This window comes from Hyperoodon ampullatus, assembly GCF_949752795.1.
Source record: "Hyperoodon ampullatus genome assembly, chromosome: X".
Lineage (NCBI taxonomy): Eukaryota > Metazoa > Chordata > Mammalia > Artiodactyla > Ziphiidae > Hyperoodon > Hyperoodon ampullatus.
In genome coordinates, this window is record NC_136913.1 from 69,734,611 (window position 1) to 69,878,789 (window position 144,179).

The following is a 144,179-nucleotide window of genomic DNA, read 5'->3' on the forward strand; positions in this document are numbered from 1 at the left end:
CTACCATGATAGCCAAAACTTAAAAATTCCTAGCCTCTCTCTCTCCTCACAATTGTTTGACAAAACATAACCTTGGTTATATTTGACTTTTCATTACTCTATAACTTGTCCTTAGCAGCACAATGATAATGGAGGAACATATACAACCATGTTGACTAGTCTCACTTTAAATTTATGTCAAAAACCTGAAAATGGTCCTTTACACTGCCAGGTGATCCTAATACATATCTCTTGTCCAGGAGTTTTAAAACATTTCCTCTAAGCTCCATATAGTAAATATTTTTAGAGTCTCTGGGCCATGTATCCTATTTTGAAAATATTAAACTCTTCTATTGTAAAGCAGCCATAGATATTATGTAATAAAAAGAGCATGGCTGTGTTCCAATAAAACTTAATTATACAAAAAAAAAAAAGGCAATGGACTGACTTGGCCCATGGATCATAATTTTCTGACCCCTAACACCATCAATTTACTTTCTCATTCCCAGAGATAACAATTTCAGATTTTTTTTATTCTCTTCAGTCCTCTAACCCCTCCTTCCTTTACTCTCTCTGAGCTAATGGGCTTGTATTTTTTAAAATATCATTGAGAAGAAAGAAGGCATCAAAGAGCACCACTTGATCTTCCTATCATTGAGTAAGTCATCTTATTTACATATGTAGACATCACCATGTGTTCCTTCCTGGTTGCTAGAGGTAAAATATGTTCCTGTCTAAAGCCAACATTTTCCACCTGAGTATTGCTCAAGGATGTCACTCCTTGATTTGTTGTCCCTTCACCATCATGGATTTGTTTCTTGTTAAGGAATCCTTCTCATAAGCAAACATAATGTTCTACATTCTCCCACTGTAAAAAAAAAATACACAAACTATATCATAACCTCTTAGCCCCTTCCAACCCAATATCTCTCCTTCTTTTTACAGCGAAACTCCTCAAACTGTGGTTTATATTTACACATACATTTCTTTACCTTTTCATCTCTAACTTAATCCAATTAGAATTTTGTTCCCATCACAAAACTTTTCTCAAAAATCCAAGGATTTCATGTTACCAAATAGTAAAATTTCAGTTCTCATCTTCCTTGATGTCTCAGCAACATTTGGCACAAGGGATTAATTACTTCTGTTGAAAACAATTTGACTAGGATTCTGAGACAACAAACTTTCCTTGTTTTATTCTTACCTTATTATTCACTCTTTGAACAGTATCTTTTGTTGACTCCTCCTCACTTCTCTGACTTCTAAATGGTGGAATATTTCAAGAATTAGCACATGAATCTGTTCTCTATTTATATTATCTTCTAGGTGATTCTATCCAGTTCCATGACTTTTAAACTCCACTTTGACATTAATGAGTCCACCATTTGTATCTTCAGGTTCAATTTTCCCCTGATCTTCAGACTCATATTTCAAACTGCCTATTTGACATTTCCACCTGGGTACCTAATAGGCCTCTTAAATTTAACATGTTCAAAAATAAACTCTTGATTCCAACTTCATCTCCTAATAATATCTCCCATATGTGTTCTAGTCTTCCCTGTTTCAGTAATATCACAATTCACCAATGGCTTAGGTCCAAAACCTAATAAGCCTTTTTGACTTCTCTTTGTCTCTCATACCCTGCATCTAATTTGTTAGGAAATTTTGTTGCCTCTTACTTCAAAATATGTTAAAATTTGACTTCTTAAATACTTATATTGCTACTACCTGCTCCAAACTGCCATCATCTCTTGCCTAGACTATTGTAATATTCTCTTAATTAGCCTTCTTGAAAATTATTTTACTTCCCTGCTTAAAACTCTCCATGATATTCTATCACACTTAGAATAAGAAAGAGTCCATACCATAATAGGTCTTAAACCATCTGGACTATGGCTACTTTAGTGCACATTTCTTCAAAAATACTGTGATAAGAAACCCTGTTAACTTTGTATAACTTTGCATATCTGATATTTATTTGGCCAAAAATCAAATTTTCTACCCCAGTGTACTTAGTAACATACTACAGAACTATTGTCTTGTGAAAGTTGGAAAACACTGGGCTAGACATTTATGCTGTATTAGAATTAGAAATATATGATACATTACTTTTTTGAATTGGCTCTTATAATCTGAGTTTCTACTATTTGGTTACTGTATAATTTAACAGAACATGTATGAAGCAGCAGAATTCAACAATAATTTGAAAGTTGGTTTTGACAATTTAAATCTTTGCCATAAATTAAATTTCAATGGTTCATGCACAATGCCAAGCACACATGTATTCCAGAGAAGAAGAAATACAACTTCACCTCAGTTTCTAAGTATGTTGCTATGTTCATCAATGCAGTTGTAAAAAAATATGTGGTGGATAGAATTCATCTTAAACTTACATTTTTTTTTAGCTCAAGAAACTGAAGCTGCATAGTCAAAAGTTTTAATTACTCAGCCAGCTCTGTTTAAGTTCAAGAAATTATAATATCTCATGACAGGAAGAAGGCAGAATGATAAAGTTAGAGATATCTATATTGGGTATGAGGGAGATTTAGGATTTAGACCTAGCTTTGTTATTCACTAACTATGAACTTGTATAAGGCAATTCTTCTCTCAATGCTTCAATTTAGGTACGTGATAAGTAAATTTGAGGTGTAGGTTTAGGCTTTAAATCCCAGTTTTTTAAGGATTCTAGCTAAGAGAATTAGAATTCCTCTTGTTCATGGTTGCAAGACAGATAATTTGCAGAAATTTACAGAATTTACCAGTGGAGCAACTATAACAACAAAAGTCCCTTTGACAGTATGGTAAATTCCACTGGGTACCATATATCACATTTTTTATTTTACTTTCTCCTTTTCTCATATCCTTTACATGTTACTTGTTAAGTCCAGCCATAATAACATAGTTAACCCTAGCCCAATGCTACCTCATATCACAGGAGACAGTTTTATCATTCCACCAATTATGGCTGAATGTGCAGTCGATCTGGCTGAGACATCTATCACCACATTGATCCCCAGAGGTGATTTGAATGATCAGACTGGTGAAGCAGGTTGCCTCTCCCTCTTTACTGTCTTATGTGTATAAGCTCTCAAAGCTTCCATCGTTGGAAGGGGATGGACAACTCTGATAGAGGGAGGGTCATTGTCTGGTCACGGGTAGAGGAACAGAGGTATATAGTTAGATGTTTATTTTGCTTCTTCAACTTCTACACAAGCTCTCGAGTTCAATTACCCATGACTGTTATTGACTCTACATTCAATCATTCATTCCCTCTGTAGCCTGAGATTGTTAAATGGTAAACAGAAGGAAGAAGAAAATAGGGTTTTGAAGAAATATGGGAAAATACATTTATTGGGCCTTGTCTATATCTTTTGATAATGAATTAGATATATAAATAAATATCACATTAAACTATGCTACTTTTGAAATGAAATCAGGTTTTATTGTAGATATATGCTGTATTAACTTGGAATTATCAGGTTAAATATTTGGTCAAGTGTTCATCTAAATGCCAGATTAGTTTGGCCACTAATATATTAATTCAGCCAGAAATCAAGCTAATGAGTCTATGGAGACACAGATTGAATAAAACCGTCAAATAAGTCAAACAATTCAATAAACATGCTAATGTTTTTCAATTACCTGACTAGTTGTTTGACTCTATGGATAAAATTAACCCAGCTTTTTGAAGGCATATATTGTAAATTGACCAGACCTCTGTGATATATACATGTGAGAGTTACCAATAATTCAACTCATATGAGTGACATTAATTTTTGTCAACATTTCTAAAGGGATTTGATTTCTTTAATGTTAAGGAGCATAGGTAGAGTATATGTTAAATAAATGGAGGTGTTACATATATTCTTGGTGACCTGGGATAATTTATTATTTTAAAAAAGATGTGTAAGATAAAATCTTTATGACCTTGGATTAAGCAAAGATTAGACAAAAGATCAAAAGCAGGATACATAAAAGAAAAAAATCAATAGGACTTAATCAAAACAAAATCTTCCTCTGTGAAATATACTAAAAGAATGAAAAGACAAGCCTCAGACTTGGAGAAAATATAAGCAAACTTATATTTGACAAAATACATGTATCCAGAACATATAAAGAACACTCAAAACCCAATAATAAGGGAATAAAGAACTCAGTTTTTTTAAAAAGTGGGAAGGAATTCATGACAAAAGAGTTCTCCAAAAAGGAAATAGGATCACAAATAATCACATTAAAATATGCCTGACAGCATTAGCCACTAAAGATATTCAAGTTCAAACCACAATGAAATATCTCTATATACCTATTGAAATGGCTACAATTAAAAAAAAAAAAAAACTTCATAATACCAAGTCCTGACAAGGATGCAGAAAAACTAGAACTCTTATACAATGCTGAAGAGAATGCAAACTAGTAAGCCACTTTGGAAAGCAATTTGAGCATTTCTTATAACCTTAAAGACACACTTTCCATATGAATCTGCAATTGTATGCCTAGATATATACTCACATAAAGTAAATACTTATGTTCACATGAATATCTATACACTAATTATGGTAGCAGCTTTATTCATAATTACCAGAAAATGTGAAAAACAAAAATGTTCTTCAACTGGTGAATAGAAAAATTATGTAGTTTATCTATATATTGGAATACTATTCAACAATAAAATACAAACTATTAATGCACACACAAACAGGAATGAATCTCAAATGTAATATGCAAAGTAAAAGAAGCCATACTCAAAAGGCTATACAGTCTGATTCAATTTGTATGAATGGCAAAGGCAAAACTCTAGCGATGAAGAACAGATGAGTGTTTGCCCAGGCTAGGAGCAGAGAGGGATGACTACAAAGAGGAAGTATTTGTAATTTTTTATGGTTATAGAAATGTTCTACATCTTGATGTAGATAGTTCACTATACATTTGGATTTATTTGTAGGAATTCATAGAACTGTATATCAAAAAGGATTAATTCTGTCCATGTAATATATAACTCATTTTAAAAAAACATGAAAAACATGAAAAATAAAGGACTGCAGAATGTAGACTTTCAGAGGTGAATTATCCTCAAGCATTTTTTGGCTTTGTGAACATCTGATAATATGGTAGCTGTGAAGAGTGGATAGGAACCAAAATCTGAGCTTTAAGTCTTTCTTTGCTACTATGTATCCTTAGAAAAAACATCATGTAATCTCTATGTTCCTTAATTCTCTTCATATGTAAAGTGGGGTAATAATAACTTACCCACTTGCCACAGAGGAATTTTTTTCAGGATTGAGTCAGTTAATGGATGTGAAAGTGCTTAGAAAATAATAAAGATTAAAATTTTATAAAGTAATTTTTACTAGAGTATCTGACATTTGGTAGGTATATCATAAATGATTATTCAATTAAAGGTCATATAACACTTATGGGCATTTTCTGTTACTAAATCTCATTGTTTTATTTAAGGTCTGTGTCTCCCAGCTATATAGCATAATCACAGAATGATTATTCAGTGCCAAGAAATAAACTGAATGCTAAATATGTATATATAAATTAAATCCACACTCAGATCTTAAAGAACTCACAGTGTAGTTAAAATGAAGCTAGTATAATAATAATAAAAAAGTAATAATTGTTAGACACCTTTTCTGCTAGAAACTGTTTCTTTTAATTATATGTATTAGTTAATTTAATCATACCAACAATATATATATTTTTTAATTTTCATGACCATTTTAAAGATAAGGAAATGTAGGCAGGGGTTATTTGCCAAATATTTTAAGTTAGAAACGTTGGAGACAGAAATCAATCCCAAATATTTTGCTTCCATACCCACTGTTCTAGGCTTCCTCCACATTATCAACCAAGTTTATTCCTAAATACCTTGTCTGAACTGGAGCTGAAGAAGACCAATGGAAGAAACAAAAAATTGATCTGAGCTATGAGACCCAGATAAATATTAGCTAAATAGAGAAAAGGGGAAAATATAGCCCAGGTGTCAAAAAAGTCAAATTTGTTTTGGATCTAAGGATTATCTTTTGAAATAAAAAATGATCCTTGCCCGGAGGAAGATGGTGGAAGAGTAAGACGCGGAGATCACCTTCCTCCCCACAGATACATCAGAAATTCATCTACACGTGGAACAACTCCTACAGAACACCTACTGAATGCTGACAGAAGACCTCAGACTCCACAAAAGGCAAGAAACTCCCCACATAACTGAGTAGGACAAAAGAAAAAAGAATAAACAGAGACAAAAGGATAGGGATGGGACCTGCACCAGTGGGAGGGAGCCGTGAAGGAGGAAAGGTTTCCACACACTACAAGCCCCTTCGTGGGTGGAGACTGCAGGTGGTGGAGGGGGAAAGCTTTGGAGTAGCGGAGGAGAGCACAGCAACAGGGGTGTGGAGGGCAAAACAGAGAGATTCCGGCACAGAGGATCGGTGCCCTCAGGCACACACCAGCCTGAGAGGCTTGTCTGCCTGGCCGCCGGGGCAGGCGGGGCTGGGAGCTGAGGCTCGGGTAACAGGTTTCAGTTGGAGCGCAGGGAGAGGACTGGGGCTGGCGGCAGGAAGAGAGCCTGAAGGGGTTAGTGCACCACAGTTAGCCCGGAGGGAGTCCGGAGAAAGGGTCTGGAGCTGCCAAATTGGCAAGAGACTTTTTCTTCCCTTTTGTTTCCCGGTATGCGAGGAGAGGGCATTAAGAGAGCTGCTAAAAGAAGCACCAGAGATGGGCACGAGCCGTGGCTAAAGGCGCGGACCCCGGAGACGGGCGTGGGATGCTGGGGCTGCTGCTGCCGCCGCCACAAGGCCTGTGTGTAAGCACAGGTCACTGTCCACCCCACCTTCTGGGGAGCCTGTGTACCCCGCCACTGCCGGGGTCCCGGGACCCAGGGACGGCTTCCCCGGGAAAGCACATGGAGCACCTCGGGCTGGTGCAACGTCACGCCGGCCTCTGTCACCGCAGGCCAGCCCCACACTGCGCGCCCCTCCCTCCCCTCTGCCTGAGTGAATCAGAGCCCCTGAATCAGCGGCTCCTTTAAACCCGTCCTGTCTGAGCGAAAAACGGACGCCCTCCAGCGACCTACGTGCAGAGGTGGGGCCAGGTCCAAGGCTGAGACCCGGGAGCTGTGAGGGCAGAGAAGAGACAGGGAAATCTCTCTGTGCAGCCTCCGAGGCAGCGGATTAGAGCTGCATGGTCCATTTGATGTGCCCTGCATCTGTGGAGTGCATGAATGGACAGCGAATCATCCCAAATTGAGGAGGTGGACTTTGAGGACAAGATTTAAGACTTTTCCCCATTTTCCTCTTTTTAAAACGAATTATCCCAAATTGAGGAGGTGGAATTTGAGAGCAAGATTCTCGATTTTTCCCCCTGCTCTCTTTTTGTGAATGTGTATGTGTATGCTTCTGTGTGAGATTTCCTCTGTATAGCTTTGCTTCCACCATATGTCCCAGGGTTCTATCTGTCCGTTTTTTCTTCAATAATTACTTTTTAATTTTAATAACGCTACTATATTTCATACTTTATTCTATTTTACTTTAACTGCGCTTTCTTTTTTTCCTACCTTCCCTTCCTCCCTCCCTCCCTCCTTCCCTGCTTCCTTTCACTCTTTCTTTTTCTTTCCTTTCTCCCTCACTCCCTCCCTCCTGTCTGTCTCTCTTTCCTTCCTCCCACCCTCCCCCCTACTTCCTTTCACTCTTTCTTTTTCTTTCCTTCCTCCCTCCCTCCCTCCTTTCTTTCTTTCTTTCTTTCTATCTGTCCTTCCTCCCTCCCGCCCTCCTTTCTTTCTTTTTTCCTTCCTTTCTTTCCTTCTTCCTTTCTTTCTCTCTTTCTTTCTTCTACTAATTCTTTCTTTCTACTTTTTCTCCCTTTTATTCTGAGCCGGGTATATGAAAGGCTCTTGGTGCTGCAGCCAGGAGTCAGTGCTGGGCCTCTGAAATGGGAGAGCCAACTTCAGGACACGGGTCCACAAGAGACCTCCCAGCTCCACATAATATCAAGGAGCGAAAATCTCCCAGACATTTCCATCTCAACACCAGGACCCAGCTTCAGTCAACGACCAGCAAGCTACAATGCTGGTCACCCTAAGCCAAGCAACTAGCAAGGTAGGAACACAACCGCACCCATTAGCAGAGAGGCTGCCTAAAACATAATAAGGCCACAGGCACCCCAAAACACACCACCAGACGTGGACCTGTCCACCAGAAAGACAAGATCGAGCCTCAACCACCAGAACAGAGGCACTAGTCACCCCCACCAGGAAGCCTACACAACCTAGTGAAACAACATTAGCGACTGGGGACAGACACCAAAAACAATGGGAACTACGAATCTGCAGCCTGCAAAAAGGAGACCCCAAACACAGTAAGATAAGCAAAATGAGAAGACAGAAAAACACACAGCAGGTGAAGGAGCAAGATAAAAACCTATCAGACCCAACAAATGAAGAGGTAATAGGCAGTCTACCTGAAAAAGTATTCAGAATAATGGTAGTAAAGATGATCCAATATTCTATTTCCAAGACCCAAAATCTTGGAAATAGAATAGACAAAATGCAAGGAACAGTTAACAAGGACCTAGAAGAACTAAAGATGAATCAAGCATCGATTAAAAACACAATGAATGAAATGAAAAATACTCTACATGGGATCAATAGCAGAATAACTGAGGCAGAAGAATGGATAAGTGAGGTGGAAGATAAAATAGTGGAAAAAACTGATGCAGATCAAAATAAAGAAAAAAGAATGAAAAGAACAGAGGACAGTCTCAGAGACCTCTGGGACAACATTAAATGCAGCAACATTCGAATTATAGGGGTTCCAGAAGAAGAAGAGAAAAAGAAAGGGACTGAGAAGATATTTGAAGAGATTATAGTTGAAAACTTCCCTAATATGGGAAAGGAAAAAGTTAATCAAGTCCAGGAGGCACAGAGAGTCCCATACAGAATAAATCCAAGGAGAAATGTGCCAAGACACATATTAATCAAACTGTCAAAAATTAAACACAAAGAAATCATATTAAAAGCAGCAAGGGAAAAAAAACAACAAATAACACACAAGGGAATCCCCATCAGGTTAACAGCTGATCTCTCAGGAGAAACTCTACAAGCCAGAAGGGAGTGGCAGGACATAATTAAAGTGATGAAGGAGAAAAACCTGCAAACAAGATTACTCTACCCAGCAAGGATCTCATTCAGATTTGATGGAGAAATTAAAACGTTTACAGACAAGCAAAAGCTGAGAGAGTTCAGCACCACCAAACCAGCTTTACAACAAATGCTAAAGGAACTTCTCTAGGCAAGAAACACAACAGAAGGAATATACGTACAGTAACGAACCCAAAGCAATTAAGGAAATGGGAATAGGAACATACATATCAATAATTACCTTATATGTAAATGGACTAAATGCTCCCACCAAAAGACACAGAGTGGCTGAATGGACACAAAAACAAGACCCAAATATATGCTGTCTACAAGAGACCCACTTCAGACCTAGAGACACATACATATTGAAAGTAAGGGGATGGAAAAAAGATATTCCATGCAAATGGAAATCAAAAGAAAGCTGGAGTAGCAATTCTTATATCAGACAAAATAGACTTTAAAATAAAGACTATTAGAAGAGACAAAGAAGGACACTACAGAATGATCAAGGGATCAATCCAAGAAGAAGATATAACAATTGTAAATATTTATGCACCCAACATAGGAGCACCTCAATACATAAGGCAAATACTAACAGCCATAAAACGGGAAATCGACAGTAACACACTCATAGAAGGGGACTTTAACACCCCACTTTCACCAATGGACCGATCATCCAAAATGAAAATAAATAAGGAAACACAAGCTTTAAATGATACATTAAACAAGATGGACTTAATTGTTATTTATAGGACATTCCATCCAAAAACAATAGAATACACATTTTTCTCAAGTGCTCATGGAACATTCTCCAGGATAGATCATATCTTGGGTCACAAATGAAGCCTTGGTAAATTTAAGAAAATTGAAATTGTATCAAGTATCTTTTCCAACCACAATGCCATGAGACTAGATATCAAATACAGGAAAAGATCTGTAAAAAATACAAACACATGGAGGCTAAACAATACACTACTCAATAACGAAGTGATCACTGAAGAAATCAAAGAGGAAATAAATAAATTCCTAGAAACAAATGACAATGGTGACACGACGACTCAAAAGCTATGGGACGCAGCAAAAGCAGTACTAAGGGAAATTTTATAGCAATACAATCCCACCTTAAGAAAGAGGAAGCATCTCGAGTAAACAACCTGACCATGCACCTAAAGCAATTAGAGAAAGAAGAACAAAAAACCCCCGAACTTAGCAGAAGGAAAGAAATCATAAAGATCAGAGCAGAAATAAATGAAAAAGAAATGAAGGAAACGATAGCAAATATCAATAAAAATAAAAGCTGGTTCTTTGAGAAGATAAACAAAATTGACAAACCATTAGCCAGACTCATCAAGAAACAAAGGCAGAAGACTCAAATCAATAGAATTAGAAATGAAAAAGGAGAAGTAACAACTGACACTGCCGAAATACAAAGGATCATGAGAGATTACTACAAGAAACTCTATGCCAATAAAATGGACAACCTGGAAGAAATGGACAAATTCTTAGAAATGCACAACCTGCCAAGACTGAATCAGGAAGAAATAGAAAATATGAATAGACCAATCACAAGCACTGAAATTGAAACTGTGATAAAAATCCTTCCAACAAACAAAAGCCCAGGACCAGATGGCTTCACAGGCAAATTCTATCAAACATTTAGAGAAGAGCTAACACCCATCCTTCTCAAACTCTTCCAAACAATTTCAGAGGAAGGAACACTCCCAAAATCATTATACGAGGCCACCATTACCCTGATACCAAAACCAGGCAAGGATGTCACAAAGAAAGAAAACTACAGGCCAATATCACTGATGAACATAGATGCAAAAGTCCTCAACAAAACACTAGCAAACAGAATCCAACAACACATTAAAAGGATCATACACCATGATCAAGTGGGGTTTATTCCAGGAATGTAAGGATTCTTCAATATATGCAAATCAATCAATGTGATACACCATATTAAAAAATTGAATGAGAAAAACCATATGATCATCTCAATAGATGCAGAGAAATCTTTTGACAAAATTCAACACTGATTTATGATAAAAACCCTGCAGAAAGTAGGCATAGAGGGAATTTTCCTCAACATAATAAAGGCCATATATGACAAACCCACAGCCTACATTGTCCTCAAAGGTGAAAAACCGAAACCCTTTCCACTAAGATCAGGATCAAGACAAGGCTGCCCACTCTCACCACTCTTTTTCAACATAGTTTTGGAAGTTTTAGCCACAGCAATCAGAGAAAAAAAGGAAATAAAAGGAATCCAAATTGGAAAAGAAGAAGTAAAGCTGTCACTGTTTGCAGATGACATGATACTATACATAGAGAATCCTAAAGATGCTACCAGAAAAGTACTAGAGCTAATGAATGAATGTGGTAAAGTAGCAGGATACAAAATTAATGCACAGAAATCTCTGGCATTCCTGTACACTAATGATGAAAAATCTGAAAATGAAATCAAGAAAACACTCCCATTTACCATTGCAACAAAAAGAATAAAATATCTAGGAATAAACCTACCTAAGGAGACAAAAGACCTGTATGCAGAAAATTATAAGACACTGATGAAAGAAATTAAAGATGATACAAATAGATGGAGAGATATACCATGCTCCTGGATTGGAAGAATCAATATTGTGAAAATGACTCTACTACCGATTCAAGGCAATCTCTGTCAAACTACCACTGGCATTTTTCACAGAACTAGAATGAAAAATTTCAAAATTTGTTTTGAAAAACAAAAGACCCCAAATAGCCAAAGCAATCTTGAGAACGAAAAATGGAGCTGGAGGAATCAGGCTCACTGATTTCAGACTATACTACAAAGCTACAGTAATCAAGACAGTGTGGTACTGGCACAAATACAGAAAGATAGATCAATGGAAAAGGATAGAAAGCCCAGAGATAAACCCACGCACATATGGTCAACTTATTTTTGATAAAGGGGGCAGAAATGTACAGTGGAGATAGGACAGCCTCTTCAATAAGTGGTGCTGGGAAAACTGGACAGGGACATGTAAAAGTATGAGATTAGATCATTCCCTAGCACCATACACAAAAGTAAGCTCAAAATGGATTAAAGACCTAAATGTAAGGCCAGAAACTATCAAACTCTTATAGGAAAACATAGGCAGAACACTCTATGACCTAAATCACAGCAAATCCTTTTGGTTCCACCTCCTAGAGAAATGGAAATAAAAACAAAGATAAACAAATGGGACCTAATGAAACTTCAAAGCTTTTGCACAGCAACGGAAACCATAAAGAAGACCAAAAGACAACCCTCAGAATGGGAGAAAATATTTGCAAATGAAGCAACTGACAAAGGCTTAATCTCCAAAATTTATAAACAGCTCATGCAGCTCAAAATCAAAAAAAACAAACAACCCAATCCAAAAATGGGTAGAAGAATTAAATAGGCATTTCTCCAAAGAAGATATACAGACTGCCAACAAACACATGAAAGAATGCTCAGCATCATTAATCATTAGAGAAATGCAAATCAAAGCTACAATGAGATATCGTCTCACACCAGTCAGAATGGCCATCATCAAGAAATCTAGAAACAATAAATGCTGGAGAGGGTATGGAGAAAAGGGAACACTCTTGCACTGCTGGTGGGAATGTGAATTGGTACAGCCACTATGGAGAACAGTATGGAGGTTCCTTAAAAAACTAAAAATAGAACTACCATATGACCCAGCAATCCCACTACTAGGCATATACCCTGAGAAAACAATAATTCAAAAAGAGACATGTACCAAAATGTTCATTGCAGCTCTATTCACAATAGCCCAGAGCTGGAAACAACCTAAGTGTCCATCATCAGATGAATGGATAAAGAAGATGTGGCACATATATACAATGGAATATTACTCAGCCATAAAATGAAATGAAACTGAGCTATTTGTAATGAGGTGGATAGACCTAGAGTCTGTCATACAGAGTGAAGTAAGTCAGAAAGAGAAAGACAAATACCGTATGCTAACACATATATATGGAATTAAAAAAAAATTGTCATGAAGTACCTAGGTGTAAAACGGGAATAAAACACAGACCTACTTGAGAATGGACTTGAGGATATGGGGAGGGGGAAGGGTAAGCTGTGACAAAGCGAAAGAGAGGCATGGACATATATACACTACCAAACGTAAGGTAGATAGATAGTGGGAGGCAGCCACAGAGTGCAGGGAGGTCAGCTCGGTGCTTTGTGACCGCCTGGAAAGGTGGGATGGGGAGGGTGGGAGGGAGGGAGATGCATGAGGGAAGGGATGTGGGAACAGATGTATATGTATGACTGATTCACTTTGATATAAAGCAGAAAATAATAAAAAAATGCTCATTAATTAGATGTGATTGCTTTTACTTTTTAAATCTATCAGAACTTCCTAGGTTATATAAGACACTATATAGTGGTTAATAGCATGGACTTTGAAGTCAGAAACACTCTAGTTTAATTCTGCATTGACCACTTAAAGGTACTTTATGAAAATAATTTTACCTCTTTACATATTTATTTTCTCATCCACAAAATGAGGACAGTAACAGCACATATAAATTAGGAAAGCTAATTAAATGTAAATGATGGAGTACAATGCCTGGCACAATAAATTTCAATAATGGTGATGATTATGATGCTTTGGTAGTTTTTGTTACCAGGTGACTGTCACATAATATAATTCTAAATCTTCCCAATCTTCCTCTTTCAAACGTGTTTGTTTAGAGAAATTTCATTGTCACATTGAGAATATATGACTTGCTGGAAACCGTTTAAATCGTTAAACCAATACTTTGTTAAAAATAGATAATTTGGGCTTCCCTGGTGGTGCTGTGGTTGAGAGTCCGCCTACTGATGCAGGGGACACAGGTTCATGTCCGGGTCTGGGAAGATCCCATATGCCGCAGAGTGGCTAGGCCCTTGAGCCATGGTCACTGAGCCTGCGTGACCGGAGTCTGTGCTCCACAATGGGAGAGGCCACAACAGTGACAGGCACGTGTACAGCAAAAAAAAAAAAAAGATAATTCCACACATTCAGTAGTAGGGGTTAAAACATTCTCAGTCTACTACTGGACTCCGACACTCCAGGAGAACAGATTTGGATCATTTTATTCCTACTACTACCTATGGTAATCTGTGGATTTTAGTTCACATGTTGGGTTATAGAGAAATCGACTCAAATTAGACTGTATAAAATGCGGTCTGTGAATGGTTTGAAATTAATTTTGATGGCATGCTTAATATTATGATTCAATATAATTTTGTTTTCTTTAACTTCTAGTCTTTATTTTTTTAACATCTTTATTGGAGTATAATTGCTTTACAAAAGTGTGATAGTTTCTGCTGTATAACAAAGTGAATCACCTATACATATGCATATATCCCCAAATCGCCTCCCTCTTGCATCTCCCTCCCAAACTCCCTATCCCACCACTCTAGATGGACACAAAGCACCAACCTGATCTCTCTGTGCAATGCAGCTGCTTCCCACTAGCTATCTATTTTACATTTGGTAGTGTGTATATGTCTATGCCACTCTCTCACATTGACCCAGAATATGATTCCTCCACGCTGTGTCCTCAAGTTCATTCTCTACGTCTGCATCTTTATACCTGTCCCACCCCTAGGTTCATCAGATCCATTTAATTTTTTTTATATTCCATATATATGTGTCCACATGCAGTATTTGTTTTTCTCCTTCTGACATACTTCACTATGTATTACAGTCTCTAAATCCATCCACCTCACCACAAATAACTCAACTTCGTTTCTTTTTATGGCTGAGTAATATTCCATTGTATATATGTACTACATCTTCTTTATCCATTCAACTGTCGAAGGGCACTTAGGTTGCTTCCATGTCCTGACTATTGTAAATAGAGCTACAATGAACACTGTGCTACGTGACTCTTTTTGAATTATGGTTTTCTCAGGGTATATGCCCAGGAGTGGGATTGTTGGGTCGTATAACAGTTCTATTTTTAGTTTATTAAGGAATCTCCAAAATGTTCTCCATAGTGGCTGTATAAATTTACATACCCACCAACGGTGCAAGAGGGTTCTATTTTCTCCACACCCTCTGCAGCATTTATTGTTTGTAGAAATTTTGATGATGGACATTCTGACGGGTGTGAGGAGATATCACATTGTAGTTTTGATTTGCATTTCTCTAATGATTAGTGATATTAATCATCTTTTCATGTGTTTGTTGTCAATATATTCTGGGGAGAAATGTCTATTTAGGTCTTGGGTACATTTTTGGATTGGGTTCTTTGGTTTTTTTTGATATTGAGCTGCAAAAGCTGCTGGTAAATTTTGGAGACTAATCCTCTGTCAGGTGCTTCATTTGCAAATATGATCTCCCATTCTGAGGGTTGTCTTTTCATCTTGTTTATGGTTTCCTTTTCAGTGCAAAAGCTTTTAACTTTCATTAGGTCCCATTTGTTTATTTTTGTTTTCATTTCCAATTCTCTAGGAGGTTGGTGAAAAAGGATCTTACTGTGATTTATATCATAGAGTGTTCTGCTTATGTTTTCCTCTAAGAGTTTGATGGAGTCTGGCCTTATATATAGGCCTTTAATCCATTTTGGGTTTATTTCTGTGTATGGTATTAGGGAGTGTTCTAATTTCATTCTGTTACACGTAGCTGTCCAGTTTTCCCAGCACCATTTATTGAAGAGGCTGTCTTTCTCCAGTGTATATTCTTGCCTCCTTTATCAAAGATAAGCTGACCATATGTGCATGGGTTTATCTCTTGGCTTTCTATCCGGTTCCATTGATTGATATTTCTGTTTTTGTGGCAGTATCATACTTTCTTGATTACCGTAACTTTGTAGTATAGTCTGTAGTCAGGGAGCCTGATTTCTCTAGCTCCATACTTCTTTCTCAATATTACTTTGGCTATTTGGGATCTTTTGTGTTACCAAGCAAAGTGTGAATTTTTTTGTTCCAGTTCTGTGAAAAATGACAGTGGTAGTTTGAAAGGGTTTGCATTGAATCTGTAGATTGCTATGGGTAGTATAGTCATTTTCACAATGTTGTTTCTTCCAATCGAAGAACAAGGTATATCTCGCCATCTGTTTGTATCATCCTTAATTTCGTTCATCCATGTCTTATAGTTTTCTGCATACAGGTCTTTTGTCTCTTTAGGTAGCTTTTTTTTTTTTTCTTTACATCTTTAGAGGAGTATAATTGCTTAAAGTGGTGTGTTAATTTCTGCTTTATAACAAAGTGAATCAGTTATACATATACATATGTTCCCATATCTCTTCCCTCTTGTGTCTCCCTCCCTCCCACCCTCCCTATCCCACCCCTCTAGGTGGTCACAAACCACTGAGCTGATCTCCCTGTGCTATGCAGCTGCTTCCCAGTAGCTATCACTTTTACGTTTGGTAGTGTATATATGTCCATGCCACTCTCTCGCTTTATCACAGCTTACCATTCCTCCTCCATATCATCAAGCCCATTCTCTAGTAGGTTTGTGTTTTTATTCATGTCTTAACACTAGGTTCTTCATGACATTGTTTGCTTCTTTTTTTTTTTCTTAAATTCCATATATATATGTTAGCATATGGTATTTGTCTTTCTCTTTCTGACTTACTTCACTCTGTATGACAGACTCTAGGTCCATCCACCTCATTACAGATAGCTGAATTTCGTTTCTTTTTATGGCTGAGTAATATTCCATTGTATATATATGCCACATCTTCTTTATCCATTCATCCAATGATGAACACTTAGGTTGTTTCCATCTCCTGGCTATTGTAAATAGAGCTGCAATGAACATTTTGGTACATGTCTCTTTTTGAATTATGTTTTTTTCAGGATAGTGGGATTGCTGGGTCATACGGTAGTTCTATTTGTAGTTTTTGAAGGACCCTCCATACTGTTCTCCATAGTGGCTGCACCAATTCACATTCCCACCAGCAGTGCAAGGGTTTTCTCTTTTCTCAACAACCTCTCCAGCATTTATTGTTTCTAGATTTTTTGATGATGGCCTTTCTGATCAGTGTGAGATGACATCTCATTGTAGATATGATTTGCAATTCTCTAATGATTAATGATGCTGAGCATTCTTTCATGTATTTGTTGGCAGTCTGTGTATCTTCTTTGGAGAAATGTCTACTTAGGTCTTCTGCCCATTCTTGGATTGGGTAGTTGGTTTTTTTTTTATTGCGCTGCATGTACTGCTTGTAGATTTTGGAGATTAATCCTCTGTCAGTTGCTTCATTTGCAAATGTTTTCCCCATTCTGAGGGTTGTCTTTTCATCTTGTTTAAGGTGTCCTTTGCTGTGCAAAAGCTTTGAAGTTTCATTAGGTCCCATTTGTTTATTTTTGTTTTTATTTCCATTTCTCTGGCAGGTGGGTCAAAAAGGATCTTGCTGTGATTTATGTCATAGAATGTTCTGCCTATGTTTTCCTCTAAGAGTTTGATAGTTTCCGGCCTTACATTTAGGTCTTTAACCCATTTTGAGCTTATTTTTGTGTATGGTGTTAGGAAGTGATCTTCTCTCATACTTTTGTATGTACCTGTCCTGTTTTCCCAGCCCCACTTATTGAATAGGCTGTCCTTTCTGCACTGTACATTCCTGCCTCCTTTATCAAAATAAGGTGACCATATGTGCGTGGGTTTATCTCTGGGCTTTCTATCTTGTTCCATCGATCTATATTTCTGTTTTTCTGCCAGTACCATACTCTCTTGATTAATGTAACTTTGTAGTATGGTCTGAAGTCAAGGAGCCTGATTCCTCCAGCTCCTTTTTTTGTTCTCAAGATCGCTTTGGCTATTCGGGGTCTTTTGTGTTTCCATAAAAATTGTGAAAATTTGTTGTTGTACTTCTGTGAAAAATGCCAGTGGTAGTTTGTTAGGGATTGCATTGAATCTGTTGATTGTTTTGGGTAGTAGAGTCATTTTCACAATGTAGATTCTTCCAATCCAGGAACATGATATATCTCTCCATCTATTTGTATCATCTTTAATTTCTTTCATCCATGTCTTATAGTTTTCTGCATACAGGTCTTTTGTCTTCTTAGGTAGGTTTATTCCAATTTATTTTATTCTATTTGTTGCAATTGTAAATGGTAGTGTTTTCTTAAATTCTCTGTCAGATTTTTCATCATTAGTATATAGGAATGCAAGAGATTTCTGTGAATTAATTTTGTATCCTGCTACTTTACCCAATTCCTGGATTTTCTCTAGTAGTTTTCTGGTAGCATCTTTAGGATTCTTTATGTATAGTATCATGTCATCTGCAAAGAGTGACAGTTTTACTTCTTTTCAAATTTTTATTCCTCTTATTTCTATTTATTGTCTGATTACTGTGGCTCTAATTTCCAAAATAATGAAAATAATAACAGTGAGAGCGGACAAACTTGTCTTGCTCTTGATCTTACTGGAAACTGTTTCAGTTTTTCAACATTGAGAACAATGTTGCCTGTTAGATTTTCATATATGCCCTATATTATGTTGATGTAAGTTTCCTCTATGCCCATTTCCTGGAGTTTTTTTTTTTTTTTTTTTTTTTTTTTTCGGTACGCGGGCTTCTCACAGTTCTGGCCTCTCCCGTTGTTGAGCACAGGCTCTGGATGCGCAGGCTCAGCAGCCATGGCTCACGGGCCCAGCCAATGCGTGGCATGTGGGATCTTCCCAGACCAGGTCACAACCCCATGTCCCCTGCATAGGCAGGCAGACTCTCAACCACTGCACCACCAGGGATGCCCTCCTGTAGGGTTTTAATCATAAATGGCTGTAGAATTTTTTTAAAATATCTTTGTGCATCTATTGAGATGATAATATGTTTTTTTCCTTCTGTTTGTTAATATGCTGTATAATATTGATTGATTTGCATATATTGAAATATCCTTGTTTTCCTGCGATAAACCCCGCCTGAGCATGGTATAGAATCTTTATTTATTTTTAACATCTTTATTGGAGTATAATTGCTTTACAATGGTGTGTTTGCTTTTGCTTTATAACAAAGTGAATCAGTTATACATATACATATGCTCTCGTATCTCTTCCTTCTTGCATCTCCCTCCCTCCCACCCTCCCTATCCACCCGTCTAGGTGGTCACAAACCACGGAGCTGATCTCCCTGTGCTTTGTGGCTGCTTCCCACTAGCTATCTATTTTACGTTTGGTAGTGTATATATGTCCATGCTACCCTCTCATTTTATCACAATTTACCATTCCCCCTCCCCATATCCTCAAGTCCATTATTTAGTAGGTCTCTGTCTTTATTCCCGGCTTACCCGTACGTTCTTCATGACTTTTTTTTTCTTTATACCTTAGATTCCATATATATGTGTTAGCAACTGGTATTTGTTTTTCTCTTTCTGACTTACTTCACACTGTATGACAGACCTTAGGTCCATGCACATCACTACAAATAACTCAATTTCGTTTCTTTTCATGGCTGAGTAATATTCCATTGTATATATATGCCACAACTTCTTTATCTGTTCATCTGTTGAAGGACACTGATGTTGCTTCCATATCCTGGTTATTGTAAATACACCTGCAATGAATATTTTGGTATGTGGCACTTTTTGAATTACAGTTTTCTCAGGGTATATGCCCAGTAGTTGGATTGCTGGGTAGTATGGTAGTACTATGAGTAGTTTTTTAAGGAACATCCATACTGTTCCTCATTGTGGCTGTATCAATTTGCATTACCACCAAGAGTTCAAAAGGGTTCCCTTTTCTCCACACCCTCTCCAGCATTTATTGTTTCTAGATTTTTTGTTGATGGCCATTCTGACCAGTGTGAGATGATATATCATTGTAGTTTTGATTTGCATTTCTCTAATGATTAATAATATTGAGCATTATTTCATGTGTTTGTTGGCAATCTGTATATCTTCTTTGGAGAAATGTTTACTTAGGTCTTCGGACTATTTTTTGCTTGGGTTGTTTGTTTTTTTGTTATTGAGCTACATGAGCTGCTTGTAAATTTTGGAGTTTAATCCTTTGTCAGTTGCTTCATTGGCAAATATTTTCTCCCTTTCTGAGGGTTGTCTTTTGGTCTCATTTATGGTTTCATTTGCTGTGCAAAATCTTTTAAGTTTCATTAGGTCCAGTTGTTTATTTTATTTTATTTTTCCATTCTCTAGGAGGTGGCTCAGAAATGATCTTGCTGTGATTTATGCCATAGAGTGTTCTGCCTATGTTTTCCTCTAAGAGTTTGATAGTTTCTGGCCTTACATTTAGGTCTTTAATCCATTTTGAGTTTATTTTTCTGTATGGTGTTAGGGAGTGTTCTAATTTCAAACTTTTACATGTACCTGTCCAGTTTTCCCATCACCACTTATTGAAGAGGCTGTCTTTTCTCCACTGTTTATTCTTGCCTCCTTTATCAAAGTTAAGATGACCATGTGTGCATGGGTTTATATCTGGGCTTTCTATCCTGTTCCATTAATCTATCTTTCTGGTTTTGTGCCAGTACCATACTGTCTTGATTACTGCAGCTTTGTAGTATAGTCTGAGGTTTGGGAACCTGATTCCTCTGGCTCCATATTTTGTTCTCAAGATTGCTTTGGCTATTCATGGTATTTTGTGTTTGCATACAAATTGTGAAATGTTTTGTTCTAGTTCTGTGAAAAAGTCAAGTGGTTGTTTGATAAAGATTGCATTGAATCTGTAGATTGCTTTGGGTACTGGAATCATTTTCACAATGTTGATTCTTCCAATCCAAGAGCATGGTATATCTCTCCATCTATTTTTATCATCTTTAATTTCATTGAACAGTGTCTTATAATTTTCTGCATACAGGTCTTTTGTCTCCTTAGGTAGGTTTATTCCTAGATATTTTATTCTTTTTCTTGCAATGGTAAATGGGAATGTTTTCTTAGTTTTACTTTCAGATTTTTCATCATTTGTTTATAGGAATGCCTAGATTTCTCTGCATTAATTTTGTATCCTTCTACTTTACCAAATTCTTTGATTAGCTCTAGTAGTTTTCTGGTAGTATTTTTAGGATTCACTATATTTAATATCATGTCATCTGCAAACAGTGACAGTTTTATATCTTCTTTTCCAATTTGGATTCCTTTTATTTTTTTCTTCTCTGATTGCTTTGGCTAACACTTCCTAAACTATGTTGAATAACAGTGGTAAGAGTTGGCAGCCTTTTCTCGTTCTTTATCTTAGAGGTAATGGTTTCAGTTTTACACCATTGAGTATGATGATGTCTGTGGGTTTGTCATATATGGCCTTTATTATGTTGAGCAAAGTTCCCTCTATGCCTACTTTCTGCAGGTTTTTTATCATAAATCGGTGTTGAATTTTGTCATAAGCTTTCTCTGCATCTCGAGATCATCATATATTTTTTCTCCTTCAGTTTGTAATATGGTTTATCACATTGACTGATTTCCATTTATTGAAGAATCCTTGCATTCCTGGAAGAAACCCCATTTGATCATGTTGTACGATCCTTTTAATGTGCTCTTGGATTCTCTTTGCTAGTATTTTGTTGAGGATTTTTGCATCTATATTCATCAGTGATATTGGCATGTAGTTTTCTTTCTTTCTGACATCTTTGTCTGGTTTTGCTATCAGGGTGATGGTGGCCTCATAAAATGAGTTTGGCAGTGTTCCTCCATAAGTGATATTTTGGAAGAGTTTGAGAAGATTAGGCGTTAGCTCTTCTCTAAATATTTGATAGAATTCACCTGTGAAGCCGTCTGGTCCTGGCCTTTTGTTTGTTGGAAGATATTTAATCACAGTTTCAATTTCAGTGCTTATGATTGGTCTCTTCACATATTCTATTTCTTCCTGTTTCAGTCTCGGCAGGTTGTTCATTTCTACGAATTTGTCCATTTCTTCCAGGATTTCCATTTTATTGGCATAGAGTTGCTTGTAGTATTCTCTCATGATCCTTTGTATTTCTGCAGTGTCAGTTGTTACTTCTTTTTCATTTCTAATTCTATTGATTTGAGTCTTCTCCCTTTGTTTCTTGATGAGTCTGGCTAATGCTTTATCAATTTTGTTTATCTTCTGAAACAATCAGCTTTTAGGTTTATTGATATATGCTATTGTTTCCCTCATTTCTTTTTCTTTTATTTCTGATCTGATCTTTATGATTTACTTTCTTTTGCTAGCTCTGAGTTTTTTTGTTCTTCTTTCTCTAATTGCTTTATGTGCAAGTTTATGTTGTTTACTTGAGATGTTTCCGGTTTCTTAAGGTAGGATTGTATTGCTATAAACTTCCCTCTTAAAACTGCTTTTGCTGCATCCCATTGGCTTTGGTTCGTTGTGTCTCCATTGTCATTTGTTTCTAGGTATTTTTTGATTTCCTCTTTGATTTCTTCAGTGATCACTTGGTTATTAAGTAGTGTATTGTTTAGCCTCCATGTGCTTTTATTTTTTACAGATCTTTTCCTGTAATTGATATCTAGTTTCATAACATTGTTGTCAGAACAAGTCCTTGATACAATTTCAATTTTCTTAAATTTACCAAGGCTTGTTTTGTCACACAAGATATGATCTATCCTGGAGAATGTTCCATAAGCACTTGTGAAGAAAGTGCATTTTGTTGTTTTTGGATAGAATGTCCTATAAATATCAGTTAAGTCCTTTTGGTTAGTTAATCATTTAAAGCTTGTTTTCCTCCTTTATTTTCATTTTGGATGAACTTTCCGTTGTTGAATGTGGGGTTTTAAGTCTTCTAGTATTATTGTGTTACTGTCAATTTCCTCTTTTATGGCTGTTACCATTTGTCTCATGTATTGAGGTGTTCCTTTGTTGGGAGCATAAATATTTACAATTGTTATATCTTATTCTTCGACTGATCCCTTGATCATTATGTAGTGTATTTCTTTTTCTGTTGTAATAGCCTTTATTTTAAAACCTATTTTGTCTGATATGAGAATTGCTACTCCAGCTTTATTTTGACTTCCATTTGCATGAAATATAATTTTCCATCTCCTCACTTTCAGTCTGTATGTGTCCCTAGGTCTGAAGTGGGTCTGTTTTTGACAGCATATATACACATCTTGCTTTGTATCCATTCAGCCAGTCTACGTCTTTTGGATAGAACATTTAATCCATTTAAGTTTAAGGTAATTATCAATATGCATGTTCCTATTACCATTTTCTTATTGTTTTGGGGTTGTTATTGTAGATGTTTTCCTTTTCTTGTGTTTCTTGCCTAGAAAAGTTCCTTTAACATTTGTTGTAAAGTGGGTTTCTGGAGTTGAATTCTCTTAGCTTTTGCTTGTCTGTAAAGGTTTTAATTTCTCTGTCAAATCTGAATGAGATCCTTGTTGTGTAGAGTAATCTTTGTTGTAGTTTTTTTTCCCTTTCATCACTTTAAATAAGTCCTGACACCCCCTTCTGCCTTGCAGTGTTTCTGTTGAAAGATCAGCTGTTCACCTTATGAGGATTTCCTTGTATATTATTTGTTGCTTTTCCCTTTCTGCTTTTAATATTTTTTCTTTGTATTTAATTTTTGATAGTTTGATTAACATGTGTCTTGGTATGTTTCTCCTTGGATTTTTTCTGTATGGGACTGTCTGTTCTTCCAGGACTTGATTGACTATTTCTTTTCTCATATTAAGGAAATTTTCAACTATAACCTCCTCAAATATTTTTTCAATCTCTTTCTTTTTCTCTTCTTCTGGCACCCCTATAATTCGAATATTGGTGTGTTTCATGTTGTACCAGAGGTCTCTGAGACCGTGGTCAATTATTTTCACTCTTTTTTCTTTATTCTGCTCTGCCATAGTTATTTCCACTATTTTACCTTCCAGGTCACTTGTTTGTTCTTCTGCTTCAGTTATTCTGTTATTGATTCCTTGTAGATAATTTTTAATTTCATTTATTTTGTTGTTCATCATTGTTTGTTTGTTCTTTAGTTCTTCTAGGTTCTTGTTAAACGTTTATTTTATTTCTTCTGTTTCCAAGATTTTGGATCATCTTCTTCTCATTACTCTGAATTCTTTTTCAGCTCGATGGTCTATTTCCTCTTCATTTCTTTCGTCTGGTGGGTTATTATCTCGCTCCTTCATCTGCTGTATATTTCTCTGTCTTTTCATTTTGCTTAACTCTCTGTGTTTGGTGTCTCCTTTTTGCAGACTTCATGTTCATATTCCCCATTGATTTTGGTGTCTGCCTTCAGTGGGTAAGTTTGATTCAGTGGGTTCTTTAGGCTTCCTGGTGGAGGGGACTGGTGCTGATGTTCTGGTGGATGAGGCTGGTTCTTTTCTTTCTTTTGAGCAAGACCACGTCTGGTGGTGTGTTTTGTGTGTCTGTGAACTTTTTATGATTTTAGGAAGCCTCTCTGCTAATGGGTAGGGTTGTGTTACTGTCTTGCTAATTGTTTGGCATAGGGTTCCCAGCACTGTAACTTGCTCGTCGTTGAGTGGAGCTGGGTCTTATTTAACATTGAGATGCAGATCTCTGGCAGAGCTTTCGCCAGTTGATATTACATAGAACCAGGAGGTCTGTCATGGACCAATGTCCTGAACTTGGCTCTCCCACATCAGAGACCCAGTTCTGACACCAGGCCAGAGCAGCAGGACACTGTGAGCCTCATGTCTCAGAAGAAAAAGAAGAGAAAAAAAAGAGAGAAAGAAAGATGAAAAAAATAAAATCAATAAAGTTTTTAAAGTAAAAAAATTAAAAAATTAATAAAAATAAAAGAATTAAAAAGTAATAAAAAAAGAAAGAAGAGAGCAACCAAATAATAAACAAATCAACCAGTGATAACAAGTGCTAAAACTATAGTAATAAAATAAGTATATAAACGAAGGAAATACAGAACCCTAGGACAATTGGTAAAAGCAAAGCTATATAAACAGATCACAAAAAAAAAGCATAAACCTACACAGTCACAGAAAGAAAAAAAGGAAAAAAATATATATATAAATTGAAGAGAACAACCAAATCAATAAACAAATCTCCCAATGATAATAAGCTCTAAATAGAAAACTAAGATAAACATAAAACCTAAAACAAATTAGATTCAGAAAGCAAACCCCAAGTCTACAGTTGCTCCCGAATCCACCAGCTCAATTTTGGGTTGATTCTTTGCCTGTTCAGTTATTCCACAGATGCAGGGTAGATCAAGTTGATTGTGGATATTTAATCCGCTGCTCCGGAGACTGCTAGGAGAAATTTCCCTGTCTCTTCTTTCTTTGCACATCTCCTGGTGTTCAGGTTTGGATTTAGCCCTGCTTCTGTGTGTAGGTCACCTGAGTGTTTCTCTTCCCCACCCAGACTGTACAGGGTTAAAATACCAGCTGATTCATGGGCTCTGGCTCACTAAGGCTGGGAGGAGGGAGCGGTATGGAATGTGGGGTGAGACTGTGGTGGCAGAAACTGGTGTGATGTTGCAACAGCCTTAGCCATGCCGTGTGTTCTCCTTGGGAAGTTGTTCTGGGATCACAGGACCCTGGCAGTGGCAGGCTGTACAGTCTCCTTATAGGGGATGTGTGGGTAATGGCCTGTGCTTGAATACAGGCTTCTTGGTGGCTGCAGCAGAAGACTTAGCACCTCATGCCCATCTCTGATATCCGTAGTTATAGCCGTGGCTCGTGCCCTTCTCTGGAGCTCATTTAGGTGGTGCTCTGAATCCCCTCATCTAGCACACCCCAAAACAATTGTCTCTTGCCTCTTAGGCAGTTCCAGACGTTTTCCCAGACTCCCTCCTGTGTAGCTCTGGTGTGCTAGCCACCTTCAGACTCTGTCCACTCAGCCAACCCCAGTCTTCTCCCTGGGATCTGACCTCTGAAGCCAGAACCTCAGCTCCCAGCCCCCATCTATCCCAGCATGTGAGCTGAGAAGCCTCTCAGGCTGTTGAGGGATGGTGGGCACCAATCCTTTGTGTGGGAATCTTTCTGCTTTGCCTTCTGCTCCCCGTTGGGGTTTCCTAATGTGTGGAAACTTTTCCTGCTTCACAGCTCCCTCCCAGAGGTGCAGGTCCCATCCCTATTATTTCGTCTTTTTCTTTTTTTCTTTTGACCTACCCAGGTACATTGGGAGTTTCTTGCCTTTTAGGAAGTCTGAAGTCTTCTGTCAGCATTCAGTAGGTGCTCTGTAGGAGTTGTTCCACATGTAGATGTAGTTTTCATGTATTTGTGGTGAGAAAGGTAATCTCCACATCTTATACTGCACCATCTTGAAGGTCCCCCGAAGTCCTATTCTTTAAATATGCTAATGTAATACTGAGAATAACAGAGGCCAGAGACTTCCATTTTTCATTATGATTGAAGAACCTATATTAGAATGACCCTTTTAATTAGAATAACTAAACTCTTTGGAAAAAAAATCAAACACATAAAGCCACTTTTTCAAAATCATCAGAAAGCAAACAAGGCAGCCAAAACATGAAAGACCAAGATCCCAGGGACACGGGGAAAACAATGAAGAGAGTCTGACTTTCTCTGTCACTTTTCTCTTCATGGAATTTATTGATTTCTAGATAAGCATGAACTAAATGTTGAATAGACCCATACATCTCAAAACTTTTGACAATTTAATAGGTCTTGAGAGACAGAAAATATTTAGGACAACCCAGGCAGCCAAAACTTGAAGCAGTATAATTTTAAGATATTAAGATTGCATTAGATGGTTTAACAGCAGGTTAAGCAAAGCATAAAACAGGATTAGTGTCCTGGAAGATAGGTCAGTACACTAGGTTTTGCTGTATATATTAACACACAAAGAGAAAAAAGATCATTCAAAAGACCTAAAGAACATAAGAGTCATATGGGCGTGGTACCTAAAAAAGTAACATGTATGTAATTAGAGTGCAGGCAAGAGAGCAACAGTGTTGTTGAAGTAATACCAGAAGTACATTTCTAAATACTTATGTATATGGGAAATTTTCAAAACTAATTTGTTTTTTAAAACACACAATCAAGAAACACTTCAAACACCAATCAAGAAAAATATGAAAAAAACACTCTTAAAAACATCTTAGTGAAACTGATGAAAAGCAAGTAAAATAACAAATTGATTAAAATAATCAGAATAATTAGCTCATTACTTTCAAAGGAACAAAAACAATAAGATATTTCAAAGAAAACAGTGGAGGACAGAATAGAATGATATCTTTAAAGAAAGAAAAAAGCCAATCAAGAATTCTATATTCTGCAAAAATAAATAAATAAATAAATAAACATAAAGATTAAACAAAGATATTTTAAGTTAAACAAAAACTGACATAATCTATTGCCCACAGATTTACACCACATAGAAAGCTAAACAAAGTCCCTCAAACCTAAAAAAAAAAAAAAAAAGAAGAAAAACAAAACACAACAAAAAATAGATCTTGGTTTGAAACATGAAAAACATGAAAGAGTAAAGAACACTGAAAGCATAAATCATTAATTAAATATCTTGGTGGCATAAGACCACCTTCCTTTTTGTCAAACTTCTCAAAGAAATACTTGTGCACTCACCTACAATGTATCTCTTTGGGATTTGTAACATCGAGCTCAATACACTAAAAGATCCATGAGGAATCTTGCATAGCTGTGCACCCAGCAATATGCAGATAAACCTCAATAAGTGCTGCAGAACCTGCAGGAGAAAGAAAACCTGCCTCAACCCCTCTCAGCCACAGACAGAGTGCTCACTTGGGCAGACACCCACAAAGAAGAAAAACTGTAAAAATCTAGCCTTACTGAGAGGATATTTCAGCATGATATTGGAGAGAAAAATATCCTGTGTGAAAACATTGGAGAGAGTAAGAGAAACTTTGCCAACACTGGCCATTTCCTATGGTGACAAAATGCAGGGTTATAATAGCCAGTAGCAACCAGTCCACCAGGGAAAATGTGAGTGATGGTTGAGTGCCAAGCTATCCCAGTTGAGTGGGATGCTGCTGAAGAAACCCATTTCACTCCAGTAGCATCCAGCGTACTGAAATGGTACTTTCATGACTAGGGAAAAGAAGGAGATTGGGAAAGTGGCAGATAAGAATATCAAAGGGAATTAAAAGGATATGGTTACTGTTCACACTGTCAGCTTAAAATGAACTGTTTTATCTATAAGATTTCTTTTTATGTAAGCCTAATGATAACCACAAAGCAAAAACCTAGAGTAGATTCTAAAAGATAAGGAAAGGGGAATCAGAGTATACCATCATAAAAAAATCACAAATATACAGATAGTCAGTAATGGGAAAAAAATGAACAAAAGAACTACATAACAATGAGAAAGTAATTAATAAGGTGACATTAGTAAGTCCTTATGTATCAATAATTACTCTGTATATAAATGTATTGAATTTAACATTCAAAAGGCACAGAGTGGTTAGATGGATTTAACAAACAAAGAAACAAACAATAAAGACGCAACAATATGCTGCTTATAAGAGACCCACTTCAGACTTAAGTGCACTCATAGTTTCAAAGGGATGGAAAATATATTCCATTGAAGTGGAAATGTAAAGAAAGTGGGCATAGCTATTCTTATGTCTTACAAAATATTCCTTATGCAAAAAATGATAAGAAGAGACAAAAATGGTCATTGCATAATGATAAGGAGGTCAATTCATCAAGAATATAAAAAAAAGTTTATATTTACACTCAATATGGAGTACCTCAAAATATTAAGCAAATACTAATAGGTCTGAAAGGAGAAATAGACAATAATACATTAATGGTAGGGGACTTCAATATAGCACTTTCAGCAATTATAGCTAATCCAGGCAGAAATCATAAAGGAAATGTTGTACCTGGGCCATACCTTAGACAAATTAGACCTAACAGACATTTAGAGAATATTCCATCCAACAGCAGTAGAATACACATTCCTCTATAGTGTACATGGACCAATCTCCAGGATTGAACATATGATAGGCCATGAAACAAATCTTAGCAAAATAAGAAAATTAAAATCATACCATGTATCTTTTCTGATCACAATGGTAAAAAGCTAGAAATCAACAAGAGAAAATCTAGAAAATTTAGTAGTATGTGGAAACTAAGTGTCAGAAGAAATAAAAAGGGGAATGAAAACATATCTCAAAAAAGATGAATATTGAAACACAACACACTAAAACCTATAGGATGCTGCAAAAGCAGTTCTGAAATGGAAGATTGTAGCAGTAAACACCTACACTAAGAAAAAAGATCTTAAATAAATAGCCCACACCCGCAGGAACTAGAAATAGAGTTAATGAAATAACAAAAATCAGAACAGAATAAAATAATGATGAGAAAATACAATAGAAAAGGTCCTCCAAAATAAGAGGTGGTATTTCAAAAAGATAAACAAAATTGTCAAAACTTTATACAAAGAAAAAAAGAGAGAAGACTCCAATAAAATCAGAAATGAAAGGGGATATTAATACTGATACTACAGAAATAATAGGACCATAAGAGAGTACTATGAACAATTATCTGACTTATATGTCAACAAATTGGATAAACTAGAAGAAATGGATAAATTCCTAGAAATAGACAACCTACCAAGAGGAAAATATAAATCTGAAAAGACCAATAAGAAGTTGGAGAGTTAATCATTAATCAAAAACTATCAAAACAGAAAAGCCTGGGACCAGATGTCTTCACCAGCTGCCAAACATTTAAAGTTGAATTAATACCAATCCTTTTCAAATTCTTCCAAAAATTTGAAGAGGAGCGAACACTTGTAAACTCATGTTACAAGGCCAGTATTACCCTGATACCAAACCAGATAAGGACACTGAGAAAAAAACAAAACAAAAACTATAGACCAATATGCCTAATGAATATAGATGAAAAGTTTTCAGCAAAATGTTGGCAAAGTCAATTCAACAGTATATGAAAAGCATCATACACCATAACCAAGTGGGATTTATCCCTGGAATGCATGGTGGTTCACCATATAGATATCAATAAATGTTATACACCAAATTAATAGATTAAAAGATGACTATATGATCACTCCAATAGATGCAGAAAAAGCATTAGACAAAAACAACGTCCTTTCATGATAAAAGCTCTTGATAAAATTGTGGTAAAAGGAACAACCTCAGCATAATAAAGGTGATATATGACAAACCCAGAGCTGACATCATAGTCAATAATGAAAAATAAAAGCTTTTCCTATAATATGAGGAATAAGACAAGGGTGTCCACACTCACTATTCTTATGCAACATAGTACTGGTAGTTCTACTTCAAGCAAGCATCAAGACAAAAAAATAGAAGTCCTCCAAGTTGGAGAGGAAAAAGTAAAATAGCTATTGGCAGGAGATGTGACTTTATATATAGAAAATGCTAAAAACTCAACCAATAAGCTATTGGAATTAATCAATGAAGTCAGGAAAGTTGCAAAATATAAAATAAACATAGAGAAAATCAGTTGTGTTTCTATACACCAAAAATAAAATATCTTGAAAAGAAATTAAGTATCCCATTTGCAATATCATCAAAAACAAACAAAAATACTGAGAAACAAATTCAACCAAAGAAGTTAAAAAGCTATGAAATAAAAACTACAAGACTTTAATTAAAGAAATTGAAGACACAAACAAATGGAAATTTATTTGATTTTATGGATTGAAATATTTACTATTGTTAAAATGTCCACACTATCCAAAGTCAACAATAGATTCAGTGCAGTCTCTATAAAAATTCCAATGATTTCTCACAGAAATAGAAAAAAAAATCCTGAAATTTGTGTGGAACCACAAAAGATGCCAAATAGCCAAACCAATCATGAGAAAGAAGAATAAAGCCAGAGACATCTCATTTCCTGATTTCAAACTATACTAAAACGCTATAATAATTAAAAGAGTATGGTACTGGCATGAAGATGGAAACATACCCCAATAGAACAGAATGGAGAGCCTGGAAATAACCTTCCACTTATTTATGGTCAGCTAATATTTTGACAAGGTTGCCAATAATACTCAATGGGAAATGGATCATCTCTTGATCAAATGGTGTTGGGAAAACTGGATAACCACATGCAGAAAAAAAAAAAGAAAAGAGAGACAGAAATTAGACCTCTTTCTTACACCACTCACAATAATTAACTTGAAATTGATTAAAAACTTACACAAAAGACTTGATATTGCAAAACTCCTAGAAGAAAACATAGGAAAGAAGCTTCTTGACATTGATGTTGGCAATGATTATTTGGATATGACACCAAAAGCATAATCAATGAAAACAAAAAATTGACAAGTGGAACCACTTCAAACTAAAAACCTTCTACACAGCCAAAGAAACCATAAACAAAATGAAAAGTCAACCGTGATATTGTGATTTATAATAATAACTATATACTTGCTCTTTGTCCCTCTTTCTGACACAGAGCTCCTAAAACCCTTCAAATTTACTACGTGATAAGAGAAAAAAGGTGTCTTTTGTTGTGTTAATGAGGTAAATTTTGGAAAGTATATCAGGACAGGAGCTGGTCACCAGAGGAACCAAACATGTGATTAGAGGGTTGGGACTTTCTGTAACACCCTCCTGACCTCCAGGGAGGGAAGACAGGTTGGAGCTTTGATTGATCAACAATGTTCAATAATCTAATCAGTCATGCCTATGAAATCATATTTTCATTAAAACCTAAAAGGAAGGGTTTGGAGAGCTTCTGAGTTGGTGAACACATGGAGACATGGAGAATGGCTCACATGGAGAGGGAATTGAAACTCAATGTCCCTTCACACATACCTTCCCCTTTGCATTTCTTCCATCTAGCTGTTCCTGAATTATGTCCTTTTACAAAAAAAAAAAGATCCAGTAAATAAAATGTTCACCTGAGTTCTGAGAACTTCTCCTACAGATTAATTAATCCTACGGATGAGGTTCTTAGAACTTCTGATCTATAGCTGGTGATTCAAAAGCACAGGTGACAACACGGTCTTGTGCTTGGCTTCTGAAGTTAGGAGAGGAAGTCTTGAAGGACTGAACCCTCAACCTGTGAAATCTGAAGCTAAACTGTAGGTAGTTAGTTTCAGAATTGAGTTGAATTGTAGGACACACAGTTGGTAATGCAGAATTGTTTGGAGGTGCAGAAAATGTCTCCAACTCCACATTGGAAATTGGTCCTAAGATCCTTAGTAACCTATACAGAATGGGAGAAAATATTGCCAAATATGTGGAATCTAAAAAATGGTACAATTTAACTTATCTACAAAACAGAAATAGAGCTACAGATGTAGAAAACAATCTTATGGTTACCAGGGGGAAAAGGGGGAGGGATAAATTGGGAGATTGGAATTGACATATACACACTACTATATATAAAATAAATAACTAATAAGGACCTACTGTATAGCACAGGGAACTCTACTCAGTACTCTGCAATGACCTATATGAGAAAAGAAACTAAAAAAGAGTTGATATATGTATATGTATAACTGATTCACTTTGCTGTACAGCAGAAAGTAACCCAACATTGTAAATCAACTATACTCCAATAAAAAAATTTTAAAAAGAGAGATACAAACTATATGTGTAAAATAAATAAGCAACAAGGATGTATTGTACAGCACAGAGAAGTATAGCCATTATTTTCTAATAACTTTAAATGGAGAATACTCTATAAAATATTCAATCACTATGTTTTTCACCCAAAACTAATATAATATTATAAATCATCTATACTTCAATAAAAAAATAATGCCTCCCCCTCAAAAAAACAAGATATCACCTCACACCTATTAGAATGGCTAAAATCAGGAAGATAAAACGTGTTGGCGAGGATGTGAAGAAGAAGAAACCCTTATGCACTGTTGGTGGTAATGTAAACATTAGTGTAGCCACTATGGAAAACAGTATGGTGGATCCTAAAAAAAAAAATGGACCTAATATATGATCCATTAATCCCATTCCTGGGTATATATCCAGAGTAACTGAAAAGAAGATATCAAAAATATATCTGCACCCCATGTTTATTTCAGTATTATTCACAATAAAAGACATATGGAAACAACTTAAGTGTCTGTGAATACATGAATGGATAAAGAAGATATGATATATATATATATATATATATATATATATACACACAATGGAATATTATTCAGATATGAAAAAGAAGGAAATCCTATGATTTATGACAACCATTTGGACCTTGAGGGCATTATGCTTAGTGAGTTAATCCAGACAAGGAAAGACAAATATTGTAAGTATAATTTAAATTTATAGAATGTTATATGTAAATTTCATCTCAATAAATATAATTAGATATACATGAATAATAAATGAATATTAATTTTGAAAAGTAGAAATAAAGATGCCTTCTGTATTTCAAATATATATGTGTATATATGTGCATATATATACACACACACCTACATATATATAATTAAAATGTATGATAATGATAGCACAAAATATAGCAAAGGTAAATTGAATTAATATTCTCCATAGTCCTTGCATTATTTGAAAATGGTAAAAATACTAATTTTTATGTCAAGGATGCATATTGTAATCTCTGGTGTAATCTCTAAAAATATAATCCAAAAAATATATAACTAATAATATAATAGAGAATAAATGGAGAAAAATAATGATGATGAAGATGATAATAAATTTGATTAATTCAAATGAAGGCAAAAAAGGGTGAAAACAAGGAACAAAGAACAAATAGGACAAATAGATAATAAATAGTGCATGGTAGATAAAAACCTAAATATCATAAATTGTATTAAATATAATAAGCTAAATACTCCATTTAAAAGGCAGAGACCCACCTCCTACAGAAGTTGAAATAAAAACAAAAATAAACAAATGGGACTTAATGAAACTTAAAAGCTTTTTGCACAGCAAAGGAAACCATAAACACAACGAAAAGACAACCCTCAGAATAGGAGAAAATATTTGCAAATGAAGCAACTGGCAAAGCATTAATCTACAAAATTTACAAGCAGTTCATGTAACTCAATTTCAAGAAAACAAACAACCCAATCTAAAAAAGGCAGAAAACCTGAATAAACATTTCTCCCAAGAAGATATACAGATTGCCAACAAACACATGAAAGAATGATCAGCATCACTAATCATTAGAGAAATGCAAATTAAAACTACAATGAAGTATCCCCTCACACAGGTCAGAATAGCCATCATCAAAAAATCTACAAAAAATAAATGCTATAGAGGGTGTGGAGGAAAGGGAACACTTTTGCACCACTGGTGGGAATGTAAATCGATAGAGACACTATGGAGAACAGTATGGATGTTCCTTAAAAAAATCTAAAAATAGAGCTTCCATACGAGCCAGAAATCCCACTACTGAGCATATACCCTGAGAAAACCATCATTCAAAAAGAGCCATGCACCACAATGTTCATTGCAGCTCTATTTACAATAGTCAGGACATGGAAGCCACCTAAGTATCCATCAACAGATGAATGGATAAAGAAGATGTGGCACATATATACAATAGAATATTACTCAGCCATAAAAATAAACAAAATTGAGTTATTTGTAGTGAGGTGGATGGACCTAGAGTCTGTCATTCAGAGTGAAGTAAGTCAGAAAGGGAAAAAACATATACCATATGTTAACACATATATATGGAACCTAAAAAAGAAAAAAAAAAGGCTCTGAAGAACCTAGCAGTAGGACAGGAATAAAGATGCAGACATAGGGAATGGACTTGAGGACATGGGAGTGGGAATGGTAAGCTGGGATGAAGTGAGAGAGTGGTGTGGACATATATACACTACCAAATGTAAAATAGATAGCTAGTGGAAAACAGACACATAGCACAGGTAGATCAGCTAGGTGCTTTGTGACCACCTAAAGGGGTGGGATAGGGAAGGTGGGAGGGAGACATAAGAGGGCAGAGATATGGGGATATATGTATATGTATATGTATATGTATAGCTGATTCACTTTGTTTTAAAGCAGAAACTAACACACCATTGTAAAGCAATTATACTCCAATAAAGTTGTTAAAAAATAAAGTAAAATTAAAAAAAAATAAAAAGCAGAGAAATCAGACTGCATATAAATCCATATAAACCCACCAAAATATATGCTGCTTCCTGAGGTACATCTTAAGTAATGGGCACAGAAAGTTTGAAAACAATGTATGAAAAATTATATACCTTTTACACACTAGCTAGAAGAAAGCTGGACTAGTTTTACTCCACACAAGAAAAAAAAATAACCCTTAATTCAAGAAGTATTACTAGAAACAAAGAGAAATACCTTATAAAAATAAATAGGTTAATCCACCAGGAAGGTAAAATAATTCTAAATTAGAATGATTCTAATATCCCAGCTTCAAATTCTCTAAAACAAAAGTTGTAAGAATTAGACAAATAGAGTAAAAGATAAATAGACAAATATATTTAACCCCCTTTTCTCAGTAACTGATAGATTGAAAATATTAAAATTCAATAAGGCATATTAAAGATTTGAATTACATAATAAAAAATTGAGTTGTATGTAAAAAGTTAAATACCCAAAAGCTGCAAAAACTGACCATATTCTGGATATTAAAGAAAATTTTAGCCAATTTCAAAGTATAGAATCTATACAAAATATATTCTATTTCTGAAGAATAATTAAGCTAGAAATTAATAATTTTAAAAAGTAATTAGAAAATATCCATATCACTGTAAATGAACCTATTGCTTCAATATAACATTTAGAGCTGACAAGCACCTAGCAAAACTGATCAAGTAAAATATAAATAAGAATAACAACAACCATAATAGTATCAACAATAGTACCTGCAATGTTAGTTAATGTCCCCTAACACACTAAGTATCTAATATATACTACATTCTATACTACAAATTTGCATCCATTATCTCAAGGTTTCTCAACACTGACTACCCATTAGAATCACATAGAGAGCTTTTATAAAGTAATGTTCAGACGCCATCTAGACTAATTAAATAATAATAACTGCCAGTGTGTATCAGTCATTCATTGACATTTTTGTAAAAGGCCCTTAGGTGATCTTAATATGTTTCATGGATGAAGAACCGTTGCATTATATCATGCAATCATTGCAGCAAACTTATGAGGCATTGCTATTATCAATGACTTTATTTTCATAAAAGAAAACTGAGATTAAAAGAGCCTAAATAACATACTCTGTGTCACACAGTTAGATAAGATAATTAGATAGCCAATTATTTTTTTCCACATGGTCTCTCCACCTTCTGATAGCCGCATTGTATTGGAATAGTGGTTTTGAGGTGCCGTACTCCTGGGTTACACCTGGAGTTCCCTGAGTGACAGCTAATACTTCTCTGGAGTTTAGTATAAAGGCCATAATTTTAGTCAAATCAAGCCATACCATACACCTAACTAACCTCTCACTAATCCCTCTTCTGTGTACATTTTTGCTGGAATGAAAATTCCCACCAGTTTAATAAAAACTTTCCTGCCAAGGCCCAAGCTATAATTGCACACTCCCTCACTTGCTGCACCATACAGTAAGACTTCTGCAATATGAGCTCCTTGAGGGCAGAGACTACGTGTTATTTGTTTTACTGTCCCCAGAAGTTAGCTCAGTCCTTGCCACATAGTAGGTGCTGAGTAATAGTGAGTGAATGAATGAATAGATGAATGGGGAGGGAGCTTCTCCTACAATTATCAATGACATCAGTCTGATGGCTTCCAACATATTTCCCTACTTATCTTTGATAAATGCCAAATAAGTCAGCCCTACGATTTTTCTCAAGCTCATAGTGAAGGGTTATTATGTTCGAAGGTTAAGTTGTCCTCCTTGATATAGACCTCAAAGTTAGGAATGTTTCCCAAACTTCTTCAATTGGCTACTGATTTCTTATAGCAGCTGATGTTTATTGGGTGCTCACTATGTTCCCAGTTATCTTTATCTGAATTCAGCCTCAAAACAACCCCATGAGGTAATTACTATTACTATCTTTATTTTACAGATGAGAAAACTGTGTTTAAGAGGTTAAATAATTTGCCCAACATTACCTAAGGGTAAAGCCAGATTTATTTCCATTTGAGCATGGCTCTAAGATGTAAATATAGGCTCCATTCCTTCTCAAATAATAAGAGCTAAACCTAACATATTCTGAGCACTCATTTTCCAGGCACTCTAAAAAGTGCTTCACATATCTGCTTTCCTTTACTTCTCACAAAAAATAACAAACAAACAAACAAACAAAAAACTATGAGAGGTAAATACTGTTATTATCCCCAGTATTTACTAATTAAAAACATTAGTAAAGTGAGTTTTAAAGTGATTAAATCACTTGTCCAAATTCTCCCAGATCACTTCTGCATCCTCCTCTTTCACTAACCTCAAGCTAAGTTGGCCTTCTATCAAGTCCACTTTTTTTTCACCTTAGGACTTTACACAGACTTTTTTATGTCTGCATTGTTTACCCTGCCTACTCTATTTACATTATTTCTACTCATTTTTCAAGCCATAACTTAAGCAGTATCTTCTCAGAGAGGCCAGTCCTTGATTCAACCGAAACACTCAGGTCTAGCTCATCACAACTATTTTCCTCTCTCATAAACATAAACACTTATACTTTTTCTTGGTGAGACTTAAAAACTTGAAAATTATTAATTTACATTAATTAGATGGCTGTTTGTTAAATGTTTATGTCCTCTATAGGATAGTAAGTTCCATGGAGGTGCGTACCAGAAGTTTTAATTATTACCCTATATCGAGTGTCTGGCACATAAAAGACAGTCAGAAAATAATGTTGAGTGATATAAATAAAACCAGGCATTAAACTATAATTCTTGATCACTGAACATATACTCCCAATCACTAGTTAATTAAAACCTCTCTGTAAATTATCTTCTCAGCCTATGATTACCTCCCAGGAAAATGGGTCTCATACAATTTATTCTTTTAGCTAGAATAATATTTATTTTCATTTTCCTGAGTTACCCTATCTTCAAGCAGCAAAGGAAGCCCTTTTATTCTACTTTAGCAGGATTTGGTTGGGGAAATAATTCTATTTTTTTCTCTCTGAATCCTTTCTGGGTTTGTGGACTTTGATCATTTCCCTTATCAACACTCATCTTTCCAGATGGAAGAATTCAGACTATTTAAATTTGTCCTGCTTAAGGTCACTCCTCAGCTTCTCTGTTCTTCAGATCATTTTAGAGTGGTATTTTATTTTGGATCATCTTAATAAATGAACTGAATGATTAAAATGACATTACAATAAATGTTGACAACAGTAGAATTTTAAATAGTGAAAAACATGACAAAACAAAACCAAAGAATCCACTTTGACTACAAAATGCATGTTGATTTGTAGCCTTGGTTAGAGTTCTTTTCAGAGTGATGCTATGTCAGTTATCAAAATAACTTTAAAATTTGCTTTTTAATCCAATTCGTAGGCCAGACTTCTGAAATCCAACATTTTCAGTATTTAATATAGTTTGGAATTTATCAATAAATTCCTCATTGTTTCCAAAGTTTACTTTCCAAAAAATGCTAAGTAAGAATTTATAAAGAACATACAAACATTTATCTGATGAGCACAAGGAGATTCAGGTCATCACATTCTAAAAAAGAAATAACAAGTTTAGTTGGAATTACTGTTTCCTGGTGTTTCAAAGGAAATTTTGAAGCTAAGATGACATTGACAAATTGCCACTATTTATTTTAATGGTGTAATGCAATCTACCAGTAGTTCTACAATCTGAGGTTTTTAGGCAGTTGACCTGACCAGCTAATGCAAACAAATTAGCCTCTTGGGTGCTAGCTGTATTCTGTAGGCAATTAAATATCATAATCTAGCATTATTTGATATATAATCTCTACTATATAAAGCATTTTACTGAATGTGAATGGTAAAATTATAACACGTCTTTGTTAACTTCACTTACAATCATTTCTATAAATTTCATGCTCAAAATATATTTAAAGTTCAAAGCAGGTAAAAATGTTTAAGCATCATAATTACTCCCCTAGATACTTATCACAGTCATTTTCCCAGCCTCAAAAAAGTTTAACATTGAAGCTCAAGTTTGAGTCCTTGATCTCCATTGCAATATATGTTAATATTCCTAGTTAATATTTTATAAATTAAATAAATTTAATTCTAAGAAGAAAATCAGTAAACAAAAAGGAAGTTATGAGTGATAACCTTTGTTTACTTGTAAGAATAATTTAAAATTGGGACAAAGGCTATTTCTGTAGAACATACTAAAGTGACCAAACTTAATTTACATGTATGTATTTTTCCTTCCTGCTTGTCAAAAGGCCAATTAGCAAGCAATAACTTGTCTACTGAAGAGTCAGTTCTATTCAGTCCCAGTTATATCTGGCTGCTCAGTGATCAACCTACAAATGAATGATAGAAATGATAATGATGAAAGCCTGAAAATCAATTTTTCAAGGGTCCAGGTTTCAGAATACTTTATGGGACCATGGCTCCTTTATAGAATGTGTTTAACGAGGTTGTTAAGGCCTCTGGAGGAATAGATTATTAGGAAAAAAATAAAGTACTTACGAAGAAAAAAGGAAAGTGTATTGCTTATATGAATCCAACAATATGACTAAACATGGGTGAACCTGTTTTTTCTCCGTGACAGTACGTTTTGGCAGAAAATGTGATTATTGATACATAGAAATATTCCTCATTTCTTTTAATAGAAATTATTGTACATTGGTATATATGTTTTTATATTGGAATAATACTTAATTGTATTTTTCAGAGTACTTGAATGCTGTAGGATTTTATCCTTTCCACACTTTCATAATTATTCAAATTTGCTTCAACCTGAAATTCAACACAGTTATTAAACAAATATTATGTGCAAATATTTGTATTAGGAGTGATGGAGGAAAACTTCACAATGTCTACCCAGCAAGAATTCACACACATGTGGGAAGTTGAAATTTATACGTACATATACTTAGGTAAAATTTTAATATATGGCTACCTTAAAATATTAAACAAATAGAAAAGTATTTTATTATTAATTATTGATAGCTTAGTAGGTACCAAACAAGTTGCTAAGCTTTTTAAAGTGTGTTTCCACATTTAATCCTCAAAATTACCCTATAAGACAGAGTCTAGTTTTAAGAAGAAACTGACATAGAAAAGTTATATCCAAATCTTTTTTTTTCTCTCTTTTTTTTTTAACATCTTTACTGGAGTATAATTGTTTTAAAATGGTGTGTTAGGTTCTGCTTTATAACAAAGTGAATCAGTTATACATATACATATGTCCCCATATCTCTTCCCTCTTGAATCTCCCTCCCTCCGACTCTCCCTATCTTGCCCCTCTAGGTGGTCACAAACCATTGAGTTGATCTCCCTGCGCAATGCGACTGCTTTGCACTAGCTATCTATTTTACATTTGGTAGTGTACATATGTCCATGCCACACTCTCACTTTGTCCCAGCTTACACTTCCCTCTCCCCGTATCCTCAAGTCCATTCTCTAGATGATCTGTGTTTTATTCCCATCTTGCCGCTAGGTTCTTCATGACCATTTTTTTTTTTTTTTTTAGATACCATGTGTATGTGTTAGCATACAGTATTTGTTTTATTTTTCTGACTTCACTCTGTATGACAGACTCTAGGTCCACCCACTTCACTAGAAAAAACTCAATTTCATTTCATTTTATAGCTGAGTAATATTCCATTGTATATATATGCCACATCTTCTTTATCCATTCATCTGTTGATGGACACTGAGGTTCCTTCCATGTCCTGGTTATTGAAGACAGAGCTGCAATGAACATTGTGGTACATGACTCTTTTTGAATTATGGTATTCTCAGGGTATATGCCCAGTACGGGGATTGCTGGGTCATATGGTAGTTCTATTTTTAGGTTTTTAAGGAACCTCCATACTGTTCTCCATAGTGGCTGTACCAATTTACATTCCCACCAACAGTGCAAGAACGTTCTCTTTTCTCCAAGCCCTCTCCAGCATTTATTGTTTGTAGAAATATTTGATGATGGCCATTCTGACTGGTGTGAGGTTACATCACAGTATAGTTTTGATTTGCATTTCTCTAATGATTAATGATGTTGAGCATTCTTTCATGTGTTTGTTGGCAATCTGTATATCTTATTTGGACAAACGTCTATTTATGTCTTCTGCCCATTTATGGATTGGGCTGTTTGGGGTTTTTTTTGATATTGAGTTGCATGAGCTGCCTGTAAATTTTGGTGATTAATCCTTTGTCAGTTGCTTCAACTGCAAATATTTTCTCCCATTCTGAGGGTTGTCTTTTCATCTTGTTTATGGTTTCCTTTGCTGTGCAAAAGCTTTTAATTTTCATTAGGTCTCATTTGTTAAATTTTTGTTTTTATTTCCATTTCTCTAGGAGGTGGGTCAAAAATGATCTTGCTGTGATTTATGTCATAGACTGTTCTGCCTATGTTTTCTTCTAAGAGTTTGATAGTTTCTGGCCTTACATTTAGGTCTTTAATACATTTTGAGTTTATTTTTGTGTATGGTGTTAGGGAGTGTTCTAATTTCATTCTGTTACATGTAGCTGCCCAGTTTTCCCAGCACCACTTGTTGAAGAGGCTGTCTTTTCTCTACTGTATATTCTTGCCTCCTTTATCAAAGTTAAGGTGACCATATGTGCATGGGTTTATCTCTGGGCTTTCTATCCTGTTCCACTGATCTATATTTCTGTTTTTGTGCCAGTACCATACTCTCTTGATTACTGTAGCTTTGTAGTATAGTCTGAACTCAGGGAGGCTGATTCCTCCAGCTCCATTTTTGTTTCTCAAGATTGCTTTGGCTATGCGGAGTCTTTTGTGTTTCCATACAAATTGTGAATTTTTTTGTTCTAGTTCTGTGAAAAGTGCCAGTAGTAGTTTGATAGGGATTGCATTCAATCTGTAGATTGTTTTGGGTAGTATAGTCATTTTCACAATGTTGATTCTTCCAATCCAAGAACATAGTATATATCTCCATCTATATGTATCATCTTTAATTTCTTTCATCAGTGTCTTATAACTTTCTGCATACAGGTGTTTTGTGTCCTTAGGTAGGCTTATTCCTAGATATTTTATTCTTTTTGTTGCAAGGATAAATGGGAATGTTTTCTTAATTTCACCTTCAGATTTTTCATCATTAGTGTATAGGATTGTAAGAGATTTCTCTGCATTGATTTTGTATCCTGCTAATTTACCAAATTCATTGATTAGCTCTAGTAGTTTTCTGGTAGCATCTTTAGGATTCCCTATATATAATATCATGTCATCTGCAAACAGTGACAATTTTACTTCTTCTTTTCTGATTTGGATTCCTTTTATTTATTTTTCTTCTCTGTTTGCTGTGGCTAAAACTTCCAAAACTATGTTGAATAATAGTGGTGAGAGGGGGCAACCTTGTCTTGTTCCTGATCTTAGTGGAAATACTTTCAGTTTTTCACCATTGAGGACAATGTTGGCTGTGGGTTTGTCATATATGGCCTTTCTCATGTTGAGGAAATTTCCCTCTTTGCCTACATTTTGGAGGGTTCTTATCATAAATGGGTATTGAATTTTGTCGAAACTTTTCTCTGCATCTGTTGACCTGATCATATGGCTTTTCTTCTTCAATTTGTTAATATGGTGTATCACGTTGATTGATTTGCATATATTGAAGAATTCTTGCATTCCTGGGATAAACCCTACCTGATCATGGTGTATGATCATTTTAATGTGCAGTTGGATTCCGTTTCCTAGTATTTTGTTGAGGATTTTTACATCTATTTTCATTAGTGATATTGGCTTCTAGTTTTCTTTCTTTGTGACTTATTTCTCTTGTTTTGGTATCAGGGTGATGATGGCCTCGTTGTATGTGTTTGGGAGAGTTCCTCCCTCAGCTATGTTTTGGAAGAGTTTGAGAAGGATAGGTGTTAGCTCTTCTCTAAATGTTTGAATGAATTCACCTGCAAAGCCATCTGTCCTGGTTTCTGTTTGTTGGAAGATTTTTAATCACACTCTCAATTTCAGTGCTTGTGATTGTTCCATTTATATTTTATATTTCTCCCTGGTTCAGTTGTACATTTCTAAGAATTTGTCCATTTCTTCCAGGTTATCCATTTTATTGGCATAGAGTGGCTTGTAGTAATCTCTCATCATCCTTTGTATTTCTGCAGTGTCAGTTGTTACTTCTCCTTTATTCGTTTCTAATTCTATTGATTTGAGTGTTCTCCCTTTTTTTCTTGATGAGTCTGGCTAACGGTTTATCAATTTTGTTTATCTTCTCAAGGAAACAGATTTTAGGTTTATTGATCTTTGCTATCATTTCTTTCATTTCTTTTTCATTTATTTCTGATATGATCTTTATGATTTATTTTGTCTGCTAACTTTGGGATTTTTTGTTCTTCTTTCCCTATTTGCTTTAGGTGTAAGTTTAGGTTGTTTATTTGAGATGTTTCTTATTTCTTAATATAGGTGTGTATTGCTATAAGCTTCCCTCTTAGAACTCGTTCTGTTGCATCCCATAGGATTTGGGTCATCATGTTTTCATTGTCATTTGTTTCTAGGTTTTTTTAATTTCCTCTTTGACTTCTTCAATGATCTCTTGGTTATTAAATAGTGTATTGTTTAGCCTCAATGTGTTTGTATTTTTTACAGATTTTTTCCTGCTATTGATATCTAGTCTCATAGTGTTGAGGTCGGAAAACATACTTCATATGATTTTATTTTTCTTAAGTTTACCAAGGCTTGATTTGTGACCCAAGATATGATCTATCCTGGAGAATGTTCTATGAGCAGTTGAGAAGAAAGTTTATTCTGTTTTTGTTTGTTTGTTTGTTTTGTTTGTTTTTTTTTGTATGGAATGTCCTATAAATATCAATTAAGTCCACGTTGTGTAATGTATCATTTAAAGCTTGAGTTTCTTTATTTATTTTCATTTTGGATGATCTGTCCATTGGTGAAAGTGGGATTTTAAAGTCTCCTAATATGATGGTGTTACTGTTGATTAACACTTTTATGGCTGCTAGTGTTTGCCTTATGTATTGAGGTGCTCCTATGTTGGGTGCATACATAGTTACAGTTGTTATATCTTATTCTTTGATTGATCCCTTGATCATTATGTAGTGTCCTTCTTTGTGTCTTGTAAGAGTCTTCGTTTTAAAGCGTATTTTGTCTGATATGAGAATTGCTACTCCAGCTTTCTTTTGATTTCCATTTGCATGGAATATCTTTTTCCATCTTCTTGCTTTCAGTCTGTGTGTGTCCCTTAGTCAGAAGTGGGTCTCTTGTAGACAGCATATATATGGGTCTTGTTTTGTATCCATTCAGCCAGTGTATGTTTTTCTTTGGAGCATTTAATCCATTTAAATTTAAGGTAATTATCGATACGTATGTTCCTATTACCATGTTCTTAATTTTTCTTGGTTTGTAAGTATAGGTTTTTTACTTCTCTTGTGTTTCCTGCCTAGAGAAGTTCCTTTAGCATTTGTTGTAATGCTGGTTTGGTGGTGCTGAATTCTCTTAGCTTTTGCTTGTCTGTAAAGATTTTAATTTCTCCATCAAATATGAATGAGATCCTTGGTGGGTAGAGTGATCTTGGTTGTAGGTTTTTATCCTTCATCAGTTGAAATATGTCCTGCCATTCCCTTCTGGCTTGCAGAGTTTCTGCTGAAAGGCCAGCTGTTAACCTGATGGGGATTCCCCTGTGTGTTATTTGTTGTTTTTTCCTTGCTGCTTTTAATATTTTTTCTTTGTATTTAATTTTTGATAGTTTGATTAATATGTGTTTTTGAATGTTTATCCTTGGATTTATCCTGTGTGGGACTCTTTCTGCTCCGTGGACTTGATTAACTATTCTCTTTCCCATATTAGGGAAGTTTTCATCTATAACCTCTTCAAAAATTTTCTCAGTTCCTTTCTCTTTCTCTTCTTCTTCTGGCACCCCTATAATTCGAATGTTAGTGCACTTAGAGTTGTCCCAGAGGTCTGTGAGACTGTCCTCAGTTCTTTTCTTTCTTTTTTTTTTCTTTATTCTGCTCTGTAGTAGTTATTTCCACTATTTTATCTTCCAGGTCACTTATCCGTTTTTCTGCCTCAGTTATTTTGCTTTTGATCCCTTGTTGACAATTTTTAATTTCTTTTATTGTGTTGTTCATCACTGTTTGTTTGCTCTTTAGTTCTTCTAGGTCCTTGGTAAACGTTTCTTTTATTTTCTCCATTCTATTTCTGAGATTTGGATCATCTTTACATCAATATTCTGAATTAATTTTCAGGTAGACTGCCTATTTCCTCTTCATTTGTTTTGTTTGGTGGGTTTTTGCCTTGCTCCTTCATTTGCTGTGTGTTTCTCTGCCTTCTCATTTTGCTTAACTTACTGTGTTTGGGGTCCCCTTTTTGAATGCTGCATACTCATAGTTCCCATTGTTTTTGTTGTCTCTCTCCAGTGCCTAAGGCTGGTTCAGTGGGCTGTGTAGGCTTACTGGTGGAGGAGACTAGTGCCTGTTTTCTGACGGATGAGGCTGGATCTTGTCTTTCTGGTGGGCAGGTCCACGTCTGGTGGTGTGTTTTTGGGCGTCTGTGACCTTATTATGGTTTTAGGCAACCTCTCTGCTAGTGGATGTGATTGTGTTCCTGTCTTGCTAGTTGTTTGGCATATGGTGTCCAGCACTGTAGCTTGCTGGTCATTGAGTGGAGCTGGGTCTTGGCTTTGAGATGGAGGTCTCTGGGAGATTTTTGCCATTTGATATTATGTGGAACTGGGAGTTCTCTTGTGGATCCGTGTCCTGAACATGGCTCTCCCACCTCAGAGGCACAGCCGTGATGCCTGGCTGGAGCACTAAGAGACTGTCATCCACACAGAAAAAGAGAAAAAAGGAAAAAAATATATCATTGCTCCCAAAGTCCACCTCCTCAATTTGGGATGATTCGCTGTCTCTTCATTTATTCCACAGATACAGGGTACATCAAGTTGATTGTGGATATTTAATGCTCTGCCCCTGAGGCTGCTGGGATAAGTTCCCCTTTCTCTTCCTTGTTCACATAGCTCCTGGTTTTCAGCTTTGGATTTGGACCCTCCTCTGCATCTAGGTCACCTGAGTGCTTCTGTTCCTCACTCAAACAAGATGGGGTTAAAGGAGCAGCTAATTTGGGGCCTCTGGCTCACTGAGGCCATGTGGAGGAAGTGTATGGATTGTGGGGCTAGCCTGTGGTGCCATAGGCCAGTGTGACATTGCACCAACCTGAGGCGTGCCATGTGTTCTCCCAGGGATGTTGTCCCTGAATCACGGGACCCTGGCAGTGGCAGGATGCACAGGCTCCCAGGAGGAGAGGTGTATATAGTGATATGGGCTTGCACAGAGGTTTCTTGGTGGCTGCAGCAGCAGCCTTAGCATCTCATGCCCGTCTCTGTGGTCCACGCTGATAGCCATGGCTCATGCCTGTCTCTGCAGCCCCTTATGTCGTGCTCTTAATCCCCTCTCCTCATGCACTAGGAAATAAAAAGGCAAGAAAAAGTCTCTTGCCACTTTGGCAGCTCCAGAGTTTTTACCGGACTCCCTCCCAGCTAGCTGCTGTGCACTACCTCCTTTCAGCCTGTGTTCATGCAGCCAACCACAGTCCTCTTCCTGAGATCTGACCTCCGAAGCCTGAGTCTCAGCTTCTAGCCCCCACCCGCCCCAGTGGTGAGCATATAATCCTCTCGTCTGGTGAGTACTGGTCGGCACCGATCCCCTCTGTGGGAATCTCTCAGCTTTGCCCTCCTCACCCCTGTTGCTGCACTCTTCTCTGTGGTCTCCGAAGCTTCACCCCTCATAATGTGAAGGATTAGAAAAGGAAAGTCCCTAGTTGAGATAGTTTACATCACTGCTTCCTTTACCAAGTGGATAATTTCACCCTATTACTCTTTTTTTTTTATTTTAAACATTTTTGACAGTATCTGTTTAATCACTGTACAGTGTGCAAACTCGTAGATCTTCTTGAGTCTCAATTAACCGCCCCATATACTTAAACAGTCATTACAAGATTAGTGTGTCTTAGTATTGGGTTGGCTAAAAATTCTTTCAGGTTTTTCCATAACATTTTATGGAAAAATATTATTGAATGTTTTGACTAACTCTATATTATGTATCTAACCAAGATTGTCTTGGGAAATTTTAGTCTTTTATGCACTGTCTTTGCTATTGCCAATCCTTACCCCAGCCCAAAATAGGCTCCTTAGTCTTCTCAGAGTTTTACTATTTTTTTTTAGTACCTAATAACTAATCCTGCTAAGATGTTAGCTCTAGTTTTCAGTTGAAATCATCTGTTTTATTTATATAATCCTTTATATGAGCACTTCCCTGTTTATTGTAGGGGACTTTGTATCATTTTATTGAAATATAAGTGATGTACAATATTATGTTAACTTCAGGTGCACAACGTAGTGAGTTGACATTTAAATACAGAGCACAACATAGTGATTTGACATTTAAATACATTAGAAGATGATCACCATTATAAGTCTAGTGACAATCTGTCCCCATACAAAGTTATTAAAATAATATTGACCATATTTAGTATTCTATATCTTACATCCCCGTGACTTATTTATTTTATAACTGGAAGTTTATACCTCTTAATCTACTTCAACAATTTCACCTTATGTCTAACCTCATCCCCTCTGACAAACACCTGTAACTTCTGTCTATGAGTCTGTTTTCATTTTATTTTGTTTGTTTTGTTTTTTAGATTCCACAAAAAAGTGAGATAATGCAGTATTTGTCTTTCTATGTCTGACTAATTTCGTGTAGCATGACACCCTCTAGATCCATGCATGTTGTCACAAATGGCCATATTTCATTCTTTATGGTTGAGGAATATTCATATATTCATATCACATCTTTTTACCCATCCATTTATCAGTGGAAACTTAGATTTCTTCCATATCTTGGCTATTATAAATAAAGCTGCAATGAACAAATGTGTGTATACATGTTTTTGAAATAGTGTTTTTTATATCCTTCAGGAAAATACCCAGAAGTGAAATTCCTGGGTCATATAATGCTTCTATTTAAAATTTTTCGAGAGACCTCCATTTTGTTGTCCATAGTGTCTGAACCAATTTACACTCCTAATAACCGTGGGATTCTCCACGTTTTCAGCAACACTTGTTATTTGTTGTCTTCTTGATTACAGCCATTCTGACAGGTGTGAGGGGATATCTAATTGCTTTTTTTTTGATTTGCGTATTCCTGATGAGTGATGGTGAGCATCTTTGCACATGTCTGTTGGATTTTTGTATATCTTCTTTAGAAAAATATTTTTTCACTTCCTCTGCTCATTTTTAAATGGGTTGTTCATTTTTTTTTTGATGTGAAGTTATATGGGTTCTTTATATATTTTGAATGTTAACCCTTTATCATATATATTTTTTGCAAATATCTTCTCCTATTCAGTAGGCTACATTTTCATTTTGTTGATGGTTTTCTTTGCTATGCAGAAGATTTTTAGCTTGATATAGTCTCATTTGTTTATTTTTGCTTTTGTTTCCCTTGCCTGAGGAGACATATCAAAAATATATATATATATATGTATATATATATATATATATATATATGTCTGGGACAAATGTCAAGAGCGTATTGACCATTTTCTTCTAGAAGTCCATGGTTTCAAGTCTTACACTTAAGTCTGTAATTCATTTTGAGTTTATATTTTGGTATGACATGATCAGTTGTTTCACTTTCATTATTTTGTGTAGCTGACCAGTTTTCCCAACACCATTTATTGAAGGGGCTGTATTTTCACATTGCATATTCTTGAACCCTTTGTCATAGATTAATTGATCATATAAGTGTGGGTTTATTTCTGGACTATTTATTCTCTTCCATTGATCTATGTGTTATTCCAGTAGCATACTGTTTTGATTACTGTAGCTTTGTAGCATAGATTGAAATCAAGGAAGGAGTATGACATCTCAGCTTTATTCTTCTTTCTCAAGATTGTTTTGGCTACTGGGAGTCTTTTCTGGTTCTACACAGATTTTAGGATTCTTTATTCTAGTTCTGTGGAAAATGTCTTTGGTAGTGTGATAGGGATTATAATAAATCTGTAAATTGCCTTGGATAGTATAGACATTTTGACAATATTTTTGTCTAATACATGAGCACTATATATCTTATCATTTATATTATCTTCAGTCACTTTTGCTAATGTCTTATGGTTTTCAGAGTACAGGTCTCTCACCTCTTGGTTAGATTTATTCCTAGATATTTTATTATTTTTGAAGCAATTGCAAATGGGATTGTTTTCTTAATTTTTCTTCCTGATAACTTGTTATAAGTGTATATAAGTGCAACACAGTTCTGTGTGTTAATTTTATGTCCTGCAACTTTAATTAATTCATTTATTAGACCTAGTAGTGTTTTGGTGGAATCCTTAAAGTTTTTTTTTTATATATAGTGTGCCATCTGCAAACAATGACAGTTTAACTTCTTCTTTTCTGATTTGAATTCCTTTTATTTATTTTACTTGTCTGATTGCTGTGGCTAGGGCTTCCAATATTATGTTAAATAAAAATGACAAGAGTGGGCATCCTGGTCTTAGAGAAAACACTTTCAGCTTTTCACTGTTTAGTATTATGTTGGCTGTAGACTTGTCATTTATGGTCTTTATTATGTTAAGGTATGTTCCCTCTATACCTATTTTCTTGAGAGGTTTTATCATGGATAGATGTTGAATTTTATTTAAAACCTTTTCTGCATCTATTGAGATGATCATATGATTATTATCCTTCCTTTTTTAAATATCATGTATCACATTGATTGATTTTCAGATACTGAACCATCCTTGCATCCATGGAACAAATCCAATTCCGTAAAAGTTGGGAACTCCTTTTAATGTATTGTTGAATTCAGTTTGCTAATTTTTTTGAGGATTTTTGCATCTATGTTCATCAGTGGTATTGGCCTGTAACTTTCTTCTTTTGTGGTGTGTTTGTCTGTATTTTTGTCAGGACAATGCTGGCCTTATAGAATGAGTTAAGAAGTGTTCCTTCCTCTTTAATTTTTTGGACTATCTTAGAAAGAATATGTGTTAACTCTTTTATAAATGTTTAGTAGACTTCATATGTGAAGCCATTTGGTCCTGTATTTTTTTATTACTAATTCAATTTTGTTACTGGAAATTGGCCTGTTCATATTTTCTATTTCTTCCTGGTTTAGTCTCAGGAGATTGTACCTTTCTAGGAATTTGTCCATTTATTCTATGTTGTCCAATTTATTGGCATATAATTGTTCATAGCAATCCCTTATGATCATTTCTATTTCTTTAGTGTCAGTTGTAACTTCTTCTTCATTTTTGATGTTTAGGAATTTATTAATATATTTGGCACAGTAAAATATGGGGTCTCAATGGAGGGAGGCTCAAGAGGGAGGGGATATGGGGATATATGTATGCATATGGCTTATTCACTTTGTTGTACAACAGAAACTAGCACAGCATTCTGATATTATTTATTTTGGTCTTGTCTCTTTTTCTTTATGATTCTAGATAAAAATTTTTCAATTCTGTTTATCTTTTCAAACAACCAGCTCTTAGTTTCATTGATCTTTTCTATTGCTTTTGTCTCTTTTTTTACTTATACTTTGATATTTATTCTTCTTCTTCTTCTATTAACTTTGAGGGGTTATTGGTTATTTTTCCACCTCCTTTAAGTGTGTTATATCATTTGAGGTTTTTTTTTTTTTAATTTCCTATGTAGACCTGTATAAAACTTCCTCTTAGAACTGCTTTCATGATGTCCCATAGATTTTGGAACATTGTATTTGCATTTTCATATGTCTCAGTTCTTTTGTTTGTTTTCCTCTTTGATTTCAATTAGAATTGATTTTTATTGGCCTAGTTTTTTAACGCCATGTGTTTGTTCTTCTTTTTTATTCCTTTATAGTTAATGTCTTGTCATCTCATACCATTGTGTTCAGAAAAGATGCTTAATATGATATCAGTATTATTAAATTTATTGAGATTTGTTTTACGGACTATCATCTGATCTATCTTGGAGAATATTCCATGTGCACTTGAAAAGATGTGCATTCTACAGTTTTTGGATGGAATATTCTCTATATATCTCTTAATTCTAATGTGTCATTTATGGCCATTGTTTTCTTATTGATTTTATTTCTGGACGATTTGTGCATTGATGTAAGTGAGGTGTTAAGTTTCCCTATTATTTTCATGTTACTGTCAATTTTTCCCTTACATTTGCTGATATTCGCTTTATGTATTTAGTTGCCCCTATTTTGGATGCATACATATTTACAATTGTTATATCTTCTTGTTACATTGATCCCTTTATAATTGTGTAATGTCCTTCTTTGTCTCATTACCATCATTGCGTTAAAGTTTATTTTGTTTACTATAAGTATTGCTACACCAGCTTTTTATTTTTATTTTCCATTTGAATAGAATACATTATCCACCCCCTCACTTTCAGTCTATGTGTGTGTCTTTAGAGCTTATGTGGGTCTCCTCTAGACAACATATATAGTTGTTTTTTTTTTTCCCCATTCAGCCACTCTGTCTGTTGGAGGATTTGGTCCATTTAAATTTAAATAAATTTTTGATAAGTAGATTCTAATTTCCATTATGTTAATTATATTCTGTATGCTTTTTTTGTAGTTATTTCTTGTTTCATTCTTTATCATTTACTCTCTTCCCTTGTGATTTGATGATCATCTTTAGTGTTATGTATGAATTCTTTTCCCTTCTTTGTTTATGTATCTACTACAGGTTTTTAGTTTGTGGCTACCATAATATCTATATATAACATCATATATACATATATATATATATATATATATATATATACATACATACATATATATATGTAATTAAGTTGATGATTTATTAAGTTCAAATTCATTCTAATTTTTACTCTCTCACATTTTGTGTTTTTGATGTCATACTTTACATATTTTTATTTTGTGTATTTCTTAACTACTTACTGTAGGTTTAGAGGATTTTACTACTTTTGTCTTTTAACTTTTCTATTAGCTTTCTAAGTGGTTGATCCACTATCTTTACTGTATCTTGCCTTTACCAATATTTTTTTTTCATAATTTTCTTATTTATAGTATGGCATTTTCTTTTCCACCTTGAGACGTTTCTTTAACATTTCCTTTAAGACCTGTTTAGTACTGATGAGCTCTTTCAGCTTTAGCTTGCCTGTAAAACTATTTATCCTTCAATTCTGGGTGATAATTTTTCTGGGTAGAGTATTCTTAGTTGTATTTTTTTTCATGACTTTGCATATGTCATGACACTCCCATCTGGCCTACAAAGTTTCTGCTTAAAAGCCATTTGATAGCTTTATGAATGTTCCCTTGTAATAAATTTTTGCTTTTCTCTTGCTGTTTTTAAGATTATTTCTTTATCTTTAATTTTTGCCATTTTAATTATAATATTTCTTGGTGTGGACCACTTAGGGTTCATCCTGCTTGGGACTCTTTGAGCTTATTGGACCTGGATATTTGTTTCCTTCCACGGGCTAGTAAATTTTTCATCCAATATTTCATCACATAGGTTCTCTGAACCTTCCCCTCTCTCTTCTCCTTCTAAGACACCTATAATGCAAATTAGCATGGTTGATGCTGTCCTAGAGGTCTAAAACGATCTTTATTTTCTAAAAATTCTTTTTTTCCTATTTTCTGTTCTATTTGGATGATCTCTACTGTCCTGCCTTCCAGGTCACTGATGATTTTTTCTGTGTTATCTAATCTACTGTTGATTCCTTCTTCTGTATTTTTGATTTTAGTTTTTGTGTTCTTCAGTTCTTTTTTTTAAACATCTTTATTGGAGTATAATTGCTTTACAATGGTGTGTTAGTTTCTGCTTTATAACAAAGTGAATCGGTTATACATATACATATGTTCTGATATCTCTTCCCTCTTGCATCTCCCTCCCTCCCACTCTCCCTATCCCACCCCTCTAGGTGGTCACAAAGCACTGAGCTTCAGTTCTTATTGGTTCTTTTTCATGGTTTCTAATTCTTTCTTAAAATTTTCACTGTATGTATACATTCTTCTTCTGAGTTCAGTGAGCATCTTTATGATCATTAACTGGAACTCTTATTGGCTTGATTTCTTAACTCCATTTCCTTTAGTTTTTTTTGTTGTTGTTGTTTTTACTGAGGGTTTGACTTGTTTTTTCATTTGAAACATACTCCTTTCTCTTCTCATTTTATCTAATTCTTTATGTTTAGTTATATGATTAGGTAAGTCCATTATATCTCTCAATCTTTGAGAAGTGGCCTTATGTAGGGGGTGACCTGTGACTCCCAGCATCATGCTGTTCTTTGGCTAACATATTTGTATGCTTCAGGGGTGTCCACTATGTGGGCTGCATACACCCTTTTGTTGCGATGGGGCTACTTTAGGAAAACTGATAGATGGTTTTAGCCCCAGACCTGGTAGTTTCTGAGGCCTTTCCTTGTGAGGTTGCTGCAGGTGTGCTAGTGGGTGAGGCAGAACCCACAAATGTTGATGGTGATACCTGTTTGTGCACAATGGCGGTGGGCCTTCAAGTGTGTGGGCCAGGGTCCCCACTCCAATGGCCATGCTACTTGGCATCATTTGACTGCTGTGGCCCCACTGGTGGCCTGGGTAGGCTCCCTACTCAGCTGGCCATGAAGCCTGTCAGCATGTTACTGCTGTGTCCCTACTGGTGGGTAGAGCAAGAACCCAAAGTTAATAGCCTAGAGTAAGGGTTCTAAAATAGCAATTCCTAGTGCAGCTATCAGCACTGTAGAGCCAGATACCCAAAATAGCTGCTGCTCGCATTTCAGTCCCCATGGAGACCCAGCTGCCTCTTGCCTCTCTGAGAGGCTCTCTAAGATCAGTAAGTGTGTCTGAACCAGACACCTTTCAAACTACTGCCTATGTACTGGAACTCAGAGCATGTGAGATTTTGTGTGTGCCCTTTAAGACTGGAGTCTTTATTCCCTATAGCCTTCTAGCTCTCCCAAACATAAGTTCAACTGGTTTTCAAAGCCAGATGTTCTGAGGGCTTGTCTTCCTGCACAGGACCTCTGGGATAGGGAGCCCATTGTGGGGCTTGGACAACTAAATTCCCAGGAAGAAAACTTCAGTTGTGAAAGCCCTCCCATATGTATGTTGTTGACCTGGGGGTGTGAGTCCTGACTAGACCACATCTCCACCTCTCCTACCCGTTGCTTTGTGGCTCTTTCTTTACATCTTTATTTGCACAAAATCTTTTCAGTTAGTCTTCAAATCATTCTCACTGATAGTTTTTTTGTAAGTAGTTGTAATTTTGGTGTGCCCATGTGCGGAGGTGTGTTCAAGGTCTTCCTTCTCTACTGTCTTGATCCTGCCCATGGGTCTTTTAATATCTTATTAAAGGAATCTAGATAATTTGGAAAGCCTAATGCAGCCAAGTCTTCTAAGTGGTAGCCATGTCAGATTGTTTGGAGGAGATTCTTTTGGACAGGGAAGGTGTGCTATGCCCAACAAACCGCAAACTGTATCTTGTAAGCAGTCCCTTTTCTGTTGATTTAAAGGACCAGCTCAGTTTTGTCTCCCCCTTTGTTCAACATTTCCTTCCTTTGATCAGGCTTTTGTGTTTCTTATTGATATCATCCAGTAACTACCTTCTCAACTCTGGCATTTTCTCATTTGTCCCTATTTACTTTTGTTCCTGTTACTGATCAGCCCTCCACATCGAATTATATTTCAAAAAATGTTTCTCCCTGTATATTTGCCATGAGTAATACTGTCCCTCTTATATTATGTTTTTTTTTTTTGAACTGCAGTCCTTACAATAAGTATAACAGTATAGCTGTTGGGTTTTATTTTACTGATATCCCACCTCCTGAATTGAAATTTGTCTTCAATGTTTTATTCATATGTATATTCAATCAGTGATGAAAACCTATTTAGTAAATTGGATAGGTCAAACTTCCTCAATGGCAGTATAAATACCTGTGAAACCCACTCCTTCAATAAAGCAATGATAACACTAAAAAATGTCAATTCAAATGTTTCATAACTTGGTAAATTAACTAAAGTCTTGAAACAATCCAAGAAGCATTTATTCAAGAGAAAGTGTCCAACAACAGGACAAACAGCAAACTGTCTCCAGTTTCATGACAGTCTCAAAAACCAGCAGCCTCCTAAACATGGTAACTAGTTAGCCAAACCATAAAGTGGCCTAGCAACCATGAAAGTGGGGCAGACCAAAATTAGATTTCCTCAAAAATTCCCATGCCTCAACATAATAAAGTGCATATGTAACAAGCCCACAGCTAAAATCATACTCAATGGTGAAAATCTGAAAGCTTTCCCTCTACAATCAGAAATAAGACAAGGATGCCTACACTTGCCACTTCTATTCATCACAGTTTTGGAAGTCCTAGCCACAGCAATCGGAGAAGAAAAAGAAATAAAAGGAATCCAAGTTGGAAAGAAAAAATTAAAGCTGCCACTGTTTGCAGAGACATGATACTATACATAGAAAACCCTAAAGACACTACCAGAAAACTAGTAGAGCTCATCAATGAATTTTGTAAAATTGCAGGATATAAAATTAACATACAGAAATCTCTTGTATAGAAGTCTATATCCTAATAATGAACTATCAGAATATGAAATTAAGACAACAAACCCATTTACCATTTTTCACAGAACTAGAGCAAATAATTTAAAATTTTGTATGGAAACACAAAAGGCACTAAGTAGCCAAAACAACTTTTTTTTTTTCTTAACTGGAGTATAGTTGTCTTACAATGTTGTGTTAGTTTCTGCAGTACAATAAAGTGAATCAGCTATATATATACCTATATCCCTTCCCTCTGGGACCTCTCTCCCACCCCCAATCCCACCAGTCTATGTCATAACAGAGCACCAAGCTGAGTTCTCTGTGCTATACATCAGGTTCCCACTAGCTATCTATTTTACACATGCTAGGGCACATATGTCAATCCTAATCTCCCAATTCAGAGCTGAAAGATCATGTTCTCTGACAAAGTTACTGTAATCAAAACAGTATGGTACTAGCACAAAAACAGACGAAAAGATCAATGGAACATGATAGCCCAGAAATAAACCCACACTGTTATGGTCAATTAATCTATAAGATTCCTTCAAAACGTGGTGCTGGGAAAACTGCACAGCTACTTGTAAAATAATAAAGTTAGAACATTCTCTAACACTTGATCTCTCACACCTGATTGACTTTGATGCCTTGTGAAAACAGGAAGTAAAAGCTAAAAGTGTCATCTACTCCCTGATTATTCAAGTTGTGCCCAAAACACACAAAGTCCTTTGGCAAAGGATAGAAAATTTATTGGTTTTAGGCATTCCTAAAATTTCTGACAGAAATTTCTGAACAGTCATTACCTGAGCACTAAACTAACCAAGCATTTGCTTTCAATCACCAAAAAGCAAAAACTGACAACAATGACATCAACAAAACACCAATTGTAGCAGACTCTGGGTAGAAAAATATTATTTTCAAAATGGCTAAATTATATTATTTTAAATGTCCACTTTTCAAAATAAACTGCAAAACACTCAAAGAAAAAGGGAAAAACTGTCAATAGAAACTCCTTGATGAGCATCATTTGTTGGATTTACTTGATACAAATTTTCAATCAACTATCATATATATGTTCAAAAAACTAGAACAAACCATGTCAAAAGAATTAAAGAAAAGTGTAAAGCAATGCTTTCCCAAATAAAAAATAACACTAAAGAGGTAGGAATTATGTACTGAAAAAAGAACTAAATAGGAAGTTCTAGAGTTGAAAAATACAATTACTGAAATAAAATTAAATTCCCTAAAGGGGATAATCAGAAGGTTTGTACTGTTTATGAAGAAAGAATCAGTGAAACTAGAAATAGGGCAATTGAGATTATCTAATCTGAGGAACAGAAAGAACAATGAAAGAAGAAAAATGAAAGATCATCAGTAACTTGTGAGATCCTATAAGCTTATCAATATATGCATAATGGGAATCCCAGAAGGAGAGGGAAAAAAAGGGGCAGAAAGACTATTTAAAGAAAACATGGTTGAACACTTTCAAATTTAATGAAACACTTTAATCTACACATTCAAAAAGTTTAACGACTTTAAGTAGAGTGAACTCAAAGGAAATTCATACCTAGACATATCATAATCAAAATTTCAAAAGACAAAGACAAATAGAGAGTCTTGAATCAGCAATAGAAGAGTGACTCATCACAGACAAGATATTCTCAAAACATTCACTCTCAATTTCTCATCAGAAACCATGTAGGCCAGAAGGCAGTGGGTTAACACATTTAAAGTTCTGAAAGACAAAGACGATCAACCAGTAAAACTATCCTTCAAATGAGGGCAAAAAGAAGACAACCATCAGTCAACACAGAAATGCAGTATGCAGTAATACAGCAATAGAACAAAAAAGGACATAAGACATATGGAAAACAAATAGCAAAATGACAGAGGTAGTCTCTATCTTATTCATAATCACATTGTGTAAATAGATCAAACACTCTGATCAAAAGGCAGTGATTGGTAGAATGGATTAAAAATATACCTAACTCTATGCTTTCTACAAAAGGCATTTTACACTCGATCTTATTTTAGATTTAAAGACACAAATATGTTGAAAGTAAAAGGATGAAAAATGTTATACTATAAAAACGAGGACAAAAACAGCTGGAGTCACTATAATAATATCAAACAAAATAGACTTTAAGGAAAAGAAATATTCCTAGATAAAGGACATTTTATAATGACAAAAGAGTCAATCCATCAGGATGACATACAATTATAAACACATATGCACCAAAATACAGGAGACAAAACCTGTCTGAATTAATAGGAAAAATAGACAAATCAACAGTAATAGTAGGAAACTTCAATACTCCACTTTCTGTAATGTATAGTACAACTAGGTACAAAATTAACAAGGAAACAGAAAACTGAAACTGTAAATTATCTTCCTGTGCTACATCCTAGGTAAAATATCAAGTTTTTACAAGGGTTTAAGCAGAATGAATTGACCCAAAGTATGTGCATTTCAAGGAGTGGTACAAATAATATAAGAGATGTGTTTCACTCTCAATTAGGTTTGCCACATTTTTAGGCAAATCTGGTCTTCCAATCTACTGCTGCTCTACAATTGTCTACTATAGGCAAACTTGACAACTTTCTCTACCCCCAAACAACTGAATCCAGTGCTTGGACTACTTTCCACTCCAAGACTGATTGTTGAAATGAGTTTCCAGGAGCAGTTCCAAAGCTCCCTGATGCAAGTGCCTCCCCTAAGTACCTAAACTAAGTACTTGTGGAATCAAAAGTTTAGTGTGGAAATTAGAGGTCAAATTCTTCTTTCTCCTCATTAAATATTTTTTACTTTCTTGAGTCACTTATAATCCTTCATATTCTCATCTAATTTCCTCTACTAAATAATATACTCATAAGCGTCTGAGATGTGCACTGCTCATTTCTGTATCCTGAAAAACAGTGAGCATGGTACCTTGTGCTTAAATAAATACTTAATAAAAACTGGTAAAAATGAGTGGGTGAAAGAAGAAATGAATTAATGTGAATATTGTGGATTGGAGAAGCAAGAAACTGTAAGAAGAGAGAACTGTGTGGTAGCTAGTGAAGTTGGATCATACAACAATAAAATCTGAAATACAATTTAAGATAGCTTCCTTGATTGTATTTCTTATATATCTAAGGAAATGTGTCTTATAGCAAAATTTCACCTGATATATAAATAAAAAATGATGCTATATCATTATTATTATTGTTATCAATGATTACTCAATGCCTTACAATCTATTATAGAATATATTGCTATGCTCAGTCTTAGTGAATCTGTATTTCATTGTCAGACAGGAGAGGATAAATTTTTTTTTTTTTTTTTTTTTTTTTTTTTTTTTTGCGGTACGCGGGCCTCTCACTGTTGTGGCCTCTCCCGTTGCGGAGCACAGGCTCTGGATGCGCAGGCTCAGCGGCCATGGCTCACGGGCCCAGCCGCTCCGCGGCATATGGGATCCTCCCAGACCGGGGCACGAACCCGTATCCCCTGCATCAGCAGGCGGACTCTCAACCACTGCGCCACCAGGGAGGCCCGGAGAGGATAAATTTTAAATAGGTTTGTAAAGAAGCAAATCTACATTAACTGGAATAGATAACATTAGAGGTGTTTTAAATGAGCATTTAATTAAAATTTAGTCAATTATCATATGTTAATTAAATATCCATTGTTTGCATTAGACCATTAAGAGACCTTAATAAGAACATTAAGTATAGAAATCTGGTTGTCATGAGCATCCTACATGGAGAAACTGGCTGTATTAAGAATTAGAATTAATTTAAAAAGCAACACTAAGTTTGTGACCTAATACCTAATCCAATCTATGGTATTCTAGTCACCAAGCAAATATCATACTCTATTTCAAAATTATAAAGTGTAAATACTACAACTTAGTTATTTGTAGCTTCCTTACAGTTTTTATTTCACTAGGGACTTTCAGAATAGTTGAAATCTTAAAACATACTAATAAACTGTGTCTCTGAACTGCTGCAAAGATAGGATCCTTCTTAGGATAAATGATAAATTTATACAATTTGATGGCTGAGCCTTTGCTCCCGCTTTTGGTTCTGTATCTTCCCCTCCATTATCTCCACTACACATCTTAATTCAAGTTATCAGAGTCATTAATATTTTTTTCCCATCTCTCCAAGCCACATTCGTGTTCAGCAACTTCATTTATACTAAGGTTACAAGGAAATGCAAACTAAGTAAATAACATTTAAATGGGAATTCTCTTAAACTAAAAGGTAAAATATTTCCTGTAGCATTTCAGCTATTAGTCAATAAAAGTAGTAAGAAGTTGGGTATTGGTAGACATTTTTGCCCTTCAAATAACACTAATCATGTCTTTGGATACTTTTCCACTGCAATGTGAGGGATTTCTTCAAAACAAAACTGTCTTTGAAATCTTTAGGTGATTAGCATTCTGAAAAAATAGCATCCTATTCCAGGGTAACTCAATTTCACAAAACCAATTCGTATTTTTTAGATCCTAAGGTTTTAGTTACCACTTGTACTATTTTGACATGAGGGAGAGAAATAGAAAAGGAAGGAATGACTTTTGCAGGGGGAGTGTTCCAATTTGTAGGCATTAAAATAATATTGTAGGGCTTCCCTGTTATCGCAGTGGTTGAGAGTCAGCCTGCTAGTGCACGGGATATGGGTTCGTGCCCCAGTCCAGGAGGATCCCACATGCCGTGGAGCAGCTGGGCCCGTGAGCCATGGACACTGGGCCTGCACTTCTGGAGCCTGTGCTCCACAACGGGAGAGGCCACGGCTGTGAGAGGCCCGTGTACCACAGAAAAGAAAAATATATATATATATATTTGTATATATATATTTATATATATATATATAGTAAGAGCAATAAATTCAAAAGAAAACATCAGGATAACATTACCTGAATAATATTCTTCTTACCAACAGAAAATCTGGATTTTCTGTTGCTTTTAGTTGTTATTATCTCTAATGTACATTGATCTAGAGCATTAGCCTTTCTTTGACTTTCATGACATTGACATTTAAAGAGTTCAGGACAGTTATTGTAGAAAGTCCTTCAATTTGGATTTATTTAAAGATTCTCCATGATGACATTCAGCTTCTGTATTTTTGACAGGAATATCACAGAAGTGACAGTGTGTCCTTCTAATTGAATCATATAGGAGACACATGATATCTTCCTGTCCTATTACTGATAATCATAACTTTCATCCCTTGGTTAAACTGATTTCTGCAGGGGTTCTCCACTATAACTACTATTTTTACCTTTTTTGTTAGTAAGTGTTATATGGAGAGAGACTTTGACAGCGTGTAAATATCCTGTTTCTCATCATACTTTCACTCAATAGTTTTAACATACATTGATGATTCTTGCCTCAAGCAAATATTACTATGGTGGTAGTCAAATGGTGATTTTATAATTCTCTTATTCCTTCTACATTTATTAGTTGTAATTCTACTATAAGGAGAAAATTTCTCCTCTACCCATTTACTTGTTTATTTTTTGTTTACTTATATCACTATAGAATACATCAATATTAATTTTCTGATTTTGATAATTGTATTATTTTTATGAAAGGGAATTCTTTTCATTTTAGGAAAACAATTTGACTCTTTCTAAGAGTTTAGTTTTTTTGTTTGTTTTAAGATTCAACATAAAAATATTTGTCGTTGTTTGAATTATTTCACATAGTACCTTTGAAGTCCATCCAAGTTGTCACAAATGACAAGATTTCCTGTTTTCTTATGGCTGAATAATATTCCATTATACATATCACATTTTATGTATCTATTCATCCATCCATGGAAACTTAGTTTCTACTTCTTTCTTGTCTATTATACTGCAATTAGCATTGGGACTCAGATATCTCATTGAGATAGTGATTTCATTTTCTTCAGATATATATCCAGAGGTGGGATCACCAGATCCTATGGTAGTCCTATTTTTAAACATTTTGAAGAACCATCATACTGTTTTTCATAATGACTGAATCAATTTTCGTTCCCACCAACAGTACACAAGTGTTCCTTTTCCTCCACATCTTCACCAGCACTTGTTACCTCTTGTCTTTTTGATGATGGCCATTCTAACAGGTGTGAGGTGATATCTCATTGTGATTTTGATTTGCATTTCCATGGTGATATTAAACATCTTTTCATGAACGTGTTGGCCATTTGGATGTCTTCTTTGGAAAAATGTCAGTTATTTGTCCATTTAAAAAAAAAGGATTATTAGTCTTTTGGCTATTGAATTTTATGAGTTCCTTATATTTTGTGGATATTAACCCCATATATCTAATATATGGTTTGTAAATATTTTCTCCCATTCTGTAAGTTGTATCTTTATTTTGATGATTATTGTGCAGAAGATATTTAGTTTGATATAGTCCCGCTTGTTAATTTTTGCTTTTGTTTTGTAATTATGTGCTTTTGGCATCATACTCAAGATAGCATCACCAAGACCAATGTCAAAGAGCTTTTCTGCTATGTTTTCTTCTAGGAGATTTACAGTTTCAGGTCTTACATTTTAAAGTTTTAAACTCATTTTGAGTTAATCTTTGTGAGTAGTGCAAAATGAGAGTCCAATTTTATTCTTTTGCATGTGAATATCCAGTTTTCTGAATACAGTAAGTCCCCTACATATGAACCTTCAAGTTGTGAACTTTCAAAGATGCGAATGTGCATTTGCATGTCCAATCATGTAAGTGAGTTCATGTGTCTGGTGTACATGGTCATGTGCATACATCCTCTACAAGGGGTTGTGCTTTTGTGTACTTTACTGTACAATTCTGTATAGAGTACAGTAGTACAGTATCTTTATTTCAAGCCCAGGATGTCCAGAAGCAAGGGTAAAAGCAGTAGTGATGTAACTGGTACTGCTAAGAAGCACCAAGTGATAATAATGAAACTTGCTGTGCAACTCGAGGAGCTAACTAATGAAGACCTGATGGAATTGAAAGCCCAGAGAAAGGATGAAGAGAGACAAGAGGAAGAAGTAACTGAAAAACTGAAGATATTCAGGATGCAGGAAATGGCAAGGGGATTTTCTTTATTTGAGGAGGAACTATAAGTTTTTGAGGCACAGGACCCAAACGGTACACGAAGGTTGCAGAAGCTGTTCAGAATGCAATCCAGTGCTACCATGTCATGTAAGATGAGAAAAAAAGAGCTACTACCCAGACATCACTGGATCCTTTATTCAAGAGGATACATAGAATTTAATTGAGCAAGGAACCAGAACCTGTTCCATCAACGTCAGGTGCGAGTGAAATTGCAGCTTGCCCTCCATCTCTTATAGCTGACAATCTTTCAGCTCTACAATCTCCCACCTCCTTTCCCTCTTCCAGTGATTAAATCTTCTTGCCTGTTTACTCAATGCCAGCCCTTGTATGCCAGCTGTTGTACTGTATTTTCTAGGTACTGTAAAATTAATTTTTTTTCTTTATTTTTTGTGTTTGTTTTTTAAAAAATTACTTGTATGGAAAGTATTATAAACCTATTACAGTACAGTGCTATGTAGCCGATTGTGTTACTTGGGTACCTAAGCTAACTTCCTTGGACTTGCAAACAAATTGGACTTAAGAATGTGCTCTTGCAATCGAACTCATCCATGTGTAGGGGACTTCCTGTACCATTGGTTGTAGAGACTATTCTTCCCCCTATTGAATATTCATGGCTGTCTTGTCAAATATTAGTTACTTGTCTTCTTTATTGGATTGTGATTCTGTTCTATTAGTTTATTTGTTTTCATGCCAACACCATACTATTTTGATTACTATAGATTTGTAGTTTAGTTAGAAATCAGGAAGTATGATGCTTTCAGGTTTGCCTTTCTTTTTCTCAAGATTTATTTAGGTGTTCAGAGTTTTTTGAGGTTTTATACAAATTTTAGGATTACTTTTTCTATTTCTTTAAAAAATGCTGTTTTTAAAGCATTGAGATAGGGATTTGCAATAGGAATTGTGATAGCGATTGCACTGAATCTGTAGATAGCTTTGGGTAATATAAAAATTTTAACAATATTAATTTATCCAATCCATGAATATGGGATATCTTTCCACTTATATGTCTTGTTCAATACATTTCATCAATGTATTATAGTTTTCAGTGTATGTGTCTTTCATGTATTTGGTTAAATTTATTTCTAAGTAATTTATTGTTTTGTTATTATTGTATATGAATTTTTTTTCTTTTCCTGATAGCTCACTGTTAGAGCATAGAAATGTAACTGATTTTTGTACATTAATGTTGTACCCTACATCTTGACTGAATTTATTTATTAGTTCTAAGAGATTTTATTTTTGTCCTTAGAGTTTTCTGTATACAATATAATTTAATCTGCAAATAGATAAAATTTTACTTCCTGCTTTCCCATTTGGGAGCCTTTTATTTCTTTTTCTTGCCTACTTCCTTTAAGCTATATTGCATACAAGTGGTGAGTGTGGACACCCTTGTCTTGTTCATCATTTTAGAGTAATGGGTTTCAGTTTTTTACATTTGAATATGACTTTAGCTCTGTGAAATATAAAGCTAAAAGAGCATCATGCCTGCAATTTACTCTCAAGTGGTTCAGAAAAATATATATATATGTATATTTTTGCATACACACATAAATATAGACATATATATGTATATGTACACACACACACACACACACACACACACACATATATATATATATATATATATATATAGAGAGAGAGAGAGAGAGAGAGAGAGAGAATGATAAAGCAAACAGGAAAATGTTAACGACATTTGGGGAATCGAGGTGGAAAATATACAGATATCTTTGTAGTATTTTACAACATTTCTGTAATTTTGAATTTATTTTAAAATAAAAAGTTGAGGTGATACCTCATTGTAGTTTTGATTTGCATTTCTTTAATAATTAGTTATGTAGAGCGTCTTTTCAAGTGCCTTTTGACCTTCTGTATGTCTTCTTTGGAAAAATGTCTTTTTAGATCTTCTGCCCATTTTTTGTTTGGGTGTTTGTTTTTCTGATATTGACCTACATGAGCTGTTTGTATATTTTGGAGGTTAATGCCTTGTCAGTTGCATCATTTGCAAATATTTTCTCCCATTCTGTAGGTTGCCTTTTTGTTTTGTTTATGGCTTCATTTGCTGTGCAAAAGTGTTTAAGTTTAATTAGGTCCCTTTATTTATTTATTTATTTATTTTTCATTACTCTAGGAGACAAATCTAAAAAGATATTGCTCCAATTTATGTCAAAAATTATTCTATGTTTTCCTCTAGGAGTTTTACAGTATCCAGTCTTACATTTAGGTCTTTAATACATTTTGAGTTTATTTTTGTGTATAGTGTTTGAGAACATTCTAATTTCATTATTTTAAATTTAGCTGTCCAGTTTTTCCAGCACCACTTTTTGAACAGGCTGTCTTTTCTCCATTGTATATTCTTGCCTCATTTGTCATAGATTAATTGACCATATGGGTGTGGGTTTATTTCTGGGCTTTCTATCCTGCTCCATTAATCTGTATTTCTGTTTTTGTGCCAGTAACATACTGTACAATATGGCATCACCTCACACCAGTCAGAATGGCCAAAATAAAAAAATCTATAAATAATAAATTCTGGAGAGGGTGTGGAGAAAAAGAAATCCATATATATATATATATATATATATATATATATATATATATATATATATATATACATATTTTAAACTGAATCACTTTGCTGTGCACCTGAAAGTAACACAACATTGTAAGTCAACTATATTTCAATAAAAATAAAAAAATAAAATGTTGAAATTTTTAAATATAATAATGAGCAACTATCGATTTATATATATATTAAATTTTATAATACATCATTTTAAAAAAATTTTATATGAGCATATTTGATTAACAATGTGTTAGTTTCATGTTACAGTAAAGTGATTCAGTTATACATAAACATGTATCTATAATTTTTCAAATTCTTTTTATTATAACTCCTTAAAGTAAACACAAATTCACTAAAGAATGATGTCAGTGAAGCTTGTTATTTATCAACATATGATACAACAATAAAATGGTAGCAGTCATATTGCAACTTCTATTTTTTTGTTTCTTTTTAAATGTTAATTCAGTATAATAAAACTTTTCCCAAATTCCTACATTGTTATTTTACACAAACAGCTGATAATGATTTTATTAGTTTATAATAGGGAAAGTATTTTTTGCTCTTTTCTCCTCCCTCTTTTTCTTCCTTTTTTCTCTTCATTCCTCTCTCCTTTTTTTGTCCTTCCTCTCCTTCTTTTCTACATTTTTTCCTTCTTTCCTTCTTTGTGTCCTTCCTGTCTGCAGCCAGTAAACATTTACTGAGCATCTACAAAATACTCTACAATGTGCTAGATGCAAATGGGGATGGGGCATATGGGAGACACAAAAGAAGCAAAGGGAGATCAATGGAAAATGCCAAATTAAAGGATATCAAAAACTATTTGAGAGAAAGAAATAATCATTGAAAAGACCACTCACTCTCCATTTCTACATCAGAAAATCAGAATCTCAGGTTACCACTACAGGAAGATGGTATCATCCTCAAATATAGGAAGTAATTTAAAAGTCTATTTTGGACACAGTAAGTATTATACACTTAGCTTACTTATTTTGAAAGTGATTTTCCTTTTCTTTTCTTTTTTTAACCTTTCCAGAAGTCTCTGCACTTATTGAATACTGAATACATGGAATGCCACTCTTCAGGCAATTTGGCAAATTGAATACACTGAAACAATTTTCAGGACTATTTCTATTTCAGTTATCTATGAGTATTGACATGTCCCCTCCATATGCAATGCAAACAACTCACTTCACTGCATTCTAGGCATATGCAGCCCAAAGGGGCTTACCAAGTCCAGTGCATAAATAGGGAAGAGCACACCATTCATTTCAATATAATGAAGTCATAACCATAAAGACATTTACAAAGGAAGTTCTATAGCTCAGGGCAGCAGTAAAATAAGCACTACAATAAACATGCATTTTTATGAGACTATTTATTCATTTAACTCATTTACACATTAAAAACAAAAGTACTTAGTATTACAACTGTCACCATCTCCTTAGGTTAAAACAGTGATTAACTCTGAGATCCACAGTCATTTTGAGAAAACAACAACAACAACAACAACAACAAAAATCATTCAAACACCAAGTGAATCACATTTCTTTTAAAGTTCCAAGGCCCTTGTATTATAGATCCCAATGAATATCTATAATTCCACTGTAGAGATAGATTGAAAAATTATACACGTTTTCTGTTCTTCCTTGGTTATTTTAAGAGTATATGAGAGTGGAGAAGGGGGTACCTCCAGGCATTGTTAAGTACCAGAACAAAATCCTCATCTGAATCAGACAAGAATCTAGGCAAGATGGAAAAATATTTGAAGCTTGTCTTCTTAGCTTTCTTTGCTCTTTTCTTCTGTCCATACCTTATTACTATTCTTCCTAAACATACCTTTACATGAGAAAGTTTTCTACTGCCTTCTGTCTGTATCTAAAATAATTCATTCAAGTTGATCCTGACTCTGATGTATGAGATAGAATGTTTTCCTTTCAGGGTAATTTGTTGTTTAGTAGAACAGTTGGAATTGCACAGAGAATCTTGGAGGGAATGTTAATTATGTTCTGTCTTTGCCACTAAATTGCTTTATGGATCTGGATAAGGCCCCACCCATCTATTTATTTTTGAACCAGATCGGTTATTTTCAATGGAGGTTGTCATGCCTCAATGATGGGAGGTGTATATAACAATGTGAGTGGAGGTAGCTTTCAAAAATCATACAGGGAACCTTATTTTTAGTTTTTTAAGGAACTTCCATACTGTTCTCCCTAGTGGCTGCACCAATTTACATTCCCACCAACAGTCTAGGAGGGCTCCATTTTCTCCACACCCTCTCCAGTCCAGTAGAAGTTTTAATGATGGCCATTGTGGCCTGTGTGAGGTGATAACACATAGTTTTGCTTTACATTTCTCTAATACGTAGTGATGTTGAGCATCTTCTCATGTGTCTTTTGGCCATCTGTATGTCTTCTTTGGAGAAATGTCTATTTAGCTGGGAGTATGTCATTAACAGATACACACTACCATATATAAAATAGATAAACAATAAAGATTTATTGTATAGCACAGGGAATCTTGTAATAAACCATAATGGAAAAGAATAAAGAAAGAATATATATATATATATATATATATATATATATAATGTATATATGTGTGTGTGTATATATATATATATATATATATATATATATGAATCACTTTGCTGTACACCTGAAGTTAACACAACATTTTAAATCAACTATATTTCAATAATTTGTTTAAAAAGCCAAAAAAGTTTATACAGTTAATCTGAAACATCTCCACCCCTGGGATTTTCTTCCCTCTACATGTATACATTCCCAGATGAGAATCACTAGACTTGAAGATCTTGAAGGCATTTTTGCCACTAAATACAGGATGGATAATGTATACTAAGACTCATATTTTTGTGTCTCACTCAAATGCTGATTTATGACTCAAGAAAAATGTAGAAATACATATAAGGGTGATGTTTCTGTAGGGAAAGTATTGAGTCTGCTTTGATATATAAAAATCAAGTTTTTCAATGTGTATGTTAACTATTTATTCAATTTATTAACAATAAAAATTAACAATAAATATTCATTATCAGTAACAAAATGTTTATCACATTTCTCACAAACCAGTGAGACAAACCAGTGAATACTAAAAACAAAAAAAAACGCTGCTTCTCCTTAAGGTGTGTGATTCTAAAATTCTATTAATCTCTAGTGGTAAAAATGTCAAGTTCTAGAACAGATGAAAATATGTGGGAATAAGGAGTTGTTCTGGTGTATTCGAAAGCACTCTACACTGGCACCCCTTAATTGGTGCTTGAATGAATTTTTTTGTGACCAATTGGGAATAAATGAATACAAGTATATATTTTATGATCTACATACTGATGGCTCTTCTTTCCTAGGTTTAAATTACACATCTCTCATTTACTTTTTTTGTTACTCTGCAAATCTCTTTACCTCCTTTAACCCCAGTTTTTTTCACGGAAGTAATATGAGGATGATGTCTATCTCATACAGAGTTATTGTGAAGATTAAATTAGATAAGGTATTGCTTCTTGCTTCATAGACTCTTGCTCAATCTGAGGAGTTACATGGAAGAAATTGTGAGAGCTCGGCAAGTAGACTATAAACGCTGGGTATCTATGCCACTGAAGTAAGCACTTAGTATATCTAGCTGGGACCAGAAAGTGTCATCATTCTAGGTTGTGCCAATATAGATGTCAGAATTGACAAGAAACAATAGTAGGTCTCAATATAATTAATGTTTAAATGAAATAGTTCTAAGTCAGCTAGATTTTCTAGTAGTTCTCAACCCAAGTTGATATTAAAATCATTTGGAGGTGCTTCTACAAAATGTTCATTATGGCCCAATCCAGAACAATTGAATTAGAATCCCTGGCAACTGGTGCCCTGAGCACCAATATTTTGTTTAAGTCTCCTTGGTCAATTCTTATATGCAACCAGGATTGAGAGACAATGCACTTAAATAATTCTTCAAAGTTTTCAAAGTTGCCTCTTCACCTAGGTCCCCAGTGTTCTTCTTTTTCAGTTTTTTCAGGTCAACTCATAAAGAATCAACTCGATTAATTCAGAATGAAGAAGCTTAGGAATGAATTTCAGTGAACTTTCTAACACTATAAGATCAGTGTTTGAGGTCTATCTTGGCATAGCCCTGATGCACAGCACACTAGACTTTTGGAACTATGTGGCTTTCCTCGTGCTCCTTAAATCTTGTTATCTTGATGAATCACTGTCTTCTCTGTCTATGTGTAAGAATTCAGACTATAAGACAAAAAGATGTCAAGCCTCACTGGGTTTCCCTGATGGAGAGAAGGTGATTCCCTGCCTCTCAGTTGTTCTCTCTGGGGGCAGCTGCAGCATTCTAATTGGACTCTATATGGTATTTGGGCAGCATTGGTCCAGGGCTGTGGCATAGATTAGCTCTGCCACTAGATCCTGAATGATGAGGAATGCAAAGTCACAACTGTTGCTTTCTAAACAAGGTTTTTGTTTTGTTTTGTTTTGTTTGTTTTTACTCATTGCTTGGAATCAAGGAAAATGCAATCTCTAGTTTTTGCTTTTAAGAACACCTTAATCTGATATTATGGTAGATTGAGTGCAAAAAAGAAAAATGTTCACTTCTCCAGCCTTCCCTATATTCATGCTGTTGGCAGTTGATTTTGCCCTAGTTATCCTCCCTCAAGTGATGGAATCTAGCTCTCCATTCATTTAATCTGAACTGGCCTTCTGACTTGCTTTGGTCAACAGAATGAAACAGATACAACAATGTGTCAATTCAGCTCCTAGGCTCTTTGTACACTTCTGTTCTCTATCTTGAAACCCTGACTTTTCATGAGAACATACCCAGGGTAGTCTGAGAGACATTGATAGGCCATGTGAAGGAGTCTTAGACAAGGACCAAAGTGACCTGCAAGATGACTGAAGACACATGATCAGAGCCAACTAAGATCACCCAAATATTTCCTTGATCAGTAGAGCTGCCTAGCCAATCTGTAGACTAATGAAAATTACTTCTTAATAATTATTACTGTTTAATAAAAGTAAAATTATTACTATTGATAAATTAAACATTTATTACATTCTTGTTGCTTTAAACCATTAAGTTTTGGGATGGCTTGTTATGCAGTAATAGCTAACTGATACAGTGGAAGTATACAACCACTGAGGGGATTGTTGTATTCCCATTTATCTCCTCCATTGGTGCCAGAAATGGACACTTAAATTAAATTTTGTCTTTATTACTCTTTGTGAGTCACTTAAAAATTATCAGAATTATAAATTGAAATTTATTTACTTGCCTGCATGATCCATTCTAATTAGTTCCATAGAAAAAAAAGGAATCCACTTTGTACACTACTGGATCTCTATAGTACTTGGCACATAATAGATGCTCAATATATCTTTGAATGTGTGAATGAGTAAATAGATGCCATAACAAGTATCTGAAAACAGAAGTGGCAGAAGAGATTAGTAATGTTCAGAATGAAAGATAGAAGACTTGCGAAGAGTGTGATAACTTCCTGAAAATATTTTCCAGATTTCCACAGGAAAACTCATGTCAGCTCTTGGTAGCAAGGAGTTAATAAGTAGTAAGCTCCTCACTACTTAAGTCTATCAAGCAGAAGCTAAGAGATCATCCATTAGAGCTTCTGTGGAATGTCTTCATTGGATTGAAGGTTCAACTTCAAAGGATCCTTCCCACTTAATGGTACTGAAAATACCAGTCCTCTGTTAGGAATACCATAGTTAGTACCTGGTGTTTGAATGAAAATGTGTGGAAGACATTTTTGCCTTGCTGGCTGCAGTATTATGAGAAGCAGTCCAACACAGCAGGATGAAACCCAACAAGCTTTGGCGTAGAGACAAATCTGGGCTCAATTTCTGGCTGTCTTACTTAAAAAATAATTTAGACAATTTATTTAAGAAATCAGTTGTTACATCTATAAAATGGAGGTGATAGAAATGGCACTTAGGACAAAGGATTATTAAATGGATAAAGCATTATTCTCAACAAATAATAAAATCTCAGCAAATATTAGCTACAAATGCTACTATTATATGTATTTTGATTATCATTGTAACCTGAATATTGAGGAAGATCAAGAAAATGTGAGAACCATTGGAGCATCTATTTTACAATTTGGTGTAAAATGTATCTACATGCCTTTGTGAACTTGATTGTGCATCAGGTTCCCTTGAATACCTTAGAGTTTATCATGTCTCTTATGAGAATGAAACTGGCATGAAAAGTGGCTGCCATAGTAAGCTGGAAAGTTTCCATGGAAATAGTAGTCTGGAAAGATTCCCATGGAAATCTCTCTTAGCTTCCTGAGAGGTGGGTATGTTTTGCTCATTGATTGTGAGACAGGGATTCTCAGCTTATGTTTACCTGGCTTACATAGAAGTCATGTGATAATTTTGGTCAGTAGTGACTACTCTTGTATCTTTAGAACCTAGAGCACTTGAGGACAAGTGATCACAGGCTGACAAGTCACCTGAAGCACTTTCCTAGGTTCTATGTGCAATAGACTGACATTGTTTTTGTTTGTTTGTTTTTGTTTTTTTTTAACTAGAAAAATTACAATGAGATTTCTGGTCTCCACTCACCCTCAGCTCTGCATAAGGAAAAGTGATATAGCAAAATATGTTAAGCAGAAATGTGTCTTTACCAAGACACGTTTTATTTCCCCTTTTTTCTCTCATATCAACTATTCTGTCTATAGATAACATCTCTTACTCCTGCAATATTTCCACTTTATCTTACCTTCAGCATACTGGAAGCAATTCCTTAAAAAGATTTAAATAAACACAGATTTCCAGTGTAAATACTAACATTCTACTAGGAATCTTTGCTGAGACCTAACTGCTCAAAAGTGTAGATCATGGGTCTATCAGAGATGGAAGGGACCTGAGAGATTTTCTTCAGGGGGCTCGAGGTATCATAACTGCAGGAAGATGGTGGAGTGTGACACAAGACGAGTGGTGTAGATAACTGGATAATGTATATCTTGCCAAATAGCATTCAATTCATTTGTCTAAAAACACTGTAAGGCCAAGTAAAATGCTTCTAAAGTCTAGATTCCACTTTCTTGTCCTTGACTTATGGTCTCACAAAGCCCAAATGAAAGTATCTTTAATACTGCAATCCTAGAGCCCTTGACAAGTAGTGTTAGCATAACTTGGGACTAAAGGACCAGTTGGAATCCCTTCAGAGACTCCTCAAGATTTTACCAATAACCCTGGAAATCATATTCCGATGATTGTCTTGGAGATCATCTTAGTTAGATCATGCCTAAATACATTTTTCTAAGGGACTTCCTAAATACACCTTTCTTGCCACTTCCAAATTCACTGCTGGTTCCCACCACTCCCCCCCAAATAGATTGCAATTATTCATCTGGATTGCAGAGCTGTAATGTGATATTCTTCAGGGAGGTGACTGACGTCAGCTGGGCCTCCAGCTCCTCCTTTCAGAACCATGTCCTTTGGAGCTCTAATTTGAATGAACTGTCAGGGACTTGTTTCTCACTGATGCTTAGATGAACTACCCCTTTACCTCTCTGAGCCCCGATTAACCTTCCTGTGTGGATGTGTAGGAGTAGACAAAAGAGGATATTAAGGATTAAGTACTTACTTTAATTTTGCTTTTGGTAAGACAGCAGTCAGAGTCATTGTCTTCTATCATGCAGAAATGCACACTTCTAATGATTCCTGAGTCTTTAAAAACAGGGCTAAAGATAGCAGGACAATTAAAATTCAAGGAGGAATCAAGAAATTGAACTGGGATTCTCTATGTCATTTAATGCCTCTAACAAGGACCAAATTCCAGGAATGATAGAAAAGTCCTGATGATCATTATCAGCCTGGAGGCACAGCTAGTAACAAATTGGCATTTTGTCTGACTTGGGGCCACAGAAATCTCGAAACTGTTTTGTAAGGATCTTGTTTCCATCTTACCAAACTACCTCTGTCAATCAACATGAATTCACTTCATTCCTATGGCATACCCTGTCCTGAGTTTAGTGGTAGAGAGAACACCAGAAAGAAAAGATAAAATTGTCACTATTGTGAAGGTCATATCTAGGGACGGAGAAAAGAGCAATGCATATGGAAAGGTAATTTTTACTCCTACTCCAATGAAGTTCTACATTTGACAATGCTTCTACTTATACATCGTTTTACTAGATTTTCCAGAGACCCTAGGGTGAGACATGTACTAATTTAGTGATGCATGTTATAGATGAATGCTATAGAGGAATCTGTTACAGTGGTGATTCCAGATCTCTTCAAAGAATTTGCTATATTATAGAAAACTCAAAAGAGAGCTAGTGTGACAAAGTCAGTGCTGGTAATGTTTGATGTAAAAATCTGGTCAACAGTGTGCTTTTCCACCAGGCCTGAGTACAGCTGGCCTAGCTGGCAATCTATACAGAAAGGGATGGGCTCAAGAATATCTATATGATAACTGCATTCCCACACTCCCAACTGATGAACCTATTACAAAAATGTGTCAATAGGTGATTATTAGTTTTAGGGCTATATTTTCCCTGTGTAAGCACTGGCTAAAATAAAACTATAAAAGGGATGAAGGTTCACACACTTCAGAAAGAAATTGAGTTTTGCCTACTAGATTTAGAAGGGTCACTTTACTATTGATAGGATTCAGCTTTGCACACAAGTTCATTTGATGGTTACCTATTTGGCCTGATTGGAGAGAGAACAAGAAGACACTTTTCAATCCTAAATGCTTGAAAGGTTAAGACTAGCAAGTCCTTCCTCTCTATTCTTTTTGTAACATTTTGACCCTCCTGTGTTTAAGTTTTTCCCATTACTAAACTCAGGACAGTTTAGTAATGGTAGGAGTGCAGTGAATCCATGTTGTTTGACTAATGTAGCTCAATGGAATGCAAGTGTGAACATTACAGATCAGGGTAAAAAGGTCTGTTGCCCAAAGTCAGGCAAAATGTCAATTAGTTTCTAGCTGTGTCTCTGGGCTGATGTTGAACATCAGAAAATTTTCTATTATTCCTGGGATTTAGTCTTGGTTAAAGGCATTAATTAACATCCAAAGATGAATTTAGCTGTGTTCTCTCTCTTTCACAGGCTGGCAGAGCAGAAAGTTATTTAAATAAGTACAACTTAATCAATCTGATAGTTTTATAAAAAGTCATATACAAATACCCTCCAGGGCCAGGCAGGTAAAGTAAGCTAACTAGTAATAGAATGATACGGAGTTGTGGGAATTGTGATAAAACATAAATGAACTTGTCCTACCTGAAAGCTTAACATTTACAATTATTTTAATATACCCTCTCTACCAATATATTGTTTGTCACCTGCCTAAGGTATCAGGATTCTACCTCCCTGGAAGAAAATAGGCTATAAACGTTATGGACAGAGTTGCCTATGCAGACAAGTAACACTGTTGATAGCTGCACTAAACCCAATTAAACTGTTTGTAAGAAATACATGTATTTGCAATAGAATGTGAAATATATCATGAAAATAGTATGTAGCTAAAATTATGTTTTCAAATAATATTTAATGATGTGAAATTCTTACAAGATAAAGATTGAAAATGTTCTGATAAAACTCTCTCTCTCTCTCTCTCTCTCTCTCTCTATATATATATATATATATATATATATATATATATATATATATATATATATATATTACAATCCTAATACATGGGCACACTCATGGAAACTAAAAGACTAAGGAAATATACCAAAATATTTGCATTCATTTATTGTAGGTGGTAAGTTAGCTAACTTTACTTATATTCTTCTGTATATTTTTAACAGGTCTGCAATAAAATATATTGTTGTTTTAATCAGAAAAAGTCATGATTATATTGTACTGGGCATGCTAAACCTGAAAAATAAATAAAGAGATTTCAATAAAAGTAGGGTAAAAGAGTACATGGTACAAGAAAGGGGCATCCTCTCCCCTCCAAAGTCATATCACCTAGGCAAATGTATAGAGACAAGACTACTTCTGTTTCAATTGTGAGTCTGCTCTAAGTGGCTTACACTAAAATGTATACACAACTAGCAGAACCTAAACCCAGTTTTATTATCAAAGACTGTAAACTATTTTTTTTTAAGATTTGCCAAGATTCTCCCTTCTTTGTGTACTGGTGCACCTTGCCTCTAGTAATAAGTACATTCCTGATGATATATGTGTGTTTATGCATTGTAGACTGTCCTGCAGGGATATAACTGTCTTTAATTGAGCACCTAATATGTAGAAGATACTGTGCTAGGTGTTTTTGAAACATAATTTCACTTAATCTATACAACGTCAGAAATTTAGGTACAGTGTTTCATATTTTACAGGTGACAAAAATGAGACTCAATGAACTTAAATTATTTGCTCAAGGATGTTTATATAGTTCAAGAGTGGCAGAGCTGAATCTCAGATTCACCACATTCTGGCCATGATCAGTTTTTCTTCCACTATGCACATGTGGCCTAAGGTTTTCTATCCAACTTCTGAACCTTGTTTTCTTTACCTGTAATATGAAGAAATGACAAGATAAAAACACGGAACTCTTTCAGGTCTGACATTTTATGAATTCGTAATTACAACGAATCTTATAGATCTGTTATGAGGATTCTGTGCAAGTACCTTTAAAAAGGAGAAAAGTATGATACAAAGTCAGGGTGTTATTTTATTAAATCAAATCCCATTTTCTCATCAACTCACATTAAAATTTCAGAGCTGCTTTATCATTATAGCTGACAGGTCTTCAACAGACAGTTGCTCCTAAAGTGTTTGTTCTATGTTTCTCAGGCTCCAGATAAGCGCTAATGCTCTGTGTGTGGTGATGTGTGTGTACTGAGATGTGAGGAACTTTTTAGAAAATGGAACAATCTTTTTGTAATGTGAATAGTCAGCATCTAATTGAAATTTCATATATCACTCATTTTTGTAGTTTTAGTTGTTTTTCTAAATATGGCCTGCTCAAAGTAGCATGGCATACAAATGCAGAAATCAACATGAAGTAAATGAAATGTTACTTCACTTTGTCAAGATTCTTTAAGATGTCTTTAAAGCAGGGGTCCCCAACCCCCAGCCTGTGGACCAGTACCTCTTCGTGGCCTGTTAGGAACTAGGCTGCACAGCAGGAGGTGAGTGGCAGGTAAGTGCTCCCCATCACTCTCATTACCGCCTGAACTATCCCCCCCCCAACACACACACACACCACAGTGGAAAAATTGTCTTCCACGAAACTCGTCCTTGGTGCCAAAATGGTTAGGGACTGCTGCTTTGAATTATTAGCCTAGTTCTATAAGGAATCTACATTATTAGCCTGGTACTATAAGGAATTATTAGCCTAGTACTATAAGGAATCTACATTCACTTTGTACTTCTGTCTGGAATTTGAAGCAGATTTTCAAGAGTTAAATAAAAAGGAATATTCTTTCCATAGCTATTTCTTACCCTTCCCCAATTTAGCCTCCCCACAGCGTTAACCAAATTGTAGAATACCAAAACCTTTCACTCCTGAATTTCTTGTGCTAATTGGGTACAGAATGCTTTCTTGCCTGTGTAAATGGCTTACATATTCAATCTCCAATTCAGCAGGTTTAAATTAAAAAACATATGCAAAAATATAAGGAGAGGGTCTTCTGCATTGTGGGTTATATTTCTTACTCTTTAAAAATATATACATTTATATATATATATATGCACAATGTATACTTATATATTCATATATGTAAATTATATATATGTATGCATTATAAACATATATATATATATATTTCATGTATTTGGAGTAACCATATTTTACATCCTTTGGGAGGGGGGCAGAGGGCGGGGCTGCTTTTATGGACATTCTAGGAAAATGAATTTGATGTGCTCATATATTTAAATCATGTAACACTGTTTAGTGTGACAGAATTTTGAGAAAACAAAGAAACATCCTGCCAAGAAGTTTCAACATGAGCAGTTGGAAATAAGTAGCCTCTGAAATAAATACTAGTTCAAAAGATAGGATGGCCGTAGCACATGTTCTTTATTAAATTGATATGGGCTTGATTAGTGAGATTTCAGGTATGTTTAAATTCTGTATTGTGATGATGTTATCTTCTGTTTATGTTTTAAATCAGCAACTTTACAATTTTACACAACCTAGATTTTTTTTTATTTCACTTTGTTTTAGTCTGCTGCTAGAAGCAATTTAAATAGTTTAAAATAAATAAATTTAGGAGTAAATAATTATATTCCTAGAAGTAAATACAATTGATTGAAACATATTTAGGATTTAGGATAATATATTTTTCTAACCTATTGATCCATACTGACAATGTTTTTAAGAAAAGTAATGGGTTGTCCTAATAAAAGCCTCTGTTACTCTTAAATGGATTTTTCTCTCTGCTAACATCTGAAAATTTTGTTACTTTCATACAAGGTATGGTCAAATTTACTAACATTTGTCTTGAGGGCCAAGCATAGAAGTCTATCTTCTTTTGGCCATTGTGTAAACTGTTTGACATCATTTATATTCATAAAATTAAATTATTGTCAAATGAGAGGACTTCATTCAAATTCATATTAAAAGCATCCAACATGTTCAAAATTATAGGGTGTATAGTCAGAAATACCAACTGAGGGTAAACATAGCCAAGCTGGATTCCTTGGGAAACAAGTCAGAAAAGAGTCATTTGTGTACTGACAAGGTATTATTGTTTGTCTCACCACAACTACTCAGAGGGACTTTTATGGCTCTATTCCATCTAAAGTCACTACAACCTACCAAAAATAGCAAATAAAAAGTAAATAGATAAGTAAAAATAAAAGTATTTAACATACCTGGATATTTGCAGTTATTTAATTTAATTTTTTCCATTTGTCTTAATTGTATATACAATTATTTGGTCTAATGAATTGGGAGAACACCACCATTAGAAAGTAAGAATTGTGTTTGGTTTACGTGGCTCTCTTTAGATTAACTATATAGTAACTACTTTATGTTTTAGTTCTTCTCACAGATGAACAGTGTAGTTGTTTTTTTAAATGAGTGCAGTACATTTCAGAAGAAGTCAGGGAACCAGGCAAATGTTTCCCTAACCATGTTGTGTTAATCATGATGATACCATAATTCTGTTACCATCACATTCTTAACTGTAGCAATTGTATTACAAATTGTATTATAAGTAAAAAAAAAAAGGTAAATAAATAGAAAATACTATGCCAAAAGAATAAATAAACATATTCATTATTTTGATTTGTTTCAATATTAACTAATCTAAAAAAATAATTGATTCTTTTTAAGAGAGGAAGCCTGATCAATCCCCTTTGGATTGCAAAATACAGTCCAATCACTACTTTAGGATATAAACTGAAGTTTCTCTATAATAAAGAGAGCTGAGAATTCACCTGGGTAGCTTTGTGACCTCAAAGCTGCTTCACTGCTTACAGGGATATTCATTTAGGTGAGACTCACACCTGGTAGTAATGATGAAAATGTGCTGGAATATTTAAGATCCCTTTATGTTGATACTCTTAGCCACAAGTGTACAACATACCCTTAGATGGAGGATAAAAGAATCACTACATTTGAGTTCCAGGTGTAAAGCAGGAGATTTATAATACTCTATTGATTATAATTTTCTTTAAGGCCTAGAATCCTTACAGTAATTCACCAGAAGGACCTAACAGCACAGCAATATTTTACAAGAGCAACTGACATACAAGAAAGCTTTGTTTCTGAGAGCATTAACTCTAAAGAGAATCATACTTATTAACTGATATGCCATGCTTGTGAATGGGGATAAGGCTAAATGGCTGCTGCTATGCTTCATGTTCTCTGATCCTTCCTACTTTTGCAGTAGCTTCCATAATTTTTATTAGAAATAAAAGAGAGGTGACCCAATATTTCAATTTGTCTGCTATACCCCTCCTTCTCTCTTAAGGTAAATATGTGTGTCATAAACACATAAAACATGCATACTCATAGCCCAGTAGACTATGTTTTTCAAGATGTATAAGCACAATGTAACTGTTTATATTCTGAATTTGTTGGAGAAAAGCTTCCACCTCCAGATAAATATAAGTTCAATTTTCTTGGATTCTAAGTAGAATATTATGTTGCTTTTGCAAAACACCTAGGGAAATGTCTTCTGACCTCAACACTGATATTACTTTTATTATACCATCAGACCTCATAAACGAACTGAAAAGTGTATTCATTCAATAGTTACTATGTCTGCTATAAATGAGTCACAAATTTTAAGAGAGAATACAGAATTCTAAAAATGTAATGATCATAGCAATATTTTTAACAACTCCACCTCCCTCCCTTTGCACAGGTAACTTAAACCATCTAAAATCTCTTTTTATCTACCTTCCCTATGCAAATTCTACCCATCGTTCAAGAAAATCTCAAATTCTATTTATCCTTTGAATATTTATGGCTTTTCACTTTAAAATACTCTCTCTTTTAAAGAAATATTGTCTATATAATGAGTTATGTACTACCTTATCACATCTCTATTGCTATCTTGAACTACTGATGCAAATTCTGTGTTATGTAAAATTTTACTAGTTGGTCTCGGTCCCCATTAAGCTGTAAATTCCTTTTGTTTTCTTTATTTTTAATTAATTAATTAATTTTTTTTTTTTGGTAAAGAGGTCTATTATTTACTTATGAATTTTACTACTGACATTTTAACATTTAAGGAATGCATACTCTGTGCCAGATACTTTGCTGGGGGTTTTCCATGAATTATCTCATCTTCATATTAAAATGTTTAGTCTAGTGAATAAAGTTCTTATACTTGGTATATCATAGGAAGTATTAGATACTATAACACTAAAGAATGGCGCTTAAGGGTTAGCATTTTAAGTCAGACATTCCTAAGAACAAATCCTGGCTCTGTTGTTTATTTGATCAAGTAATTAACACATATTTACTGGTATACTAAATTATGTAATGTATATAAAGAGATTGGCAGGTTAATAAAAACATTTTGTGGGTTTAAAAAGTAGTAGCTGCTAATTAAAATAACAATTTTTGGAGGAGCTTCAAGATGGCAGAAGAGTAAGACATGGAGATCAACTTGCTCCCCACAGATACATCAGAAATACACCTACAGGTGGAACAACTCCTATAGAACACCTACAGAACACTGGCAGAAGACCTCAGACCACCCAAAAGGCAAAAAACTCCCCACGTACCTGGGTAGGGCAAAAGAAAAAAAGATAAAACTCAGACAAAAGAATAGGGACGGGACCTGCACCAGTGGGAAGGAAGAAAGGTTTCCACACACTGGGAAGCTCCTTCTCGGGTGGAGACTGTGGGTGGCGGAGGGGAGAAGCTTCAGAGCCATGGAGGAGAACACAGCAACAGGGGTGCAGAGGGCAAAGCAGAGAGATTCCCACACAGAGGATCAGTGCTGACCAGCACTCACCAGCCTGAGAGGCTTTTCTGCTCACCCAGTGGAATGACTGGGGGTTGGGAGCTGAGGCTCCGGCTTTGGAGTTCAGATCACAGGGAGAGGACTGGGGTGAGCTGTGTCAACACAGCCTGAAGGAGGCTAGTGCATCACAGCTAGCCGGGAGGGAGTCCGGGAAAATGTCTGGAATTGCTGAAGAGGCAAGAGACTTTTTCTTGCCTCTTTGGTTCCTGGTGCATGAGGAGAGGAGATTAAGAGCACTGTTTAAAGGAGTTCCAGGGGCTTCCCTGGTGGCGCAGTGGTTGAGAGTCCGCCTGCCGATGCAGGGGACATGGGTTCGTGCCCCAGTCCAGGAAGATCCCACATGCCGCGGAGCGGCTGGGCCCGTGAGCCACGGCCACTGAGCCTGCGCGTCCAGAGCCTGTGTTCCACAACGGGAGAGGCCACAACAGTGAGAGGCCCGCGTACCAAAAAAAAAAAAAAAAAAAAAAAAAAAAAAAAAAATGTGCAAAGGAGTTCCAGGGAAGGGCGGGAGCCACGGCTATCAGTGCAGACGCCAGAGACGGGCGTGAGATGCTAAGGCTGCTGTTGAAGCCACCAAGAAGCCTGTGTGCAAGCACAGGTCACTATCCACACCTCCCCTCCCGGGAGCCTGAGCAGCCCACCACTGCCAGGGTCCCGTGACCCAGGGACAATTGCCCCAGGAGAACACACAGCATGTCTCAGGCTGGGGCAATGTCACACCGGGCTCTGCCGCTGCAGGCTTGCCCTGCACTCTGTACCCATCCCTCCCCCAGCCTGAGTGAGCCAGAACCCTTGTATCAGCTGCTCCTTTCACCCCGTCCTGTCTGAGCAAAGAACAGATGCCCTCAGGCGACCTACATGCAGAGGCAGGGAGAAGTCCAAAGCTGAATCACAAGAGCTGTGCAAAGGAAGAAGAGAAAGGGAAATCTCTCCCAGCAGGCTCAGGAGCAAAGGATTAAATCTCCACAGTCAACTTGATGTATCCTGCATCTGTGGCATACCTGAATAAACAAAAAATCATCCCAAATTGAGGAGGTAGACGTTGGGAATAATAATATATATTATATATAGTGATATATATATATATATATATATATATATATATATATATATATATATATATATATAGTTTCCCTTTTTCTCTTTTTGTGAGTGTGTATGCGTATGCTTCTGGTTCTAATTTTGTCTCTATAGCTTTGCTTTTACCATTTGTCCTATGGTTCTATCTGTCAGTTATTTTTTTTCTTTAGTAGAGTTCTCAGCGCTTGTTATCACTGGTGAATTTGTTTTTTGGTTTTGTTCTCTTCTTTCTTTCTTTCTTTTTTTTAATTACTTTAAAAAACTTGCTTTAATAATTATTTTTCATTTAATAAATTTTTATTTTATTTATTTTATCTTTTTCTTTCTTCCTTCCTTTTTTTTCTCCCTTTTATTCTGAGCCGTGTGGATGACAGGGCAATGGTGCTCCAACCAGTTGTCAGGGCTGTGCCTCTGAGGTGGGAGAGCCAAGTTCAGGACATTAGTCAACCACAGACCGACCAGCTCCAAGTAATATCAAACGGTGAAAACCTCACAAAGATCTCCATCTGAACGCCACGACCCTGCTACACTCAATGACCAGCAAGCTACAGGGCTGGACACCCTATGCCAAACAACTAGCAATATAGGAACACAACACCACACATTAGCAGAGAGGCTGCTTAAAATCATAATAAGGTCACAGACACCCCCAAACACACCACCAGACGTGGATAGGCCCAGCAGAAAGAAAAGAACCAGCTTCATCCACTAGAATACAGACACTAGTCCACTCCACCAGGAAGCCTACACAACTCACTGAACTAACCTTAGCTACTGGGGGCAGATACCAAAAACAATGGGAACTACGAACCTGCAGCCTGTGAAAAGGAGATCCCAAGAACAGTAAGTTAAGCAAAATGAGAAGACAAAGAAACACACAGCAGATGAAGAAGCAAGGTAAAAACCCACCAGACCTAACAAATGAAAAGGAAATAGGCAGTCTACTTGAAAAAATATTTCAAAATAATGAGAGTAAAGATGATACAAAATCTTGGAAATAGAATGGAGAAAATACAAGAAATGTTTAACAAGGACCAAGAAGAATTGAGGAGTAAGCAAATAATCATGAACAACACAATAAATGAAATTAAAAATTCTCTAGAAGGGATCAATAGCAGAATAACTGAGGCAGAAAAATGGATAAGTGACCTGGAAGATAAAAAAGGGGAAATAGCTGTGGCAGAGCAGAATAAAGAAAAAAGAATTAAAACAATTGAGGACAGTCTCAGAGACCTCTGGGACAATATTAAACAAAGCAAGATTCAAATTATAGGGGTCTCAGAAGATGAAGAGAAAAAGAAAGAGACTGAGAAAATATTTGAAGGGATTATAGTTGAAAACTTCCCTAATATGGGAAAGGAAATACTTATTCAAGTCCAGGAAGCACAGAGAGTCCTATACAGGATAAATCCAAGGAGAAACACACCAACATACATATTAATCAAACTATCAAAAATTAAATACAAAGACAAAATATTAAAACCAGCAAGGGAAAAAAAACAAATAACATAAAAGGGAATGCCCATAAGGTTAACAGCTGAATTTTCAGCAGAAACTTTGCAAGCCAGAAGGGAGTAGCAGGACATATTGAAAGTGATGAAAGGGAAAATCCTACAACCAAGATTACTCTATCCAGCAAGGACCTAATTCAGATTTGACAGAGATATTAAAACCTTTACAGACAAGCAAAAGGTAAGATAATTCAGCACCACTAAACCAGATTTACAACAAGGGCTAAAGGAACTTCTCTAGGCAGGAAACACAAGAGAAGGAAATGACCTACACTAACAAACCAAGAAAAATTAAGAAAACGGTAATAGGAACATACATATCGATAATTACCTTAAATGTAAATGGATTAATGCTCCAACAAAAAGTCATAGACTGGCTGAATGGATACAAAAACAAGACCTATATATATGCTGTCTACAAGAGATGCACTTCAGACATAGGGAAACATACAGACTGAAAGTAAGTGGATGGAATAAGATATTTCATGCAAATGTAAATTAGAAGAAAGCTGGAGTAGCAATTCTCATATCAGACAAAATACTTTAAAACAAAGACTATTACAAGAGACAAAGAAGGACACTACATAATGATCAAGAGATCAATCCAAGAAGAAGATATAACAATTGTAAAAGTTTATGCAACCAACATAGCAGAACCTCAATACATAAGGCAAATTCTAACAGCCAAAAAAGGGGAAATCAACAGTAAAACAAGCATAGTAGGGGAATTTAGCACCCCACTTGCACCAATGGACAGATCATCCAAAATGTAAATGAATAAGGAAACACAAGCTTTAAATGATACATTAAATAAGATGGACTTACTTGAAATTTATAGGACATTCCATTCAAAAAGAACAGAATACACATTCTTCTCAAGTGCTCATGGAACATTCTCCAGGACAGATCATATCTTGGGTCACAAATCAAGCCTTGGTAAATTTAAGAAAATTGAAATCATAACAAGTATCTTTTTCTGACCACAAGTCTATGAGAAGAGATATCTATTACAGGAAAAATTTTGTAAAAAATACAAATGCATGGAGGTTAAACAATAAACTACTTAATAACCAAGAGATCAGTGAAGATATCAACGAGAAAATCAAAAAATTCCTAGAAACAAATGACAATGAAAACATGATGACCCAAAACCTATGGGATGTAGCAAAAGCAGTTCTAAGAGGGAAGTTTACATCACTACTATCATACCTTAAGAAACAAGAAACACCTCAAATAAACTACCTAACCTTACACCTAAAGCAATTAGAGAAAGAAGAAGAAGAAGAACAAAAAAAGAAAAAGAAAAAAAAAGTTAGCAGAAGGAAAAAACCATAAAGATCAGATTAGAAATAAATGAAAAAAAATGAAGGAAACAATAGCAAAGATCAATAAAACTAAAAGCTGGTTCTTTGAGAAGGAAACAAAACAGATAAACCATTAGCCAGACTCATCAAGAAAAAAAGGGAGAAGACACAAATCAATAGGATTAGAAATGAAAAAGAAGTAACATCTGACACTGCAGAAATACAAAGGATCATGAGATTTTACTACAAGCAACTCTATGTCAATAAAATGGACAACCTGGATCAAATGGACACATTTATAGAAATGCACAACCTGCCAAGACTGAACCAGGACAAAATAGAAAATACGACCAGCCCAATCACAAGCACTGAAATTAAAACTGTGATTAAAATCTTCCAACAAACAAAACTCCAGGACTGGATGGCTTCAGAGGTGAATTCTAGCAAACATTTAGAGAAGAGCTAACACCTATCCTTCTCAAACTCTTCCAAAATATAGCAGAGGGGGGAACACTCCCAAACTCATTCTACAAGGCCACCATTACCTGATACCAAAACCAGACAAAGTTGTCACAAAGAAAGAAAACTATAGGCCAATATCACTGATGAACATAGATGCAAAAATCCTCAAAAAATACTAGCAAACAGAATCCAAATGCACATTAAAAGGATTGTACAATTAGATCAATTTGGTTTATCCCAGAAATACAAGGATTCTTCAATATATGCACATCAAACAATGTTATACACCATATTAACAGATTGAAGGAGAAACACCATATGATCATCTCAATAGATGCAGATAAAGCTTTTGACAATATTCAACACCAATTGATGATGAAAACCTCCAGAGCATAGGCATAGAGGGAACATACCTCTAACATAATAAAGGCCATATATGACAAACCCTCAGCCAACATCATCCTCAGTAGTGAAAAAGTGAAACCATTTGCCCTAAGATCGGGAACAAAACAAGGTTGCACACTCTCACCACTATTATTCAACATAGTTTTGGAAGTTTTAGGCACAGCAATCAGAGAAGAAAAAGAAAAAGAATGATCCGAATCAGAAAAAGAGAAGTAAAGCTGTCACTGTTTGCAGATGACATGATACTGTACATAGAGAATCCTAAAGATGCTACCAGAAAACTACTAGAGCTAATCAATGAATTTGGTAAAGTAGCAGGATACAAAATTAATGCACAGAAATCTCTTGCATTCCTATACATGAATGATGAAGAATCTGTAAGTGAAATTAATAAAACACTCCCATTTACTATTGCAACAAACAGAATAGAATACCTAGGAATAAACCTACCTAATTAGGCAAAAGATGTGTATGCAGATAATTAGAAGACACTGATGAAAGAAACTAAAGATGAAACGAATAGATGGAGAGATAACCCATGTTATTGAATTGTAAAAATCAACATTGTGAAAATGACAATACTACCCAAAGCAATCTACAGATTCAGTGCAATCCTTATGAAACGACCACTGGCATTTGTCACAGAACTAGAACAAAATATTTCACAGTTTGTATGGAAATACAAAAGATCCCGAATAGCCAAAGCAATCTTGAGAAAGAAAAACGGAGCTGGAGGAATCAGGCTCCTTGACTTCAGACTATACAACAAAGCTACAGTAATCAAGACAGTATGGTACTGGCCCCAAAACAGAAATATAGATAAATTGCACAGGATAGAAAGCCCAGAGAAAAACCCACGCACATATGGTCACCGTATCTTTGATAAAGCAAGCAAGAATATAAAATTGAGAAAAGACAGCTTCTTCAATAAGTGGTGCTGGGAAAATTGGACAGGTACATGTAAAATAAAGAAATTAGAACACTCCCTAACACCATACACAAAAATAAACTCAAAATGGATTAAAGACCTAAATGTAAGGTGAAGCCAATCAAACTCTTAGAGGAAAACATAGGCATAACACTCGATGACATAAATCACAGCAAGATCCTTTTTGCCCCACCTCCTAGTGAAATGGATATAGAAACAAAAACAAAGAAATGGGACCTAATGAAACTTAAAAGATTTTGCATAACAAAGGAAACCATAAACAAGAGGAAATGACAACCCTCAGAATGGCAGAAAATATTTGCAAATGAAGCAACTGCCAGAGTAGTAATGTTGAAAATTTACAAGCAGGTCATGCAGCTCAATATCAAAAAGCAAACCACCCAATCCAAAAATGGGCAGAAGAGCTAAATAGACATTTCTGCAAAGAAGACATACAGATGGCCAAGAGGTACCTGAAAAGCTGCTCAACATCATTAATTATTAGAGAAATGCAAATCAAAACTACAATGCAATATCATCTCACACCCGTCAGAATGGCCATCATCAAAACATCTACAAACAATAAATGCTGGAGAGGGTGTGGAGAAAAGGGAACCCTCATACACTGTTGGTGGGAATGTAAATTGATACAGCCACTATGGAGAACGGTGTGGAGGTTCCTTAAAAAGCTAAAAATAGAACTTCCAAAGAAACCAGCACTCCCACTACTGGACATATACCCTGGGTAAACCATAATTCAAAAAGAGTCATGTACCGTAATATTCATTGCAGCTCTATTTACAATAGCCAGAACATGGAAGCAACCTAAGCATCCATCAACAGATGAATGGATAAAGAAGCTGTGGCACATATAAACAATGGAATATTACTCAGCCATAAGAAAGAAACGAAATTGAGTTATTTATAATGAGGTTGATGGACCTAGAGTTTGTCATACAGAGTGAAGTACATCAGAAAGAGATTAACAAATGCCATATGCTAAGACATACGTATGCAATCTTAAAAAAAAAAGGTCATGAATAACATAGGGCTAATACAGGAATAAACACACAGACCTACTAGAGAATGAACCTGAAGACACGGGCAGGGGAAAGTGTGAGCTGGAACTAATTGAGAGAATAGTAGTGTAGATTTGGAGATATATGCATTACCAAGTTTAAAATAGATGTATAGTGGGAAGCAGTTGCATAGCACAGGGAGGTCAGCTCAGTGCTTTGTGGCCAGCTAGAAGGGTGAGACTGGGAGAGTTTGAGGGAGGAAGACACAAAAGGGAAGAGATATGGGAATATATGTATATGTGTAACTGATTCAGTTTGTTTTAAAGCATAAACTAACACACCATTGTAAAGCAATTATACTCCAAGAAAAATGTTTAAAAAATAAAATAAAATAACTATTTTTGAGCCAGTGCAAAACTTAGGGCCATCACTCTAAGCATCAATTCTCACTTTAAAGGGCAATGGACTTTTAAGATGGAGATGATTTTCTCAATTCTGAAACATTATTTTTGTAGCTACTTGGTGGTGGTAGGGAAATACGCATCCTGAATATCAATTTTTATATACTTGTTTGTCTCTTTCTCATCAAACAACATAGTTTAATATTAAATTTTTTGATTCTCCCTCAAGTGGGGCATTTTTGGCATCAGATATGGTTTTTGAGTTGTATTTTTTAAATGCACAGTAGATTTGTAGATACTTCTGCAGTATTATTTCAAATCAACACATTCCCCTACATCACTGAGCACAGGGAGCCAGAGAGGAAAAGTGCAAGATTCTGAAAGTAACATATAGATAATTTTATTATTAACAAAAACAATAAAGTGAAAAGAATTAGCAGTCTGATAGACTTTCAGGTTCTGAAAATTATTTAATTAAATCCCCAATCCTCCCTCCTAAAAAAATTGTCACAAAAATGCATGTCACTTATAAGAATATTCCACATTTCAAGTGTATGTGTGGGTGTGAGAGAGATACAGAGAGAGTGTATCCTTCCAGGCAGTTGACTCTACTATACAATGACTTGATTTTCAACTATGAGGACAAGTAACACCAGAGTTTTTCTGGTGGCTTGAGAGATCAAAGAAAAGAAAAACAACACAGAGACTGAAATGTCAAATGTCTGCATTTTCCCTTCAGTTGTGTATTTCAAAACAAAAACTGATCTTCCAAAATAGGGGAATTTGGTAAGTTTCATATGTGCTGCTGCTACCCTGTTTCAGTCTTTTGTTTAGATTGGATCCAAATGTTTCACTGACAGATGTGGGGCACGTCCAAACAGTTGCTTCTGGATAAAGTTATTTACACAAGGACAACGGAGCAGCTAAGTACCCTGGGTAGTACAAATGGACAGTTCTACTTTTCTCCAGATCATTTAGATTAAAGAAAAAAATTCTGATTTTTCAAAACTCCTTTCACCCAGCATCCATGCTAGTTTCCATGAAAATAGAACTTTGAAACCTATACCCTTTATATCAAAATGTCAACAAACAGAAGCTTACCATTTGGTCTCTGTTTCAAAGGCTTTCAAGAAAATTGACCCCACACACCATCATCTATTATATTTATAGGACAACATGTTCATCCAATGTGTAGGAATCAGAATCATTATTGCATTGTAGGGTCAGTTTTAAAAAGAATTTTGGAGTTAGACCACAGGGAGGAAGGATTTAATTCAGTCAGCTATATATGTGCTCATCAAGCATGATTATGCTTATGTAACATGCATTATACTGTATGTGTTTTTTTCCCAATCCCTTACACACTGTGGTCCGGGAAGTGTTCAGATTGTGAGAACATTTTCTCAGTTCTTCTTGGTTTATTTAAATACAAATCTTGACTTAACCATAGGTTTAAATTTGTAATGTTTTACCAAAAAATTCAGGGAGGGGTGGTAGTTGAGGAGAGGTAAATTTATTTCTTAATTGTTGATATAATGTGAGATTTTATAGGAAGGCTTCACAGAGCATGGGGGTATTTTAAAGAAATAGTATTAAAACTTACTTATATCTCAATACAACGAGACATTGTCCAAGTCCCAGGTCATGTTAAAAGGGGAAAGCCTATATAAAAATAATATTCAATGCAAAAATTTTCTTGTGCATGAAAAGAATTAGCCTCTTGTAGTTGAACTGTAACATAGAAATTTTCTCTCCATTTATCTTTTTACAGTAATATTGCTTTCCTTGTTAGTCAAATCGAAAATAACAGCCTTGAAATCTGAAAGGAGAGACCTCCGCAATACACACACTATTTACAAAGAGCCTTCATACCACTGCAGTGAATAAATGCTTGCTTTTTATGTCATACATGGGATTCAAATTCTTTGACAAAAAGTGTATTTTAACAGTTGTCAATATGGACAATGAGTACCTCCTTACTTAAGACAAACCTATAATTTAGTAGTAGGAGATATTTAAATATTATAAACTATAGTGTTCCTTTCATTTACCTGTGGCAGCAAAAACCTTTTAATTACAGCTGTGTCATTGATCTGAACTGCTGCTCATTTAACCAAGAAAATTATTATTTATAGGCCCAAGGGAACTTAATAATATGTGAAGTTCAGTCTGAGACAAATATGAGTATATTTATTAAATGAGGTAATTTGATGCTAACTTTTTTATTAAGGAGAAGAAAGCTTATTATACATCTGAAACAGGAAAAAGGAAGAAATGGAATTTCTACATATAGCCAGAGGCAAAGGGACAACTTATTTCCAAGCCCATTGCCTTTTCCATGTACTGCAGTTGTCTGACAAGTATGCAGGGAGAGTGACTGAGGAGGGAAAGCATTCTTTCTTGCTTGGGAAAATAAAATGTTGCATTGACTTTTTTTTTTAACTTAAGGAGACCAAGTAACAGAGGAATGCTCAGATAAAGTAGCACTAAAGAAATATTTGAAACAATAAATTCTGTTTCTTTTACTTCAGTAAGAGTTGTCATTCTTTACGCACATGGAAAATTTAACTTCCTTCTTTTTAAAACAGAATAACAAGAAAATACAAATGATAGTGTCCATTTGAAGCATCCCCGAGAAACTTGCCAATATCAATCTTTACATGAAATTTGAGATTGTTTTCTGCTTTCCTGTGGGGGATTGAAATATTTAAATATTTTCTGTACCAGAAATAGTATGGGGAAATACAACTTTCTTTCCTTTCTCCTCTGATGATCTAATTTATTTCAGTGACAGGAAAAGTAGTAGACTGATTTATATGTAAGAATACAAGAATATATTCATTATATTTCTAGTTGCAAACTCAAAAACACTTCACTCTACTAAAAATCGTAACCAAACAGAAAATCCATAGAAAGAAATAATTAATTCCACTTAGAACAGAAGAGAGATTTCTGATCTTTTTCATCTCAGAGCTTCCACCTACCAGTAGAAGAAAAAAAAAAAAAGGTTAGAAGGTTAGACACCAAAATCTTAACATTGAGTAACTTTATTACTTTCTTTGTACTTGGTACTTATCTGAATTTCCTACATTTTCTACAATACATTAGTAGAATGAGCACAAGTCATTTTTAAAAATTGTGTGTCTGGTATTACCACATACTTATTTTCTTGTTTTATATAGGCACCACTTGAAACTTTTAAAATTTACCATTCTGATTTAGAGTTTTGAGAATAGTGAGACAGGTAATAAGTTGAAGTGAAAAACTTTAGGTATTTTTTCATATATTCATTCTAAAATATTTCTTGTACATTTCTGATGTACACATCACTATATTAGGTGCTATGTGAAGTCTAAAGTTGAAAACAGCATATTCTCTGATCTTTAGGAACCAAAAATGCTAAATGATTTTGCAAATATCTGTAATAGTTATATGTGGTGAGTGATTGTGGTGGAGGCTCTGTGTTCTAAAAGTACGTCATAAATACCAGATGAGAAATTCAGATTTTATCTTTTAAGTAAAGAGGAGAGATTGACTGTCTTTAACTAAAGGATATGATCAAAACGATGCCTTAGCAAGGTAAAATTTCTGGCCATGTTTGTAGTGCTGCATTAAAATAGGTGGAAGTCTAGACCAAAGAGGCTACTTAGGAGTCTACTGCAATGTGAAGAAGCAGAATTACAATACTGCTGTCAGTGTGCAAACACTGAGAAAAAAAAATCAACCAGTTTCAGTGTTTAGTCCTGTTGTAGGGTGAGACTGGAGCAGGGAAGGAGGGGGCTGCTGGCGGCCACAGAGAAGATTGAAACAAAATCATTGCTGAAGTAGTTAACCTTGAAAGACTAGGGAAGTATTGTCACTTGATGACAAATAAAATTCAATGTATCCGTAGATGCATAGGGCTGCTGATGAGTTTCATTCTTAGCAAGAAAGTTTACAATTAAAGAAAAGGAAAACAAATTCCAGAAATTCTGTCACTGGCCAATGTAGTTTAACAAAAGAACCCAGGCTAAGGGATTAGGAGCTTAGGGTCATATTCTTAGGCCTATCACTAGCCACTTCTCTGTGCCTCCCTTCCTCTGTCAGTGGACTGAGTGTAACCATACATCTTTCACAGGGATATTCACTGAGAGGAGGGGCAAGTGATTAGGCCTCCTCAGAAGGAAGTAAATATAGAAATCCTCACTTCATTACGTTCTGCTCAATAATAAACAACTCACAGGGAAACAATGGTAATGGTTGAAATATCTGAGAAAAAGAACAAGATTATTTTGTGATAAAAAACTGGTCTTTTGAAGAGGAGAGAAGAGTAAAATACAAAGGACTCTAAGTGCCCTCTTGGTGGTCTCAAGGTCTGAAATAGTTAATTCATGTCTATAAGCAACTTTTTGTTTCCTTTTCATTCCCTAGGTTGGTTAGACCCATAGAAATATTACAGAAGGTGAACTGATATTCAGAGGTGCCTGGAGTAGGGGGTGTGAATGAAAGGGGGGTAATCTAATTACATGATCCTTGAAAATGGACTTCTGTAAGAACTGTTTGAATTTTTCTCCCTAATGCAATTGAGCCTATCTTTTTCTCTATTGATAGTATCATTTCAGTTTTTTAATTGGTAGAAAGAAAAAAATAGTACTTTATCTTCTGGAATATTATTTTGAATTTCCATTAAATTTCAAATAAGTAAAATTGAGTGGGAAATAATTTTTTTGTACAAATATAAAAATGAGTCACTAGGATTGGAAATTTTTTCAAATTTTTTAATCATACATTTATACTCAGTTGTTTATTTGTATAAAGCAAAAATAGGCTGATAAAATTATACACCCAATCAAAAGTAGGAACAAATCACAAATTTGACCCAAAAGATGTCATTTTAACTGAATTGTTTAATTTTAAAATGGATCCCTGGTTAAACTCACATTCTGTATTTTAATAACCAGATCACTCAACATTGTTAAGGTTTACCAAAATACAGACAACTCCTAAAAGAAAATGTGATTTCCAAATAAGAGCTGTCAAGTCAAAGTGATTGAGAAAATCAGATGAGATCTGTTTTCAGCAGCTTGTTTCTCATGGTGATGAGGAGGAAACCAGAGGATGACAACTTACAATTTCATGACTGATTTACCAGATCACAAACCAATTTACAACTCAAAAATAAATCCACAGAGACTTCTGGGGAAGATGGCAGAAGATTAAGATACGGAGATCACCTTCCTCCCCACAGATACACCAGAAATACATCTACACGTGGAACAACTCCTACAGAACACCTACTGAACGTTGGCAGAAGAACTCAGATCTCCCAAAAGGCAAGAAACTCCCCACGTACCTGGGTAGGGCAAAGCGGAGAGATTCCCGCACAGAGGATCAGTGCCGACCGGTACTCACCAGCCCGAGAGGCTTGTATGCTCACCCGCCGGGGTGGACGGGGCTGGAAGCTGAGTCTTGGGCTTTGCTCGGAGCGCAGGGAGAGGACTGGGGTTGGCGGTGTGAACACAGCCTGCAGGGGGTTAGTGTGCCACAGCTAGCCAGGAGGGAGTCCGGGGAAATGTCTGGACCTGCCAAAGAGGCAAGAGACTTCTTCTTCCTTCTTTGTTTCCTGGTGCATGAGGGGAGGGGATTAAGAGTGCTGCTTAAAGGAGCTCCAGAGATGGGCGCGAGCCACGGCTAAAAGCACGGACCCCAGAGATGGGCGTGGGAAACTGGGGCTGCTGCTGCCACCGACAAGAGGCCTGCGTGCAAGCGCAGGTCACTGTCCATGCCCCCCTTACGGGAAGCCTGTGCAGCCAGCCACTGCTGGGTTCCGGGGATCCAGTGACGGTTTCCCCGGGAGAACACACGGCATGCCTCGGGCTGGTGCAATGTCATGCAGTCTCTGCCGCTGTAGGCTCACCCTGCACTCTGTACCCCTCCCATCCCATGGCCTGAGTGAGCCAGAGTGCCCTAAGCAGCAGCTCTTTTAACTCCGTCCTGTCTGAGCAAAGAACAGACGCCCTCTGGCGACCTACACGCAAAGGCAGGGACAAATCCAAAGCTGAGACACGGGAGCTCTGAGAACAAAGAAGAGAAAAGGAAATCTATCCCAGCAGCCTCAGAAGCAGCAGATTAAAGCTCCACAGTCAACTTGATTTACCCTGCATCTGTGGAATATATGAAGACACAATGAATCATCCCAAATTGAGGAGGTGGACTTAGAGAGCAAGATTTACGAATTTTTTCCCCTTTTCCTCTTTTTGTGAGTGTGTATGTGTATGCTTCTGTGTGAGATTTTTGTCTGTACAACTTTGTTTCCACCATTTGTCCCAGGGTTCTATCCGTCTCTTTTTTTATAATTATTTTTTTTATTTTAATAACTTTATTTTATTTTATCTTACTTTATTCTATTTTACTTTATCTTCTCTCTTTCTCTTTTTCCTACCTTCCCTCCTTCCTTCCCACCTCCTTTCTTTCTTTCTTTCCTTCTTTCATTCTTTCTTATTTTCTTTCTTTCTTTCTTTCTTTCTTTCTTTCTTTCTTTCTTTCTTGCTACCTCTACTACTTATTTCTCACTATTTTTTCTCCTTTTTATTCTGAGCAGGGTGGATAAAAGGCTCTTGGTGCTGCAGCCAGGAGTCAGTGCTGTACCTCTCAGGTGGGAGAGCAAACTTGAGGACACTGGTCCACAAGAGACCTCCCAGCTCCACATAATATCAAATGGGGAAAATCTCCCAGAGATCTCCATTTCAATACCAGCACCCAGTTTCACTCAACGACCAGCAAGCTACAGTGCTGGACACCCTATGCCAAGCAACTAGCAAGACAGGAACACAACCCCACCCATTAGCAGAGAGGCTGCCTAAAAACATAATAATGCCACAGACACCCCAAAACACACCACCAGACGTGGACCTGTCCACCAGAAAGACAAGATCGAAACTCATCCACCAGAACACAGGCACCAGTCCCCTCCAAAAGGAAGCCTAAACAACCCACTGAAACAACCTTAGCCACTAGGGACAGACACCAAAAACAACGGGAAAAATGAACCTGCAGACTGCAAAAAGGAGACCCTTAAAACAGTAAGATAAGCAAAATGAGAAGACAGAAAAACACACAGCAGGTGAAGGTGCAAGATAAAAACCCACCAGACCTAACAAATGAAGAGGAAATAGGCAGTCTACCTGAAAATGAATTCAGAATAATGATAGTAAAGATGATCCACAATCTTGGAAATAGACTAGACAAAATGCAAGAAACACTTAACAAGGACCTAGAAGAACTAAAGATGAATCAAGCAATGATTAGAAACACAATAAATGAAATTAGAAATACTCTAGATGGGATCAATAGCTGAATAACTGAGGCAGAGGAACGGATAAGTGACCTGGAAGATAAAACAGTGGAAATAAATGCTGCAGAGCAGAATAAAGAAAAAAGAATGGAAAGAACTGAGGACAGTCTCAGAGACCTCTGGGACAACATTAAACACACCAACATTCGAATTATAGGGGTTCCAGAAAAAGAAGAGAAAAAGAAAGGGACTGAGAAAATATTTGAAGAGATTATAGTTGAAAATTTCCCTAATATGGGAAAGGAAATAATTAATCAAGTCCAGGAGGCACAGAGAGTCCCATACAGAATAAATCTAAGGAGAAATATGCCAGGACACATATTAATCAAACTGTCAAAAATTAAACACAAAGAAAACATTTTAAAAGCAGCAAGTGAAAAACAACAAATAACACACAAGGGAATCCCCATCAGGTTAACAGCTGATCTTTCAGCAGAAATTCTACAAACCAGAAGGGAGTGGCAGGACATATTTAAAGTGATGAAGGAGAAAAACCTGCAACCAGGTTTACTCTACACAGCAAGGATCTCATTCACATTTGACGGAGAAATTAAAACCTTAAAAGAGAAGCAAAAGCTGAGAGAGTTCAGCAGCACCAAGCCAACTTTAAAACAAATGCTAAAGGAACTTCTCTAGGCAAGAACCAAAACAGAAGGAAAAGACCTACAATAATGAACCCAAAGCAATTAAGAAAATGGGAATAGGAACATACATATCAATAATTACCTTACATGTAAATGGACTAAATGCTCCCACCAAAAGACACAGATTGGCTGAATGGATACAGAAACAAGACCCATATATATGCTGTCAACAAGAGACCCACTTCAGACCTACTGACACATATATATTGAAAGTAAGGGGAAGGAAACAGATATTCTATGCAAATGGAAATCAAAAGAAAGCTGAGGTAGCAATTCTCATATCAGACAAAATAGACTTTAAAATACAGATGATTAGAAGAGACAAAGAAGGACACTACATAATGATCAAGGGATCAATCCAAGAAGAAGACATAACAATTGTAAATATTTATGCACCCAACATAGGAGCACCTCAATACATAAGGCAAATACTAACAGCCATAAAAGGGGAAATCGACAGTAACACATTCATAGTAGGGGATTTCAACACCCCACCTCCACCAATGGATGGCTTATCCAAAAGGAAAATAAATAAGGAAATACAAGCTTTAAATGATACATTAAACAAGATGGAATTAATTGATATTTATCGGACATTCCATCCAAAACAACAGAATGCACATTTTTCTCAATTGCTCATGGAACATTCTCCAGGATAGATCATATCTTGGGTCACAAAGGAAACATTGGTAAATTTGGAAAATTAAAATTGTATCAAGTATCTTTTCCAACCACAATGCTATGAGACTAGATATCAATTCCAGGGAAAGATCTCTACAAAATGCAAACACATGGAAGCTAAACAATACACTACATAATAACGAAGTGATCACTGAAGAAATCAAAGAGGAAATTAAAAATACCTAGAAACAAATGACAATGGAGCCACGACGACCCAAAATCTATGGGGTGCATCAAAAGCAGTTCTAAGAGGGAAGTTTATAACAATACAATCCCACCATAAGAAACAGGAAACATCTCGAATAAACAACTTAACCTTGCACCTAAAGCAATTAGAGAAAGAAGAACAAGAAAACCCCAAAGTTAGCAGAACGAAATAAATCATAAAGATCAGATCAGAAATAAAAGAAAAAGAAAAGAAAGAAACGATAGCAAATATCAAGAAAACTAAAACCTGGTTCTTTGAGAAGATACACAAAATTGATAAACCATTAGCCAGACTCATCAAGAAAAAAGGGAGGAGACTCAAATCCATAGATTTAGTAATGAAAAAGGAGAAGTAACAACTGACACTGCAGAAATACAAAAGATCATGAGAGATTACTACAAGAAACTCTATGCCAATAAAATAGAAATCCTAGAAGAAATGGACAAATTCTTAGAAATGCACAATGTGCCAAGACTGAATCACGAAGAAACAGAAAATATGAACAGACCAAACACAAGCACTGAAATTGAAACTGTGATTAAAAATCTCCCATCAAACAAAAGCCCAGGACCAGGTGACTTCACAGGCGAATTCTATCAAACATTTAGAGAAGAGCTAACACGTATCCTTCTCAAACTCTTCCAAAATATAGCAGATGGAGGAACACTCCCAAGCTAATTCTACGAGGCCACCATCACCTGACACCAAAACCAGAAAAACATGTCACAAAGAAAGAAAACTATAGGCCAATATCACTGATGAACATAGATGCAAAAATCCTCAACAAAATACTAGCGAACAAAATCCAACAGCACATTAAAAGGATCATACACCATGATCAAATGGGGTTTACTCCAGGAATGCAAGGATTCTTCAATGTATGAAATCAATGAACATCATACACCATATTAAGAAATTGAAGTAGAAAAAACATAGGATCATCTCAATAGATGCAAAAAAAACTTCCGACAAAATTCAACACCAATTTATGATAAAAACCCTGCAGAAAGCAGTCATAGAGTGAACTTGCCTCGACATAATAAAGGCCATGTATGACAAATCCACAGCCAACATCGTCCTCAATGGTGAAAAATTGAAACCATTTCCACTAAGATCTGCAACAAGACAAGGATGCCCACTCTCACCACTCTTATTCAACATAGTTTTTGAAATTTTAGCTACAGCAATCAGAGAAGAAAAGGAAATAAAAGGAATCCAAATTGGAAAAGAAGAAGTAAATTTGTCACTGTTTGCAGATAACATGATACTATACATAGAGAATCCTAAAGATGTTAATGGAAAACTACTAGAGCTAATCAATGAATTTGGTAAAGTAGCAGGATATAAAATTAATGAACAGAAACCTCTGGCATTCCTATACACTAATGATGAATAATATGAAAGTGAAATTAAGGAAACACTCCCATTCACCATTGCAGCAAAAATAATAAAATGTCTAGGAATAAACCTACCTAAGGAGACAAAAGACCTGTACGCAGAAAATTATAAGACACTGATGAAAGAAATTAAAGATGAGACAAATAGATGGAGAGATATATCATGTTCCTGGATTAGAAGAATCAATATTGTGAAAATGATTCTACTATGCAAAGCAATCTACAGATTCAATGCAATCCCTATCAAACTACCACTGGCAATTTTCACAGAACTAGAAAAAAAAATTTCAAAATTTCTTTGGAAAAACAAAAGACGCTGAATAGCCAAAACAATTTTGAGAACGAAAACCAGAGCTGGAGGAATCAAGCTCCCTGACTTCAGACTATACTACAAAGCTACAGTAACCAAGACAGTGTCGTACTGGCACAAAAACAGAAAGATAGATCAATGGAACAGGACAGAAAGCCCAGACATAAACCGAAGCTCGTATGGTCATCTTTTCTTTGATAAAGGAGGCAGGAAAGTACAGTGGAGAAAGGACAGCCTCTTCAATAAGTGGTGCTGGGAAAACTGGATAGGGACATGTAAAATAATGAGATTAGATCACTCTCTAACACCATACATAAAAATAAGCTCAAAATGGATTAAAGACCTAAATGTAAGGCCAGAAACTATCAAACTCTTAGAGGAAAACATAGGCAGAACACTCTATGACATAAATTACAGCAAGATCCTTTTGGACCCACCTCCTAGAGAAATGGAAATAAAAACAAAAATAAACAATTGGGACCTAATGAAACTTAAAACTTTTTCACAGCAAAGGAAACCATAAACAAGACCAAAAGACAACCCTCAGAATGGGAGAAAATATTTGCAAATAAAGCAAGTGACAAAGGATTAATCTCCAAAATTTATAAGCAGCACATGCAATTCAATAGCAAAAAAGCAAACAACCCAATCCAAAAATGGGCAGAAGACCTACATAGACATTTCTCCAAAGAAGATATACAGACTGCCAACAAACACATGAAAGAATGCTCAACATCATTAATCATTAGAGAAATGCAAATCAAAACTACAATGAGATATCATCTCACACCAGTCAGAATGGCCATCATCAAAAATCTAGAAACAATAAATGCTGGAGAGGGTGTGGAGAAAAGGGAACACTCTTGCACTGCTGGTGGGAATGTAAATTTGTACAGCCACTATGGAGAACAGTATGGAGGTTCCTTAAAAAACTACAAATAGAACTACCATATGACCCAGCAATCCCACTACTAGGCATATACCCTGAAAAAACCATAATTCAAAAAGAGACATGTACCAAAATGTTCATTGCAGCTCTATTCTCAATAGCACAGGGATGGAAACAACCTAAATGTCCATCATCGGATGAATGGATAAAGAAGATGTGGCACATATATACAATGGAATATTACTCAGCCATAAAAAAGAAACGAAATTGAGCTATTTGTAATGAGGTGGATAGACCTAGAGTTTGTCATACAGAGTGAAGTAAGTCAGAAAGAGGAAGACAAATATTGTATGCTGACACATATATATGGAATTTAAGAAAAAAACAAAACAAAAAAAAACTCATGAAGATCCTAGGGGTAAAACAGGAATAAAGACACAGACCTACTTGAGAATGGACTTGAGGATATGTGGAGGAGGAAGGGTAAGCTCTGACAAAGCGAGAGAGAGGCATGGAGATATATACACTACCAAACGTACGTAGATAGATAGTGGGAAGCAGCCGTGTAGCACAGGGAGATCAGCTCGGTGCTTTGTGACCACCTGGAGAAGTGGGATAGGGAGGGTTGGATGGTGGGAGACACAAGAAGGAAGGGATATGGGAACAAATATATATGTATAACTGATTCACTTTGTTATAAAGCAGAAACTAATTAAAAAAATCATAAAAACATAAAATAATCATTATGATGGCTTTTATTTTAATAATACCTTACAAGTTGTTTTCATATACCTCACCATATTTTGAGCTTCCTCCTCAAATCCTTGTGTGTTATATGGGACAAGTAAACCTATTTAGCAGATGAAGAAACTTGAGAGGTGAGGAGAAAATCCAGCTTATAAGAACTGGGAGTCTAACACATAGCCAGAGGTATTTTTAGTCCTAACTGTGACTTGGTTCTGTTTGGAGCTTGTGGGGCTGGAAGCAGTTGTACCCTGAATTGTATCTACCGCTGGAATTCGCACATGTCTGGACTTGGTAAATTAGGCTCACCAGAGTCTTACTTTTCTGGAAGCTTGTTTTGTAGGTTCTTGGAAACCTCAGGTAGAGAGAGTTGAGTTAATCATACCCCTTAATTCATGGCACATTACCATCATCTTCTTCTTCAAGGAATTGCTCTTATTTTATTCAATTGTAGATTTCCTTTTATGCCCCATACCCTCTCCTTTTATATAAAGTTCAGAACAGGCAAAGCTATTCTCTAGTTACCAGGGTTAGGGGGACGTCTGGTGTCCCTGAGGTGCTGGTAATGCTTTAGTTTTTATCTGTGTCATGGTTATATACAGTTACTCACTTTGCAAATATTCATTGTGTTATATACTTGTGATTGGTGTGGTATTCTACATATATGTTACACTTCAATAAAATTTTACTTAAAAAAAAGAAAGTTAAGAGAGAAAGTCATAAGAGTTCTCATCCCAAGGAAAAAATAGCTTTTTTTTTCTTTTATTTTGTATCTGTATAAGATGATGGATGTTCATTAAACTTACTGTGGCAATCAAAAAAAAAAAATCCTGATCATGAACCGGAAATTTTTGAGGACTTTTGTGTATGAGATGTGTTTTTGTGTGTGTGCATGGCCATGTTTGTGTACACAAGCATGCAGTATATTGTGTTGAGGAAAACTTGCCACTTTCACCTGGGAGCCAGGCAATCTTTAGGCAATGGCTAGAACCCAGGAAGTATCAAGGGACACTCATTTCTTCTATGCCCTGGAGACTGCTGATTTATCAACAGTGCTCCAACCAAGGGTCAGACTGGGTATTCTCACTATGACCCTATTTCTGTGAGTTTAGCAGAAGATAGGATGTACAGGTGAGAGATACAGTGGTTTCTTAGAGCAGTGCTAGATGAAGAAGTAAAATTTGCTTTTGTTATTTTGAGGTTTATAGCCTTTGATTTAAATATCTCTTCATGGAAGAGACCTTCAAGATGGCAGAGGAGTAAGACATGGAGATCACCTTTCTCCCCAAAATACATCAGAAATACGTCTATATGTAGAGCAACTCCCACAGTCCACCTACTGAAGTCTGGAAGAAGACGTCAGACTTCACAAAAGGCAAGAAACTCCCCACATAATTTAGTAGGGGAAAATAAACAAGAAAAAACAAAGACAAAAGAATAGAGCTGGACCTGCAACTCTGGGACGGAGCTGTGAAGGAGGAAAATTTTCCACACACTAGGAAACCCCTTAACTGGCAGAGATAGGGGGTGGGTGGGGGGAAAGCTTCAGAGCCACAGAGGAGAGAGCAGCAGCAGGGGTGCAGAGAGTAAAGGGGAGAGATTCTCACACAGAGGATCAGTGACAACAAATGCTCACCAGCCAGAGATGTTTGTCTGCTCATCCGCTGGGATAGGTGGGGGCTCGGATCTGAGTCACTGGCTTCAGAATTCTGATCCCAGGGAGACGACTGGGGTTGGTTGCATGAAGACAGCCTGAAGGGGGCTAGTGTGCCACAGCTAGGTGGGAGGGAATCCAGGAAAATGTCCGGACCTGCCAAAAAGAGGTAAGAGGCCATTGTTTTGGGGTGCATGAGGAGAAGAGACTCAGGGCGATACCTAAATGAGCTCCAGAGATGGGCACCATCCATGGATATAAGCATGGACACCAGAGATGGGCATGAAATGCAAAGGGTGCTGCTGCCGTCACCAAGGAGCCTGTGTGCAAGCACAGCTCACTATCCACATCTCCCCTCCTGGGAGCCTGTGCAGCCTGCCACTGCCAGGGTCCCAAGATCCAGGGACAACTTCCCAGGAGAACACACGACCTACCCCAGGCTGATGCAACATCACGCTGGCCTCTGCTGCCACAGGCTGGCCCTGCATTCCATACCTCTCCTTTCACTGGGCTTGAGGAAGCCAGAGCCTCCTGATCAGCTTCTATTTTAACCACGTTCTGTCTGAGCGAAGAACAAACACCCTTAGGTGACCAACATGCAGAGGTGGGGCCAAATTCAAAGCTAAACCCCAGGAGCTGTGAGAACAAAGAAGAGAAAGAGAAATCTCTCCCAGCAGCCTCAGGAGCAGCAGATTAAATCTCCAAAATAAACCTGATGTACCCTGTATCTGTGGAATACCTGAAGAAACAATGAATCACCCCAAAATTGAGGTGTTGGACTGTGGGAGCAACTGTAGACTTGGAGTTTGCTTCATGTATCTAATTTGTTCCTGGTTTAATGTTATCTTAGTTTAGTATTTGGAGTTTAATATCATTAGAATATTTGTTTATTGATTTGGTTGCTCTCTAACTCCTTTTGTTTGCTATATATGCATATATATATATATATATATATATATATATATATATATATATATTTCTTTTTCTCATTTTGTTAGTGTGTATGTGTACACTTCTTTCTGTGATTTTGTCTGTATAGCTTTATTTTTACCATTTGTCATAAGGCTCTGTCTGTCCTTTTTTTTGTACAGTTTTCAGCACTTGTTATCATTGATGGATTTGTTTTTGATTTTGTTGTTCTCTTCTTTTTTTGTTACTTTTTAATTTGTAATAATTATTTTTTATTTTAATAAGTTTATTTTATTTTATTTAACTTTTCTTTCTTTATTTCTTTCCTTTTTTTTTCCCTTTTCTTCTGAGCCGTGTGGGTGACAGGGTCTTGGTGTTCCAGCCGTGTCAGGCCTTTGCCTTTGAGGTGGGAGAGCCGAGTTCAGGACATTGGTACACCAGAGACCTCCTGGCCCCATGTAATATCAAAGGGCAAGAGCTCTCCCAAAGATCTCCATCTTAAAGGTAAGACCAAACTCCACTCAATTACCAGCAAGCTACAGTGTTGGACACACTATGCCAAGCAACAAGCAAGACAGGAACACAACACCACCCATTAGCAGAGAGGCTACTTAAAACTAAAACAAGGTCACATACCCCAAAAACAACACTGGACGTGGTCCTGCTCAATAGAAAGACAAGATCTAGCCTTATCCACCAGACCACAGGCACTACTTCCCTCGAGCAGGAAGCATACACAACCCACTGAACCAACCTTAGGCACTGGAGCAGACACCAAAAACAATGGGAAGTACAAACTTGCAGACCGTGAAAAGGAGACCACAAACACAGTAAATTAAGCAAAATGAAAAGACAGAAACATAAAGCAGATGAAGGAGGGAGGTAAAAACCCACCACACCAAACAAATGAAAGGGAAAGAGGCAGTTTGCCTGAAAAAGCCTTCAGTGTAATGAGAATAAAGATGATCCAAAATCTTGGAAATAGAATGGAGAAAATACAAGAAACATTTAACAATGACCTAGAATAACTAAAGTGAAAACAAACAATGTTAAACAACAGAATAAGTGAAATTAAATATTCTCTAGAAGGAATCAATAGCAGAATAACAGAGGCAGAGGAACTGTAAAGTGACCTGGAAGATAAAGTAGTGGAAATAACTACTGCAGAGCAGAAAAAAGAAAAATAATTAAAAGAATTGAGGACAGACAAAGAGAATTCTGGGACAATGTGAAATGCACCAACATTTGAATTATACAGGTCCTAGAAGAAGAAGAGAAAAAGAAATGGGTTGAGAAAATATTTGAAGAGATTATAGTTGAAACCTTCCCTAATAAGGAAAGGGAAGTAGTCAGTCAAGCCCAGGAAGAGCAGAGAGTCCCATACAGGATAAATCCAAGGAGAAACACACCAAGACACATATTACTAAAACTATCAAAAATTAAATACAAAGAAAACATATTAAAAGCAGCAAGGGAAAAGCAAAAAAATAACATACAAGGGAATCCCCATAAGGTTAACAGCTGATTTTTAAGCTAAAACTCTGCAAGCCAGAAGGGAGTTGCAGGACATATTTAAACTGATGAAAGGGAAAAAGCTACAACCAAGATTACTGTACCCAGCAAGGATCTCATTCTGATTCAACAGAGAAATTATAACCGTTACAGAAAAGCAAAAGCTAAGAGAATTCAACACCACCAACCAGCTTTAAAACAAATGCTCAAGGAACTTCCATAGGCAGGAAACACAAGAGAAGGAAATGACCTACAATAATAAACCAAAACAATTAAGAAAATGGTAATAGGAACATACATATTGATAATTACCTTACATGTAAATGGATTAAATGCTCCAACCAAAAGACACAGAATGGCTGAATGGATACAAAAACAAGACCCATATATATGCTGCCTACAGGAGACCCATTTCAGACCTAGGGACACATACAGATTGAAAGCAGGGAATGGAAAAAATATTCCATGCAAATGGAAATCAAATCAAAGCTGGAGTAGCAATTCTCATATCAGACAAAATACTTTTAAAAAAAGACTATTACAAGAGACAAAGAAGGGCACTACATAATGACCAAGGGATCAATTCAAGAAGAAGATATTACAATTGTAATTATTTATGCACTCAACTTAGAAGCACCTCAATACATAAGGCAAATGTTAACAGCCATAAAAGGGAAATCAACAATAACACAATCATAGTATGGAACTTTAACACCCCACTTGCAACAAAGGACAGATCATCCTAAATGAAAATAAGTAAGGAAGCACAATCTTTAAATGATACATTAAACAAGATGGACTTAACTGATATTTGTAGTACATTCCATCCAAAACCAACAGAATACACTTTCTTCTCAAGTGCTCATGGAACATACTGCAGGATAGATCATATCTTGGGTCACAAATGAAGTCTTGGTAAATTTACAAAAATTGAAATCACATCAAGTATCATTTCTGACCACAGCACTATGAGACTAGATATCAATTATAGGAAAATATCTGTAAAAAATACAAACACATGGAAGCTAAAGGATACACTACTGAATAACCAAGAGATCACTGAAAAAATCAAAGAGGAAATAAAAAAAATACCAAGAAACAAATGACAATGGAACATGACAATTGAGAAACCTATGGGATGCATCAAAAGCAGTTCTAAGAGGGAAGTTTATAGCAATAGAATCCTACCTCAAGGAACAAGAAACAACTCAAATAAACAATCTAACCTTACAACTAGAGCAATTAGAGAAAGAAGAACAAAACCCCCCAAAGTTAGCAGAAGGAAAGAAATCATAAAGATCAGAGCAGAAAAAAATGAAAGAGAAATGAAGGAAACGATAGCAAAGATCAATAAAAGTAAAAGCTGGTTTTCTGAGAAGAGAAACAAAATTGATAAACCATTTGCCAGACTCATCAAGAAAATAAGGGAGAAGACTTAAATCAATAGAATTAGAAATGAAAAAAAGAGATAGCAACTGATCCTACAGAAATACAAACTATGATGAGAGATTACTACAAGCAAATATATGCCAGTAAAATGGACTACCTGGAAGAAATGGACAAATGCTTAGAAAAACACAACCTTCTATTACTGACCCAGGAAGAAATATAAAATATAAACAGAGCAATCACAAGCACTGAAATTGAGACTGTGACTAAAAATCCTCCAACAGGCAAAAGCCCAGTACCAGATGGATTCACAGGTGAAATCTATCAAACATTTTGAAAAGAGCTAACGCCTATCCTTCAGAAACTCTTCCAAAATATAGCAGATGGAGGAACACTTGTAAACACATTATATGAAGCCACCATCACCCTGATACTGAAACCATACAAAGATGTCACAAAGAAGGAAAACTACAAGCGAATAACACAGATGAACATACATGTAAAAATACTCAAAATATACTAGCAAACACAATCCAACAGCACACTTAAAAGATCATAAACCATGATCAAGAGGGGTTTATCCCAGGAAAGCAAGGATTGTTTAGTATATGCAAATCAATGTGATATACCATATTAAAAAGAAGGTGAAAAACCATATGATCATCTCAATAGATACAGAAAAAGCTTTCGAGAAAATTCAACACATATTTATGATAAAAACTCTCCAGAAAATATGCATAGAGTGAACATATGGCAACTTATTAAAGGCCATATATGACAAATCCACAGGTAACATCGTTCTCAATGATGAAAAAGTGAAAGCATTTCCACTAAGATCAGGAACAAGACAAGGTTGCCCACTCTCACCACTATTATTCAACATAGTTTTGGAAGTTTTAGACACAACAGTCAGAGAAGAAAAATAATATGAATTCAAATTGGAAAAGAAGAATTAAAGCAGTCATTGTTTACAGATGACAATATACTACACACAGAGAATCCTAAAGATGCTACCAGGAATCTACTAGTGGTAAACAATGAATCTGGTAAAGTAGCAGGATAAAACATTAATGCACAGAAATCTCTTGCATTCCTATACACTAATGATGAAAAATCTGAAAGAGAAATTAATGAAACACTCCCATTTATGGTTGCCACAAAAAGAACAAAATACCTAGGAATAAACCTACCTAAGGAGAAAAAAGACCTGTATGCAGAAAACTATAAGACACTGATGAAAGTAATTAAAGGTGATAAAAACATATGGAGACATATACCATATTCTTGGATTGGAAGAATCAACATTGTGAAAATGACTATACTACCCAAAGCAATATACAAATTCACTGCAATCCCTATCAAACTACCAATGGCATTGTTCACAGAAGTAGACAAAAAAATTCACAATTTGTATGGAAACACAAAAGACACCGAATAGTCAAAGCAATATTGAGAAAGAAATACGAAGGAAGAATATACAAAGGAGAAAAGACAGGCTCTTCAGAAAGTGGTGCTGGCAGAGAGACAAGAGACTTTGTATTGCCTCTTTGTTTCCTGGTGTACGAGGAGAGGGGATTAAGAGCACCACTTAAAGGAGCTGCAGAGATGGGCGTGAGCCGCGGCTACAAGCACAGACCCCAGAGATGGGCATAAGACGCTAAGGGTGCTGCTGAAGCCACCAAAAATCCTGTGTGAAAGCACAGGTCACTATCCACAGCTACCCTCACGGGAGCCTGTGCAGCCCTCCACTGCCAGGGTCCCGTGATTAAGGGACAACTACCCCAGGAGAACACACAGAGTGCCTCAGGCTGTTGCAACGTCACACTGGCCTCTGCTGCTGCAGGCTTGCCACACATCCGTACCCCACCCCTTCCCCTGGCCTGAGTGAGCCAGAGAACCTGAACCAGCTGCTCCTTTAACCACGTCCTGTCTGAGCAAAGAACAGACGCCCTCAGACAACCTACACACAGAAGTGGGTCCAAATCCAATGCTGAACCCTGGGACATGTGTGAACAAAGAAGAGAAAGGGAAATGTCTCTCAGCAGCCTCAGGAAGAGTGGATTAAATTGCCACAATAAATCTGAGGTACCCTGCATCTGTGGAATACCTGAATAGACAACGAATCATCCAAAATTGCGGAGGTGGACTTTGGGAGCAATATATATATATATATATATATATATATATATATATATATATATATATATATATATATATATATATATATATATATATATATATAATTTTTTCCCCTTTTTCTCTTTTTGTGAGTGTGTATGTGTATGCTTCTGTATGTGATTTTGTCTGTATAGCCTTCCTTTTACCATTTGTCTTAAGGTTCCGTCTGTCTGTTTTTTTTTAATTACTTAAATATTTTTTGTCTTAATAATTACTTTTTATTTTGAGAACATTTTTTATTTTATTTTACTTTATTTTATATTATTTTATCTTCTTCTTTCATTCCTTCTTTATGTTTTCTCCCTTTTATTCTGAGCCGTTTGGAGGACAGGCTCTTGGTTCTCAAACCAGGTGTCAGGGCTCTGCCACAGAGGTGGGAGAGCAAAGTTCAGGAAACTGGTCCACAAGAGACTTCCAGCTCCATGTAATATCAAATGGTGAAAAACTCCCAGAAATCTGCTCAATGCCAAGACCCAGCTCCACTCAACGAGAAGAAAGCTACAGTGCAGGACATGCTTTGCAAACAACTAGCAAGTCAGGAACACAACAACGTCCATTAGCACAGAGGCTGCCTAAAATCATAAAAAGGCCACAGACACCCCAAAACACACCACCAGACGTGGAACTTCCAAACAGAAAGACAAGATACAGCCTCATCCACCAGAACACAGGTACTAGTCACCTCCACAAAGAAGCATACACAACCCACTTATCCAACCTTAACCACTGAGAACAGACACCAAAAACAACAGAAGCTACAAACTTGCAGCCTGCAAAGAGGAGACCCCAAACACAGTAAGTTAAGCAAAATGAGAAGAGAGAGGAAATGCACAGCAGATGAAGGAGCAAGGCAAAAACCTACCAGGCCTTAAAAATGAAGAGGAAATAGACAGCCTACCTGGAAAAGAATTCAAAATTATGAAAGAAAACATTACGGAAAATCTTGGAAATGAAATGGAGAAAAAAAAAGAAACGTTTAACAAGGACTTAGAAAAACTAAAGCGAAAAACAAAGAGTGATAAACAACACAATAAATGGAATTTAATATTCTCTAGAAGGGATCAATAGCAGAATAACTGAGGCAGAAGAACGGATAAGTGAACTGGAAGATAAAATAGTGGAAATAACTACTGCAGAGAAGAATAAAGAAAAAGGAATGAAAAGAATTGAGGACAGTCTCAGAGAGCTCTGGGACAATATTAAATGCACCAACATTCAAATAATAGGGGTCCCAAAAGAAGAAGAGAAAAGGAAAAGGAAGGAGAAAATATCTGAAGAGATTATAGTTGAAAACATCCTTAATATGGGAAATGAAATAGGTAATCGAGTCCAGGAAGCATAGAGAGTCCCATACAGGATAAATTCAAGGAGAAACCTGGTAAGACACATATTAATCAAACTATCAAAAATTAAGTACAAAAAACAAATATTAAAAGCATCAAGGGAAAAACAACAAATAACACAAAAGGGAATCCCCATAAGGTTAACAGCTGAGCTTTCAGCAGAAACTCTGAAAGACAGAAGGGAGTGGTAGGACATATTTAAAATGATGAAGGAGAAAAACCTACAACAAAGAGTAATCCACATAGCAAGGATCTCATTCAGATTTGATGGAGAAATTAAAAACTTCAGAGACAAGCAAAAGCTAAGAGAATCCAGCACAACCAAGCCAGCTTTACCACAAATGCTAAAGGAACTACTCTAGGCAGGAAACACAAGAGAAACAAAAGACCTACAATAATAAACCCAAAACAATAAAGAAAATGATAATAGGAACATACATATCGATAATTACCTTAAATGAAAATGGATTAAATGTTCCAACCAAAAGACATAGACTGGCTGAATGGATACAAAAACAAGACCCGTATATATGCTGTCTACAACAGACCCACTTCATTCCTAGGAAAAGAAACGGACTGAAAGTGTGGGGATGGAAAAAGATATTCCGTGCAAAAGGAAATCAAAAGAAAGCTGGAGTAGCAGTTCTCATATCAGAAAAAATAGACTTTAAAACAAAGACTATTAGAAGACACAAATAATGACACTACATAGTGATCAAGGGATCAATCCAAGAAGAAGATATAACAACTGAAAATAGTTATGCACCAACATAGGAGGAGCTAAATACAAAAGGCAAATACTAACAGCCATAAAAGGGGGACAGTAACAAAATCATAGGAGGGGACTTTAACATCCCACTTTCACCAATGGACAGATAATCCAAAATGAATATAAATAAGGAAACACAAGGTTTAAATGATACATTAAACAACATGGACTTAATTGATATTTATAGGACATTCCCTCCTAAAAGAACAGAATACTCATTCTTCTAAAGTGCTCATGGAACATTCTCCAGGATAGATCATATCTTGGTTCAGAAATCAAGCCTTGGTAAATTTAAGGAAATTGAAATTGTATCAAGTATCTTTTCTGACCACAACACTATGAAACAAGATATAAATTACAGGAAAAAATCTGTAAGTAATAAAACTCAAGGAGGCTAAAAAACACACTAGTTAGTAACAAAGAGGTCACTGAAGAAATCAAACAAGAAAAAAAAATATACCTTGAAATAAAAAAAAAACACAACCACACAAACATATGGGATGCAGCAAAAGCAGTTTTAAGAGGGAAGTTTATAGCAATACAATCCTACATTAAGGAACATGAAACAACTCATACGTAAAACCTAACCATACACTTAAAGCAATTAGAGAAAGAAAAGCAAAAATACCCGAAAGTTGGCAGAAGGAAACAAATCATAAAGATCAGATCAGTAATAAATGAAAAAGAAATTAAGAAAATGATAGCAAAGATCAATAAAACAAAAAGCTGGTTCCTTGACAAGACAAAAAAAAGTTGATAAACCATTAGCCAGACTCATCAACAAAAAAAGGGAGAAGACTGAAATCAATAGAATTAGAAATGAAGGAGAAGTAACAAATGACATGGCAGAAATACAAAGGATCCTGAGAGATTACTACAAGCAACTATATGCCAATAAAATGGAAAACCTGGAAGAAAGAGACAAATACTTAGAAATGCACAACCTTCCGAAACTGAACCAGGAAGAAATAGAAAATATAAGCAGACCAAAGACAAGCACTGAAATTGAAACTCTGATTAAAAATCCTCCAATAAACAAAAGCCCAGAAACAGATGGCTTCATAGGTGAACACTTTCAAACATTTAGAGAAGAGGTAACACCTATCCTTCTCAAACTCTTCGAAAAAGAGCAGAGGGAGGAAAACTCCCCAATTCATTCTACGAGGCCACTATCACCCTGATACCAAAACCAGACAAAGTTGCCACAAAGAAAACTACAAGGAATATGACTGATGAACATAGATGCAAAATTCCTCAACAAAATACTAACAAACGGAATCCAACAGCACATTTAAAGGATCATACACCATGATCAAGTTAGGTTTATCCCAGGAATGGAGGAGTTCTTCAATGTACGTAAACCAATCAAAGTGATACACCATATAAAAAAACTGAAGGAGAAAAATCATATGCTCATCTCAATGGATCCAGAGAAAGGTTTCCAAAAAATTCAACATGAATTTATGATAAAAACACTCCAGAGAATAGGCATAGAGAGAACTTTCCACAGCATAATAAAGGCCATATATGACAAGCCCACAGCCAACATCATTCTCAATGGTGAAAAAATGAAACCATTTCCAATAAGATCAAGGACAAGACAAGGTTGCCCACTGTCACCACTATTATTCAACATAGTTTTGGAAGTTTTAACCACAGCAATCAGAGAAGAAAAGGAAATAAAAGAATCCAAATTGGAAAAGAAGAAGTAAAGCTGTCACTGTTTGCAGATGACATGATACTACACATAGATAATCCTAAAGATGCTACCAGAAAAATACTAGAGCTGATCAATGACTTTGGTAAAGTAGCAGGATACAAAATTAATGGACAAAAATCTCTTGCATTACTATACATTAAAGATGAAAAATCTGAAAGTGAAATTAAGAAAATACTCCCATTTAACATTGCAACAAAAAAATAAAATATCTAGGAAGAAACCTACCTAAAGATACAAAAGGCCTGTATGCAGAAATTTGTAAGACACTAATGAAAGAAACTGGAAAGGATAAAAATAGATGGAGAGATATACCATGTTCTTCGATTGGAAGTATCAACATTGTGAAAATGACTGTTCTACCCAAAGCAACCTACTGATTCAATGCAATCCCTATCAATTAACCACTGGCATTTTCCACCAAACTAGAACAAAAAATTTCACAATTTGTATGGAAACATAAAAAACCCCAAAGAGCCAAAGCAATCTTGAGAAAGAAAAACGGAGCTGGAGGAATCAGGATCCCTGAGTTCAGACTATACTACAAAGCTACAGTAATCAAGACAGTAAGATCCTGGCACAAAAACAGAAATATAGAGCAATGAAACTGGATAGAAACCCCAGAGATAATCCCATGCACATATGGTCACCTTATCTTTGATAAAGGAGACAGGAATATATGGTGGTGAAAAGACAGCCTGTTCAATAAGTGGTGCTGTGAAAACTAGACAGCTACAGGTTAAAGAATCAAATTAGAACACTCCCTAACACAATACACAAAAATGAACTCAAAATGGATCAAAGACCTAAATGTAAGGCCAGACACCATCAAAATCTTAGAGGAAAACATAGGCAGAACACTCTATGACATAAATAACAGCAACATCCATTTGGCCCACCTTCTACCGAAAAGGAAATAGAAACAAAAATAAACAAATGGGACCTACTGATACTTAAAACCTTTTGCACAGCAAAGGAAACCATAAACAAGACGAAAAGACATCCCTCAGAATGGGAGAACATATTTGCCAATGAAGCAACTGACAAAGGATTAATCTAGAAAATATACAAGCAACACATGCAGCTCATTTTCAGAAAAACAAACAACCTAATCCAAAAATGACCAAAGAAATAAATAGACATTTCTCAAAAGAAGATATACAGATTGCCAACAAACACATGAAAGAATGCTCAGCATTATTAATCATTAGACAAATGCAAATCAAATCTACAATGAGAGAAGCTGGATTGTATGGAGTCTTCTCTAGAAGGGACTAGTAGAAGGATAACTGAGGCAAAAGAATGGATAAGTGACCTGGAAGATAAAATAGTGGAAATAACTACACAAGGGCAGAATAAAGAAAAAAGAATGAAAAGAATTGAGAACAGTATCAAAGACCTCTGGGACAACAACCAACATTTGAATCATAGGGGTCTCAGAAGAAGAAGAGAAAAATAAAGGGACTGAGAAACTATTTGAAGAGATTATATTTGAAAACTTCACTAATATGGGAAAGGAAATAGTCAGTAAGTCCAATAAGCAAAGAGAATCTCATTCAAGATATATCCAAGTGGAAAAATGCCAAGACACATATTAATCAAACTATCACAAATTAAATACTAAGAAAACATATTAAAAGCAGCAATGGAAAAAACAAAAAATAACACACAAGGGAATCCCCATAAGGTTGAGAGCTGATCTTTCAGCAGAAACTCTGCAAGCCAGAAGGGAAGGTAGAACATATTTAAAATGATGATGGAGAAAAACCTAAAACAAAGATTACTCTGCCCAGCAACATCTCATTCAGATTTGATGGAGAAATTAAAACCTTTACAGACAAGCAAAAACTGAGAGAGTTCAGCACCACCAAAACAGCTTTAAAACACATGCTAAAGGAAGTTTTCTAGGGAAGAAACATAAGAGAAGGAAAAGACCTACAAAAACAAACCCAAAACTATAAAGAAAATGGGAAGAGGAACGTACATATCCATAATTACTTTAAATGCAAATGGATTAAATGCTCCCACCAAAACACACAGACTGCCTGAATGGACACAGAAAGAAGACCCATATATATGTTGTCTACAAGAGACCCACTTCAGACGTAGGGACACATACAGACTGACAGTGAAGAGATGGAAAGAGATATTCAATGAAAATGGAAATCAGAAGAAAGCTGGAGTAACAATTCTCATATCAGACAAAATAGACTTTAAAATAAAGACTATTGGAAGACACAAAGAAGGACACTACATAATGATCAAGGGATTGATCCAAAAAGAAGATATAACAACTGTAAATATTTATGCACCCAACACAGGGACACTCAATACAAAAGGGAAATACTAACATCCATAAAAAGGGGAAATGGACAGTAACAAAATCATCGTAGGGGACTTTAACACCCCACTTTCACCAATGGACAGATAATCCAAAATGAATATAAATAAGGAAACACAAGCTTTAAATGATACATTAAACAAGATGGACTTCATTGATATTTTTAGGACATTCCATCCAAAAACAACAGAATATGCATTCTTCTCAAGTGCTCATGGAATATTCTCCAGGATAGATCATATCTTGGGTCACAAATCAAGCCTTGGTAAATTTAAGAAAATTGAAATCATATCAAGTATCTTTTCCAGCACAATGCTATGAGACTAGATATCAATTACGGGAAAAGATATGTAAAATATACAAAAAACATGGAGGTTAAACAATACACTACTTAATAATGAAGTGATCACTGAAGAAATCAAAAAGGAAATCAAAAAATACCTAGAAACAAATGACAATGGAGACAGGATGACCCAAAACCTATGAGATGCAACAAAAGAAGTTCTAAGAGGGAAGTTTATAGCAATGCAATCTGACCTTAAGAAACAGGAAACATCTCAAATAAACAAAGTAATCTTGCACCTAAAGCAATTAGAGAAAGAACAAAATAACCCCAAAGTTAGCAGAAGGAAAGAAATCATAAGGATCATATCAGAAATAAATGAAAAAGAAATGAAGGAAATGATAGCAAAGATCAATAAAACTAAAAGCTGGTTCTTTGAGAAGATAAACAAAATTGATAAACCATTAGCCAGACTCATCAAGAAAAAAAGGGAGAATACACAAATCAATAGGATTAGAAATGAAATAGGAGATGTAACAAAAGACACTGAAGAAATACAAAGGATCATGAGATTTTACTACAAGCAACTATATGCCAATAAAATGGACCACCTGGAACAAATGGACACATTCTTGGAAATGCACAGCCTGCTGAGGCTGAACCAAAAAGAAATAGAAAATATGAACAGACCAATCACAAGCACTGAAATTGAAACTGTGATTAAAAATCTTCCAACAAACAAAAGCCCAGGACCAGATGGTTTCACAGGCAAATTCTATCAAACATTTAGAGAAGAGATAACACCTGTCCTTCTCAAATTCTTCCAAAATATATCAGAGGGAGGAACACTCCCAAACTCATTCTACAAGGCCACCATCACCTGATACCAAAACCAGAGAAACATGCCACAAGGAAAGAAAACTACAGGCCAATATCACTGATGAACATAGATGCAAAAATCCTCAACAAAATAATAGCGAACAAAATCCAACAGCACATTAAAAGGATCATACACCGTGATCAAGTGGGGTTTATTCCAGGAATGCAAGGATTCTTCAATATATGCAAATCAATCAATGTGATACACCATAATAACAAATGGAATGAGAATAACCATATGATCATCTCAATAGATGCAGAGAAATCTTTCGAAAAAATACAACACCCATTTATGATAGAAACCTTTCAGAAAGTAGGCATAGAGGGAAATTTCCTCAACATAATAAAGGCCATGTATGACAAACCCACAGCCAACATCGTCCTCAATGGTGAAAAATTGAAACCATTTCTACTAAGATCAGGAACAAGACAAGGTTGCCCATTCTCACCATTATTATTCAACATAGTTTTGGAAGTTTTAGCCACAGCATTCAGAAAAGTAAAAGAAATAAAATTAATACAAATAGGAAAAGAAGAAGTAAAGTTGTAACTCTTTGCAGATGACATGATATTATACAAAGAGAATCGTAAAGATGCTACCAGAAAACTCCTAGAATTAATCAATGAATTTGGTAAAGTAGCAGGATACAAAATTAATGCGGATAAATCTCTGGCTTTCTTACACTCTAATGATTAAAAATCTGAAAGTGAAATTAAGAAAACACTCCCATTTACCACGGCAACAAAAAGAATAAAATATCTAGAAATAAACCTACCTACAGAGACAAAAGACGTGTAGGCAGAAAATTAGAAGACACTGATGAAAGAAATTAAAGATGATACAAATAGATATAGAGATATATACCATATTCTTAGATTGGAAGAATCACCATTGCAAAAATGTTTCTACTACCCAAAGCAATCTACAAATTCAATGCAATCCCTATCAAACTAACACTGGCATTTTTCACAGAATTAGAACAAAAAAATTCACAAATTGTATGGAAACACAAAAGACCCAGAATAGCCAAAGCAATCTTGAGAATGAGAAATGCAGCTGGAGGAATCAGACTCCCTGACTTCAGACTATACTACAAAGCTACAGTACTCAATACAGTATGGTATTGGCACAAAAACAGAAATATAGATCAATGGAACAGGATAGAAAACCCAGAGATAAACCCCACACATATGGTCACCTTATCTTTGAAAACACAGACAAGAATATACAGTGGAGAAAATACATCATCTTCAGTAAGTGGTGCTAGGAAAACAGGACAGGTACATGTAAAAGTATGAGATTAGAACACTCTATAACACCTTACACAATAATATCCTGGAAATGGATTAAAGACCTAAATGTAAGGACATACACTATAGATCTCTTAGAGGAAAACATAGGCAGAACACTCTATGACACAAATCACAGCAAGTTCCTTTTTGTACTCCTCCTACAGAAAAGGATATAAAAACAAAAATAATCAAATGGGACGTAATGAAACTTAAAAGCTTTTGCACAACAAAGGAAACCATAAACAAGACCAAAAGACAACCCTCAGAATGGGAGAAAATATTTGTAAATGAAGCAACTGATAAAGAATTAATATCCATTATTTGCAAGCAGCTCATGCAGCTCAATAACAAAAAAACAAATAACCCAATCCAAAAATGGGCAGAAGACCTAAACAGACATTTCTCCAAAGAAGATATACAGATTGCCAAGAAACAAATTAAAGAATGCTCAACATCATTAATCATTAGAGAAGTGCCAATCAGAACTACAGTGAGATATCATCTCACACTGGTCAGAATGGCTGTCATCAAAAAATCTAGAAACAGGGCTTCACTGGTGGCACAGTGGTTGAGAGTCTGCCTGCCGATGCAGGGGACATGGGTTCGTGCCCCCGTCCGGGAAGATCCCACATGCCACGGAGCAGCTGGGCCTGTTAGCCATGACCACTGAGCCTGTGCATCGGAGCCTGTGCTCCACAACGGGAGAGGTCACAACAGTGAGAGGCCCGGGTATTGCAACAACAACAACAACAAAAAATCTAGAAACAATAAATGCTGGAGAGGGTGTGGAGAAAAGGGAACACTGTTGCACTGCTGGTGGGAATGTAAATTGATACAGTCACTATGGAGAACAGTATGGAGGTTCCTTAAAAAACTACAAATATAGCTACCATATGACCCAGCTATCCCACTACTGTGCATATACCTTGAGAAAACCATAATTCTAAAAGAGTCATGTATCAAAATATTCATTGCAGCTCTAATTACAATAATCAGGAGATGGAAGCAGCCTAAGTGTCCATCAACAGATGAATGGATAAATAAGATGTGGCACATATATACAATGGAATATTACTCAACCATAAAAGAAAGGAAATTGAGTTATTTGTAATGAGGTGGATGGACCTAGAGTCTGTCATACAGAGTGAACTAAGTCAGAAAGAGATAAACAAATACTGTATGCTAACACATATATATGGAATCTGAGAAAAAAACAAAAAAGTCATGAAGTACCTAGGGGTAAGTCGGGTATTAAGACACAGACCTACTAGAGAATGGACTTGATGATATGGGGAGGGGGAATGGTAAGCTATGACAAAACGAGAGAGTGGCATGGACATACATATACTACCAAACGTAAAATAAATAACTAGTGGGAAGCAGCCGCATAGCACAGAGAGATCAGCTCGGTGCTTTTTGACCACATAGAGTTGTGGGATAGGGAGTGTGGGAGGGTGGGAGACACAACAGGGAAGATATATGATAACATACGTATATGTAAAACTGATTCACTTTGTTATAAAGTAGAAATTAACACACAATTGTAAAGCAATTATACTGTAATAAAGATGTTAAAAAAAACAAAAACAAAAGTACAATGAGATACCATCTCACACCAGTCAGAATGGCCATCATCAAATTCTACAAGCAATAAATGCTGGAAAGGGTGTGGAGAAAAGGAAACACTCTTGCACTGTTCGTGGGAATGTAAATTGATACAGCCACTATGGAGAACAGTATGGAGGTTCCTTAAAAAACTACAAATAGAACTACCATATGACCCAACAATCTCACTACTGGTTATATACCCTGAGAAAACCATAATTCAAAAAGGGTCATGGGGCTTCCCTGGTGGCACAGTGGTTGAGAGTCCGCCTGCCGATGCAGGGGACGCGGATTCGTGCCCCGGTCTGGGAGGATCCTACATGCCGCGGAGCGGCTGGGCCCGTGAGCCATGGCTGCTGAGCCTGTGTGTCCAGAGCCTGTGCTCCACAATGGGAGAGGCCACAGTGGTGAGAGGCCCAGGTACCGCAAAAAAAAAAAAAAAGGGTCATGTACCAAAATATTCATTGCAGCTATATTTACAGTAGCCAGAGCATGGAAGCACCTAAGTGTCCATCAACAGATGAATGAATAAAGAAGATACGGCACATATATACAATGGAATATTACTCAGCCATAAATAGAAACGAAATTGAGTTATTTGTGGTGAGGTGGATGGACCTAGAGTCTGTCATACAGAGTGAAGTAAGTCAGAAAGACAAAAACAAATACCATATGCTAACACGTATATTTGGAGTCTAAAAAAAATAAATAAACAAAATGCTCAGAAGAACCTAGGGGCAAGAGGGGAATAAAGATGAAGACCTACTAGAGAATGGACTTGAGGATACAGGGAGGGCGAAGGATAATCTAGGAGAAAGTGAGAGAGTGGCATGGACATATATACACTACCAAATGTAAGATAGATAGCTAGTGGGAAGTAGCCGCATAGCACAGGGAGATCAGCTCAGTGCTTTGTGACCACCAAGAGGGGTGGAATAGGAAGTGTGGGAGGGAGAGAGATGAAAGAGGGAAGAGATATGGCGACGTATGTATATGTATAACTGATTCACTTTGTAATAAAGCAGAAGCTAACACACCATTGTAAAGCAATTATACTCCAATAATGATGTTGGAAAAAAAAAAGTGGTGATGGAAAAACTGGACAGGTACATGTTAAAGAATGAATTTAATACAGTCCGTAACACCATACAGAAAAATAAACTCAAAATGGATTAAAGGTCTAAATGTAAGGCCAGACACTATAAAACTCTTAGAGGAAAACATAGGCAGTACTCTCTATGACATAAATCACAGCAAGATCCTTTATGAACAACCTCCTAGAAAAATGGAAATAAAAACAAATATAAACAAATGGGACCTAGTGAAACTTAAAATCTTTTTCGCAGCAAAGGAAACCATAAACCAGACAAAAATCCGACCCTCAGATTGGGAGAAAATATTTGCAAGTGAAGCAACTGACAAAGGATTAACCTCCAATATTTACAAGTAGCCCATACAACTCAATATCACAAAAACAAACAACCCAATCCACAAATGGGCAGAAGATCTAAATAAACATTTTTCCAGAGAAGATATACAGATTGCCAACAAACACATGAAAGAATGTTCAACATCACTATTCATTAGAGATTTCAAATCAAAAGTACAATGAGGTATCACCTCACACTGGTCAGAATGGCCATCATCAAAAAATCTAGAAACAGTAAATGCTGGAGAGGGTGTGGAGAAAAGGGAACCCTCTTGCACTGTTGGTGGGAATATAAATTGATATGGCCACTATGGAGAACAGTATGGAGGTTCCTTCAAAAACTAAAAAATAGAACTACCATACGACCCAGCAATCACACTATGTTCATTGCACCTCTATTTACAATAGCCAGGGCATGGAAGCAACATATGTGTCCATTGGCAGATGAATAGATAATGAAGATGTGGCACATATATACAATGGAATATTACTCAGCCATTAAAAGAAATGAAACTGAGTTATTTGTAGTCAGGTGTATGGACCTAGAGTCTGTCATACAGAGTGAAGTAAGTCAGAAAGAGAAAAGCAAACACCATATGCTAACACATATATATGGAATCTAAAAAAAAAAGTTCTTAAGAAACTAGGGGCTTGACAGGGATGAATATGCTGATGTGGAGAATGGACTTGAGGACACGGGTAGTGGGAAGTGTAAGCTGGGATGAAGTGAGAGAGTGGCATGGGCTTACATATACTACCAAATGTAAAATAGATAGCTAGTGGGCAGCAGCCGCATAGCACAGGGAGATCACCTCGGTGCTTTGTGACCACCTAAATGGGTTTGATAGGGAGATAGGAGGGAGGTGCTAAATGGAGAAGATATGGGGATATATGTATATGTATAACTGATTCACTTTGTTATAAAGCAGAAACTAACACAGCTTTGTAAAGCAATTGTACTGCAATAAATATGTTTAAAAAATAAATAAACATCTCTTCATTTCCTACAGAGCTTTCCTTCCTTTTCCCTAATCCATGTTCCTCTATCCATGTTCCTCTTACTTCCTGCTGCCTCTCAATTAATTCTTATCAAAGGACTATTTGATAATGAGGAGTTATTGTTTACTGGGTAGGATCCTTCCCAGTGGAAAATAGGAATGTGTAGGCAATTAAGGTCTAAAATGATGAGGCAATGAGTTGTGCAGTTGTTTTTTGAGACCCCTCAAAAATCACATCTCATAGGCATAAATGGCTACTGTTTGATCCCTATGCAAGGCTGGTCCTATTTAAAATAATCCCTTTCAACCAGTGCAGAGTGCTACATGTTGTGGATAAAAAGGAAGCTCAATAAACTCTTGCTGACTTGAGGTAAGTTGACCACAGACCTGACAAAGCATGAGCCTCCTTATGATTAGTTGTAATTTACAAAGTGGAACTCATGTTACCAGTGACTTCTACTCATGTGTCTAGGGGCACCATTTCCACTTTAGGGCATGATGCAATATACACAAATTAATCTATATAGCTATCCTCATAGTCAGGGGACCCAGTTTCCTGTTTGGCATGTTTTTGTCATGGTGACTAGGCAGTGCACCCAATCACTAATTTTTTATCCATGCCTCTGGCCAATGGCTTTACAAAAACAAAATTGTTTATATTAATTTTTATTATCTGGAATTTTGGCCTTCTCTAGCAATCTTGGTTGGAATTTTTAAATTTTCCTCTATATTTGCTACCTATGTAGTTGAAGGGCAAAAACAGGAATAGGTAAAAGTATGCGCTAGTTGCCAAATATTTTTTTTCTAGTATGCTCCACACCACCATTCCAAATGTTTCTGAGAAATTTTGAAAGAACTGAGGAGACAGAGGTTAAGATAAATTTATTTGGATTCTGTTCTATACTAATATCTATCATCTATGTATCTATGTATCTATCTATCCATCTATCTATGTATCTATCAGCTATCTTCTTTCAATCATATATCTTTCCAAAAGATTAAAAAGAAGTATCAAAGACACTTTTTGTTTTCCCTTTAAAGCCTATGATATAAGTTAATTTAGGGCTTTAAAAAGGAATGAATCAAGTCACGTACCATCATTTGAGGCAGTGCCTGATTAGGCCATTCATTGCCTCCCTTATAATTTGCTTTTCAAGTATCCAGAAAAAAATGGAAATAAAAAACAAGAAGTCATAGGCTGAAGCCTCAAGCCCTCAGAAAATTTATATATATGCAAAAACTTTGTTTGATATAAACTGATTCCTTAACATTAAACCACAATATCAGTGTGTAGACTGGGAGGGAATGTTAAAGGAGTAAAGACAGCAATGGCAAATGGGTGAAACTCAATAAACAGATAATTGCACTGTCATCAAAACAGATTATGTGTTTAGGGAATATTATTTCATCCAAATAGAGGAGGCTTGGCATGGACTCTCACTGTCCGTATTTAGTCATTCTCTCCTTGGGCACACAAGGGGAAGTCAATCCAAATTACTCATCCTATACAGCTCTCTCTCAGTCTCCTGCTTTTTGTTTGCCTATTCATTTCCTGTACAAAGACTAGCCTATAGAAGGAGTGGTTTGGGGGTGCCCGGAGGCATCTCAAAACAATGGCTTTGAGTCCTCTGTTTAACTCTTCAACTGATTAATATTCTGTGTAGCCAGAAGCCAGACTGACTCAGGGCCTTGGCTTAAAGAGCAGATGGATTATGGCCACTGATCCTCAATTGATTCATTATTTAGGCCATTAATTTTCTTCTTACCAAAAACATCTGGCGTCTGATGCTTGGGGATAAACTGATATTAGCTTCAAGCGAGTTTAATAAGAGTTTCATCATCTATGATTGTAGGTTAAAACTATAGACAAGAGTTCAGAATGTATGCAAGAGTTTTAAAAGAAAGGACACTGTATAAGCTGCTTGGTTTAGAAACATTCTCAGACAAAAGATTAATTTGATTTTGTCATTTTAAAATAAAATTCCACTCACTTTTTGAGAGTGAGACATTACCAATCATTTTAAATTAGAAAATATATATTAAAAAACTTTCCCAAATATGAAGTATGATAAAACATGAGTTTGGATTATAATTGCTTTTCCTGCCTTGAATTATTTTTCTACCAGATGGTAAAAAGATAAAGTGAATATCATTATTATTTTAGATTATAAGATTGCTAACAATAGATTGAATATATCTCATTTTTATGTCTCATAATATTCCATGTTTATTGGCCAGATTCTTTCTCCTTCCAGATACTACTAAATTGTATTTTAATCATTAAGCTTGACCCTTGGCAAAATAGCTGAAGGGTGCCTACTACAACTTTAGTACACCTTCTTTACCTTTTTTCCTTCTGAGACTTAAATCTCTCCCTTTTTAGTGTCTCAGCAGCTTTTGACTAGTAAAAAATAATCCTGGGGAAGGGTTCTGCTATTAGTCTTTTACATCTTAGTATAAATGTGTTCTCTCTCCAATAAGGGATTTGCAGTTAAAGGCTAATATATCAGTGGGAAGTGAAAGTACTCTGGCAAAGGAACTTGGCTGTAAAAGGATGAATATGCATGTGCACACACGTATGTGTATATTCTTCTGTCATTGATTACTTCCTGTCATCCCTGAAAACACACTTTCATTGGGTTGCTGGTTATTCTGCCTCTGTGCCTAACTGTCTGAATTGGCTGCAGGCAGGTGTTTGGCACCAATCTATAAGAAGTCAAATGCCAGATTTGTTGCCAAAAATAAACAGTTTTGTGGGTGGGCTTAGCAAGACATTCACAACAGACATCTGGCTTGTACCATCTCTGCTGGCTATATCTTCAACATGTTTCCTCCTACCACTCCTCCATCCCATTCTATGCCTGATGGAAAGCTGCCCAAAGGTGAATTTGCTAAGAAGGGTGAGTGATGCTGCAGTGATCAGTCTCACCAGCACATCCCTCAACTCCTAATTCAGAGGAAGCTGTGAGTCAATGACAAGTGCAATTTACTAGACTAGTAAAGAAGTCCCAATAGAAATTACTGGTTATTTTAAAGTGTCTGAATTCTGAGTACATAGGAAAAGGTATTTCAGTTTAGTCAAAGCCAAATGGACTTTTCTTTCAATCCTCTTTGAACAGAGATAAAGGGGATTTCTGTTTTCCCCTTCTCCCTACAGTTCTTTTCCTTCTCCCCTATACCTTATGTTTTGATAGACTTTTTTCTTCTCAAGGAGAAAATGTACTTTTATGATGCATGATGCAAGGTACAGATGAGAACTGCATCTGTCTTTCAGTGCTAAAGTCCAAAGACAGACACTTTAGGGAAATGTCAGTGATTGTAACAGCCAGTCATTTTCTGTGGCAAAAGTTCAGTCAGTTGGCCATTTTGGTAGCTAGACAAATTTCTCCTTCCACTGTCTAACACTCAGCATCCTATTTCCACCCCCTGCCACCACTTATGAAATTTTCAGAGTGGATGAATTGCTTTAGAGTTGTTGAGAAGAGTAGTTCTCAGATTTAGAGATTTCACAGACTGCTCAGACTCAATAAAAGATTATTTGACCAACACAAGCCTTCAAGACTGCTAAATTTCATTCTGCCTAAAATTACATATTTAATGCTATCTACTTGTACTGTGAGTTGACACATGGACGTTTATTTTAACAGCAAATAAGTGTAAGATGGACAAAATATCCATTTAGAAACACTATGTTATTTGTGCCTTTTTCATATTTTTTCTTATTTCACTATGACACGTTTTCTAGTGTTTAGATGAGAACTGGCATTTGGGAACCACTGGTATAGACATTACCTGGTCTATCAGTGAGCAGATAAACGTAAGTCATGAAATCTATGCCCATGATTTTTACATCCACTATTTGCTTAAAAATGTTTTATTGGCTGCTGAACTTAAAAGTACTTAAAACATGTAATTATGATAAACAAGAGTATATATATATATATATATATATATATATATATATATATATATTAATATATATGTATGAGGTGCTCAATTGAAGTTTGTTTAACTGCAAAAAAAAAGAGTAATTATGCTCATGGATCTTCATAGACTTGTGTGTTTTTGTGATATGAGGAGGACTGTGAAAAAAATCTCTGTTTCTGATTACACAGTGTCCTTATTTAAATGTTTCCATTAAGGATTCAATTCTTGGTGTTAAAAACAACCATTAATTAAAAATTCAAATACCTCTAGAAAGTTAATCTTATACTGTAAAATGTTATCAGTTGCTTGTACTTTCATGTCAAATGCTTTCTTCCTAAAAATTAGCTCTGCTACAAGCATTGAATGAATGAAAGTTCTTTGTTTATTTTTTAATTGAATTATAGTTGATTTGCAATGTTGTTTACTTTCAGGTGTACAGCAAAGTGATTCAGATATATATATATATATATATATAATCTGAAATATGTATATATTTGTATATATATAATATTCTAAAGTTTATATATATTTCACATTATTATCCCTTATAGGCTATTATAATTTTTTTTCTCCCTGCAGTACGTGGGCCTCTCACTGTTGTGGCCTCTCTCGTTGCGGAACACAGGCTCCGGATGTGCAGACTCAGCAGCCATGGATCACGGACCCAGCCGCTCCACAACATGTGGGATCTTCCCGGACCAGGGCACAAACCCGTGTCCCCTGCATTGGCAGGCAGACTCTCAACCACTGCACCACCATGGAAGCCCTATTATAAAACATTGAGTAAAGTTCTCTCTACTATACAGTAGGCCCTTGATGGTTATCTATTTTATATATAGTGGTGTGTATATTTGAATCCTAAACTCTTAATTTATCCCTCTCCCCCATTTCCCCTTTGGTAAGCAAAAGTTTGTTTTCTGTGTCTGTGGGCTTATTTCTGTTTTGTATATAAGTTCATTTCTATCATTATTTTTAGATTCAACAAATAAACAATATCAAGATATTTGTCTTTCTCTGTCCAGCTTACTTCACTTACCATGATAATCTCTAGCTCCATCCATATTGCTGCAAATGGCGTTATTTCATTCCTTTTATGGCTGAGTAGTATTCCATTTTATATATATATATATATATTACATCTTCTTTATCCATTCATCTGTCAATGGACATCTAGGGTGCTTCCATGTCTTGGCAATTGTAAGTAGTGCTGCAATGAACATTAGGGTGCATGTATCTTTTCAAATTATGGTTTTCTCTGAATATACACCCAAGAGTGGGATTGCAGGATCATATGGTGGCTCCCTTACTAGCTTTTTAAGGAACCTCGATACTGTTCTCCACAGTGGCTGTACCAATTTACATTCCCACCAACAGTGTAGGAGGGTTCCATTTTCATCACATACTCTCCAGCATTTACTATTTGTAGACTTTTATGATGGCCATGCTGACCATTGTGAGGTGATACCTCATTGTAATTTTTATTTTCATTAAAGTTTTAAAAATCTGAGGACAAGGTTGAAGGACTACAGGTTAATTATGGAACATGGAAGATAGAGGCAGAGCTCTGACCAGGATATCCTTAAAATATGAGTGTTCTAGGCACCTAGAAGGCAAATTATAGGAAGTATCAGAAATGGAAAAGCTCTACTCTAAATTATAAGTTTGCCTATGGTATTAAGACTGTAGGTCAAATCTTAAATTCCCATTTTTTAGAGTATTCCACTCTCATTATTCATCCTATCTGCTCTTACTCTTACCTAAGTGTTCACTGAATATGTGATGTTAATGAATAGTATTCTTTATGACAAAATAATGGTAATCTACCTATAATATAAGGGGATATGCACAACTAATTTCAGGTCTATTTAATGAACCTCGCTGGGAACTAGCTTGTCATTGGGTATGATAGCTCTCTAAGGTCACTGAATACTTCTGTGTCCTATATATATATATATATATATATATATATATATATATATATGTGTGTGTGTGTGTGTGTGTGTGTATTTGTGTGTGTGTGTGTGTGTGTGTGTGTGTGTGTGGTATGCGGGCACCTCACTGTTGTGGCCTCTCCCATTGCAGAGCACAGGCTCCGGACATGCAGGCTCAGTAGCCATGGCTCACGGGCCCAGCCACTCCATGCCATGTGGGATCTTCCTGTACCGGGGCATGGACCCATGTCCCCTGCATTGGCAGGCGGACTCTCAACCACTGCACACCAGGGAAGCCCCTGTGTCCCATATTAGTTCTCAATTGTAAGAGATTGACACCAAAGATGTTATAGCACTGGAAGGGAGAGATTGTTTTTCTTGTTGAATTTAACCTCTGTTATCTGCTAGACCTTACAGTGGGAGGACATATATCTATCTCTAACCAAGTTCAGTAAAAATAGTATGCCTTGTACCTTGCTTTAGTTTATTGATATTTGGTCACTTAGTCCTCTGAAAAATAACTGTTCACCAAGATGAGAACCTGGTTTCTGGTCTTTCAAATGTTCCCCCTTTCTCCTTCCTAGAAGTTTAAGAATCTGTGGATTGCCATGACTTCTTGGTTTCCTGAGATGAGTAAGTATGTTAAATCACACTATGACCAGTGGCCATATCCATTATGTCCTGCTAGGCACTGGGAGTCTCTTAATATTTTATCTATTCTAATTCATACCTAGTATATTGTTGACATTCAATTTATGATTGTTACCTATGATGAAAATGAAGGTTACACTCATAATGGTCTGATTCAATACCCTATGCTATTGGAAAGAGAAAACATAATAACCCAGATACTATGTGGTACAGTAGCCATATTCACTTAGTAGAAAATGAAACGTTGTTTATCATGTGATACCTTCATAGTCTCTAGATTTTACTCAATAATCTGCAAAAAAGAAAGGAAAATGCCTTTTCTGGATGAAGTTGACTGTTTGAAGAATGTGGAAAATTAAAATGATGGAACAAAAGTTTCAAGCATTATCTATTCTCAAACTACTTTGCATGAGCTTCATTATTCTTCCACTGTCCATCAAGGATTTGGGATGAGATGTTAATTCCCAATTCTCAAACTCAAAAATGACCTAATTTTCAAAAAGTTCTCTTTCATGTGGGCCCAAAAAACAAGTATTGTAACATTAACCTATTAGCTAAGTTAGGTTGACAGATAAAATACAGGACATTCTTTTTTTTTATTTGCTAAATCTGGCAAGAATAGAAAGGAAAACTGTGTGGCAGTATATCATAGTGTTTAAGAACATAGGTTTCTATATCTGACAGATTCTGGTTCATACTCTGGCTTTGATATAGTAGTTACATAACCTTAGTAAAATCACTTAAACTCTCTAAGATTCACCATCAATTATAAATGGAGTTGATGATTATATTTATTTATTTATTATTTTTATTAGGGTATAGCTGCTTTACAATGTTGTGTTAGTTTCTGTTGTACAAACAAGTGAATCAGCTATATGTATACATATACCTCCTCCCTCTTTGAGCTCCCTCCCACCTCACCCCATTATATTTAGTTCATTGGATTTTCTTAGAATAAATTAGATCATCCATGTAAATTGGTTAGACCAGTGCACAATAACTGTTGTTTTATTTTCATTGAGTGTGCCTGTCTCATAATAACTAGTTTAGAAGGATATTCCAAATACTCAATAATTATAATCCTGAAGTGAACAGGAGACCAAATACTGAGGAACTTTGAGAATTCAGTGATTGCTGCTCTCTGAAAGGCTCTGCTAACTGCTTGAGTTTCTAAGAACAAAGGAAGGATAGCAGTGTTCAGTTAGTCTTAAGGGCTTTCTTTAAGCATTTGAAGTAGCCAAGTACAGGTATACCTCAGAGATATTGTGGGTTTAGTTCCAGACCACTGCAATAAAGCAAATATTGCAAAGATATGAGTCACATTATTTTTATTTTATTTCTCAATGAATACAGAAATTATGTTTACACTATACTGCAGGCTATTAAGTATGCAATGCTATTATGTCTAAAAAAACAATGCACATACCTTAACTGAAAACACTTTAGTAGTAGATCAAGATGGCAGCTTAGGAGAATGTGGCACTCACCTGCCCCCACAAACACATAAAGCATACATCTCATATGGAACAATTCTCACTGAAAACAAACTGGAGACTGGTAGGAAGACTTTGGTTTTTTTTGCAGAAAGACTCTATACAACCAAGGCTATAAGAAGACAGATTCAATAAGAGTCGTGTAGGAAGGGAAGAGAAGCAAGCAGACTGGGACCTGCACCCCTTGGAGGGGATACAAAAGAGGAGGGGGATTACATGAGCTTGGAGATCCTCCCTGGGTAATGAGCAGTTCAAACATGTTGAGCACACCAGCCATGGGGACTGATACCAGGAATGCTAGTTCCCTTAGCTGGTGTGAAAATGGTTGGGTCTAATAGCAGGGTTGTAAAAAACCTAGACTCTGCTCATGAAGAATGTGCACATACTTTCTTACTACCAAAACAAGGCAGAGGAAGCAGACTGAAACTGCCTGGGACTCTGGTCTGCTTCTCGTGACCACCACAGTGTGTGCCCTAGCCCACACCTAGTGCCACTTCTTGCCACTCTTACTCTGTGGCACAGTTCCACACTAGCAGAAAGGCTGATGTTGCTGAGGAGAGTGTACAGTTGTGGGTGACTGACCCAGTACAGAATCTGAATGGGGAGAAGGCAGCCATTACACAGCAGTGGCATATGGCGAGTGGTCTGGACATCTGCCTGGAACCAGTATAGCCCCAGCATGTGCCCCAGCCGCAGCTCATGCCAAGAGCCTGCTCCAGCCCCCATTGCTCCAGCACAGCTGCCCTCTTAGGCAAAAGAGCCAATACTGGGAGTGGGGAGAACAAAATTAGAGGGAACAGAAACAGCTTAGACCTAGCAACTGGATACCTGACCAAACCCCAAATAGGATGGTGTTGGCCACTGAGCAGTGGAGAAGCCCCAGCTCACACCTGGCTCTGGCTCTAGCCCTTCCATCTTTAGTCACACCTCCCACAAAGGCAATACTTGCCAGCACACCATAGGGGAAAATGTGACTCCTGCTTACTTCAGAACGAGCTTTCCCACAAAAGCCACTGGTCACATGCAGACTGTATAGGGATGCTCCAGAACAAGGACATGCCTTCAAGATGGGGATAAGTAACTGTTTCACTAAATTTCATAAATACAGAGAAAGTTAAGCAAAATGAGAAGACAAATACATTTGTTTCAAATGAAAGAGCAATAAAAAACCTGGAGAAAACAACTAATGAAACAAAGGTAAATAATTTACTAGATAAAGAGTCCACAGCATTAGTAATAAGAATCTTAAATGAATTAGGGAAAATATTAGATGAACACAGTGAAAACTTTAACAAGGAACAAGATAATACACTTAAAAAAATAAAAAACAGCTTGAAGAATACAATAACTGAAATGATGAACACATTAGAAGGAATTAACAGCAGACTAGGTAATAGAGAAGAATTCATAAGTGATCTGAAAGATAGAATAATGGAAATCACTTAATCAGAACAGCAAAAAGAAATTATTAAAAAATAAAGACAGTTTATGGGACTTATAGGACAACATCAAGCTTACTAACAATCACATTATATGGGTACCAGGAGGAAAAGAGAAAGAGAAAAAGGTCAAAAATTTATTTGATGAAGTTATGGCTGAAAGTTTGCCAAACCTGAAGAAGGAAACAGATATCCAGGTACAGGAAGCACAGAGAGTCCCAACCCAAAGAGACTGACACCAAGACATATCATAATTAAAATGACAAAAGTAAAAGAGATAATTCTAAAATCAAAAAGAGAATAACAAAGAGTCACATATAAAGGAACTGCCTTAAGGCTATCAACTGATTTTCTTGCAGAAACTTTGCAGAAGGCAGTGGCATGGTATATTAAAAGTGCTGAAAGAGGAAAAACCTAGAACTTAGCATACTCTACATGGCAAGATTATTATCCAGAATTGAAGGAGAGATAAAGAAAACTTTTCAGACAAGCAAAATCTAAAAGAGTTCATTAATACTAAAACAACTCAAAAAGAAATGCTTAACAGTCTTCACTAAGTGGAAAACAAAAGGCTACCACAAAAACTAAGAACTTATAGGAAAAGAAAAATCTCATTAGTAAAGTCATATATATATATATATATAGTAGTAAAGCCTGTGGATAAAACACTTAAATAAGCTAGTACCCAGATTAAAAGACAAAAATTGTAAAATCAACTGTTGTTACAATAAACAGTTAAGATATAAACATGAAGATATTAAATGTTACATCTAAAGCACAAAATGTGAACAAGAGGAGTAAAAATGTACATCTTTTAGAATGTTTTAACTTAAATGAATATCAGTTTTCTTTTTAAAAAAAATAGATATAGTTATAGATCAAAGTAAAAGATGAAGAGCAAAGAAGAACCACAAAAACAATCAGAAAAGAAATAACAGAATGGCAATAAGTACAGATCTATAAAGAATAACTTAAAATGTCAATGGACTAAATGCTCCAATCAAATGACATAAGCTGCCTGATTGGGAAAAAAAAAAAAGACCCATTGATATGCTGCTTACAAAACATTCACTTTAGAGACAAAGACACACATAGACTAGAGGTGAAGTTATGGAAAATGACACTTCATGCAAACAGAAATGACAAAAAAAGCTGCAGTAGCAATAATTATATCAGAAAAAGTAGAATTTAAAGCAAAGTATGTAATAAAAGGCAAACAAACTCATTTTATAATGATAAAGGGATCAATACAAAAAGAGGATATAACACTCACAAACATATATGCACCTAATATATCACATAAATATATAAATCAAATACTCACAGACATAAAAGAAAGAAAATGAAATTAATAAAAAATAATCAGGGACCCTAACACCCCACTCACATCAACTGCCAGATCATTCAGAGAGAAAATGAATGAGCAAAAACAGTAGTCTTAAATGACACATTAGACCAGTTGTATGTAACTAACTAGAGGACATTCCATCCAAAACCAGCAGAATATATATTCTTTTCAAGTGCACATAAGACGTTTTCCAGGATAGGTCACATAGTAGGCCATAGAACAAGTTTCAACAAGTTTAACAGGATATAAATTATATCAAGCAATTTTTTCTGACCACAACCATATGAAACTAAAAATCAATTACAGGAAGAAAAATGGGAAAAACACAAACATGTGGAGGCAAGACAAGATGTTACTGAAAAATCAATGGGTCAATGAAGAAATCAAAGAGGAAATCAGAAAATACCTCTAGAAAAATGTAAATAAAAACAAAATTTCCAAATCTGAGGGACACAGAAAAATCAGTTCTAAGAGGGAAGTATAGAGCAATACATGCTTACCTCAAGAAACAAGAAAAATCTCAAGTAAACAACTTAACTTACCATCTAAAGGATTTGGAAAAGGAAGAACAAAGTCTAAAGTCACCAGAAGGAAAGGAATTATATACAACAGAGAAGAGATAATAAAGTAAATAGTAAAAATGATAGAAAAGATCCATGATAAGAAGAACTGTTTTTTTTTAAAAAAGAAAAATAAAATTGATAAACCTTTAACCAGGTTCATTAAGAGAAAAAGAGAGTGGACCCAAATAAGCAAAATAACAAATGAAAGAGGAGAAATTACAACTGATATCCCAGAGATGCAAAAAGTCATAATACTACAAACGGTTATATTCCAATGAATTGGGAGCCTAGAAGAAATGAATAAATTTCTAGAAACACACAACCTTCCAATATTTAATCAAGAAAAAATTAAAAATATAAACAGAATAATCACCTGTAGTGAAATTGAATTTGTAAAAAAATAAAAAATAAAAAAAAAATAACAGGTCTTCCTTGGTGGCACAGTGGTTGAGAGTCCACCTGCCGATTCAGGGGACATGAGTTCATGCCCTGGTCCGGGAGGATCCTGCATTCCATGGAGCAGCTGGGTCCGTGAGCCATGGCTGCTGAGCCTGTGCGTCCGGAGCCTGTGCTCTGCAATGGGAGAAGCCACAACAGTGAGAGGCCTGCGTAATGCAAAAAAAAAAAAAAAAAAACCTCCCAGCAAACAAACAATCCAGGACTGGGTAACTTCACAGGGAAATTCTATCAAAAAATTTGAAGAGGAGGGAACACTCCCAAATTTATTCTATGAGGCCACCATTACCATGAAACCAAAACAAGACACTACAAAAAATAAAAAAGTACAGACTAATATATTTGATGTATACAGATATAAATATCCTCAACAAAATATTAACAAACTGAATTTGACAATATATAAAAAATATCATGCACTCTGATCAAGTGTGATTTATTCCACAAATACAAGGATGATTCAGTATCTGCAAATCAATCAATGTGATATAGCACATTAATGAAAAGAAGGATAAAAATCACCTGACCATCTCATTAGATGCAGGAAAATCTTTTGACAAAATTAATAGCCTTTCATGATAAAATCTCTCAACAACATAGATATAGAGGGAACATGGCTCAACATGATAAAGGTCATATATGACAAACCCACAGCCAGCATACTCAACAGTGGAAAGCTGAAAACATTTTCTCTAAGATTGGGAACAAGACAAGGATAACCATTCTTGCCACTTTTATTCAAAATAGTATTGGCAGTTCTAGCCATAGCAATCAGAAAAGAAGAAATAAAAGATGTCCAAATTGGAAAGGAATAATTATACCTGTAACTATTTACAAATGATGTGATACTATATATAGAAAACCCTAAAGTTGCCATCAAAAACTATTGGAACTAATAAATGAATTCAGTAAAGTTTCAGGATAAAAGGCTAATATATAGATATGTGTTGCTTTGCTATACACTAATAATGAACTATCAAAAAGAGAAAGCAAGAAAACAATCTTGCTTAAAATTGTATAAAAAATATAAAATAAAATACTGAGGAATAAACTCAACCAAGGAGGTCAAGGACCTATATTCTAAACTATAAAACATTGATGAAAGAAATTAAAGATGATACAAAGAAATGGAGACATATCTCATGTTCATAAATTGCAAGAATGCATATTGTTAAAATATCAATACTACTCAAATAACCTACAGATTTAATGCAATCCCTATCAAAATATCCATGCCACTTTTCACAGAACTGGAAAAAAATAATCATAAAATTTATATGAAACCACAAAGGACCAAGAATTTCCAAAGCAATCTTGAGAAAAAAAAAACACAGCTTGAGTTATCATACTCCCTGACTTCAGAGTGTAGTAGAAAGCAACAGAATAGGGAGGATGGGAGGGAGACCCAAGAGGGAGGGGATATGGGGATATATGTATATGTATAGCTGATTCACTTTGTTATAAAGCAGAAACTAACACACTGTTTTAAAGCAATTATACTCCAATAAAGATGTTAATTTTTTTGTACTGGAGCAAAAACAGACACATAAATCAATGAAACAGAGCCCAGAAATAAACCCACACAGTTATGTTTGATTACAGAGGCAAAAATATACAATGGAGAAAAGAAGTCTCCTCAACAAGTGCTCCTGGGAAAGCTGAAGAGCTACATATATTGTAAAAGAATAAAATTAGAACATTTTCCTGCTGTATAAAAAAATAAACTCAAAATGGATTAGAGACTTAAATATAAGGCTGGAAACTATAAAACTCCTAGAAGAAAACATAAGCAGAACACACTTTGACATAAAGTGTAGCAATATTTTTTTGATATGTCTACTAAGACAAAAGAAACAAAAGTAAACAAATGGGACCTAATTAAATTTAAAAGCTTATGAATAGCAAAAGTAACGATCACCAAAACAAAAAGGCACCCTACTGAATGGGAGAAAGTATTTTCAAATATATGACTGATAAGGGGGTAATATCCAAAATATATAGATAACTCATACAACTCAATATCACAAAAAAAGACAACCCAATTAAATGCCATTTGCAGCAACATGGATGGACCTAGAGATTGTCATACTGAGTGAAGTAAGTCAGACAGAGAAAGACAAATATCATATGATATCACTTATATGTGGAATCTAGAGAATGGTAAAATGAACTTATTTACAAAATAGTAATACAGTCACAGATGTAGAAAACAAACTTATGGCTATCAGTGGGGAAAAGTTGGGGTGATAAATTGGGAGATTGGGATTGACATATACACACTACTATACATAAAATAGATAACTAATAATGGCCTACTATATAAGCATAGGGAAATCTACTCAATACTCTGTAATTACCTATATGGGAACATAATCTAAAAAGAGTGGATATATGTATATGTACAACTGAAACTAACACAACATTGTAAATCAAGTATACTCCAATAAAATTTTTTTAGAAAATAAACAGAAGACCACAATAGTAATTTTTCAAATAAAGATATACAGAAAGCCAACAGGTACATGAAAAGATGTTCCACATTGCTAATAATCAGAGAAATGCAAATCAAACCCATAATGAGATAACACCTCATAACTGTCAGAATGGCTACTAACAAAAAGACAAATAACAAGTTTTGGTGAGGATGTGAAAAAAACAGAAGCATAGTATACTGTTGGTGGGAATGTAAAATGGTGCAGCCACTATGGAAAACGTTATGAGAGTTCTTCCAAAAATTAAAAGTAAAAGTATCATATGACCCAGCAATTCCACTCCTGGGTATATATCTGAAGAAAAATAAAACATTAATTTGAAAATATATATGCACCCCAATTTTCATAGCAGCATTATTTACAATAGCCAAGATGTAGAAGAAACCTACATTGTTCACCTAAATTGTCCACCAGCAGATGAATAGATAAAGAATATGTGAATATATACAATGGAATATATATATATATATATATACACACACACACACACACACAATGGAATATTACTCAGCCATAGAAAAGAATTAAAACAGTCACATTCTTCATGGTTTATTATCTTATTTTTTATAAAGAAATGTTGAAATATAAAAATCATCTATGAAATCCCAATCACCATGCTCAGAATGCATCTATAATATATGTGGGTCTAGGGTCTAAAATCATTGCCTAAAATTTGGAGAAAACAATATTTTATATTTATGTAATTTGACCATAAATAAATAGAGATAGTCTTGTTAATAAAAAGAGGCAATAATTATTTGGGCATGATGAGTTGATAAAATTATATGTGTTAAAATAATTTTAAAGTTAAAATTGCACTGAAGTAATTTAGGCAATTTAAGTTATTCATGTAAACATCTTTATTCTTTTTAGTTTTAAATTTTTCAAATCCTTTCTTTTGGTTCTCACATTTTTGATTGCTAAATAAGTTTATAGAAAAGTTAAGTCATTTTTTCCTAAGGTAATATTCCTATTTCAAGGCCAAATGGGCTAGAATCCAGGTCCCTTGACAAGTCAGCCCTATCTTCTTTCAAGGCTCACTGATGATTTCACTATTATGAGAAAACCTGATTCCCAAGAACTTTAACTCTTAGCAGATGTTCTCCTTTTTAAATTCATGCAACATAAAACAGGGGAGGAACATGATTTTCCCCTGGACACATGGCACCTAAAGGAACTCAAATGTATTTGTGGAGCTTATTATTTTTATGGAGGAAAAATAAATTATTTTACTCAAAATACAAGGAAGCAATAATATATTACTTTGATTTCATGTGAGATTTTTTTTTTAATTGAAGTATAGTTGATTCACAATATTGTGTTAGTTTCAGGTGTACAGCATAGTGACTCAATTATTTTTTTCTGATTATATTCCATTATAGGTTACAAGATGGTGAATATAAATCCTTGTGTTATACAGTAAATACTGTTGCTTACCTATTTTATATATAGTAGTTTGTATCCATTAACCCCATACTCCTAATTTGCCCCTCCCCCAACTCCTTCACCCCTTTGATAACCATAAGTTTGTTTTTATATGTGAGTCTATTTGTTTTATATATAAATTCATATTATTTTTTTGGATTCCACATATAAGTGATATCATATAGTATTTGTCTTCCTCTGTCTGACTTACTTCACTAAGTATAATATTCTCTAGGTCCATCCATGATCTCGGTTCATAACTGTGTTTGGTTTCCATGTTCAAGACATAGAAATTATTAGTATATAATTGAAACACTTTGAAAAACATTAGCTTTTAAACTCAGTAAATGAAAGGTTTTTAGTACCAATATGATGTGAACTAGTTCATTTCTGTAAAACTTTAGGCCATTTATTAAAGGATCTTTATTAGAGTCACTAATTAGCAGATTGATTTCCCCAAAAGAAAATATCTAAACCAAATTGGAATTAGACCACAATGGGGAAAATAATGATGGCCCTATCATTTCCACTATAGCAGTAAAATTGTCCACAATACAGGACTAATCAGATGATAAAGCAACTATCATTAATAGACTATTGCTCATGTGAAGGATGTGCTATTAAATGTTTATAATTAATTAAAAATGAAACAGATAAGTGGCTCATTTCTGTGCAGGTAGGTAAGGGGCATAAATATTGTTGTTAATGACAATGCGTTATTCTTTATTTCCTGATTTTGAGCATGCACTCATTTGAATGTGCACACACATGCACACACATGCTCATGCTGTCACTAAGATACATACGTTATAGAACAAGTACATTCACACACCTACAATGCAGGCAACAGAGTGAGACTACTCGAAACTCAGTAGTTCAATGCTTTTTGAAAACTTTAATCTGACAAGTAGATAAGTACAATTCCCTGTTAGAAATTACAAATGAGAGAACATTTTGCTGTGAGTGGAGTATTTTGTTCAATTCCTATTAATGTTGGGAAAATATTCACTAAAGTCATAAATGATTCAATCCTAAGGATGATGCAGATTTTTTTTTCTTGGCCAAAACCTGCTCAAATATTTCAAAATGTTCTTAGAGAACAGCTTCAGGAATGCAACTGAGTATTTAATTTTTCTCAAAATGACTAAGTAAATACATATTTTAGAAGATATAGAGCTGAATGTACAACCCAGTTTTCTTAAGTAATGGGACTAGAGATCTTTTGTAGAGGTAATTATTCTGTACTTTTCTTTTGGTTTTACCTTCAGCCTGAACTTCAGTCTAGGTAGTTTTATTTCTATGGGTTCTATGGGGCCAGTCTAAGGCAACAATGATATAAGAAGAAACTGGATTAGGGGGCAGTTGTGAGCTTTTACCTCAGCTTTGAGATTTATATGACAAGTCATCCTTTGATTCGGAATTTCTTCTCATTTATACATTGGCAATTATAATATCTATCCCATAGGGCTATTATGAGGATGTGAAGTAAGATTCAAAACTTAAGTGTATACACGTCAAAGGCTGCAATTTCTATAACAATCAGTCCAGTTTAAAAAAAATGCAAGTGTAAATAAAGTTAAACAACCACTTTGATTATTCTGTCTGGCTAAATTATAAAGTTAGTGTCCATACAACTAACTTTCTGAGCCTCAAATGAAGTTATATCTCAATTAGGTAAGAAATTTAACAGAGCAAATTATTTCATACTTGTAAGTCCACAGAAAGTCTATCTTGAAAACAACATTGACTTGTGGATCCTAGTGTAACCCCTTCTCTTAGCCATCACTACCTTCCTCTTTCAACAAGCTTTGAGAATATAAATATATCTTTACAGCATGCAGACACAAGTTCCTAGAGAAAAACACACATTAGTGGAAAACAAATTAAAAAATAAAAGGCAAAATGTATGAAATGTATCTTTTCTGTCTACCTGCTTAATTTATATTGGCCTCAATATTGAATAAATAAGAACTAGATACAAAGTACAGATCTCATTAAACCTACTACCTAAGAACTTGGCCAATCCATGGAAGAAGTACTTTTCTTCATCCATACAAGTTTATAATTCTGCAAGTTATTTTAATGGTGTGTGTTTGCATGCTTGCTGACACATATTTCTCTCTCTCTCTTTTGGTTGTAATTTCAAGTTCTGAAAGCAGCTTAAAAGACTTCAGTTAAGTTCTCAAATTATAAGAAATCTTTAAGTCAGTAGAAGGGAAAAGTTGAAATTAGGAACAGCTCATTATCTAAACAATTGAGCACATGCCTTTACATTACAGCTGTGGGCATGCTCACATCACATGGGGGAAAGGGAGAAACTTTTAAATGTTAGAATAAGTCAACTCTCTCTCTTAGTAGGCTACTACAAACTCTCCTAAAGATGAAAGATCAAATCATAAGTTGTTTCATTAGGGACAACTTGCACTGTTTGACTTTTGCTTTAATATTAACTAGCCTCATCATTACTGTGAAAGATTCTATAGAAGAAAAAAGCAAGCTTTACAAAGGTTTCATTAAATCAAAGAGCAATAAACAAACCGAACCAAATAACATGTCAGAGCCATGAAATATGTCTATCTTTCACACTTTTCTCCTGTGGCCCTGTTCCACTAGTGCAGTACTTGGGTATGTACCAGTTGATCAGCAGGGGACTGTTACCTTAATTATAAAATGAAACAACTTTGCTAATGTAGTCTGAAAGCCTTGTTGGTTCACACACAGACATTTAGTTCTGAATGGGTTCCAAATTCAAATACTTAGAAAGGCTGCTGCTCTCTGATTGTAAAGTGAAGGCTTGAATCAACCTTCAACTACACCCTACTGATTTGAGTCACCCTGGTTTTATTCTTGTGTTGTATTTATTTATTTGGAAACCCAGCCTTTATTCTTGGGGTGGAGATAAAATGCTAAAACTCCTTGGGTCACAAACAGCATGCACTTTTGAATAGTTCATTCATGGGGAACCATTTGTTTGAGGAGGCTTTTTGTCTGATTATTGGCCCTGGTTGTTAAGTCTCAGGCAGAAATGTGATGAGCCTTGCAGGAAAAATTAAAGAAGATGTAAACAGTAAATGCAGGCATTTTGCAACATAGCTCAAAATAAATTGCACTACAGGCAATTATGCAAGTTTTACTGGATACATTAAAAAGACATTAAATGCACAGCTGTTTTAAGTGTCTTTTAAGCTGATAAATTAAATGTCTAATAAATTGTAAGATTTGTCAGCTAATAATGCTATTTTATCTGCTTTAACATATGCCTTCCTAGTTCATGAAGCATTATTGTAAGTGCCAAAAGGAGATAATGTGCATTTTACAGTGTTATGTCTTAAGTGGAATGGATCATTGGCCATGAAGAAGTGTGTTAATAAATCTCCTAGGCTTTGTTAATTGCACTCAATGAAGTGTCACTGTTAAAACACAAAAGATGTGATAGAGAAAGCTGAACATAATGTCTTTCAGTTTTACAATTAACAGTTCACTAGGCAAATCTACCAAAAAGACCATAATTTGTTGAAGCCTTATTAACTCACATTTTCCTAGTCAAGGTCATAATTGTGGATGGCTTAAAGCTATCTTTTAATGCTCATCGTAAAGAATAACCTTGCTGGAGAGAAGAAATGCTTTTTCTCCAAGTGGCATGATATGCCTACCAGGCTCAAGAGAAATAAAACAACACTGAATCAAACAATGGTCTTTCAGAATCATTCACAATCAAGCATGTGTGTTTTGTCCTTGACTTCAGAAAAATGTTACTTAGTATTGCTTGTCCCAAGATGATAAGTAAAAGATGGCAGTGCACACACTATGAAATTAAAAGATACTACTTCAGAGGCCATTACATAAAAGCCCTTGGCCATTAAAATAAGTAATAATAATAAAATGTAAATTTTTAGTTTATGTGAAATCGATGTAGTCTTCCCTCTAAATTCAGTGTCAGATATCAGTATACTCAATTTGAAAACAATTTGAAAATCTATTGCATATAAGTTTTGAGAAAGTTACAATGAATCATGTTGTTTACATGGTAGAGCAAGAAATATTTTCTTTGCCTTTTACTGTTGAAAATTTACCCTTGATCAATTTTGATTTCCCTGTCAGTTTGGAATTCTGGCCCCACAAAAGCATGAGTTACATGTTTAATAACGCTGTGTCTTTAACAATGACTTTCAAAAATCATGTGTGGGTAAAACAAGGGGAACAATGAAACTGCGTACTACCTTTAAAACTAGATGGCTTTATATTTTGGGCCATGTATTACATACGTGTTTGTTTTAGTATAAAATTCACCTAAGTAGTTAACAATTGAAAAGCAAATTTGAGGCAATTCCAGAAATCCTGCATTAGTGTCTCTGCTCAATTCCTCACTAGCAAGTGAGCCACTGACCCCCAATTTATTTATCTATGAAATAAAATAAGAACATCCACTTCATAAGGTTGTTATCCAGACCAATGGAGAAAATGTATGTGAAAGTATTTAAAAAGCCAAATTAATATTAGTTATTCTTAATTGTGAGTCAAAATATCAATTCTGTAATTCTTAATACTTAAAACACTTTCACATCTAGTACTCAATCCTTACAAAAATCTTTTGAAGAAGTCAGAAGTATTTCTAAAAACAAAATATTTTCTAATGGACTGCTGCATATAAGGTGCTCTGCTAGAGGCTATAATTCTATAACCAAGTATGATAAAGAGTTCTCCTCTCTTAAAAGCTATCATGTGGTTGTGTAATCATACTGGTATTGTGGTAGAGGCAATTAAAGCTCAGGGGAGTAAAATTACCTTCCTAAGGCTACACAGTAAGGCTAGGGGAAAAAACCCTAATCCTTCAGATATATTTCAGCTTTAAAAACCCCTTGAGTCTGTGAAACAAAGTCCCTATCAGCTCAGTGTTCTTTCACATGCTCACACTGCTTCACTTAGACCACACAGAAAATGAAAATGAAATAGGTTAAATATTAGAAATCATTGTGGGAGTTGTAAATGCTGTGTTGATATTTGGACTAGGTGGGATGGAAGGAATAGAGTGAAAGAATGTCAACTCTTTTATGCTACATGCAGTAAACTATTAGAGTAGGGCTGCCTTCATTTCTGGCCAGAGCACCACAAAGGATTAGGAAGTTCTAATTATCCCCACCACCAATCCTCACTTTGATTTAGTTTAAATGGAATGATTTGATCTTAAGTGGAGATTACATACTTCTCTAAGATGACCAACCTTCAAATGACCTTAAAGAAGATTTTAAAGTGTATAAATCATCATTACGGATAATTTGATTGTTTAGGAGTGTTTTTTCCTTAAACTAAAAAAACATTTTGATGGCTTTTCTCTTTGAATTGCTGCTTCAACTGAGGTTAGAAACTGCAAGGGAAGTACCATGAGCTCTTTTATTGATGTCTTGACACACATGTGTAAAAAAGAAAAAATATATATATATACATATATCAAAAGTTATCCAACTTGCATGAGATTTCTAGGTTAATGGCTGGTGTGCACACAGTTGAGAAAGTTAGAAGTACCTAAACTTCTGAATATAGTTGAGTTAAAATAGTATGTATCATATTGATCTCAAGATAAATATGTTTTAAACGAAATAAATCAAGAAACTGAGAAAGACAAAAAGAGAAGGATAGAGAGGGAGAGGGAGAAAGAAAGTATAAAAGTTAATAAACAGAAACCTCAATTAAAATTGAGTCAGGAGACCAGAACGGGGAACAATCATGCCCTGCAATAATAGCAGAGCCCAGTAGGAAGAAGAAAGGCCCACTCTTCTTGCCTGGCAACAACTCATCCAATGAGAGACAGTCACAGCTCAGTCAATGAAAAGCCATGGACTCTTATTATAGCTCTGACTTCCTTTTCCCATTTATAAAAGAGTTCTCTTTTTCCTGCTGCATGAGGATTTGCACATGGCTTGCCATGGTTGCAGCCCCCAAATTGCAGTTCTTTGTAGATCTTGGATAAATGCATTTTTTGCTAGAGAAATACCTGGCAGTCTATTTGTTTTAGGTCAACATTTTGGTGGCCCATACAGGGATCCAGAGAAGACCCCTGACAACTCTGAGGCTGGTGAGCAAACAAGTGTGGTACCCACATGAGCCCACTGTTGCTCACTGCTTTTGTCACTGACCCTGAAAATTAAAGGTAAGTTTTACTCCTGGATGTGAGTATCTGCCCTCTTTGCATATTAAAGCTCTCCAAGTTTTATTCAGGATGTATTTTAAGGCTTTGTCCTTTCTACTTAAGGCCTTATGCTGTATGTGGGTATTTGTTTGGCACTTTGACCTGATATTTTTAATAAGACTTTTCCAACTGAAACTGGCTAGCCTTCAGCCCATTCCTTCAGAAACAGGGGCTGGTTCATTGGAACAGAGCTGGTTCAGCATTTAGCCCATTCCTTTAGAATAGAAACTGTTCTATGTGAACTGTTCTGAACAACCTTCAGCTTGACTCCTCCAAGACCAGCCCGTTCCAATCAAACTGGCTGGTATTAGGCCTGTTGGCTATTTAGGCTGTTTATGCTATTTGAAGTATTGGAGCTGTTTTGAGCTGCTTAGGCTGTTTGTAAATTACTCTCTTACTCTAAAGAAAACCCGCTGAGACATGGGATCCTAGTTTTCTAAATATTTTGAGGGTGTCCCCCTAAAGGGACCACAGCTGATTCTATGTTTAAAAACAGAGGTCCTTCCTTATGTGCATTTCTTACTAATTGGACCATTCTGACCAAAGGTACTTCAGAATATCAATGGCCATTTTGGGTAACTTTTGAAGTCCCCAAACTTACTTTTCTTAAAAATTAATTAGATAATCATAGCTCTAAAATTTCCAAAATTCAATGGAATGCCTATTTCAATTGGTATTTTGAGGCTTTCAAATGTTATCAGGAGCCTAAAATTGTCTCTGCAACACAAAATTTTAAGATTAACTGAAATAAACAAACAATTGAAGAAAGAAAATGACTTTCAAAACCACATGATCTTCTTAGTTTCTTTGGCTCAGGGTCTCACTCTGGAGCTATCTTGTCTCCCTCCCTCGGCTCTCTGTGATCAGGCCCCACCTGCAGTGCCATCTTCTTCCTTCCCTATATACCACCTACACCTCTGCTATAACCTCAGTTCCCATATACTAATTCTGTAGTTCAACTTCCCTTTTCCCTGAAACTCTCCTCATCCTCTTTTCCTCTGTACTTAGAGTCTGTCTCTTTAAAATTAAGCCTCTGTGGATCCAAAGGCTAAACCATTAATTTCTTATATTCCCTGGATTAAAACTGATTTGATCATAGTCAAATATTTTCCCAAAGTACCAAAAGATCCTAACAAATTTGCTGAGGAATTTAATATGGTCATTCAAATTTATCAAGCTGGTTTCTCTTATTTATATCAGCTAGTTCACACATTTGTCAGTGAAGGCCAGACCCAGCATTGGATGAAAACTGCTAATTGGGAAAACATGAAAGGTCTCTAGAATTACAATTACAGGAGGCCAGCTGGCTAACTTCTTATGTGATTAGGCTTGAGCAATCACTAGGCAACTTTATCGAGCAATTCCTAGGGTTTTTCCAAAGCTGGTTGATTGAAACAAAAGTCAGGCTTACACACAAAAATATGATAAACCTGTTCATAACTATTAAAATTGACTTCAGATTATTGTTAAAGAAAATTCTCGTCTTCCTTCAGATACTAATTTTTATCTGGGTAGCCTTTAACTCTATGTTTACTAATGGTCTGAACTAGGACGTTCCCTTCTAGTAAAAAGGACCAAAAGGGAATGGTAAAAAATCTCCCCTCCAGATTTAGTTAATCTGGCAAAGGCTGTCTCCAATTCAGATGTCACCTAAAAGGAAGATGACTAAAAATTTTATTTTTCAACTTCAACAAGTGAAGGCCTGTAAACGAAATCAAAACCCTCTTAGTTTCTGCTATTATTGCAAAGAGCCAGGACACTGAAACAAGATATTAGTATAAATTTAAGTGCTTCTGATGCCTTCAGCTCTCTAACCAGCCTTTCCAACATCCTCCCAATTCTCAGTAATAGGGCTCGAAATAGCTATAGGGTCTCTTCCCAATCTTTCCTCTTAATTGGCTTGGAGAAACATCCCTCCACATTGGAGATGAATCTTTTCCAGTCCAAACTGACACTGGAGCTACACTCTTAGTGATCAAACACACTACTATTAAACTGGCCCTGCCTCTGAGTACTAAACTAGTTGAAATTGTGAGGATCTCTAATGAACCTCAAGAGGTTTCTGTCTCTGAAGTTATTCCATTTTGTTTAGGCCCTTTGAGAGATACACACCCTTTGCT